Source organism: Lithobates pipiens, unplaced genomic scaffold (genome assembly GCF_037356315.1).
Source record: "Lithobates pipiens isolate NorthernLeopardFrog02 unplaced genomic scaffold, aLitPip1_a1.2 Scaffold_8, whole genome shotgun sequence".
NCBI lineage: Eukaryota > Metazoa > Chordata > Amphibia > Anura > Ranidae > Lithobates > Lithobates pipiens.
The window spans coordinates 508,684,881-508,829,059 of record NW_027507903.1 but is presented as its reverse complement, the minus strand read 5'-3'; positions in this window follow the sequence as shown (position 1 = coordinate 508,829,059).

Here is a 144,179-nt window from a genome sequence, read left to right as displayed (position 1 = left end):
AAAGGATGCTTACCCCGCGAGCAAAACTGCCCAATGGCACCCAACCACCGAACCCTCAGATCAGCACAGGTCCCGGAGGGAAGAAACGTCTAAGTCTTTCACAGAGGATAGAGAAAACCGGATTAGAATAGAATTTTAAGTATACAAAATAAAAATAAATCAAAGCCACTATATTATAGAGATCCTGCTGTATTTACAAACAGCCAGGAGAAAAAAAGATATAAAATTAATTATTTGTGTATCATGTTTAGTAATACTCACTTAAAATCTATAATAGCAGAGCTTGGATGGAGGGTGACTCAAAATAGACTGCTGGAGTGTTAATAGCACTGAAGGTAATTATGACTAAATTAAAACAAAGTTATTGAGCTTGAGTTTTGTGTTTTTAGACCTTTTTTTCACAATACAATACAGTACAGTAGAGTAGTTAAGAATGCTTAATATATTGATTGCTTGTGACTCCTTGTTTAATGACCTGGTCACTGGAACAGAACCTGGTCGTTAAATGAGGAATACTGTAGTGGGCTGGCTCTTACAAATATCAAATGCCTTGAGGGGGTGGATGCCAGCCTTGAAGGAGTGGGTGTTCCTAGGCCGTAATGCCCACATGTTGAAGCTGAGCCTCCATGATTGAAAGGACTGGCATCCAATGAATCAAAGAGGCTGGGTAGAACAGAGCTAGATACAGTGGTGTGAAAAAGTGTTTGCCCCCTTCCTCATTTCCTGTTCCTTTGCATGTTTGTCACACGTAAGTGTTTCGGAACATCAAACCAATTTAAACAATAGTCAGGGACAACACAAGTAAACACAAAATGCAATTTGTAAATGAAGGTGTTTATTATTAAAGGTGAAAAAAAATCCAAACCATCATGGCCCTGTGTGAAAAAGTGATTGCCCCCCTTGTTAAAACATACTATAACTGTGGTTGTCCACACCTGAGTTCAATTTCTCTAGCCACACCCAGGCCTGATTATTGCCACACCTGTTCACAATCAAGGCATCACTTAAATAGGAGCTGCTTGACACAGTAAGGTCCACCAGAAGATCCTTAAAAGCTACACATCATGCCGAGACCCAAAGAAATTCAGGAACAATTGAGAAAGAAAGTAATTGAGATCTATCAGTCTGGAAAGGGTTATAAAGCCATTTCCAAAGCTTTGGGAATCCAGCGAACCACAGTGAGAGCCATTATCCACAAATGGCGAAGACATGGAACAGTGGTGAACCTTCCCAGGAGTGGCCGGCTGCCCAAAATTACCCCAAGAGCGCAGCGACGACTCATCCAAGAGGTCACAAAAGACCCCACAACAACGTCCAAGGAACTGCAGGCCTCAGTTAAGGTCAGCGTTCATGCCTCCACCATCAGGAAAAGACTGGGCAAAAATGGCCTGCATGGCAGAGTTCCAAGGAGAAAACCACTGCTGAGCAAAAAGAACATCAAAGCTCGTCTCAATTTCTCCACAACACATCTTGATGATCCCCAAGACTTTTGGGACAACATTCTGTGGACCGATGAGACAAAAGTGGAACTCTTTGGAAGGTGTGTGTCCAAGTATATCTGGCGTAGAAGGAACACTGCATTTCATAAAAAGAACATTATACCAACAGTAAAATATGGTGGTGGTAGTGTGATGGTCTGGGGCTGTTTTGCTGCTTCAGGACCTGGAAGACTTGCCGTGATAAAAGGAACTATGAATTCTGCTGTCTACCAAGAGATCCTGAAGGAGAATGTCCGACCATCTGTTCGTGTACTCAAGCTGAAACGAACTTGGGTTCTGCAGCAGGACAATGATCCTAAACACACCAGCAAGTCCACCACCGAATGGCTGAAGAAAAACAAAATGAAGACTTTGGAGTGGCCTAGCCAAAGTCCTGACCTGAATCCTATTGAGATGTTGTGGTATGACCTTAAAAACGCCGTTCATGCTCGAAAACCCTCTAATGTAACTGAATTAGGACAATTCTGCAAAGATGAGTGGGCCAAGATTCCTCCAGGACGCTGTAAAAGCCTCATTGCACGTTATCGCAAACGCTTGGTTGCAGTTGTTGCTGCTAAGGGTGGCCCAACCAGTTATTAGGTTTAGAGGGCAATCACTTTTTCACACAGGGCCATGATGGTTTGGATTTTTTTTCACCTTTAATAATAAACACCTTCATTTACAAATTGCATTTTGTGTTTACCGTATATACTCGAGTATAGGTCGATCCGAATATAAGCCGAGGCCCCTAATTTACCACAAAAAAAAAGGGAAAACTTATTAACTCGTGTATAAGCCGAGGGTGAGACATGCCTGTCCATCCCTGTGTCCATCCCTGTGTCCATCCCTGTGTCCATTGCAGCCTACCTGTGTCCTGTGCATGCCTCCGTGTGCCAATCTGCAGCCTCTTTGTCCTTCTGCAGCGATCTGCATGTAAAAACATACGGTGGCCATGTCAGGATCGCCGCACCTCTCCTCCTCGTCTGTGACAGACGGCGGCCATTCCACTGTTCAAAAGCCCCGCCTCCGTCTGTGATAGGCGGAACACTCAATTTCCCAGCAGTCAGTGTTCCGCCTATCACGGACATCCTCTCATCCTCGTCCGTAGTATGAGGATGAGCGGATGTCCGTGATAGGCGGACCACTGACTGCTGGGAAATTGAGTGTTCGCCTATCACAGACAGGGAGGCGCGGCTTTTGAATAGTGGAATGGCCGCCGTCTGTCTGCACGACACGCTGATCGGGTAGGCAGACGGCGGTTACTCGAGTATAAGCCGAGGGGGGCACTTTCAGCCTAAAAAAAGGGGCTGCAAATCTCGGCTTATACTCGAGTATATACGGTACTTGTGTTGTCCTTGACTATTGTTTAAATTGGTTTGATGTTCCGAAACACTTAAGTGTGACAAACATGCAAAGGAACAGGAAATGAGGAAGGGGGCAAACACTTTTTCACACCACTGTAATGCTGGTCAGTAAGCAATTTCACTACAGGAGAGGAGCCTTTGCAGCTGTGCAAGACTGAAAGGAAGCCCAGAGTTCACCTTTAAAGCCCAAATTCAGACAAAAATGTTGGTTTGGAAACCTTACAGCTCTGTTGGGGTTTTATTGCAGTCTGTGTCCCTTTTAGGTAGATTTTCCCTAACTTTCTCTCAGGACAGGAAATCATGAGAAATCTCATGGTTGCAAAGGCTGAGTGCCAGTTCACACCATAAAAATGCAGTCCGAATGCTTTTCTGCATGCGTGTTTTTTATGCATTCCGGTGCATTTTTTCCCATCTTTTTTTTTTCCCTTCACCTTAAATAAGGGCATCCACTGACTTTTTTGGTGTGTTGGTGTTTTACCGAATTCCAGTACAGTTCAGTGAAGAGAAAATGCAGCATGTTCTATTTCTTTTTTTTTTATGGAATTGGAACGCACTCGCACTGGTGTGAACTACGCCATTGAAAACCATATAACCTAATATCCATGCGTTTTTGATGCAGAAAAAAAAATCACACTAGACTGCATGTAGTGTGAACTGATCCCAAAGTTTTTTTTTCTTTTACCTTAAGACCCCTTTCACATTCGGGCGGTGTGCGCGTTAGTGTTATCGCTGTTATAGCACCACCAGGGCACTTTTAACCCCCGCTAGCGGCCCAAGAAAGGGCTAATGGCGCTCGTGTTGTGCGAATCGCTTCGCAGGTGCCTCCTCCACCGCTCCCACGCAGGGGCGGTAGAGGATAGCTGTATACATCACTCCCCCACTGCCCCAAAGATGTTGCTTACAGGACTTTTTTTATCTGGTCCTGCAAGCGCACTGCCCTGGTGTGAAAGCACTCAGGCTTTCACACTGGGAAGACTTGAGAGGCGCTTCTCAGGCGCTTTACAGGTGCTATTTTTAGTGCTAAAATGCCCCAGTATGAAAGGGGTCAGAAGGAGTTGTAAAGGCAGAAGGTTTTTTTTATCTTAATATATTCTATGCATTAAGATAAAAAACCTTCTGTGTGTAGCAGTCTCCCCAGCGCCCCCTAGTTACTTACCTGATCCCTATCTCTCTCCAGCGATGTCCATGAGTGTTAGCAGGACTTTCCTCCTGATTGGCTGAGACATAGAAGCAGAGCCATTGGCTCCCGTGGCTACCAATTAAAGTCAGCTAGCCAACCAGGGGAGAGAGTGGAAGGGACCAGGTCAGGGCTCCGTGTTTGAATGGACACACGGAGCTGTAACTCAGCTTGGGTGACTCCATAGCAAGTTGTTTGCAGTGGGAGGGGCCAGGAGAGCCAAAGAGGGACCCAAGAAGAGGAGGATCAGGACTGCTCTGTGCAAAACCAACTGTACAGAGCAGGCTAGTAGAACATGTTGTTAAAAAAAAAAAAGACTTTACATTCATTTAAAAAAAAACTTTTATATTGTCCTTCCTCGGCCTCCTCCAAATACATACCCGAGTCCGTGCTCCAGTGCTGTGCCCAAGAGCAGCAGCGCTGCTTTCTCTCGCCCTGCTCCCTAGACTCAGTGGGAGCCATAGGCTCCTGCTGCTGTCAAATCCAGCGAAAAGGGTTCGGGGCCAAGCTGCACTGTGTGTGTCAATGGACACACCAATTAAGGCTAGGGATCGAGCCCACATGAGAGCCATCATATGAAGTGGCTTCCTATAGTGGCACACAGAGAAAAGGAGTAGCCCAGAGCACCAGTGTGGGCAACCAAGAAGAGGAGGATCGGGGCTGCTCTGTGCAATCTAATATGCTCCTTCGTCACTGAATTTGACTGAGCCGCTGGAGCCAATGGCTCCCACTGCTCTTACATACAGTAGTCCAGTGAGGAGGGAGGGAGAGAGCAGCGCCACTGCTGCTGTGTACTGCACTGGACAGAGATCATCTCAGGTAAGTACAAGGGAGGATCTGGGAGGAAGCTACAACTAAAAGTTTTATTTTTATTTTTTTACCCTAATGCAGAGAATGCAGTAAGGTTAAAAAAATAAATAAATAAATAAAATTGCTTCACTACTTGGCAAGAGGTTGGCCTAGGGCAGGGATATGCAATTAGCGGACCTCCAGCTGTTGCAGAACTACAAATCTCATGAGGCATAGCAAGACTGACAGCCACAAGCATGACACCCAGGGGCAGAGGTATGGTGGGACTTGTAGTTTTGCAACAGCTGGAGGTCCGCTAATTGCATATCCCTGGCCTAGGGCAAGTACCTACATATCAGATGTTCCGGGGGAACAAGCAAAAACAAGACAGCCCTGGAGCTTATATTTTAATCAATACTGGCTCCTGTGATGAGTTGGCTGTGAGTGTCCTCACTGGTGCAGACGTCCCCCTGGCTTTTTCCTTGTTCAGGGTCTTTGGCCATCTTGATTGGCAATACCTACTATGGTCAAGCAAATTGGCTGCATTTTAATATACAGACTGTTAAAAACTGTAATTTACAGGGCCTGTTCTTTTACAGGGTGTTCTTTGAGTACAAGTAAACCTATGGTGACAGTGACTTTAAATTTGATCCAGACCACAATAATACCACTGGCTGTAGACTTTCACTATAATCAGACAAGCTGAAGTCTGAGATTCACCAGCAGGTGGCACTGCAGGTGAATTCTGAAATCCTGGCCCCCAGAATAATAAAACGTGGTATATGTAAGAAACAGAGGCCCCACCAGGCAGGTAAGGGGGGTCCAAACCCTGTGAAATAAGTTTTTTTTTAAATTGCCATTGTATTTTTTAAACTCGCCAAATGTTAACATTCTAGGTGCATTACAGGACTTTGACAAAAAATTCCATTAAATACAGTTTTGATTGTGTAATCCTAAATTCTAGAGGAAAAAAAAAGTGAAAAAGAAAACAGACATGCCAATAGTGAAATTTAGCTTCTTTTTTTTTTTTTTTTTTTTTATAAATAGGCTGCTACCTGTCTGGTCTTGTCTACTACACATTATCTTAATGTAAGTCATTTCACTGTGATGAAAAATGTCTCCTTAGGGCATTATGTTTTGGATTAATGAGTAAAAGATAATGCTGTTTTAGAAGATGAATGAAAAGGGGATTTATAAAATGTTAGATAAACAGTTATTTTATGCATTTCCCAGGCTGTCATGCCCCCCTTAAAGTGACCCTGTTACTAGACCATTTTTTTTTAAATTACAATCTTCCCATTTGTGCATTTTATCGTATTTTATGCATGTTATTTATCCGTAACAGTCTCCCTTGCATGGACTTCCGAAAGTCCTGACACTGCTGCTGGGTGCTGCCAGGTGCTGCCATCTTGGATGCAGCCCCAGTAGACTCAGAGCTGCCACTCAAGTGATACTCTTTAGTATTCACTTTCATTTCTGCTCCTATGGCCTCATAAAAGCAAGATATAGGAGAATGGTTGAGGAGCTGGCCCAGCAAAGACAGTAAATGGAGACACCCAGAAGAGGAAAGTGTTGTGATGTACAAGAAGCTAGCGAGAAAACATGCTTATTTACAAAATTATGTAACAGAAACAAAGAAAAAAATGTTTTATTTGTTTAGAAAATAAAATAAAAAGTGGTGATCAAATACCACCAAAAGAAGGCTCTATTTGTGGAGAAATAAATGATAAAAATTTAGTTTGTGTACAGTGTTGTATGACCGCGCAATTGTCATTCAAAATGTGACAGCACTAAAAGCTGAAAATTGGCCTGGGCAGGAAGGGGGTGAAAGTGCCCAGTATTTAAGGGCTTAAAGAGCCAAACCAGGCAACAAGTGAAACTAATGCTGCCCATGGAACCCAGCAATTAGACTAAAGTTAAAGTAGATCTAAAGTGGTAAGGGGTTAGAATGGCTGTCAGGTGTTTATTGCCGTCTGTATTCCTGCTGGGGAGATTCACTCTGTTCTGGTGACTCTGCTCTCTGGCACTAAAGTTAATGGGAAATTCCATTTTTTGAATTGTCACTAGACAGATCTAAAATAGACAATTGTTACTGCAACTCTATATCAAGTAATACATCTTTAAATTTATTTTTTTACTGCAAGCAGTCTAAGTACATGAATTTGACTTTTTCAGTTTCTTGCACTCCCTGTGCAGCAGAACTCACACTGTGTGTGGGGGGGCAGCACAAGGAGCCAACCAGCTGAGTTGTAGTTCTCATGTGCTTGCTAGGAAGATGCTGAGAGGAGAACAGAGCTCATCAGTGTGCTGCTTCTCTTTTCACTATCCAGTCACAGCTGAGTTAGTGTAACCTAACTGCAGCAAAGAAAACTCAGGTCTCTTGCCCTGCCAGGTAGAGCTGTAATTTGTGGCAGAGCTGTGTCTGGATGGACACAGAGCTGGATGGACAGAAATTGAATCCTTTGGCAGGTAAAACAATTCCCATATACATTTTTCATTTGTGAGTTTAGTTGTTTGCCTGGAATTTAGCTTGATACTGAACTCTAGGCTCCCCTTCAGTCTTGTGTGGTCTCCTCTCCTGTATTGAAATAGCTTACTCTGATTTCCCTGCACACTGTGAGCTTTTCACAATATGCATTAGAAGCTGCAGCAAGTTGGACAGAGCCTTCCTCATTTCCTGCCTTCAAGACATCCAGCATCATCTAACACTTTCCTCCCCAACCTGATTGTCCCTGGCTGGCCCTTTAATTCATTGAATTTCAGTTCTTCAATCATAAAGACAACACACGTGGTTGTTACCCAGGGCAGTTTAGCCTTGTTAGGAAGTCCAGCCATTCCAGACTGATACCAACCTATCAAAGGGCTTTGATATTTGCATATCTTCTCCCAAGAGCCAGCCCATTGCCTGCAGCAGGGCTCTTGATAGGAGCACTGAGGCAGGGATGTTTTCAGGAAGCTGTATATAGCACCTTGCCAGCCCCTCCCACCAGCCATGATCTGACTGTATTGCATAGAGAAGCACAGAGACTCGGCAATGACATCAATAAGGTATATAAAACGGAAAAGTTCAAACTTCAGCTTTAAATGCCATTGACTTGATCACTCCCATGGCTATGCATCTCAACCCTAGGGTGAGACCCACTGCCCTAGCATATATAAAGATCCCAAGCTATAGCAGGAAATAATCGTCATGGCCATAGAAACGGTTCTAGAACATTCTAGCTCCCACTAGGTCTATGTTAAAGTTTATTAGACTCCGATATTGTTTCGTTTTTTTTTTCCCCCTTTAAAGTTTCCCAGAAAATCACATTGAGGGCCCTGCCGGGTCGGTGAAGTGCTACTTTCTCACTGTGATTAATTCTCTGGGACCCTTTTCTCTCTGCCTGCCTTCCCAAAACATTGACAAAACTCATTTCCAGTTCATTAATTCAAGAGACACTAAAGTATGGGGATCTCTTCAGTCTCCATATTGTTCGAGAGGCCGAGATCTACGGAATGTAGCTCTGAATGAAGAGGGCATACGGAGGGGCGGCCGGGTGGGGTGTACATCCAACAAAATCTCTGTGTCTCTTTGGGCTTGTTTGATGTGAAATATACACTGGCTACCTCACCAGTCTCTATAATCTTCCTTTTACTTCACGGGGATGAATAGGAAAGTTAAAGTCAAAGGGGCTTTTTTTGAATGCTACAAGTTTACACAGTTGTCATCGAGGATTTCGCAGATTCGAACAGGAGAAATATTTTCAACTTTAAACTCTGAACCTGACCTGAAGGGAGAAATCTTAAAAATTCAGCATATATGTCATTTTTGTTTGAGCATTGATATGTCTGAAACCAGCTTTCAAATACATGAAACAAATGTCGAAGCTGTGTGTCTTTTTTTTTTATTTTATTTTTTTTAAGGTTCATTTTTTTGTTTTTCCAAACTCTGTCAACTCTCAGAAATAAATGATTGCAGTTAATGAAGCCTCCTTGGTTTATCGAATAGAGCAGGGGTCTCTAAACATTTTAAACAAAGGGCCAGTTTATTATCCATCCAACTTTAGGGGGGGCGAACTGTGGCCAGAGCGAGTAGAAAATGTCCTGGCGTCGGGGGGGGGGGGGTATACAATGTTCCATCATTGGTATTAGGGGGAGGAATAGTGCCACATCATTGGTATCAATGGGAGAAATTGTGCCCCAGTGTTGGTATCAATAGAAGTAATTGTACCACATTGTTGGTATAATTGTACCACATTGTTGGTATCAATGGTGAGTAATTGTACCACATTGTTGGTATCAATGGTGAGTAATTGTACCACATTGTTGGTATCAATGGTGAGTAATTGTACCACATTGTTGGTATCAATGGTGAGTAATTGTACCACATTGTTGACATCAGTGGAAGTATTAGTGACCCATCCTTGGTATCAATGTAAATTATAGTGCCCCATCCTTGGTATCAATGTAAATTATAGTGCCCCATCCTTGGTATCAATGTAAATTATATTGCCCCATCCTTGGTATCAATGAGAATTATTGTACCACATCATTTGTAATAATGGGAAGAATTTTGTCCCATCATTGTTGTCAGTGGGAGGAAAAGTTCCCCGTTGTTGGTGTCAGCGGGAGGAATAGAGCCCCATTATTGGTTTCAATGGGAATCATGCTTATCAGCATTTTAGTCCCAGTATTTGGCACGGTCACCCCCCGCCCAAAATCCCAAAGAGAAACTACAATATATGCCACCTTCTGAGCCATTCCTTGCAAGACATGCCCACTTTTCTGGGTAGTCCCACTCCTTATGCTGGAACTGCTTATTAGCAGGCCTGACACTAATACTATTCTTAAATTACCTAATACTATTTTTGAGTTACTGTCAATGCTCTGTAACTCAAACATGATGCTGTTATCTCAGGACACTGCCCCAGTAAATCTACATCTATGTAGAGGCTATACAGTGAAAAGTGACTAATATTGAAAGGAACTTCAATTTCTTTGGGCATTAACCCCTTAATGATAGAGGGTAAAACAAATTCCAACACCTAAACACAATTTTGCAACTTTGACATATGTTAGTAAAACTGTACACGTCATCGCAACTACGTTTGTGTAGCCAGGAGAATTAAACCTTTTTTTTTTTTTTTTTCAGGACAAAATGGGCTTTCATTTGAAAGTAAATGATGTATCCAAATTTTTTTTATTATCATAGGAAAACTGGCCCAAAATAATAAAAACTTTTATTATTTGACTGTATTTTCCTTGCTTATTTGTTGTTTGTACCAAAGGTGGGGCCTGGAAACAATGGTGTGCATTTTCCTACCTTTTTATCCTACCTAAAATACACTGACCCATACTAAATTATTAACTGACACGGATACCTGGAATACACTGATACTAATTTTTATAAAAAGCTTTCTTTTGTATTTTTTTTTAATCCTAACATATACTAACCTAAAACTTTGATATTGACCTTTGACTCTGTACCTGACATTGCCCTTGATCATACCTTGATCTAGCCATTTTTTCTTTCTTTTTTATTTTTTTTATTTTCTATACACACTTGTTTGTTTACATTTTTCTCCTCTGGCAAGGAGAGAAAGATGCAATGGGATTGATTTACTAAAGGCAAGTAGACTGTGCACTTTGTAAGGTGCAGTTGCTCCAGAGCTTAGTAAATGAGCAGAAGCTCTGCTGCCTTCCATCATCCAATCATGTGTAAGTAAAGCTGTGTTTTTTTTTTTTTTGGTTTTTTTTTGGGGGGTTTTTTTTCGTTTTTTTTTTTTTTTCATGTTCCTTGCACGTGATTGGGTACTCTTTACAATGTGAAGCTTTACCTCATTTACTAAGCTCTCACGCAAACTGCACTTGTAGAGGGCAATTGCCCTTTGCAAAGTGCACAGTCTATTTGCCTTTAGTAAATTAACATGTACTGTATCTTACTTTCCATTCAGAAGAGAAAGTATTTGCAAGGGCAGGTTATACAGTGATAGCTTCTTACCAGCCAACACAGTGAGCAATCATAGCAATCAGGTGATTGTTAGAAATGGACCCAAGGCTCTCAATGAAAGCCCAGTCCCTGTGCTGGGACCGTGCACAAGTACACATACAGTGCCTTGAAAAACTTTTCATACCCCTTGAAATGTTCCACATTTTGTTACAACAAAAAACATCATTTTTTTTTTTTTTATTGGTATTTTATGTGAAAGATCAACACAAAGTGGCACATAGCTGTAAAGTAGAAGGAAAATGATAAATGGTTTTCAAACATTTTTACAAATAAATATTTGAAAAGTATGATGTACAATTTGTATTCAGTCCCCTTTTCTCTGATACCCTTAACTAAAATCTAGTGTAACCAATTGCCTTCAGAAGTCATCTAATTAGTAAATAGACTTTTGTATAATTTAATCTCAGTATAAAACAGTAAACAAGCAGCATCATGAAGGTCAAGGAACACACGAGACAGGTCAGGGATACATTGTGGAGAAGTTATAAAGCAGGGTTAGGTTATAAACAAAAATATCTCAAGCTTTGAACATCTCACAGAGCACTGTTCAATCCATCATCTGAAAATGGAAAGCGTATGACACAACAAACCTACCAAGAAATGCCTGTCCACCTATACTGACAGGCCAGGCAAGGAGAGCGATAATCACAGAAGCAGCCAAGAGGCCCATGCTAACTCTGGAGGAGCTGCAGAGAATCTGTCCACAGGACAACTATTAGTTGTGCATTCCACAAATCTGCCCTTTATGGAAGAGTAGCAAGAAGAAAGCCATAAGAAGTCCTGTTTGCAGATTGCGAGAAGCCATGTGGGGGACACAGCAAACATGTGACAGAAGGTGCTCTGGTCAGATGAGACCAAAATGTAACTTTTTGGCCTAAAAGCAAAAAGCTACGTGTGGCGGAAAACTAACACTCCACTTTACCCTGAACGCACCATCCGCATCGTGAAACATGGTGGTGGCCCCATCATGTTGTGTTGATGCTTTTCTTCAGTAGGGACAGGGAAGCTGGTCAGAGTTGATGGGAAGATGGATGGAGCCAAATACAGGGCAATCTTATAAGAAAACCTGTTAAGAGTCTGCAAAAGGCTTGAGACTGGAGTGGAGGTTCACCTTCCGGCAGGACAACGACCCTAAACATACAGCCAGAGCATCAATGGAATGGTTTAGATCAAAGCATATTCATGTGTTAGAATGGCCCAGTCAAATTCCAGACCTAAATCCAATTGAGAATCTTTAGCAAGACTTTGCTGTTTACAGATGCTTTCCATCCAATCTGACAGCGCTTGAGCTATTTTGCAAAGAAGAATGAGCATCTCTAGATGTGCAAAGCTAATAGAGACTTGCCAAAAAAGACTTGCAGCTGTAATTGCAGAAAAGGTGGTTCTACAAAGTATTGATTCAGGGGGGTTGAATACAAATGCACGCCACACTTTTCAGATATTTATTTGTAAAAAACTATTATTTTCCTTCCACTTCACAATTATGTGCCTCTTTGTGTTCTTATATCACATAAAATACATTTACATGTTTGGTTGTAACATAACAAAATGTGGAACATTTTAAGGGGTATGAATACTTTTTCAAAGCACTGTATATGTTGCCTCATGAAAGAGGACCCACCTCATTGAGGCCGCAAATATGTGTACAGTCAGTGGAAAGGGGTTAAGTACAAATGTATTATTTGTGGCTATATCAATTTTCTATAGAGGGTCTGATGATCACAGTAAGTGCCTGTATGCTTTTGTTTGAGTCAGATGGGTTGTACATTCCCAAACAAGTCTATGGGAATACCAAACTTGCTTGAAGCAGGTCAAAGGCAAGTTAGAGGACCACTGCAGATCAAGTGCAACTGTCAATTATTTCTACATAATCTCAGATGTGCCTCAAACTGATGCCATTGCTACAAGCCCAACGCCTGTTAGCACAGGTCCTAAATAAATATGACATCCCTATCTATGAAAATTTGTAGCTTACCACAAATTATATCTATGTTTCTTGCGGACTCGGACAAAAAGATTGAGCTAAAGCCAGTGTCATTTGTAGAGCTGTCCAAGGTTCTGATCAGAAACCGGCCTCTAATTTATATTCACACCTACAGTATTCAGTTCTATTGTAGTGCATGATATCATTGCTTCTGATACCTATTTATCAGTTGCTCTAGTTTATCTATTTCTGTTTTCGAAGACCAGTAATCAGATACAAAATAGCACAGAGGTCTGTCTTGCATCTCAGTGTCGCTTATCTCCCGCAGTCTCTTTGTAGCTGTTTCCTGTCTACATCCACTCCAGCGGTAGCTGCATGTCATTCCTTAGGGTGGTTTCCTGATGGTGACAACAGTAGACCAAGCCTACATAATGTTTGTTAAAACAGCCACTTGTATTCTCCATCGGAAGCCCATGTGACAGGATGACAACATAGGGACAAAATTGTGAGACAGCTATAGAGAGCTGTCACCCTATAACAATAAGTGTCTGAACAAAGACCTTCATGGGTCACCAGGTACAGTTTTAATGAAAGTTGCAGATTTAAAGTGATACTAAACCCTCACAGTAAAAATCATAGTAGTGCCGCAGACCTCAGCACCTACCATGACTACTGTGCGTCTTTCTTGCAAATGCTATTGTTGCTTTGCTTTCCCCAACTGAAAATTCTCTCCTTTCTGGTTGGTGGTTTCAGGTGTCCCTTTTGCCTACAGAATTCCATAGGAGACACCTTAGTGTGTGCGCTCCTGCTGGCAACCACGTGCGACTCTTCCTCAGCTAGCTACATCCATAGGGCATAACACCACCCAACTACCCCTCCCTCCTTTCAGAGAGAGATTGACAACATAGCTTTACCCTGCGTGTTCCTAGTAAAGGAATTTCATGATGTAATCTGGGCATGTGATCCCCTATAAGGAAGTTTGGGGAAGTGGATCTCTCAAACCTGCAGCCAGTGGTGATGAAGGAAGAAAAAACATACCATAAGTCATTTTTGGCAATTGGATAAAGAAATTATGTACTGCAGGCTGTCGTACAGGTTCCAAAGGATGCATTATGTTAACAAAAAGTGTAGCTTTTAACACTAAAGAGACTGCATTTAAAATGGCATGAGCATGTTTACACTTATATGTGATTTTAAAACTTAACTCCAGGCCAATAGCTAAAATAAACATAATCATACATCGCACTATAGTATCATATTCTATTGCAATCTGAAATTCAATGTAAAACCATACACATAGGTATACAAGTCTCATAAAGTGATAAAAGTGCTTGTGCTTAAATCTTTAAAGTAGATAGGTGCTCCACTAGTGCTACATTCAAGTGCCCCACATGGATGTATACTCACCCCAGATGTGGACCAACTATTTCTAATGTGGTCACTTGCGTCTGTGGGGAATCCACCCCGGGTGATTGTTCTAGATGGTGACTCTCAAAGGGTTATTCACAAGGGCTCCTATTGTTATTGGGATCTCTGTATTGGTAGGGGATCAACCCCTATATAGAATCCTCTAATGCCCTGTACACACGGTCGGACATTCCGACCACAAAATCCGTCAGATTTCTTTTGACAGATTTTGTCCGAAACTTGTGTCGCATACACACGGTCGGACAAAGTTGTCGGAAAATCAGTTTGTTCGGAATGTGGTGCCGTTCGTTGTGTATGATGGGACTGCGTAGAGGCTAGTGGCCAATAGCTTTGGTCTCGTAATTTGATATGAGCATGTGTGCCACTTTGTCCGTCGAAATTCCCTACAAACGATCGAAAAAAGTCAGATCAGATTTTTTAGTTGGAAATTTTTAGATTCTTCTCTCACATTTTTTCCGTCGGAATTTCCGACCATGTGTACAGGACATAAGCCAAAAATACACCTCATTGGATGGGTCCTCAGATGGTATTATGTAGGAAAAAATGCAGTGGGTGAATTCCACATAGCGCAAAACTGTAGGTTTATTTAAAAATAGATAAACAAAGGTAAAAACTCTCACATTTTATGATGCCTATAACCTGGCATCTGGCGTGTACAGCATGGTTCTTATTGTAATTTGCTCCATCTAGCCTGTAAAACGTGCTACAATCTACAGCTCAACTAGATTCTGGGCGTCTCATGGTTGGAAGTGATGTTGCGTTGATGCGATCAACCCTTGACAAGTTTAAGCCAATCAGAAAGGGTCATCATCGGGAGCGAGATCTGTGGCACTAAAGTAGAATTTTTCAATAGTTAAAATAGACAGATGAAATACAGTTGTGTTCAAAATAATAGCAGTGTGTTTAAAAAAAGTGAGTAAAGCTCAAAATCCTTATAATAGCTTTTATTTCCATACACGCAAATGCCGTTGGGATCCTCGCACAGTCTATTCTAAATCAAAACCCGAAGAAAAATGTTTCAAATTTGTTATTATTTTACAGAAAGTGAAGAAAAAATATTAGGCTTTTCCAAAAAAAAAATAGCAGTGTGCATTTTTCTTTACAAACTCGAATATTTACTGTATAAACTGAACAATGCGTGGATATTTAGCTTTCCTGTGAATAAATGAATATATACTTGTAGAAGCACTGTTTCTGAGAACTGCTCCACATCTGTGTTGCATGGAGTCGACCAAATTCTGGCACCTGTGAACAGGTATTCCAGCCCTGGATGATTGCACTACATTCCACAGTTCCTCTGTATTTCTTGGTTTTACCTCAGAAACGACATTTTGATGTCATCCAAGAAGTTTTCTATTGGTGGATAAAAAAATTAAAGGACGAGGCGCTATAAACGGTCAGCGAATACCACGAATTGCTGTAAAAAAAAAATATACTATAATAACATCCAACAAATAAATGTGACACAGATGAAATAAATTGCATGGGTAGCAAGCTAAAAGTCCATATATGATAAACCCCAAAACCAGAATGAAGTGCTATGAGATAAAACTCCTAATTCTTCCACCACGAACGCTCAATAGGAAGATGGTCACTCACCAGAGATGTTTGACCCTTTTTTACAGGATGGTCAAAAAGCGCTTATGGAGCACCTGATTGATTCCGCTGATAGCACAATTCCACTCCACTGACTGCTCAAGATGGATTCACTGAACATTTATAGCGCCTCATCCTTTAATTTATTTTGTTCACAAATTTGGTCATTTGTTCTTTCTTAAAGGGTCAACTGTGTTTTGTATTTGTTCTTATTCCCACAGGTTGCCATTACTGGTTTGATATATTTTTTATTCAAGTTTTCTATTGGATTAAGACCCGGGATTGGGCTGGCCACTCCATAACGTTAATCTTGTCTGTCTGGAACCAAGATGCTGCTTGCTTACTTGTGTGTTTGGGGTCCTTGTCTTGCTGAAAAAAACATTTCAAGGGCATTTCCTCTTTGACATAATGAAACAGGACCTCTTCAAGTATTTTGATGTATTCAAGCTGATCCATGATCCCTGGTATGAAATAAATAAGCCCAACACCATAGTATGAGCAACATCCCCATATCATGATCCTTGTGCCACCATGCGTCACTGTCTTCACAGTGTAATGTGGCTTGAATTCAGTGTTTGGGGGTCATCTGACAAACTGTCTGCAGCTCCCTAAACCCAAAAAGAAAAATCTTGCTTTCATCAGTCCACAAAATGTTGCACCATTTCTCTTTAGGCCAGTCAATGGGGGTTATTTACGAAAAGGCAAATCCACTTTGCACTGCAAGTGCACTTGGAAGTGCAGTCGCTCTAAATCTAAGGGGTAGATCTGAAATTAGGGGAAGCTCTGCTGATTTCATCATCCAGTCATGTGCAAGCTAAAATACTGTTTTTTATTTTCCTTGCATGTCCCCCTCGGATCTAAAAAAACTTTACTTCCAAGTGCACTTGAAGTGCAAAGTGGAGTTTCCTTTAGTAAATAACCCCCAATGTGTTCTTTGTCAAATTGTAACCTCTTCAGCCCATGCCGTTTTTTTCAACAATGGGACTTTGTGGGGGCTTCTTGCCGATAGCATGGCTTCACATAAGCATCTTCTAATTGATACAGTACTCACAGGTAATTTTAGACCTTCTTTGATCACCCCAGAGCTGATCATTGGCTGAGTCTTTGCCATTTTGGCCATTCTTCCATCCATTGTAATACTAGTTTTCTATTTTCTTCCACAGCTGGTTTTGGTTGCCATTTTAAAGCATTTAAGAAGATTTTAGCTAAGCAGCCCATCAGTTCCTGCACCTTTTGTTTTATATGTTTTTTATTCTCCAATCAACATTTTGATCAAAGTACGCTGTTCTTCTGAATGATGTCTGGAACGAACCATTTTACTCTGATTTTCAGAGAAAAAAATGCACTATACCCAGCATGTACAACATTTGCTGCCTTTGTCCTTACATAAGGGCCACCTGTTTGATACCTGTTTTTGCACAGACTGAAATGACCTCACTAATTGAACCCCACACTGCTATTATTTTGAACACACCCCTTTCAATTAATGATTCAATTACACAGAATCAGCAGCATGCATGTCATGACTGTTTCTATTACTCTACTACAGTGTTTCTCAACTCCAGTCCTCAAGGCGCACCGACAGGTCATGTTTTCAGGCTTTCCCTCAGATGAAATGGTTGTGGTAATTGCTAAGGCAGTGAAAACTGATCAAATCACCTGTGCAAAATAGTGGAAATCCTGAAAATATGACCTGTTGGTGCGCCTTGAGGACTGGAGTTGAGAAACCCTGCTCTACTACATCTACTAAAAAAAATTATTTGCTATGTAGAAATATAACTTATACCAAAAACAGTAATTGATCTGGTTAGTGATGTTGGACTGCTAATATTTTGAACACAACTGTACATATATGGCAGCTGTTTCCTACTAAAAGATTTGTATTCCTGTCCCTCTAATTCTGAGATTTATACAACTTTGCCACACAACACAGCCCTGTTTGGTAGTACAGGAGGCCCGATTTTTGTTTGCTGCAGTTTAAATACACTTACAGATCTTGTCCCTCCCCCATCCTGAGTCTGAACAGTGAAATGAGAAGCAGCATACTGATAGACTTATCTGTGCCACTCTGAGCTTTTCTGCTATCAACATGCTCCTTGTTAGCACATGATCACTGCAGCATCATTGGTTGGCTCTTTGTGCTTGTTCTTCCTCACCCAGGTTGAACTCTGTATTTGAAATTGTTTTACAGTGCACTGCAAAACATCAACTCCAGTAGATAATTTATGAAAAATTAATAACCCATCAATAATAAAATTAAAAACGCATCTCTGCCTGCAGTACTCACCTCCTCTCTGCGCTTCCTCACAGGATACCTCTTTCCCACCCCAAGATGTGTTCAATCTTCCAGGTTCAATGATGAGTTCAGGACTTCATGGACCAGTTCCAAAATGGGGCATCACTATGCACAATATTATAATGCAGAGGATATCATTGGGCGCCCACCATCCTGAGAAAGAGGTGCAGAAGAAGAGGGCTCTACTCGCTACGTGACCGTCCTGAAGACATCTGGAAAAGGTACAAATGAGCTGTAACTGCTTGAAAGGTGTTGGCTTTAATATGTCTTCTCTCCACAGGATGACAACAGTACAGCATTTTTCCTACAAAAGAAAGAACGTTGTCACTTTGCTGAAGGAATTTGAAAACCAGCAAATTTACTGGCAGGATTATTAGGTAATACAAATATGTCACATGAAGGACTCTGACAAACAATAAATGTGTGTGATTACTATTGACAGACTGCATACCTTCCTCTCCAGTCTCCACAGTTACATAAAGCTGTACAGAGCTGGTAGTGAAACACTTCTCAGTCTTTCCATGCGGTTTCAGTAGCAGTGGCAACTTACACTTCATTTATAAATTTAAAGTAACAGGGAATAAAACTAACAAACCATCCCAACCCAAACCAGGCTCCTTCCCCTCGGCTAAAGAAGTGGTTATGGAATGAGCAAAGAGCATAATAAGCTCAAGACGTTTCCACTCCAAACCAGCAGCTGGTGTAACGCGAAGCAACCTTAGCGCATATTTCTCGGGTATACCCAGAGGACCGCCATCATCACATCATAATGCGGCCACTGGATTCATCATTACTTATCATGAAAGACTGGCAGGTCCGCTCTCCAGATGTATCGCTTGGCAAACCCTAAAAACCACTTTTTGCTGGAGAATCGCCATCCTCTTGCCATGCCGTGCGAGAGACCAGCAGGATAATGACATAAGTGAATTGCTGGTAATCGTCTGGTGGTCCCACCACAGACATTGGAATGCTAATATCTCTTTCCTCCATCGCCCACCTTGCTATGTCTGCCCTGCCGTCATTTCACATCTTATGCTGGCTGGGGACATCGATCAAGCTCTTTATCTGTATGCTTGTCAGGTTATGTAGATAGACCTCCAGATCAGACTGAAATCTAGAATGAGCCTATGTCATGGGTTCATGTAGGTCAGTGGATTGCATCTAATTCAGATTTTATTCCAAGTAACTGCCACGTTCCAATAATTCATCTTTCTCTCACAAATATATTATTTGAATTTAATGCCTTGTCTGTCCACTATTCTGATTTCTTCTTCTGATCGTTCAAGTGTTTCCCCCATATGTCTACTATACTATTAAAGTTTATATCCATTTTTGCATTTGAATTTGAGAACCCCCTCCACTATGTTTGTCATGCAAAATTGTTATAATCTTGTTCACACAAATAGAGCTTTCTTTTGGTAGTATCTATTCACCACTGGGGTTTTTTTTCTGCGATATAAGAGAACATTTTGAAAAAAAAAAAAGCATACAGACGGTAGTGGTTTTCCCGAATTGCTTCCATCGTAAATATTTAAAATATGTTCTATTTCATAGTTTCATAGTTTCATAGTTAGTAAGGTTGAATAAAGACACCAGTCCATCCAGTTCAACCCGAGTGTCTACAATTGTCCCCATCCCTGTACTTTACACACTCACATTGGTCCCTACCCACAATCCAAGGTCCCCATTCATATACTAGGGCCAATTTTGGACAGAAACCAATTAACCTACCTGCATGTCTTTGGTTTGTGGGAGGAAACCGGAGTACCCGGAGGAAACCCACGCAGGCACAGGGAGAACATGCAAACTCCAGGCAGGGAGTGTCATGGTTGGGATTTCTAGGTCCCTCAGAATTAAAAAAGAAAAACGTCTAATGAAGCATACACGCGATCGGAATATATGATGAAAAGATTTTGGTCTGACTTTTTCTGTCAGACATTTCGCTCCTGTGTTAAAGTCTACAAGCTATGCTACATATCATTGAAGATTGATCAATCCTGATGTACTGATGGCCTGTCTTATTTCTTGAGGCCTTAAAATGTCCGGACAGTACAGATACCCCCCAAATGACCCCTTTTTTGTAAAGATGATAAAGGTATTTAGTAAGAGGCATAGTGGGTTTTTTGAAGTTACGATTTTTTGCCCACAATAGTTTGGAAAATACAGAATTATTAATTTTTTTTTCTTCACAAAATTGTCATATTAAGTTATTTCTCACACATGGCAAAGATAAACTTGCAATTACACCTCAAAATACATTCTGCTACTCCTCCTGAGTATGGTGATACCACACGTGTCAGACTTTTACACAGCCTGGCTATATACAGAGGCCCAACATGCAGGGAGCACCATCAGGCGTTCTAGGAGCATAAATTACACATTTAGTTTCCTGATTACCTATCACATTTTTGAAGGCCCTGGAACACCAGGACAATAGAAACGCCCACAAAATGACCCAATTTTGGAAAGAAACCACCCCAATGTATATTCTAAAAAATCCGGCAATTTACAAATACTGGCGGGTCAATAGAAATGATCAAAACAGAATACATGTCTGTCAAGCAGCGATAACCAGACTACTGTTGACAGTAGTTGTTAGTGTATCTAAATCTGTTAGTACATCTAACACTCCCCTCCCTCCAGACTGACAATGCTGCTTTCCAAAGATGCGCCTGTACTCCTTCATCCACAGTCGAGGCGTTCTAATACAGGAAGTGTGTTACTGGCCAGATCACTAGGTGAAAATAGAGGGGAAAAAAACATAAAAAATAAAACGAATGCAGCCACCGCATCTATTGATTGGTAAGCTGCAACATATTACATTTTTGGTTTTGGGTCTAATACTGCTTTAACATTACATAGAAGGGGAAAGCTAAGTAGGAGTTTCAGCGAATAAAATGCTATGCTATGCGAATGAGCGCATGTGACAAATAAAAAATAAGTGTTATACCAATTTGACTGCACAAATGGAAATACACTTAAACGCAAAATTCGAAACAGATACAGAAGACACAAATTAACACAGCTTTGTATTTGTAGCTTTGTATTTATCATTAAAGAAGGATTCCAGGTATAAATATATTTCATACATAGTTACATTGTCCCAGCTCAGACCAATGTAACTATTTATATGCAATACCTTGCTGATGCCCCTGTAAGCTGGAAATCACTGAAGCAGACACCACTTCATCACTTGATTCTGTGCTGAGTGGCTGGCCTGATGCATTCTGAACACAGGAGGTTTTCAATTCGCCATGGGCGCCATTCAGAGAATGCTTTGCATTTTCTGAATGAATGCAAAGAGTTTTCTGATTGGACAAGGTGGAAAGGCAGGTTGGTAATGTTATGCTCTCCTTCTTGTCCAAACAGAGAATGCTTTGCATTCATTCAGAAGATGCAAAGCATTCTCTGAATGGAACCCGTGCCAAATTTCAGACCTCCTGTGTTCAGAATTCAGCAGGCCAGCTGCTCAGCATGGGGCCTGGAGGCACGTGGAGATCATTGGAGTAGCAGTGTCTATTTTAGTGATTTTCAGCTTTCACAGACATTGACCAAGTATGGTATATGCATATACAAGCTGGACCAATGTTTCTTTTGTACAGGACGCTTAGGATATTTCCCCATTATTTGGCTTGTGGTCCTATTTTTAAGTACTCAGGGGTTCACACCCATACATGGTTAGGGGTCCAACGGTAGTCCGGTTGGAGAGAACAACAGTGCTCTCAAGTTTGGTAAGCCCTCATTTGGAACTCAGAATTTGGAGGCTCTGAGAGACTTGAGGTAGAAAAGAGCTCCAAAGCCCTGATTACAGGGACTTTGATTTTCAAAGAATTAACCCATCTGTAAGGGAAGCTTGAAAACAAGAAGGAAGGAGTTAAAGCGGAGTTCCACCCAAAAATGGAACTTCTGCTTTAAGTGTTGGTGACGCCCTGGCATGCCACATTTGGCATGTCATTTTTTCTGGGAAGGAACGGTTACCCTGTTTACCCTGTTTCACCTACTTCTCTGGCTCGGCCGCGCCGAAAGGAAGATCACCTCTCCCCCCTCTCTCCCTGCAATCTTCTGGGACACGTCACAGGTCCCACAAGATTGCCCGGCCATTCACAGCACATGGCGCACAGCATGCATGCGCAGTGCGCACCTGGCTGTGAAGCCACAGCGGCGCCCACAGTTAGAATGCCAGCGCCTCAGAGAGGAGGGGGAGAGGAGCGAGGCTTCCTGCACCCGCATTGCTGGACCGCGTGACAGGTGAGTGTCTGATTATTAAAAGTCAACATCTACACTTTTTATAGCTGCTGATTTTTAAATGGGTGGAACTCCGCTTTTGATTTAAAGTCCTTTTTATTAGTTTTCCATAGAAAATACATTAGATTACGTTACATAACATTACTTTCACATTCAACAAAACTCCTTGAGTTTACATACCAGAGATCCTTTAAAATACCCCTTAATATACATGTAACTCCCAAATTCTCTCCAACCAATCGCAAAGGGGAAAAAAAAAAACAGACACAACAACACACACACCCTTCCTTTATCAAACCCTTGGTACCAATCTTACCTAAAAATCTGTGGATCAGTCATGTTAAATATTTTTTAAGGGGTGGAGCCTGAGATAACTGCATACCACCGTCTCCCAGTTTACACCCTTTCCCATATTCCCTTACTACATATTGATCCCCATTACAGTGCTCTTATCCTAGTGAGAGAGAAAAAAAACACCACAAAACCCTTTTTCATTTACCATCAACATCCTTCTTATCTAAAGCTTGTGAATTATTAATTTATTAAACACATATTAAGAAGGAAGGAGTTAGCACCTGTCAAATGGAGTGGAGGAGTTTGAAGCTTTGAGAAAGTGTGGACTATCTGGAGAAAGAAATATGGTTTGCTGGACTCCTGCAGCCTTTGTGGCACGCTGAATCAGACAGGAACACTATACCCTGGTGTGGGACTTGTATATTGGTGGTGAGCCACTGTGTTGTTTTTAAAACTCCAGAACCCAGAACTGTGAATTGCTTGCCTTTACTTTTGGCCCAAGAAAGCTGTTTTGTTTGATTTTGAAACCAATAAAGTCATTTTTACTTCTACAAGTGGCTGACTGGTGATCCGGGTTCTCCATATTACACTATGTATAACATACTCATACTCAAATTCCTCTTTAAATCATGAAATTTTTTTTTTTTTTTTTTTTTTAGAGCAAACAGTCTACCTGAGTTTGACCAGACATCAGCCTCTTGCCGGTCAGGTTACTGTCACCCTGATCCTCTGGCTCATTATTTTATGAACAGTATGCAGATGCAGTATGCAGAGCAAGTATGCAGATCAAGAGTTCTGAATTCAATTGTTGTTTGCTTGTTCCAGACCAGCAACTTAGTACTGAAGTCAGGAACAGCCAGGCAACTATCATTTTCAGGAGTTCCACACCAGCATTTCCCATATTACTCTTAATACAGGCTTCCATTGAAGCTGAACTCTGGGGAAAAAGCAACATACTCCTACAGTGCAAAGTTAAATACTGGTCTAGGTCAAGGGGATCAGAAAAAGCTTATTTGCATACCCGATCCTCTGCTCCAGCAGGATTCTCTGTGGTGCTAGACTGGTTCCGATGGCCTCTTCTCCTTTGTGCTTTGGCAATCGGAGGTCCTTTGACGTCAACAAGTAGAATGCAGACCCCCATAGCCTTGCATTGGACATGAGGAAACAGATACAGTCCCATAGGTGTGCACACAGAGTGTGCCGGTTGTGCGTGGGCACATCATAATCACCCTGTGTAGCGCAAGATTCCTCCTGTTTAGAATCCTGATATTTCACCAAGGCTCCCTAACGGGGCTCCTATAAAAAATTGTAAAAAAAATGATTTAAAAATAAAATTGCAAAAAATAAATTAATAAAAATAAAAACTACTAACACCATCCACTAGCCTACTAACACCAGTCTCTGCCCTAATGACACCATCCGCTGCTCTACTGGCATCGTCCGTAGATATACACATGCACACACATATGTGTTTGAGCTTTGGGGTGCATACCCTAATGCAATAGATGGTACACACATATGGACAGTCCACTGCTAAAGCCAGGGGTGAAGGGATCAGGTAAGGAAAACTGCTTTTCCCTGTCCCCTATATGACCATTTAGCCTTTGCAATGCAGGGACACCCCACTGTAATGGAGGATTTTTTCCTTTGCCAGAAGATAGGCTTGAAAGCAGAAATAAAAAATAAAAAAAAGATCATTTTAATCCTTTGGTAAGTAAAACAGCTCCTTATACTGATTTCATCTTTATATATATTAAACTAGCTAAATACACAGATAAAATAAATATATCAGAGCTATTTTACCTGCCAGAGGATTTGTATTTCTTTCCAACCAGACCCGAGAGTTTAACTGGTTAGCTTCTTACACTGCTTATCCCTCTCCTTTTCTAAACTATGCTGTACAGGGATGGCAGGAGGCTTATAATAAGCCAAATTCAGGTATTAATGTGGGGGTAGAGCATAGAGATGGTGAGTTGTAATTCCATCTTAAGCCACAAGATGTCAACATAGCCATTAGTCAGGAGAGGCTCAGGAGTCATCAGAGTTAAATGCCAGGTTGCCCCTGCCAGTAGGGGCACTCTGAGAAATTGGACACACACACACACACACACACACACACACACATATATATATATATATATATATATATATATAAGAGAGATCCGCTAATGGTCTCTGTGGGTGGACTGGACCACCAAAGGAGGCAGCTGGACCTTATCTATTTAGCTTCCTGGGTAAGTCTGAAGTGGTGGAAGTGCTTAAAACTGAGTGGTGTCACCTTTACAGGATGGCTGAAGTATGTAAATATATTTGGTTTTATTAAATCAGTAAACTGTTAAAAGACATTCCTGGTGTGGACTCCACCTTCCTAGACACTGTCAGCCAGAAAAACACAAGCCCGCAACAACACCAGCTACTATTTTATTCTCTCTTGGACACATGAGCCCTGACCCACCTGCCCTCTATAAGGGAGAGAAACTACAGTAGTAGCTGCTGTGTGTTGTTGCAGGCTTGTATTTTTGTGAGAGACAGTGCCCTTCTTTAAGGTGCCATTGTTTACTACAACAAAGGCCACCAGCTACTACTCTAGTCTCTCTCCCCTAAAAGGCTTGCAGATGAGTCTGGGCTTAAGGCTGTAAGATAACACAGCAGAGTTGTAGATGTTCCGTCTTGGCAGCCTTCAGAGGAGGTGAGGGTTGTATGAGCTTTCCTGTATGCACGGTTTGTCAGGCTCCCTCTACTGTTGTGCTGTTATTCAGAACCAATTCTATATTTGTCTCCCTGTGAATAGTGTGGTCGGACAATGATGGAGGGAGGGGAGCAAACCTTTGACCATGCCAGTTCAAAAAATATTTCACAGCTTACAACTTCTGCAATAACAAGTAAAAAAAAAAAAATACAAAATATATATTTTTTTAAAGCATGGTGTGAATCGATTTCTATTTGCTTTGGTATATTTTTGTAGTGTTCGTGCCCTCATTCATATGCTGCATACTATTATTCCATCGCATACGGAAACCATCTCCAATGTGATCCAAGGTGGGATTAATCTATTGTTGGGCTTATTCTCTGGGCCCCAAATATCCCACTGAGATCTCTGTCCCATTGGCATCAGCCCTGCGCTCCCCAGACATTGCTTTATTAGTTCCATGCACTGCGGAGGGCTCTTTTGTAAAGTGCATAATTTCCTGGTCAGATGGCTTGATACGCACCCAATTAAATCTAGACAATCTCTTTAATTATTGGTGGCTTTCCTGCAGTCTGCAATGCCAAAAATGTGCAGCTGCCTTTGTTCGTGTGCCTTTGAGTGACACTCCCGAAAGGCCCCGGCTCATTATCTGGGGGGTAACCAAGGGAGAGCTCAGACCACAAAACCTCCGCGGCAATTTTTTACAGGCAAGTGAAGAAAAATTTCCATAAGTGAACTCCAAGCAAAACACCAACTTCCGTGATAAATAACCTTTTGTGAATAGTTTCAAATGATATTCAAGGGACGCCTGAACTCCATAAAATCAGTCTAAGGATTATCTCTTGATCTAGACATATGTGCAAGGCAGCAAAGGCAAAGCATCATCAAATTATACACAGTGTATATATATAAAAAGACAGCACTCCACTTTATCGATGAGTAAGCTTAATGTGCGCCAACATTTCAGAGCTCCCTTAGCCAAGGCAAGTGTAAACAAGAACATGCAACTTAACCTAAATTAACTAGGGAAAGTGATTATTCTAAGTGCATGCTAAAAAATTTCCTTTTTCCTACTGTTGGTGCATGTGCTCTGCGCACAATATCTATGATCCCACTGTCATTAGATAGAGGAGATCATAGGCTAAAGGCACAGAGCTAATCAGAATGGGTCTGTGCCTTGTGGTTGAGGTGCTACTACTTACATTTGAGAGCCTGCCCCTTCACAGTGCAGGAAGAAGACAAACGAGGATCAGTCCCTTCTGCCAGGACTAAGTAAGAGAAGTGCCACTAACAATGTTATGGGATTGTTTTGGTGGAGGGGGATTCAAGTGTCAGCAACCACAAATGATAAGGGGTTAAAGCAGAACTAAAGGCAAAACTTTTTTTGGATAGAGTAAGGAAGGGTTTCAGTTTTTTGCCACCTGTGAACCATAGGGGAGATTACACTTTACTCTCTGTTCCCTAGCCAAAACAGAAAGTGGGGGAGAATCCCTCTAAAGCAGCCTTTTTCAACCAGGGTGCCCAGACAGCCTGGGGTGCTTTGAGGTTACTTCAGGGGTGCCTTGGCAAAAATGTCTAACAATTGCCCAAAAATTGTATTCAAGCAGTGGGTGGATGAAGCCTGCCTTTTAGTTACACAAAGCCACATGTTTTCATTGTGCACCATTACAACCATTACAACCTTCTGGCTGTCAGCCTTCTAAGGACCAATGACATCATCAGTTGATAAGGAGGATGTCAGTCGCCTGCATAGCATCCTTGTTTAACCCTCCCCTGCCTCTCTCCATCAGCTTTGGGGGGTCACATTAGCTGAGTGATGGAAGTAGTGAAACATCGGAATACTAGTCATTACTAGTTTGCACCTCTAATGTTGGGTGTCCTACGTGTGTGGTTGTTTCTGCATTATGTACAACTATTAGAATAATAGAAAAGCTTGGAGATACGGGACTTTAAAGGTACCTAAATAGTATAAATATCACATAATAGTCAATTAAGATATCAAAAATATTTTTTATTTACACAAAATTAAAAAAGACGAAAAGACAAAAAAATGCCTGTAATCATGTCAACTAACATAGGCCTATACATATAACCTATTGCAAAGAGACAAAAAGTTACAGCATTCTAATGTATAAACCATTCAGTTCCCATTTTTTCGACATGTTTCGCCTATTTTACTGAATGCACAAGAGAGTATGATCCATTTTAGATGTATATAACTAAAAAGTAAAACAAAAATGAATACATGAAAAACAAGCATAAACTGTATTAACACAAACAAGATACAGTAATTATTTTTTCAGATGTGTGGCTTCCAACACCAAATCCCCAAAAGAAAAAAGTACTCAAAATATGTCTCATTACAAAACATGATATTGCATGTTCCCCCTACCTCCAATAGGGACGAGCTTGGTGTTCGAGTCGAACGCATTTTCGACTCGAACACCAGCTGTTCGCCCGTTCGGCGAATTCCGAATGTTATGGGCTGTTCGCGACAAATTCGTGTGGCGCTCACAGCCCACAATGCACTGCGCCATCGCAGTGCATTGCTGGCTCATGATTGGCCAAGCATGCACTGCGACCCTGCATGCTTGGCCAATCACAGCGCCGGCAGCAAGGAGAGCCATAATTGGCCACAGGCAGGATGCCTGTGGCCAATTATAGCTCAGGGGGTTTAGTACAGGCCCCACACTATATAAGGCCACCAGCGTGGTGGCCTTGTGTAGTGTGTTCCAGCGTGCAGGGAGAGAAGCATAGGCAGGGACAGTGTTTTCTTTTATTGTGAATCTGCAGGAGTTAAAGTGGGTGTTGTGTGCCTCCAGCACAGTATACACCTGTATCTACCCTTTATTGCTGGTGTTCTCTAATACAGGCATCTGCAGGAGTTAAAGAGGAAGTAAAGCCAAAAAAAAAAAAAACACCCTGTAAGGCAAAGGCATAATGAGCTAGTATGCATGGTATACTAGCTCATTATGAATAACTTACCTGAGAATGAAGCCCCCAAAGTGGTCCTCTGTCTTCATGTCCGCCGCTGACATAGATCCCGGAGTGACTTCTAGACATGTGCGATTCGTTTCGTACAAATCTCAAGTTCGAGAGGATCCGAAATACGAATTGCCGTGCGTCCGAATTCTGTACGGAATAAAAACTTTTGTGTACGAATTTCGGATTTTGGATCAGTTGTCGTCGAATCGACGGTGACTCAGTCATTATGCTTATTATGACTTGCAAAAGACTTCTGTAATAGAAGTCAATGTAAGTTGCCTGAAGACATCAGTGAAGGACTTTCCTCCTCTCTGGGCAGGCTGCCAAGAAAAGATCAAAGTGATACAATGTTTCTTCTTCAATGGGTTGAACTCCCTGTGTAGAAGTTCTCAGTTTAACTATTTAAAGACTAAATCTTTTCTGACACTTGTTGCTTACAAGTAAAAATCCAGTATTTTCTGCTAGAAAATCACTCAGAAGCCCCAAAAATTATATATATATTTTTTAGCAGAGACCGTAGGGAATAAAATAACGGTTGTTGCAATATTTTATGTGACACAGTATTTGCGCAGAGGTCTTTCAAACGCAAGTTAGCCTTTTTTTTTCGGTCGACCTCTAGAGAGCACTGACATTAGCAGCGTGACATACAGCAATGACACCTGCATCGTGATAGAGTGATCTGACACCAGCACCGTGATAGAGAACACTGACATCAGCAGCGTGAAATACAGCAATGACACCTGCACCATGATATACCGCACTGACACCAGCACCGTGATATACAGCACTGACACCTGCACCATAAGCAGCCCCAGGAGGAAGTCAGCATAGCACAGGGATGGTGGGAGCCCCTCATAATAAGCAGCCCCAGGAGGAAGTCAGCACAGAACAGGGATGGTGAACTTTACAAACCTACAGGTCATATTTGCAGCCACAAAATAATTACTAGCTGTGCACACATAGTCCCACCACATGGCCAATGACATAACACATGTATGAGGTGAATCTGGGATCGACAACTACAAGCATTCTTTTTTTATGTGAAATTCTGAAAATTCAGGACTTAGGTCAAAGTTGGTTGTAAGGGTTTACAACCACTTTAAAGTGGGTGTTGTGTGCCTCCAGCACAGTATACACCTGTATCTATCCTTTATTGCTGGTGTTCTCTAAGCCCCTGTACACACGGTCGGAGATTTCGACAACCAAATCCGTCGGATTTTGTCCATCGGATCTTGTCTGAAACTGTTGCATACACACGGTCGGACTAAGTTGTCGAAAAATCCGATCTTTCAGAACGTGATGACGTAATTTCCTTACGATGGGACTACATTCAGGCTAGTAGCCAATAGCTTTGATGTAGGAATTTGATCTGAGCATGCGTGGCACTTGGTCCGATCAAAATTCTCTACACATGTCCAATCGAACCAGTTGGTTGGAAAATAGTTCCAACAAGTTGGAAAATTGGGTCTGACGGATATTCCGACGGAATCAGTCCGATGCATACCACACACAGTCGGATTATCCGACAACACGGTCCGATAGGACACATTCCGACGGATTCTCCCATTGTGTGTACAAGGGCTAATACAGGCATCTGCAGGAGTTAAACTGGGTGTTGTGTGCCTCCAGCACAGTATACACCTGTAGCTACCCTTTATTGCTAGTGTTCTCAAATACAGGTATCTGCAGGAGTTAAAGTGGGTGTTGTGTGCCTCCAGCACAGTATATACCTGTAACTACCTTTTATTGCTGGTGTTCTCTAATCCAGGCATCTGCAGTATTTACAGTGGGTGTTGTGTGCTTCTTGCACAGTATACACCTGAAGCTACCCCTTATTGCTGGTGTTGTTCTGTTTCTGTAACACAGGCAGACAGCTGAAGTAATTACAGTCGGTGTACTGTGTCATCTGCTCAGTGTGCACCTAAACCTACCCAATTGCTGGTTTTCCCATCTCCCTGCAGGCCATTACTATGTCTGGAAGGCCAACAAGAAGAGGCAGGCTCTGTGTCTAGAGACAACAGTGCTGGTCATGGACGCGGTGCATCGTCATCAGCATGTGGCCATGGGACACCCTTGTCCTTATTTTCAGCAGCTGGACGTGTTGAGCCACATCATGCCGAAGACTTGGTAGAGTGGATGACCAAGCCCTCTTCATCCTCCTCATCCTCTCTCACCCAGGCTCAGGGCACTAGCAAAGCAGCTGCCAACGCATCCTCTTCCCTCGTCTCAATGTCATCATCAGTCACTCCTTCCCTAGACCCACCATGTCCTCCTGAGGAGTCCCCCGAACTGTTTGAGCGCAGTGTTGGGTACATGCTCCAGGAGGATGCCCAGCGTTTTGAAGGCTCTGATGATGATACCCAGCTAGAGGAAGGCAGTAGCGTGAGCGCAGAGAGAGGGGATGCTCAAAAAGGACAGCAATCTGGCAGTCATGTTCCACCAGCTGCAGCATACTGCCAGGTTTGCTCCAGTAATGAAGTGGGAGGGGATGATGAGGTCACTGACTCCATGTGGGTGCCTGATAGGAGGGAGTAGGAGGAGGCACATCTCCAACAAGGCCGGATGCCCTCCGGGGGCCAGCTTAGGGGCAGCACACCGACTAAATCACACCGCAGAGCTCCGCTGTGGAGGGCGCTGCCTCTGCGTGTTATTTCAAAGGTTCTTTGGTGTGGGCCTTTTTTGAGACAGGTGCATCAGATCGCACCACTGCTATTTGCAACATATGTCTCAAGCGTATCTCACGTGGCCAAAACATCAGCTGCTTGGGCACCACATGCTTGACCAGACATATGTTGACCTGCCATGCAGCTCGTTGGCAAGCATACCTTAAAGACCCACACCAAAGAACAAAGCGGACCTCTCCTTGCTCCTCATCAGCTGGGATCTCCAACCCCACTAGACCTTCAGTCCTCTCTGAAACCTGCACTGAGAGGAATGAAGGTGTAGAATTAGGCGTGTCCCAGCCAAGTATTTGCGGGCACTCTGCTAGCAGTACAACCACGTCCGATTGTAGCAGGCAAATTTCCCTGCCCCAGCTGCTGGACCATTGAAAGAAGTTCACTCACAGCCATCAACATGCCCAGCGGTTGAATGCTAGCTTTGCTAAATTGCTAGCACTTCAACTGCTGCCTTTTCAGCTGGTAGACTCCGCCCCCTTCCATAAGTTTGTGCAATGTGCGGTTCCTCAGTGGCAGGCCCCAAACGCCACTTTTTCTCACGGAAGGCGATTCCGGCTCTCTACCGGCATGTGGAAGGCAATGTCCATGCCTCTCTGGACAGGACGGTCAGCGGAAAGGTGCATATTACCACTGACTCATGGTCCAGCAGGCATGGACCAGGACGTTATCCTATCCTTCACGGCCCATTGGGTCACTCTTCTGGCAGCTGGGAAGGATGCAGGACAAGGTGCAGTAGTGTTGGAGGTTGTTCCGCCACCACGCCTTCAAAATGCTACTACTGGTTGTGACACACCTCTCTCCTCCACCTCCTCCTCTTCTTCTTCCTCCATGGCCTCTTCCAGTGCTTTGTTCTCGGAACCAGCGGTGCTCGGTAGGCATTCAAGGGGCTATGCAAGTACGTAGGCAAAAAGATGCCATGCCGTGCTTGCACTGGTTTGTTTGGGGGACAGGAGCCACACTGGGGCAGATATTTTGTCAGCTCTGCATGGGCAGGGTGAGAGGTGGTTGACGCCATGACAGCTTAAGCCAGGAATGGTGGTTTGCGACAATGGCACCAACCTCCTCTCCGCCCTCCGACAGGGACAACTGAACCATGTGCCCTGTGTGGCGCACGTCCTTAACCTGGTGATGCAGCGGTTCTTGGCCGATACCCGGGCTTACAGGATGTCCTGAGGCAGACCAGGAAAGTCTGTGTGCATTTCCGCCAATCATTTATTGCCAGTGCTCGACTGGCTGAGCTCCAAAAGGAGTTGAACCTGCCCAAGAACCGCCTTGTATGTGGCATGTCCACCAGGTGGAACTCAACGTTGGCCATGCTGCAGTGACTGCACACGCAGCAGAGCGCCATCAATGAGTACCTGTGCGACTACGGCACCAGGACTGGGTCAGGAGAGGTCTTTATTTTTTTTTCACCAGGCCAGTGGGGCATGATCAGGAATGCATGCACTGTCCTGTCACCATTTGAGGAGGCCACAAGGATGATGAGCAGTGACAGTGCATGCATCAGTGACACTGTACCTCTTTTTCACCTGTTGGAGCACAGGCTGCATGGAATAATGGACAGGGCACTTGAGGCAGAACAGAGGCAGGAAGAGGAAGACTTCCTTGCCTCTCAAGGCCCCCTTTATCCATACAGTGTTCCTGCTGTCCCACCCATCACACAGGAAGAGGACGAGGAGGAGGAGGAGGCTTGTGTCAGCATGGAGGTGGAGCCTGGCACTCAGCATCAGCAGTCTTTTAGTGATGATTTACAGTCCCAAGAAACCCGTGGACTTATATGTGGCTGGGAGGAGGTGGCTGCGGATCATGTTGTCCTTAGTGACCCAGAGGACTCCGGACCGAATGCCTCAGCTAACCTACGCTGCATGGCCTCCCTGATCCTGCAAAGCCTGCGGAAGGATCCCCGTATTCTTCGGATCAAGGAGAGGGACCATTATTGGCTGGCCACTCTCCTTGATCCACGGTACAAGGGTAAGGTTGTGGACCTTATCTTGCGGTCGTGAAGGAGCAGAGGATGAGACATCTCCTGGAGGCCTTGCAGAAAGGTCTGTGTAACGCGTTCCCAGAGACTAGGAGGTTACAAACTCCTGGTCCTGGATAACGTGTTGCTGAGGCTTCAGTCAGTCACAGAAGAAGCGGTGGAGAAGGTGGCCGTCTGAGCGATGTGTTCAGACAATTTTTTAGTCCGTAGCCCCAAGGTATGATCGGTTCCAGCAACCATCGCCAGCGTCTGATTTACATGGTGCAGGAATACCTAGGGGCAAGGTCAGACTTGGACACCTTTCCCACCAAAAATCCTCTGGCTTACTGGGTCTTGAGGAGGATCACTGGCCAGAGCTTGCACAGTATGCAATTAAGCTACTGGCCTGTCCTACATCCAGCGTTCTTTCGGAAAGCACCTTCTGTTCTGCTGGAGGCTTTGTAAGCGATCACAGGGTGCGCCTGTCCACCAACTTGGTTGATCGACTGACCTTTATAAAGATGAATTAGTCTTGGATCACCACCAGCTACCAAGCACCTGAAGCTGATGTAACTGAATAATTTTTTTTGAAATGTCACATCCCTTCAAGACTGCCTATGCTGATGCAGAGTGACTGTCCTCTTCCTCCTCAATGATCTTGCTGATAGCTTGGAAGAACATTTTTGGTTCTGGGTGATGTCAACAGCCCAATTTTTCAGCCCCTGTTTAACAGGGGCGTTTAATACAATTTTTGATGCAATGCTTTGCAGCAGGGCTGATTCCTTCACTCCAACTATAGTATATGGAAGAGGTTGCAGTGTCGTGGCACCAGCACCAGTGCCTAAGGCCCAATTTTTCAGCCCCTGTTTAACAGGGGCATGTAATTACAATTTTTGATGCAATGCTTTGCAGTAGGGCTCATTCCTGCACTCCAACTAGAGTATATGGGAGAGGTTGCAGTGTCGTGGCACCAGTGCCTAAGGCCTAATTTTTCAGCCCCTGTTTAACAGGGGCATGTAATTACAATTTTTGATGCAATGCTTTGCAGCAGGGCTCATTCCTGCACTCCAACTAGAGTATCTGGGAGAGGTTGCAGTGTTGTGGCACCAGTGCCTAAGGAACACTGGTTCAAATCCCGACCACGACACCATCTGCCTGGAGATTGCATGTTTTCCCTGTGCCTGCGTGGGTTTCCTCCGGTTACTCCGGTTTCTTCCCACACTCCAAAGACATGCTGGTAGGTTAATTAGACCTTGTCTAAAAAAAAAAAAAAAAAAATTGGGCTCAATATGTGTATGTCAATGTTGTATGTGTTTGTAAGCATGTCAGGACCATACGGGGTAAAGGACCACGCAAAGCCACAGATGGACAAGAAAAGCGCCCTGAGGCGATTCAGTTCACATAGGTAGCGCTATACAAGTCACTCACTCACTCACAATTTTTGATGCAATGCTTTGCAGCAGGGCTCATTCCTGCACTCCAACTGGAGTATCTGGGAGAGGTTGCAGTGTCGTGGCACCAGCAAGCAGTGCCTAAGGCCCAATTTTTCACCCCTGTTTAATAGGGGCATGTAATTACAATTCTTGATATAATATTTCACAGCAGGACCCGTTCCTGCGCCAACCGAGAGTAACTGTGAGGTCTTATAGTGTTGTGGCATCAGCACCACCACCACCACAACCACCAAAGGCCCAATTTTTCTACCACTGTTCAACAATGGCATGTAATTACAATTCTTGATATAATTGTTCACAGCAGGGCGCTCCAGCACCTACCAAGAGTCACTTTGAGGGCTTATGCTGCGTACACACGACCAGACTTATGTCCGACAGACTTTCGAAGGAGTTCTGCCGGAGTTCTGACAGAGTTCTGACGGACTTTCCGAATGAGCGGACTTGGCCACACACAATCACACCAAACTCCGACGGATTCGAACGTGATGACGTACGACTCGAATAAGGAAGTTCATAGCCAGTAGCCAATAGCTGCCCTAGCGTCGGTTTTAGTCCGTCGGAATAGCATACACACGAGCGAATTTTTCGGTAGGAACTGGGTCCGGCAGAGTTCTGGCGGAAAAATTTGAAGCATGTTCCATTTCTAAAGTCTGTCAGACTTTTGCGAATCAAAAGTCCGTTGCAGCCCACACACGATCGAATAGTCTGCCGGAATCATTCCGTCAGACTTTGGATGTTGAAAAGTCCGCTCGTGTGTACGGGGCTTTACAGTGTTGTGGCAACATCAACACCTTAGGCCCACATTTCTGCAGAGCATATAGGGCAGGCCCCTACTTTCAAACATCCAGCTTACAAATGTCCCCTACTTGCAAATGGAAGGAGACAACAGGAATTGAGATGAAAAAAGACGGACGGCCCAAAAAATTATATAGGGGTGATAACCCTTCCCTATGTTTTCCAAAAAGCTTAAAAATAGATTTTTTGACTGGAGCTACACTTTAACCGGTTCCCGACCAGCGCACGACGATGTACGTCGACAGAATGGCACGGGCAGGCATATTGGCGTACAGGTACGTCCAATCTTCAATGCCGCCCTGCCATCGGGAGCGCGCGGCCGGCGGAATGCTCCCACGCTGGTCGGGACCCCTGTGAGTCCGGTTGTGGGACCCGCGGACTCGATCGCCGCTGGCATACCCGCGATCGTCTCATGGGACGGCTGAATGGAGGAAATGCTGTGTAAACAGCATTTCCTCCATTCTGCCTAGCAACTAGTGACACTGATCTCTGCTCCATGTGATTGGAGCAGAGATCAGTGTTCACTAAATGAAAGCCCAACCCCCCCACAGTTAGTAACACACCCCTAGGAACACTTAACCCCTACACTGCCACCCACTGGTTAACCCCTTCACTGCCAGTGTCATTTACACAGGAATCACTGCATTTATATAGCAGTGATTACTGTATAAATGACAATGGTCCCAAAAATGTGTCAAAAATGTCCGATGGGTCCCCCACAATGTCGCAGTCACAATAAAAATTGCTGATCGCCACCATTACTAGTAAAAAAATAAAAAATAAAAAATGATTAATAAAAATGCTATAAAACTATCCCTATTTTGTAAACACTATAACTTTTGCGCAAACCAATCAATAATCGCTTATTGCGATTTTTTTTACCAAAAATATGTAAAAAATACGTATCGGCCTAAACTGAGGGAAAAAAATGTTTTTTATATATATTTTTGGGGGATATTTATTATAACAAAAAGTAAAAAATAATGCAAATAATTCAAAATTGTCGCTCTATTTTTGTTTATAGCGCAAAAAATAAAAACCGCAGGGGTGATCAAATACCACCAAAAGAAAGCTCTATTTGTGGGAAAAAAAGGACGTCAATTTTGTTTGGGAGCCACGTCGCACGACCGCGCAATTGTCAGTTAAATCGACGCAGTGCCGAATCGCAAAAAGTGGTCTGGTCTTATGCGGTTTTTTTTTCGCTATAAACAAAAATAGAGCGACAATTTTGAAAAAAACGCATAATTTTTTACTTTTTGTTAGAATAAATATCCCCCAAAAATATATAAAAAAAACGTTTTATTCCCTCAGTTTAGGCCGATACGTATTCTTCTACATATTTTTGGTAAAAAATAAAAACGCAATAAACGATTATTGATTAGTTTGCTCAAAATTTATAGCGTTTACAAAATAGGGGATAGTTTTATGGCATTTTTACTAGTAATGGCGGCGATCAGCGATTTTTATTGTGACTGCGACATTATGGCAGACATATCAGACATTTTTGACACATTTTTGGGACTATTGTCATTTATACAGCAATCAATGCTATACAAATGCATTGATTCCTGTGTAAAATACACTGGCAGTGAAGGGGTTAACCAGTGGGGTGGCAGTGTAGGGTTTAAGTGTTCCTAGGGGCGTGTTACTAACTGTGGGGGGCTGGGCTTTGTGTTAGTGAACACTGATCTCTGCTCCAATCATATGGAGCAGAGATCAGCGTCACTTGTTGCTAGACAGAACGGGGAGATACTGTTTACAATGGCATCTCCCCATTCAGCCGCCCCGTGAGACGATCGCGGGTATCCCCACGCCGATCGCGACCAGACTCACGGGGGTCCCGACCGGCACACGAGCGCGCCGGCGGCGGCGTGCACGCGATGGCTGGGTGGCATTTCAAAAACGGATGTACCTGTACGCCAATATGCCTGCCTGTGCCATTCTGCCGACGTACATCGGCGTGCGTCGGTCGGGAACGGGTTAAAGAAACACTGGTTTAAATGGATTCCGCAGTGTCACCAGAGCCACTATTGTCCCTATTGGAAGATTTCTCCTTTATTACTGTTCTGATGTTAACCCAAAATTTGTGATTTTCTTTTACATTTAATGTCTGCTTTCAGACTCTTTCTGTATCTGATCTGTGATTATATTTTTACTAGTAATGGCGGCGATCAGCGATTTTTATTGTGACTGCAACATTATGGCGGACACATCAGACATTTTTGACACATTTTTGGGACCATTGTCATTTATACAGCAATCAATGCTATACAAATGCATTGATTCCTGTGTAAATGACACTGGCAGTGAAGGGGTTAACCAGTGGGGTGGCAGTGTAGGGGTTAAGTGTTCCTAGGGGCGTGTTACTAACTGTGGGGGGCTGGGCTTTGTGTTAGTGAACACTGATCTCTGCTCCAATCACATGGTGCAGAGATCAGCGTCACTTGTTGCTAGGCAGAACGGGGAGATGCTGTTTACAATGACATCTCCCCATTCAGCCGCCCCGTGAGACGATCGCAGGTACCACCATGCCAATCAAGTCTGCGGGACCCGCGACCGGACTCACGGGGGTCCCGACCGGCACACGAGCGCGCCGCCGGCGATGGCAGGGCGGCATTTCAAAAACGGATATACTTCTATGCCAATATGCCTGCCCGTGCCATTCTGCCGACGTACATTGGTGTGCGCCGGTCGGGAATGGGTTAAAGAAACACTGGTTTAAATGGATTCCGCAGTGTCACCAGAGCCACTATTGTCCCTATTGGAAGATTTCTCCTTTATTACTGTTCTGATGTTAACCCCAAATTTGGGCTTTTCTTTTACTTTCAATGATAACCGAAAACCGGAGAACTAGAGAGAGTGAATCTCCTTGATGGGGGCACAAACAGCAATAAAAACTGACAGGTGTTCTAATCCATCTCCACTCTCCAAAACTAGAGAAAAAAAAAAGAAAAAAGTTTAGCCTTTAGTTACACTTTCAAATGCTTCTGACCACCAATGATTGTGGGATTGATTTTAAGTGTTTAAAATATCACTGATCACTATTGTTGCGGAATGGTTTCAGAAAATTTGAAGTGCTGCTAGCCATCAGTGATGGGGATTTTGAAATGTCAATGATCATCAATGATTGGGAGATTGTTTTTTGGGAATTGGTTTAAACTTGCCGACCACCTAACTGGGAAAATACGTCATTATTTTGATGTTAAATACCGGGATTGTGAATGCAGTTAGATTCCATAACCCGGTATAGTTTTTTCCCCTGAGGTGGCCATTTTTATTGCAAGGATGTTTACATTCCTTGCGATAGCAATAAAAGTGAGCATTTTTTTTTAAAGGGGCAGTGTAAAAATTAATGAAAAAGGGTAAAAAAAATGTTTTAAAGCGCTTTCGTCCCCGCATGCTTGTGCACAATGGTGCATGCATACATAGGTCACGCCCAGATATGTAAACGTGAGGCATCACACTAGACCTTCTCTGTAACTCTAAACTGGTAACCTATAGAAATGTTTATGCCGTTGCCTATTGAGATTTTTTCAAGTACTGTAGTTTAGCTCCATTCCACGACTGCATGCAATTTTATAGCATGGCATGTTGGGTATCTATTTACTCAGTGTAACATCATCTTTCATATTATACAAAAAAATGGGGTATAAATAATGTTTGGTTTTGTTTTAATTAAAGTGTATTTTTTTTTTTTTAATTGCATTTGAAAAGCCGCCGCGCAAAAACCATGTGACATAAAAATAGCAACAACCGCCATTTTATTTTACAGGGTTTCTGTTAAAAAAAATATAGGTTGGGGAATTCAAAGTCATTTTCTAGCAAAAAATACTGGTTTTTACTTGTAAAAAAAAAAAGTGTCAGAAAAGGCCTGGTCAGCAAGTGGTTTTAAAGCATCACTGACCGTCAACAATTGTGCAATTATTTTAGTGGGTTTAAAGTGCTTTAGGTTTATCCATGACATCTACATATGGCACACAATACAATTTCAGCCTGCAGGGAACTTCCACGGATAATGGAAGACTTGCACTTGGCTTCAGTGGATGACTTTTAAAAGGTAAGCGCACCTTAATTTACTGTGTTACCACCTCAGTACCAGCATGTTTCTCCATTTCCAAAAAATTGTATCACCTTCAGGTGTCTACTTTCCGAAAGGTGTCATTTTTGAGGTATACACACTTTCTTGGCATTTTTACTTAATTTGTTTTGGTCTTTTTTTCTTTTATATAGTAAAAATAAAAACCCAGTAGCTGTTAAATACCACCAAAAGACAGCTTTTGTTTCCAAAAATGATATCAAAATTTTTATTTGTCTGTGTGTCCCATCTGGAGATTTTCACCTCTGTTTGTCTGGTGACCATTGCCACTGAGACAGCAAGTGGGGGAATTTCAAAATTTCACCAGTATAAGAAATTAAGGTAAAGCATCCAATGAGGACACCTATTTTGGTCTCTGGTGCTGCCATTTTCGATATGGGAGCCTATTTTGACTACCTAAGGAACCACAGCTAGGTCCTACTGTGCAGGCACATTTTAGAGTTTGGTTTTACACACACCTTTCAATAAAAAGTAAATAAATGATTTTCCCAAGGCGTCTTTCAGGACAGCACCTGAGAGATAGCGACTCCACCCTCCTCGTTAGGAAACACCTTCTTCCTCCAGACTTTAAAGGGAGGCGCCTCCCTACCACACATCGTTTTTGTGTTTCCTCCGGCCCGGAGGGAACACCTTTTGGGAAGGAGTCTGTTTCTCTTAGGTGTTCCTGAGGGACTAGGCTTCTTTCCCTTTTTTTCCTCCTTTAGAGACCCGCTGTCCTCCCGACCTACCCACGCCTCGTCAGCGGTAGCAAGCGGGCTCCTCTTCCCCTCTTGTGCTCGGAGAGAGCCGAAGACTCGGTGGCCCGCACGTTCGTAGGCGCGGCAGCGCGCGTGTGCCGCCGCCATGTTTGTTTTCGGCGGTCGCGCCGGAAGTGACAGAGCGGGTCATCGGGCCAGCTGAAACGTCGTTTCCGGCGTGGACGCAGGGGGGAGGAGGGAGGACAGGTGCTGGTGCCTATTTCCGCTTCCGGTCCGGTGCAGCTGCACGGCGTGACTCCGGAGGCGGCGTTTAGCCACAAGTGGATCTCTGCACAGCTGATTATGGAAGATTCAGCGTCTGCAGCGGTGGGGACAGGCACAGGCACCAGCAAAGCCCAGGTAAGAGGCAGCAGTTAAAGTCTGCCTTTCTTTTTCTATTTCCTGGCGTTTGGTCTCGCTCTCTCCTTTCTTTTTTCCCCCCTGGTGGCAAGGGGCCTGTCTGGGCACTAGAAGCTGACTGGTTTCCTCTCAGTGCACCTGTGTGGTGATCCCTATCAAAGCTGAGACTGGGTCTCACTAAGGGTTCCCTGGTTTTTTTCCCTTTTTTGTCTTTTTCTTCATAGGCTAAGAGCTCTGACCCAAAGAAAAGATGTCCTTCTTGCAGGGCCAAGCTGGGAGAAAATTGGAAGAAAACCTTATGCAGTCCCTGCATTACTTCTTTAGTTAAAGAGGAATCTGCCTCTGTATGTGAGGATCTGGTGGCCTCTGTAAAGAAGGAGCTGTACGCCACAATCCAGAATTTTCGTGACTCACTAGCAAACCCGGCTGCTAGTCAGCCTTCCACTTCAGAGTCTTCCCAGGGGTCTCTCTCAATCCCGGTGTTAGAATCTCTGCCTGAAGACCCTTCAGATAGGGAAAAGCAGTCCACTGCTCTTTCCGTTAAAGATTCGGAAGAGGAGTTGGAGGATTCTGAGGTAGCCCCCTCTAAATTCAAACTGTCCCTTGAAGAGGTCGATGGGCTCCTTAAAGCCATTCATGCTACGCTTGGTTTAAGTGAGGAGAAAAAGGAATTATCACTCCATGACCGCATGTATGCTGGGTTGGATGAGCCTAAGGGCCGAACATTCCCAGTTCATCCGGTCATCTCTGAGGCCATTAGGAAAGAATGGCAGGATCCAGAGAAAAAGCCCTTTTGCTCCAAAGCCCACAAAAGGCGTTTTCCTTTCGAGGAGGACCCTGCAGCAGTATGGAACAAGGTGCCCAGACTGGATGCCGCCTTTTCCCAGGTTTCAAGGTCCACAGATCTGTCCTTTGAGGATATGGGAGTTTTGAAAGATCCAATGGACAAACGCATGGATCTTTTGCTCAAGAGATCATGGCAATCAGTTATGAGCAATTTAAAACCAGCAATGGCCACAACGTGTGTAGCCAGAAATTTAGAATACTGGATTAACCAGTTAAAGTCACATATAGCTGCAGATTCCCCTAAACAGGAAATCTTAGATTATTTTCCTACCCTGATTACGGCAGTGGCCTATGTTGCAGATGCCTCAGCTGAGGCAATTAAGATATCGGCCAGGTCAGCAGCTCTAACTAATGCTGCAAGAAGAGCCTTATGGCTTAAAACCTGGCCGGGTGACTCGGCTTCAAAGAATAAGCTGTGTGGGTTACCCTTTTCAGGAGACTTGCTCTTCGGCTCTGACCTCGTTAATATTCTTGACAGGACAGCCGATAAAAAGAGATCCTTTCCGGTCAAAAAGAAAAAGCAGGTACCAAAGCGTCTTTTTCGACCTCAAAAAACTCAGGATCAGGACAGCAAGTTGCAAGGGAGAAGGAAAAGTTGGTCCGCCCCGAAGCCGAAGGGTAGAGGCGGAATTCTCTTCCGTCCTCCTACACAGGCCGAAAAATCGCAATGACTCGTCTCTGCGGGTGGGCGGAAGACTACAATAATTTCTTCCGCAGTGGTCAGGGATAACTTCAAATCAGTTTATCCTGACCACTCTCGCGCAGGGTTACTCACTCGAGTTTGTCAACGACCCCCCAAAAAGGTTCCTGATTACCAACACCCCGCGGGATCCAGTAAGGGCCCTGGCCATGAAGTCCTCTCTAGAGGAACTGATGCAACAGGGCGTAGTAGTACAGGTACCCCTGCAAGAACAGCAGGAGGGGTTTTATTCCCATGTTTTCCTAGTAAAGAAACCGACAGGGAAGTTTCGGTTGATTCTCAACCTAAAACCTTTAAACGAGTCCATAAGGTACAGGAAGTTCAAAATGGACTCAATTTTTTCGGTCAGAAACCTGTTGACGCCAGGATGTTTTATGGCGTCAGTAGATTTAAAAGACGCATACCTACATGTTCCGATCTCTCCCCAGTCTCAGAAGTTTCTCAGGCTGGCGGTGAGGTTGGGGGGTATGGTTCATCATCTCCAGTTCAGGGCCCTACCCTTCGGCCTGTCATCATCTCCCCGAATTTTTACCAAAATAATGGCAGAAGCTTTAGCGCCACTGCGTCTTCAGGGAATCGCAGTTATTCCTTATTTAGACGATCTGCTGTTTTTCGCCCCATCCGGCGAGGAATTGCAGACCAATCTAGGCAAAGCTCGCAGCCATCTGGAGGCGTTGGGTTGGATTTTGAACCTCCAAAAGTCGTCCCTAAACCCATCTCAGGAGATTCGGTTTTTAGGGTTTCTAATAAATTCGGTGGAGCAAAAAATCTTCCTTCCCTTAGACAAAAAGGACAGGATTTCCGGTGCAGTGTCTTTATTACAGACCAGCCAAAATCTGACAGTAAGACAGGTTATGTCAGCTTTGGGAGTTCTGACTTCAGCAATGCCAGCAGTCCAGTGGGCAAGAATGCATTTCAGGTGTCTGCAGGCTTTCCTTCTAAAATCTTGGGATCACACAGTGGCATCCCTAGAGGCAGAGGTGAGAATGTCAACCCAGGTAAAAAGGTCCCTATGGTGGTGGAAAAGACAGGAGGTCTTATCGGAAGGGTTAGTCTGGGCTTTTCCAGTCGGGAAAAGACTAACAACCGACGCCAGTTCCTGGGGGTGGGGAGCCCATCTAGGAACACGTTTCACTCAGGGGTCCTGGGCCAAAGAGGAGACAATAAGGTCCTCAAACTGGAGGGAACTCAGGGCGATTGCCTTAGCTCTGGAGTTGTTTGTTCAGGAACTTCAGTCCCATCACGTCCAGGTCCTAACAGACAATGCCACGGCAGTGGCTTATTTAAACAGACAGGGGGGTACAAGAAGCAGGTCGCTTCAGGTACTGGCCATGGAGATTCTTCGGTGGGCGGAAAAACATTTGTTATCCCTATCAGCAGTCCACCTAAAAGGGGATCTAAACAGGGTAGCGGACTTCCTAAGCAGAAACGCTATTCGGGAAGCAGAATGGTCTCTAAACCCGGAGGTATTCACAATGATTGCCGGAAAATGGGGTTTACCAGAAGTAGACCTGTTCGCCTCAAGGGTGAACGCCCAGGTTCCCCAGTTCTTTTCCCTGGACAGTCGCGATGGCTCGCTGGGCACAGATGCGCTAGCTTATCCATGGGAATTTCGTCTTTGCTATGCTTTCCCCCCATTTCAGTTAATCCCGTTAATTTTAAGAAAAATTCAGAGGGAGAAGGTACCAGTTATTCTAATCACGCCCTTTTGGCCAAAAAGGGCTTGGTTTTCGACAGTTCTAGGCCTGGCAATCAAGCCTTGTTGGCGTCTGCCCCTCAGACACGATCTGTTGTTGCAGGGCCCAGTGAACCATCCAGGAGTGGCCAGCCTGGCTCTCACGGCCTGGTTTCTGAAAGGCAGCTCCTTAGGAGCAAGGGGTTTTCCAACCGTTTGATCTCGACCCTTTTAGCAAGTAGGAAAAGGGTTTACGAGGGCCATTTATTCTAAGGTCTGGAAGCGTTATAAAACTTGGTGTTTGTCAGCCGCCCAGGTGCCAGGGAGCCTTGTCTCCATCTTGGAGTTTTTACAAGATGGTGCAGACAAGGGACTGGCAGTTAGTACCCTGAAGGTGCAGGTAGCAGCCCTGACGGTGTTCTTAGAAAAATCTGTGGCCTCAGATCCGCTGGTGATCAGGTTCTTTAGAGCTCTTAAAAGATCTAGGCCAGCTCCTGTTAAGGTTTTTCCTAGATGGGATTTGTCGGTAGTCCTACAGTCTCTAACAAAAGGGCCTTTTGAGCCTCTTGTGGAGGCTTCCCTTAGGTTTCTCACATTAAAAACCGTGTTTCTGATTGCCATTGTCTCTGCACGCAGGATCAGTGAGCTAAATGCTCTGTCAATTAAAGAACCATATCTTTCCATTTTTCCTGACAGAGTTATTCTTAGAACAGATGCAAAATTCTTACCGAAGGTAGCTTCAGTTCAGAACCGTATACAGGACATAGTACTGCCAACGTTTTGTGTTAACCCCAAAGGAAATAAGGAGACTTCTTTCCATACTTTGGACGTCAGAAGGACTCTGCTGAGTTATTTAGAAAGGACGGAGTCCTTCAGGCGTTCAGATTCACTGTTTGTACTCTTCTCAGGAAGAAAAAAGGGTTTTCAGGCTTCTAAAGTTACTTTAGCTAGATGGCTGAAATTAGCTATCTCGGAGGCATATTCCCAGGCAGGGTTATCTCTTCCAGCAGGAATTTGTGCACACTCAACCAGAGCTCTGGCGTCTACGTGGGCAGAGAGAGCTGGTGCCACCCCTGAGCAGATCTGCAAGGCGGCGACGTGGTCGAGTTTTCACACATTTGTGAAACATTATAGACTGGATCTCACTTCTGCCAGCGATCAGGCGTTTGGCAGAAAGGTCCTGCAAGCTGTTGTCCCGCCCTAAGGGGTAAGTCTCTGTTATCCTCTCAGGTGCTGTCCTGAAAGACGCCTTGGGAAAGACCAAGTTAGACTTACCGGTAACTTGTTTTCCAGAAGTCTTTCAGGACAGCAAGCATCCCGCCCTATGGTATTATATTATGCTACGCTGTGACTAACGTATGTGTTTATGTGTTCCAGCCGGGGCCGGAGGTTCTCTTCTACAACTGATGTGTGGTAGGGAGGCGCCTCCCTTTAAAGTCTGGAGGAAGAAGGTGTTTCCTAACGAGGAGGGTGGAGTCGCTATCTCTCAGGTGCTGTCCTGAAAGACTTCTGGAAAACAAGTTACCGGTAAGTCTAACTTGGTCTTTCTATATTCTGACACTGCAGAGATAGGCTGTTCTTTTTGAAACCCGTGTTTTCTGCTGTAGGCAATACAAATATGTTGAGTCCATTGCACAGTACACTGTTGACCCCGTCCTGGCATGAAACAAAGCATGTGGATAAAACACGGATTTTTCATTTTTTTGGTACCAGATCTCAACAAGAAAAGGGTTGAAAGGTTTAACAAATCCCTGGGGAACCCATACCCCAAGAGTTTATAATTGTAGGGATTTTCGCATTAAATGTTGCATTTTAGGCAAGAGGTTTGGGAATAGGATTTCGCCCTGACCACAGAAGGCTTCAGTTCTTGGGGCTGAGCGCGCTCCCCAGTGACTTGTGATAATTACAGAAGCAAGATTTGGCTTCCACCCGAATTCTGATCACAATCTTCAGAAAGAGTTGTGGCTTGCTCTAATGACATGTCTGCTCTTTTGTGTTTATGTGCTACTATCTGTTGCAGGATGGAATCAAACTCCGCTAAATCAAACACACATGGCAGGTTTTACAAGTCTTTTTTTTTTTCTTAATACTGTTCTTTTCATTTGATTGTCAGAATGCAGAAAGCTATCGATCAGAATCAAGCCTTGAATTTTTTTCTGTGTTCAGGCCTAAAGCTAACATTTAAGGCAAGCGGCACACTAAGCAATGAATGATATCATTGCACTTCTGGGGTGGGAGAAGTAGCCACGTACAGCAGGGCAGCAGGTTTATACCTAGGTATTAGTAGTAATGGCACTCCACTAATAATGCCCAATCATACTATAAATGCAAGGGGCTGGGCCATGGCACTCTAAGGGACCATTCAGATAGGTGGCCACCAGTGTCAATCTTGCCAGCAGGGAAACCACCTCCTTGCACACTCTTTGCATGAACAGCTGTGGCCACCAGTGGCTCAGCCACATTTCTACTCCAATGTAATCAGTGGCTGGCGTCTCCCCTTTTGCATGTAACCCTCTTGGGAGCAGCTATGTCGCGTACACACGATCGGACTATCCAGCGGACAATCCGCCCGTGTGTGGGCTCCGGCGGACTTTTTGTTTCCAAAAGTCCGGCGGACATAGAAAGAAGTTTTGACTCAAAATTGTCCGCCGGACTCATCAGGACCTAGTCCGTCGGAAAAGTCCAGTTGTGTGTGGGCAGGTCCGCTCGGAAAAGTCCGGTGGGCCTCCGCTGCAAAGTCTGGCGGGTTGTCCGCCAGACTAAGTCCACTGTACTAAGTCCGCCGGATAGTCCGATCGTGTGTACGAGGCATTACATGTGATTAGTGGCTCTAACCGACCCCAGACAGGTTGCATTCAGAGTCACCAGTCCTGGCTGCATACAACTTGGACGCAGCAAATTATCAAGTTTTTATGCGGCCATAGCACAAAGGGCAGCTGTGAATTTTAGCCACCTCTGAACACTGCAGTCTAGTGGCCTTCATTTGCTTGTCTGGATGAGGTCTAAAGTCACTGTCTATGTGGCCTTGTTTCAATCTGGCACTCATTGAATTTTAATCAGATACAGAAAGAGTCTGAAAGCAGACAGCTTCTACTCTGCTCATTTTTTAGATGTGTATCAAATATTTGTTTTTTAAATGAGAAAATAGATATAAAATGTAAGTTTAAAATTGTATAGCCTTAAAAAAAATTGACAAACTGACCCAAAACTACTATAATTTTTCATCAAAACTGCAAATACAACTTTACATTTTTATAATTAAAGTGGGCCAGTCATTAAAAGTCACACTTCACATGAATCAATATGGCATATGTCTTCACACCAAATAACAATGTTTTATTTCGTTTAAAAAATAAATACCTCTGTTTTGCTCTTGTGGTTCATCTCTGTCATAAATAGTATCGCTTACATCCTTGGCTCAGTTTATATAGTTTCCGGCTACTAGGTGCCTTGTGAATGTTTGAAGATATTAGAACTGCAGTCTACAGTTTTCAATCTGGCAGACCTTAACATAAGTTAAGAACACAGATGTCAGCCTCCTTCGGCGAGATTGACACCTTGCTAGCCTCCTCGCCTGGTATGGATTTTAAGGGGAATCCCTACACCGAAAAAACAGCGTGGGGGTCCCCCAAAAGTCCTTACCAGACCCTTATCCGAGCACGCAGCCCGGCCTGTCAGGAAAGGGGGTAGGGACGAGCGAGCCTCCCCTCCTGAACCGTACCAGGCCGCGTGCCCTCAACATGGGGGTGGATGCTTTGGGGAAGGGGGGGCCCTGCTGATGTTGATGAGGACAATGGCCTCTTCCTGACAACCCTGGCCGTTGGTTGTCAGGGTCTGCAGGCCAGGAGCCCCCTTTAATAAGGGGGCCCCCAAATCCCGGCCCCCCGCGCTATGTGAATGAGTATGGGGTACATCGTCGTACCCCTACCCATTCACCTGGGAGGAAAAAGTGGTAATAAAAAAACACACAACACAGATTTTTAAAGTAGTTTATTAGTCAGCTCCGGGGGTCTTCTTCCGACTTCGGGGGTCTTCTCGCCGGGTTCCTCCGCTATCTTCTGCTCTTTTGCCGCTCTTTTGCTAGCGGAGGAGCCAGGCTTTCTCGTTCGTTATATAGGCATAATGGGCGGGGTCATCGGGTGATGTCACATGGTGACCCTGCCCCTTATGATGTCACAATCCCAGCATCCCCTGGAACTGTGACATCATAAGGGACAGAGTCACCATGTGACATCCCCCATTGACCCCGCCCCTTATGCCTATATAAGTCGCCGAGCGACGGGTCCCTGGCATTAAAGCCGGAGAGCGTCATGTCAACATCGGAAGAAGAGAAGAAGGAAGAAGAAGAAGTCTGCGGTGACGGTGAACAAGAAGACCGGGCCAACGCTAGTAAAAGAGCTGGAAGAAGATAGGGAAGGAACCCAGCAGAAGAACCAAAGAGCGTGGAGAAGTCGGAGGACCCCCAAAGTCAGAAGAAGACCCCCGGTCGGCAACGACGAAGAACGAGAAAGCCAGGCTCCTCCGCTAGTAAAAGAGCGGCAAAAGAGCAGAAGATAGTGGAGGAGCTCAGCGAAAAGACCCCCGAAGTCGGAAGAAGACCCCGGGAGCGGACTAATAAACTACTTTATAAATCTGTGGTGTGTATTTTTTTTAATACCACTTTTTCCCCCCCAGGTGAATGGTTAGGGGTACCATGTACCCCATACTCATTCACATAGGGTGGGGGGCCTTATTAAAGGGGGCTCCCAGATTCCGATAAGCCCCCGCCTGCAGACCCCGACAACCAATAGCCAGGGTTGTAGGGAAGAGGCCCTTGTCAATAGGGGGACAAGGTGCTTTAGGGTGGGGGGCCCCCCTTCCCCAAAGCACAAACCCCCCCATGTTGAGGGCATGCGGCCTGGTACGGTTCAGGAGGGGGGCGCTCGCTCGTCCCCACCCCCTTTCCTGACTGGCAGGGCTGCGTGCTCGGATAAGGGTCTGGTATGGACTTTGGGGTTACCCCCACGCCGTTTTTCGGCGTAGGGGGTTACCCTTAAAACCTATACCAGGCGACAAGACTCGCAAGGTGTCAATCTCGCCGATGGAAGCAGGGACATTGACTTCCTTCGCTAATCCTGTCGTACCTGAAGTCACATTCAAAATGAACGGACTTTAGTCCGTTTGTGGGCAAGGCCATTCGTTTGGAAAGTCCGCCGGAAAAGTCAGTTTGTGTGTGGGCGTGCGTGGGCAAGCCCACTAGTTCGAAAAGTCCGGCGGACCTCTGCTGGAAAGTCCGGCGGATTGTCCGCCGGACTAAGTCCGCTGGATAGTCTGATCGTGTGTACGCAGCATAACATGGAACATGATTTGTCATTGCTGAAAGATTGGTCAAAGCAGTGGAAAGTGCAGTTCAATGTTTCTAAATGTAAAATAATGCACTTAGGGAAAAAGAATCCCCTGAGAGAGTACAACATTAGGGGTACAGTGTTGGCCAGCACTACAGAGAAAAAAAGATTTGGGGGTACATTTTTCAGATTGTAAAATGAGCAAACAGTGTGACCAGGTAGTGGAAAAAGCAAATAGGTTTCTAGGATGCATCACTAGAGGGATCACCAGCAAGAGGAAGGAGGTACTGATTCCCCTAGATAGATCTTTAATGAGACCTCATTTAGAATACTGTGTCCAGTTCTGGAGACCTCACTTACAAAAAGATATTGATAAAATAGAAGAAGTCCAGAGATGTGTAACAAAAGTGGTGAAAAGCACCACCACCAAGTGATAAAACATATCGAGAGTGACTTCAGAAACTTAAAGCGGAGTTCCAGCCTCTAAAAAAAAAAAATATTAAAAGTCAGCAAGCACAAATACTGTAGCTGCTAACTTTTAATATAAGGACACTTACCTGTGCAGGGATCCTGCGGTGTCCACACTCCAAATCGATTCGTTCTTTGGCTTCAGGTGCAGGCGCCTGCATTGCAAGTGTGGTCTTCTGGGACTCACAAAGGTCCCAGAAGGCAGCGGGGAAAGGAGGAGGGGCCAGACATGATGTAGATCACAGCGCGGTGATCTCACCAGGAAGTGGGAGTGGGTACCTGTCAAAATTGGGTACCCGCTCTTGCCCCCCAAAAAGTGCCAAAGACATACATACAAAAGTGCCAGTGAAGACATACATGAAAGGGGTGAAAAAAGGTTTAGGAGAGCAGTTTTTTCAATATGAAACCAAAATCAAGAACACGTGGGACATGACCTCAAACTGACTGGAGGAAAGTTCAAAACTAAAAAAATGGCTGCAAACATGCTTGGGAAAAACATAGATCTATACTCAGACAAAAAAGTTGAGTAAACCCCCCCTCCCCCCCCCAAAAAAAAACGAAATAAAAAAATGTGCAGACTCAATGGACTACTCGTTTTTCTGCCGTCACTTTTCTATGTTTCTAGGTACTGAGCAGTGTCTATATACACAGAATAGGAACAGATACCAAAAATTACATCTAGCATACAGGACAAGAAACGTAGTACTGTGCAGAGTCTACACATACAGAATAAGAACAGATAATAAGAAATATATCCAACATACAAAATAAGAGTACTGAGAAGTGTCTATACCAGTGATGGCGAACCTTGGAACCCCAGGTGTTTTGGAACTACATTTCCCATGATGCTCATGCACCCTGCAGTATAGTTGAGGATCATGGGAAATGTAGTTCCAAAACATCTGGGGTGCCAAGGTTCGCCATCACTGGTCTATACATTTAGAATAGGATCAGATACAAGGAATTACACCTAAAAATGTTCTTTCATTTTGTGAGTTCTGCCTGTCTGCTGGCCATCTTTTCCCCTAACTTCCTGGATTCCCTTTTCAGCTTCTCCTCTGATGTTTACTTTTAATTTTGAAGGACTACATATCCCATGTTGCCTGCAAGCAGTGATTCATGTACTGACTCTGCCTCCTGAAATTTCTCTTCTTCAGCTCTGTAAAATGTGTGACACAGCAGTGTCTACTCACAGGGCATAGTGAATATGTGTCACAGAATTCACGGACGTAAAAGTGTAGAGATTGTTACAAAGTAAGTTTACAAACTTCAAGATTGTTTGTTTAGATTTAAAGTTTTACTAAACCCAATACCTTAAAGCGGAGGTCCACCCTAAAGTGGACCTCCGCTCATCGGAACCCTCCCCCCCTCCGGCGCCACAATTGGCACCTTTCGGGGGGGAGGGGGGTGCAGATACCTGTACAGTACAGGTATTCTGCACCCACTTCCGGGATAGCTCTCTGCGGAAAACACACAGATCCCAGAGGCAGCGGGGACCGTCCTTATTGCGCAGCGCGATTCGCGCATGCGCAGTAGGGAACCGGGAAATGAAGCCGAAAGGCTCCATTTCCTGATTCCCATACCCAAGATGGCGGCGGCAGCACCACCTTACAGACGATCTAGAGATCGGCTTCGGGTGCCGACATCGCGGGCGCGCTGGACAGGTAAGTGTCACTATTTTAAAAGTCAGCAGCTGCAGTATTTGTAGCTGCTGGCTTTTTAAAAAAAAAAAAACGTGGAGTCCCGGTGGACTCCCGCTTTAAATTCACTATATCTACTCTTACACAGTACACAGAACATGGAAATGCAATAGTTTTAGTAAATGTAAACTGCTAAACACCATTTTTCATCAGCAGTTAGAGCAGTTTGGTTAAAGTGGATGTAAACCCACTCTCATCCTTTCTAAACTACTGCAATATTGGTTATCTAGAAGGATATACATGCCTCCTGCACGTGTACTTATCTGTCAAATGTCTCCCCTCTGTCTGCTATGAGACCCGAACAACTGCAGATTTTGTGGATGGGTCTGTTTTCCAGGGCCCAGTGGGTGGAGTCATGATGTCATTAGACTCCCCGCCCACCCCTACACTCCCCTTATCAGTATACATTTTATCCTGTGTGTTTCTTACACTGAACTTCTGATATGATCAATAACATCCAGTCAAAACCCATAAAAGTCCCCACATGACTTCATCATGCCAAATCATGCTGAAGTGTGGAACAGCCAATCCTTGCAGAGCTGCTAAAGAAAGGCGTGGGGGTGGGAATTAAATAATAATGCATGTCTTAGGCTAGTGCACGAGATAGGTAAATCACCTGTCAATCACAGCAAGGGGGAAGAACGGACAAAGATTTCACAGTTTGTCCATTTTATTTCACTGAAAAAAGATACGAGGATTGCTCAGAGCTGGATTAACTCTTTATGGCAAGACTGGGCACAGCTGATCTGAAATCCCATACTCTATATTGTGCCAGACAAAAAAAAATGAATCGGGTTTACATCCACTTTAAATCTTGTAGGAAGAGTTTTCTCCCCTGATTGTCCTATGAGAATGCAGGGTCCCTGACCTTCTGTCTGGACAGTGCTGATTGGCCCTTTACTGATCACATGCACGCTCCCAAGAAAAAAAAAAAACTCTCTAGTAATACACACCAACCTGAGCATGTGTAGATTGTTCTCTAGCCTCTGTACTATCAGGAGATGATCTGGGGACAGTGGAAGAAGGGGAAGATTGGAGAAGACGGCATCAAAGTGTGTTGATCCACTAAGAGCTACAGTCGTACTACTGTGATTATTTTTCTGGGTAATGGATTACTTTTTAACAATTTCAAATGTTTTATTGTATGAATAAAGCTGTATTTATTTTTATACTTTGTAGTGACACTTAATACATCCTTTACTCCAATTTCCCACATCAAGCTTTCCATAGAGCTTGATGAATACCCATTTACTCATCCATAGTAACAGGAGTTCTTTTCTGCTCACACTGTGGTTCAAACTCTCCTCCCTTAAAGCGACATTACACCCAAAAATGTGATAGCAGCAAAATGCAGAGCTTGCATACAGGGGGTTGTGTGTTCTTTTTTATCTCCCACCTGACTCTCCTAGGGCCCAAATGCTATGTTGTGTTCCTCTCACCATCAGGGCACTAGGTATAAAAATGTGTCTTTCCCGTCATTAACTTTTCTATGGGATAGCCTCTCCGATGTCTACCCTGTCCCTCAAGAACCTGTCGCTACCTATATATCCCCTCCATATCCAAGATGACCACAAAAAATCTATACTTAACAACTGTCCCAGATTTGTCGGTGTAATCCTCATGTTTGTTCTCTCATTGTTCCATAGCTATGTCCCAGGTAGAATCCAATTCAGATGGGAATCCTGTTGCTCATTCTTGTGTTTGTGTGTGGCAGGGGACCTTTGAGGGGATATTGGGTCCTGCTTTGGTGCTAGAGAGGAAGCAGCTGGTGAGAAGCTAGATGCTGGTCACTGATACTTGGGAACTTTTAAAAATTAGAATTTCTAGAATTGTGGGTGGGGCTAATAGCAACATTCATAGCATGTCACAATGGTGGGTGTGGCATCAGTGGGGGGGGGCTTTAAAACTTGAGCTCACTCACAAAGTGCAGTAATATATATAAAAAGTGTGTGAAACGCATTAACTTGGGCCGGCCTGGAGCGGTGAACAACACATTTTTGCCTTCTTATAGAACCACGCCTATATAAAATAAATGTCCCTGTCCTATTCAACCGCTTCTCCTCTCACACCTGTAAACCTCCTATGGACCAGTGCAGTTTTTACATTTCTGCTATGGAGCTGTTTATTCAGAAAAATGTTGACTTTACTTAAAGGAGAGGTATGGCCAGCTCTTTTGGCCGTACTTCTCCTTTGGGTCACAGAAGTGCACTTAGTTCTGCATGCCTGTGACCCAGATTAAGCCAATAGTGGGTTAAAGTCTGCTGTCTGATGATGTCACAGAGCCAGTCCAGGCTCTACAGGGTTCCCCACAATAATGACGTGATCTACCCAGATGCCTGACCGGCAGCTGGCTTGGCCTCTCAGCACACTGCTGAGAGCCTGAACCAGCTGCTTCCACCCCTCTACAGCCCAGTCCTGGAGGGGCAGACTGTCACCTCTGTCTGTGATTATGGGCACAGAGAGGCTGCATTGATGGTCATAGTGAGGCTGCGATTATGATCACAGAGAAGCTGAGATTATGGGCACAGAGAGGCAGCATTGATGGTCACAGAGAGGCTGCGATTATGGGCACAGAGAGGCTGCGATTATGGGCACAGAGAAGCGGCATTGATGGGCACAGAGTGGCTGCTATTATGGTCACAGAGAGGCTGCTATTATGGGCACAGTGAGGCGACATTGATGGGCATTGACGTTCACAGAAAATTTGAGCGCTACAGAACCCCCCATAATACACTGCAAGATCGCAGTGCATTGCTGTATGATGATTGGCCAATGCTGACCTGAATGCTTTGGCCAATCAGAGTGTGCTCTGCTGAGAGAGCCATAATCGGCCAAAGGCAGGGTGCCTTTGGCCAATCATGGTTCAGGGGGACAAAGTCCACATCACACACTATATAAGGCTGCTTACAGAGCGGCCGTGTGTAGTGTTGTTGGCGTGGACAGAGAGATAGCTTGAGTTATATTAAGCAGGCAGGATATTCAGTTATTGGTAGTGTATTTGATATATATATATATATATATATATATATATATATATATATATATATACTCTGCATTTAGCATAGACTATATATGCAGTGTTTACTCTATATTCAGTCGGTGCCTGCAGTGTATTAAAATATATATATATATATATATATATATATATATATATATATATATATACACACACATACAGTTTAGTGTGTATATATATATATATATATATATATATATATATATATATACAGTAAACACACACACAGTCTAGTGTATGTATATATATATATATATATATATATATATATATATATACGCTGCATCCAGTGTAGCCGATATCTATAGTGCATTCCATTGTGTACTGTTTCTAATACACTTCAGGCAGTGTACATATATGCTGCTGGAGGATGTGCAGCGATTTGAAGGCTCTGATGTTGGTTCCCAGGTAGATAGAGGGTTGCCACAGAAGGACAAGACACTGGCCATTCCTGTGCCCAACGAGAGTATCTGTGATGGGTTACAGTGTTGTAGCACCACCACCACCCAAGGCCCACTTTTTCTGCCGCTGTTTAACAGGGGCATGCAATTACAACTTTTGATATAATATTTCAAAGCAGGGCACGTTCCCGGCCCAAACACGAGTATCTGTGAGGGATTATAGTGTGGCACCACCACCACCCAAGGCCCAATTTTTCTGCCCCATTTAACAGGGGCATGTAATTACAATTCTTGATATTATATTTCACAGCAGGGCCCGTTCCTGCACTAAACAAGAGTAACTGTGAGGGCTTACTATGTTCTGGTACCACCAACACGTAAGGCACAATTTTCTGCAGAGTATATAGGGCAGGCCGTATAGTATATATACTGCTGTTTAGAGAATAATGCCTGGCCCCCCCCCCCCCCACGGCATTTAAAAAAAAATCGGTGCGGGGTTCCCTTTAATATCCATATCAGATCTGAAGGGCCTGGTATGGATTTTGGGGGGGACAATCACGCCATTTTTGTTTTTGTATTTTTGGTATTCTTATCTATATTGCCAGGATCCAACAATGCATTACAGCCGCAAGCAGTTTTAAATTACATTTTTTCCTTTAGAAATTTCATTTTTCTGTGGCATTGTTATAAACATGGGAAAATGCGCTACTTTATAGGCATACTAAGGACACCCCCCGGCACGATATTTAAAGGAATATTTCATTTTTATTGTTTAAGCATTATTAAAATCACTGCTCCCAAAAAAAAAGTTTTTTAAAACTTTTTTTTTGCATTGATACCCCTGGGGCAGGACCCGGGTCCCCAAAAACTTTTTATGGCAATAACTTGCATATAAGCCTTTAAAATGAGCACTTTTGATTTTTCACGTTTGTGCCCCATAGACTTTAACGGTGTTTGCATGTTCGAACTAATTTTTTGCCTGTTCACAAGTTCTGCTGCGAACCAAACCAGGGGTGTTTGGCTCATCCCTAGTTTTAAATTGCTGGCAAATGGTATCTCCCCCTCAGGATCTGTTATATATTGCGAGGGAACTTTGGAGTGGTCTGTGTGCTGTTTATTTTTATATAAAAAAACTGCAATGAATTTTCTTTGCAGGCAATTTTAACTGGGTCATTTTTTTTCTAAATGTTACTTTTGGATAGCACATCCTACTGCGAGAATGAAAAAATGAAAACCATACTGTGACGGATCCAATCCCCCACACTCCGATTGAGTGCTTCGTCATATACCACTTCCTCCCAGCCTGAATATAGATATCAGATATTCCAACCGCTCACAAGCACAACACACGACGACACTTGCTTAGCTGCTCAACATGGACTCATTTATTAGAACCAAAATGACAAGTATTTATAATACAGTAGAAGACTAAAACCTAACCTAATTAGCATGAGCTAATTATCTAATCATTGACCCAGACTAGTTGTCTGAGAGATAAGGCTTTTCAGGGTAAGACTTTGTCTCCTAGCTCACTGATTGACTATTCAATAAGCATTAGCATAAACATAAACACAGGGTTAATTAGCACAAACAACAATGTGTGGAATACTCTTACAAGCCAGACTAGACTCATTTACACAACAGACAGATGGCTGGAGTTGAAGACATTAGCATCTAACAGTTTGTGTCCCAACAGTGTGATTCAGTCTATTGTTAATATGACAAATACATATCCAGAGTCTGTGTGTCTTGGAGGGGGGGGGGGGGGGCATGGACCTGAATTCAAGTAACACTACCTCAGGGGTCCCCAGGCATACAGCTCACAAAGAGCACCGTTCCCCCAAATACCAGGGCCCATAATCGCAAAGGCAAGAGGCTCGCATTCTGTCCCCTCCAACAGCCTCTGTCCCGGCTAGGTCTGTCACACATACCAATGTTCTTGCCCAAATATGGTCATGTGGCCATATTTAGGCAATTATGTAACCCCAGTACATTCCCTTGCCATGTAGGGGAACGGGCTGGGCAAAGTCAGTGGCTGGTAAGGACGCAGTGGGTGCAAGCGGCCACTGCTTACTTAGCAACCATCGGCAGATGGAAGCTGTCATGTTTGTCCATGCTGAACATCCTAAATGTAATATCCCTAATGGTGAGACTGGAACAGAAATGGGTCTTCCACAAATTGTTATGACAAGTGAAAAGCGCCTAATTCTCAAAACGTTATAGTATGCTGTAGTGTTAATGGTACTTCACTGGAAACCCCTTAACTTAAAGTAGTTCAAAACGTAACTAACGCTAAACCTGCTCTCTGCCACATTCAAAACCTAATCTATCTAACTCTGTAAAGCAAATATTGCTATACTTGCCTATTCTGCAGCCGATCCAGTCCGGTCCCAGCATTAGCTGTCAAGGGTGGCTTCAGTGTGGAGGCGGGTGAAGGAGAGGCGGCCGAAAGTAGAAGCTCCATAGTAAGTCCATGGGTGACGTCAATTCCCAGCCATTTTCTAGCCATTGTCGGTCCTCTCCTGCACATAGCTTCTACCACTGGAGACAGGAACGGATTGGCTGCAGAATACCATAGTTAAGTACAGCGATTTTTACATTACAGGATTAGATAGATTAGGTTTACAATGTGGCATAGATCAGGCTTAGAGTTAGTTTTTGCCTGGACTTACACTTTAATAATGGGGAAAGATCTCCTCATACTTTTGGCCATTAAATAGGTCATTGGTCAGGTATTCACAAATGTTTGGCCATGTAAGGTATCTCTTGGGTATTGCATGAGACCCAGAGTGAATCTCAGCATTTCTGTAAATTCTACAGTATTACTATAGAGCCTCATTAATCTCTCTCATCATTGATCTGCTGTGCTATTTTCACTCTGACAACTATTATGATGTTTAAAAGTTTCTCTTTATGTGGCTTTTAAGAGGAAATTACAAAAAACACACTTCAATCCATTTACTTTAAAGTATTTAATCTTCCTGAACATAAGAAAGATGTAAAAGCATCCAGCCCTTTAATGAAAGACACTGGCAGATTGAAATAAAATTTCTGAAGCATGTGGTTACTAGGGAAACTTAAATATTTGTAAAGATTTACTTGTCTTGCTTCTGTCAACCACAGGTAAGTAGATGTAATAAACGAAGAAGGATGCTCATTAATTTTAACTGCTTCGGTACATTATCCTCGACATATGAGGCAGACTGCTGGGGAGGGTGGGTCAGAAAAAGGATACAGCGCAGAGATAAAACCTTACAGATTATAAGAGGTGATTACTTTTCTTGTTCACTGTGTAATGAGGGCACGGCCATGTTGGGGCATGGAGATAGCAGTAAACTTCATGCTCACAGATTTGAAATTTAAGGACTAACTAATTCCAGGCTGGACAGATTCATGTGACAAGAAGTCTCAGTTCTGCCTGAAAGGCAACTTAATTTAAACTCTAGGCAGATAAAAAAAAACACCAATGAAGGAGCTTGCTGGTAAGGAATGTGCTGACAAGAGAAAGCTAAGAGATGACCAATTAGTCTGCTGCTTCCCCTTTATTGTTTAATTACAGGTTGAGGGCAGGGAGGAGACCAAGCTGTGTTGCTGAAGAAAAGTCAGGTCACCATGTAGTAAGTCCTTGTTAGGATATGCAGACGTTTGCTACTAAGCCCTTTTGTTTTGAAGACCTACTAGGTGCGTTTAAAGTGGATATAAAATCCCTCACATATACCCAGTGAAGTGAACAGCCTCAGATGATACACAGGGATGAAACAAATCTACTTATATAACTTTTACATGTATATCTGCAGTCTTCATCTTTATATACTGTTTAGAAATTGAACATCGTGTTAGGAGATTTTTTTCTTCCTGGTTAGCACTGCAGTGAAGCCTGGGCATACAACCAAGACAGCTGATTGGAGAAAAAGGCACACACCGCCTCTCCTCATAAGTAGAGACTTTCCAAGCTGTTCGTTGAATGGTTCAGCACTCTGCTAATCTATTTGTAGTATCCTCCCTAACACAAAACTCATGCTGCTTTTATCTCAGTTGACGGAGAACTTGTCAGAAGTTATCAGGCTGATAACAGAAGAATGGAGCAGGAGACGGCTACAGAACATAGTGCTTTGAAGAGAGATAAGAAAACACTGAGGATAAATGTGCTCAGCTCAAATTTCATGAATTGGGTTTAGATCCACTTTAACACCATGATAAGTTGTGTGCTGAGGACGTAGGTGAGCAGCGCCCCCTGCTGTCTCTGTACCATTGGGAAAATGTACCTTCATTCCTGTCCAAGAGACGTAACAAGAAGTTAGTAGAAATCTTCCAAAGTGAAAAGGAAATGCCCCGTTAGATGGTTGTTTCGAGGATTTGAAGAGTCTGTCATTTAAGGGAAGAAGTGAAAGGCCTACGTCCCTAATTAAGTACACAAAACTAGAAATACCCTGTGAATAGGACTTTTTATGGCATCAATCACTAGAGTAATATGTAAAAGTGAATATTTTATTGAAAATTTGAAAGTATATTCCATAACAAAATGCAATAAAAGAAGAGATGCAGTTAATATGACAGATAGCCATTTGATCAGTCAACACATTTGTTTTTGTTGAAGACAGTAATATCCCAACGCGTTTCAAAATTTAACACATTTTAGCCTTTTCTTCTTCGGGGGCAACTAAATGTCAAAAGTTAGTTATCTGTAACACAAAAAAAAAAACTATTAAAACCATGATCACTTTAACACAAGAAATATTGGATGACATTATATAGGTACATCCACTGACCCTTTATGGTGGGAGGAATTGCACGTGGAACCGCATAAATACTTAAAAGGGAAAGCTTTTCCTTTGCTGCTGCAGGTCACAGGTGGAACGGTATACAGAGGGGCGCGAGAGCACTCACTCCCCCAGCCACTGAGAGACAAATGGTCCCCTACCACGTGATGGGGAATTGGAATCCAAGGAAAAGATTCTCACAAATGAAGGAAGTATGTTATGTAATGAAAAAAGTTATTTTTTTAGAGGATTTCTTCTAGAGGGGTGAATCTACCCAATGGAGGCTCAACAGCAATAAAAACTTGACAGATGGTCTAACCCAGCAATGCACAAGCTTCATACCACAGAACTACCCTTGACATTTTTTCAGGTCTCAGGGAACCCCAGCTAAAATTTATTAATTGGGGTCATTGTTAAGAGTGTCGCTTAAATTGGTGGCCAGTAAGAAGAATGTCCCTTACATTGGTAGTCAATGGGAATAATGAACCTTATATTGGTGATCAGTGGGAAGAATGCTCCCCTTACAGACAAAGATTATTGAGTTCATGCAACTTGCTTTGTCATGTGGTGTTGGACCCAGAATTATGCAGACACCATCAAATGAGAGGTCAGTCACCCACAGCTCAAAAAACCCTAGCAACCTGCAAAGAAACCCTCATTAAGAAAGGCTGGTTTAACCATTCCCCACTCTATCAAAACTAAAAAAAAATGGTGGTCAGTGAGAAGAATTTCTTGTACATTGGTGGCCAGTTGAAAAAATGTACTGTACATTGGTGGTCAGTGGGAAGAATTATTCCTTTATAGACAGGTCATTGAGTTCATGTAGCTTGCTTTGCCAAATGGCATTGGACCCAGCATTATGTGGATAACATCAAACGAGAGGTCAGTCCCCCGAAGCTTAAAAAACCTTAGAAACCTCTAAAGGTTCCCTACTCTATCCAAAATGAAAAAAACATGCCTAGAGATACACTTTAATACAACCATCAAATACCAAAAAGTTAAAACTCTCTGTAGCAAGAATTGGAAAGAAAGATACAAAAATGAGACATCTAAAGTTGACCTGACAACATTCCTTCTTCCTTTTTAAAAAAAAAAATTCCCAGAACTTCTGTACAGACTTGTCACTATAGAAAAACGACTGTAGCAAATTGTTTGCAAACATTTTGTAATCTTGATAATAATGTCTGGATTCCCCGTTCCTGCTCTGGTGGCTCTGACCTATATGGGGGGATTCCTTAACAACAGTTATGATCTGTTTCAATGTGAGCATGTGGCGTGCAGAGCTCAGAATCACGATCCCACCATGGCGATTAGACTAATTAGGAGATGAATGGGTACAAAGCACCATTGGGGAGGTAGCGTAGTAGTCTTTCTAAGTAAGAAGGAGGGGTGAAGAGCTGACCTGTGTCACTAGGCCTCTTAATTCCAGGTTAACTGTTTTGAAAAGGGGGGGAGAAAATCAGATGGCCCATCCACAAAGGATGCAGTAAGCACAGAATGAGGCCCTCCAATAAATATCGCAGAAAAGCTTGGAAATGCTAACTCCCATTGTACTGCATTCTCTTTAAACCCCCCTCTGGTTCCTTCTCCTGGCCTGTGTCTCAGCAAGGTCACCTCTTTGTCTTTATTACATATTTACACCCGGCAATTGTTCAGTCACAACAGTTTTGACCTTTTGCACTTTAAGGCCTTTCTAATTTGCAGCTGGACATTGCAGATGTTTAATTGCATTAAACCAGCACGCAAAAAAGTTGAGGCAGCAAACCTGGCAATGACATGGCATGACATTTCTTATTGTGGAAAGACTTATATAGTGGATAGTCAAGGATCTTGACTAAAGCAAGCCATAGATAATAGAGAACGGTTGGATGTACATCCGCCATCCAAACATCTCACTGGGCCAACTAGGAAAAGTTATTTTACCTCCCAAAAGCAATCGACTGACAGCTGATGCAGGATTTATATGAGATTGACATCTGATCTGACTAAAAAAAACTGAATTGGTGACTATCACCCACTGAAGTTAGAGCTTATTTTATTTTATTTATTTATTACAGGTACCTATATAGCACCATCAATCTACACAGCACTTTACATAAATACTGTATATTGTACATCAGTTCCTGCCCTTAAGGAGCTTGCAATCTAAGGTCCCTAACTCACATTCATACATACACATACTAGAGCCAATTTAGACAGGATCCACCAGGAACCTACCAGCATGTCTTTGAAGTATAGGAGGAAACCAGAGTACCTGGAGGAAACCTATGCAGGCACAGAGAGAACATAGAGCCTTTGTTGGTGTTTTAAGACAGAATTCACACCATGCATTGTGATAGCACTTGATATACTGAGACATTTACCATGTGTTACCATGAAGCATGGATTTACAGTATTTATGTTGCCAAAAAGAAACTCATAAACCACTCCTACTGTACCACATCCTAGACAATGTATAAACAAAAAATAACGGAGACCACAGATGGCTGTAGTTTCACAATACATTTGGACTTGAGAGGTGCCACAATGGGCAAACAAAACTCATTATACAATCTTACACTTTTATTATTATCTTCTACAAAATCATATGAAAACCCCATTAAAATGGTCATATATGAATACCACGCAGAGTCTGGATCAGATCCCTGCCAAATCTATATACAATGTTTTTACAGTCACTTTGTGAAAGTGTCTCCTTTGTGTATTATGTCAGTGCATTTCATTGAAGAAACCGCTTCTTCAGGAGAAAAAGTGTAAGATTTTATAATTGACACAGTATTGGGCTTAACCACTTGCCGACCGCCACACGTCGATATACGTCGGCAGAATGGCACGGGCAGGCATATGGGCGTATATATAAGTCCCTGCCTGCCCGCGGGTGGGGGGCCCGATCGGGCCCCCCCCCGGTGCCTGCGGCGGTCGGCATTCCTTCGAGAGCGATCCGGGATGAGGGGGCGGCCATTCATTCATGGCCACCCCCTCGCGATCGCTCTCGACGAATGGAAATCCCCCGTGACATCACTTCCTCTCCTGTAATGTAAACACAGGAGAGGAAGTGATGTATTCTCTCCTCCGTGTCGGTATTTTTCGTTCCGACACGGAGGAGAGCGGATCGGTGAGTTGCACCAACACTCTACACACACAGTAGAACATGCCAGGCACACTCACACCCCCCCTTTACCCCCCGATCACCCCCCCAATTACCCCTGCCCCCCAGTCACAGTGACACCAATGTCATTTTTTTTTTTTTTTTTTTGCATTGGTGTCATTTGTGACTGTAATAACTGTTAGGGCAGTTAGAGTTAGCCCCCTTTAGTTCTAATGTACCCCCCTAACCCCCCCAATAAAGGTTTAACCCCGTGATCACCCCCCGTCGCCAGTGTCACTAAGGCTGGGTTCACATTGCAGCGGTTTATGAGAACGAATGTGATTCGCACCGCACTGCAGTGCAAATCACATCCGATCTCTGTGCGATTCGAGTTCAGCCATTCGCCGCACCCGCCACACCCGCCGCAAATTCGCACGGGACCCTTTTTTTGGCCCGCAGCAGAATCGGATCGCATGGGTGTTCACACCATGCGATCCGAGTTTGCAGATCGCACTGCGATATGCGAACTGATCTGGGGGTGTCAGTAACATTTCACTGACACTCCCAGCAGTTCGCATAGGGCAGTGTGAACTGCCGCCGGGAGGCATGCGATGCGGGAACCCGCCGCGGATTCGCGGCGTTTCCGCATCGCTCCAGTGTGAACCCAGCCTAATAAGCGATCATTTTTCTGATCGCCGTATTAGTGTCACAGGTGACGCTAGTTAGGCAGGTAGGTATTTAGGTTCGCCGCAGCTTTTTATAGCGCCAGGGACCCCCATATACTACCGCATAAAGCCCCCTGATTGCCCCCTAGTTAACCCTTTCACCTGTGATCACCATATAACTGTTACAGGTGACGCTGGTTGGTTAGTTCTTTTTTTATAGTTTCAGGGCACCCGCCATTTATTACCTAATAAAGGTTTAACCCCCTGATCACCCGGCGGGTGTCATTTGTGACTAATAACTGTTAGGGCAGTTAGGGTTAGCCCCCTTTAGTTCTAAGGTACCCCCCTAACCCCCCCAATAAAGGTTTAACCCCGTGATCACCCCCCGTCGCCAGTGTCACTAAGGCTGGGTTCACATTGCAGCGGTTTGAGAACGGATGTGATTCGCACCGCACTGCAGTGCAAATCACATCCGATCTCTGTGCGATTCGAGTTCAGCCATTCGCCGCACCCGCCACACCCGCCGCAAATTCGCACGGGACCCTTTTTTTGGCCCGCAGCAGAATCGGATCGCATGGGTGTTCACACCATGCGATCCGAGTTTGCAGATCGCACTGCGATATGCGAACTGATCTGGGGGTGTCAGTAACATTTCACTGACATTCCCAGCAGTTCGCATAGGGCAGTGTGAACTGCCGCCGGGAGGCATGCGATGCGGGAACCCGCCGCGCATTCGTGGCGTTCCCGCATCGCTCCAGTGTGAACCCAGCCTAATAAGCGATCGTTTTTCTGATCGCTGTATTAGTGTCACAGGTGACGCTAGTTAGGCAGGTAGGTATTTAGGTTCGCCGCAGCTTTTTATAGCGCCAGGGACCCCCATATACTACCGCATAAAGCCCCCTGATTGCCCCCTAGTTAACCCTTTCACCAGTGATCACCATATAACTGTTACAGGTGACGCTGGTTGGTTAGTTATTTTTTTATAGTTTCAGGGCACCCGCCATTTATTACCTAGTCTCACTAGTGTACCCCTAAATTTAGGGGTGTCTACTTTCCAAAATGGGGTCATTTGGGGGGGGGTTGTGCCATCTTGGCATTTTATGGCCTTCAAAACTGTAACGCCCTTAGAAAGCCTGAAGGCGGTGCTTGGTTTTCGGGGCCCCGTACGCGGCTAGGCTCCCAAAAAGTCCCACATATGTGGTATCCCCGTACTCAGGAGAAGCAGCAGAATTTATTTTGGGGTGTCATTTCACATATGCCCATGGCATGCGTGAGCAATATATCATTTAGTGACAACTTTGTGAAAAAAAAAAAAAAAAGTTTGTAATTTTCCCGCAACTTGTGGCAAAATATAAAATATTCCATGGACTCAACATGCCTCTCAGCAAATAGCTTGGGGTGTCTACTTTCTAAAATGGGGTCATTTGTGGGGGTTTTGTGCCATCTTGGCATTTTATGGCCTTCAAAACTGTAATAGGTAGTGAGAAGTGAACTCAAAAATTTACGCCCTTAGAAAGCCTGAAGGCGGTGCTTGGTTTTCGGGGCCCCGTACGCGGATAGGCTCCCAAAAAGTCCCACATATGTGGTATCCCCGTACTCAGGAGAAGCAGCAGAATTTATTTTGGGGTGTCATTTCACATATGACCATGGCATGTGTGAGCAATATATCATTTAGTGACAACTTTGTGAAAAAAAAAAAAAAAAAAAAAAAGTTTGTAATTTTCCCGCAACTTGTGGCAAAATATAAAATATTCCATGAACTCAACATGCCTCTCAGCAAATAGCTTGGGGTGTCTACTTTCTAAAATGGGGTCATTTGTGGGGGTTTTGTGCCATCTTGGCATTTTATGGCCTTCAAAACTGTAATAGGTAGTGAGAAGTGAACTCAAAAATTTACGCCCTTAGAAAGCCTGAAGGCGGTGCTTGGTTTTCGGGGCCCCGTACGCGGCTAGGCTCCCAAAAAGTCCCACATATGTGGTATCCCCGTACTCAGGAGAAGCAGCAGAATTTATTTTGGGGTGTCATTTCACATACGCCCATAGCATGTGTGAGCAATATATCATTTAGTGACAACTTTGTGTAAAAAAAAAAAAAAAAATTTTTTTTTGTCATTATTCAATCGCTTGAGGCAAAAAAATAAAATATTCAATGGGCTCAACATGCCTCTTATCAATTTCCTTAGGGGGTCTACTTTCCAAAATGGGGTCATTTGGGGGGGTTTTGTACTGCCCTGCCATTTTAGCACCTCAAGAAATGAGATAGGCAGTCGTAAACTAAAAGCTGCGTAAATTCCAGAAAACGTACCTTAGTTTGTAGATGTGACAACTTTTGCGCAAACCAATAAATATACAATTATTGACTTTTTTTTTACCAAAGACATGTGGCTGAATACATTTTGGCCTAAATGTATGACTAAAATTGAGTTTATTGGATTTTTCTAATAACAAAAAGTAGAAAATATCATTTTTTTTTCAAAATTTGCGGTCTTTTTACGTTTATATCGCAAAAAATAAAAATCGCAGAGGCAATCAAATACCATCAAAAGAAAGCTCTATTTGTGGGAAGAAAAGGACGCAAATTTTGTTTGGGTACAACATTGCATGACCGCGCAATTACCAGTTAAAGCAGCGCAGTGCCAAAGTGTAAAAAGACCTCTGGTCATTTACCAGCAAAATGGTCCGGTCTGAAAGTGGTTAAGCACTGTATGGCCATATGGTGTGACCAAATCCCCATATTTGCTTATTATGTTCAGGTGCTTTAAATAGCCCTGTGGGATTTTAAATTACAATTTTGTATGTGTGCGCTGTAATCTTTTGTTCTAGTTGTACCTGAAAAGTCTGAGTTCATTTTGCAGCTACAACCATCTGTGGTCTCCGCTATTTTATGTCTATTTATGTTGCCACTTATTGCCACTGAATGGCACCCCACCATACAGAAGAAAAGTAACCTATAGCACACTGCAATAGACAGATGTATATACTCTCTACATTGTGGTCTGCTGTGTTGTCAAAACCAGTGCAGCTGAGTTTCCTTCATGCATTGAGGCTTGGAGTGAGCCCATCCAAAAAGAAATAAAAAAGCATGCATTAAATCACAAATGTTGAATGGGTCCATTGAAGAGACATTTTAAAGCTGAATTCCATGTAGATATTGAAGGCATGCATTGATGTAGCTCTGTATTAACTAATACATCCTAAAATGCATTACAGTGAAACCTTGGATTATGAGCATAATCCATTCCAGGAGAATGCTTATAATCCAAAGCACTTGCATATCAAAGTGAGTTTCCCCATAGAAGTCAATGGAAACGAAGATAGTTTGTTCCACATTGACTTCTATTGCATGCAATACCTCATCCGGCCAGAGGTGGGGGGCGCCGGAGAGCGCTGAGTATTTCTGAGTGTTTCCGAGTATTTCCAAAGGCTCCGAACTGTTCCGAGTGTCACCGGCGCCCCCACACCTCTGACCAAATGCGGTACTGCACACCACATTAGCTTGAATCCTGCTCGTTTTGCGAGACAACACTCAAAAGTTGCTCATCTTTCAAAACGTTTGTTAACCGCGTTACTCATTAATCAAGGTTCCACTGTATTTAATTCAGCCTCTAGCAGCACAGCTCACCCTGGGGGAAGGATAAGCAACAGAAGTGTGTTGAGAGGAGGAGAGAGCAGAGTGGCAGAGATGAGCTCATCCATTGGTTTGCTGCTTCTTGTTTCGCTGTTCAGTCAAAGGCCAGGGGAGTGATAGTAAGAGTCCATTCACACCAGGTGTGATGGGACTGCGTTTGGTGGTTATTCTAGTGCAGTCCCATCTCACCCTCACCCCAAGAAAAGTCAAAATGCCTTGTTTCCGGTGTGGCCGGTTCACACCACTGCATTGTGGTGGAGTGTGGGCCGTGTGCGATGAAAAAAAGTACTGCATGTTGTACTTACTACCAACGCAGCGTGGGTCACCACACGCCAACCAAAAAAACTCTATAAAATATCACTGTGTGAAAAAAAAGCATGAACAGTGTGATGCACCAGTATTGGTGCACATGGTCACATGGTCAGATCTGGGGAGGGGGTGCTGGAGAGGATTGCTCTTACATCGGACTGTACATAGTTTGATTGCCCACCCCCTATTTACATTCCCTGCTGCTGGGTGAGGAGCAGCCCTTGGAGAACATAGATTTGTAATCAAACCATGTGCGTACAATCTGTAATAGTGACCCTGTGTCATCTGCTGCATGGAGGAGCGCTGTTCTGACAGGAGGGGAAGAGCACAGCCTGCACCTCCTCCCAGCTCTGTAGTTATTTCCCACCTGTAAGTTTGGGGGAGGGGGATGGATCTTACAGGTGGGGAAATTGTACTGGAAACACAATGAAGAGAGGGGAGGGGAAAACAATCATTTGTATTTGGCATGAGGGGTTTGTGGAGGAGGGGGTGGGGCTATTTGTGCTGGGAAGGGTAATTTGAGGGGAGGTTGTACCATGAGGAGGAAATGCGGGGGATATGTGCTAGGAGTGTGGGGTGGGAGAGTTTGGCTAAGAGGGGGAATTATTGGGGGGGGGGGGACTTAACGCCCTGTACACTCCCCTACTGACCCTCTGTCTTCCATCCTGGTGATTTCTGTCCTCTGTCCTGCCGACCACTGTACACTGCCTTTCTAATCCCTGTCCCCTGCCCTTGTGACTCGCCATCTCTGCCATATTGACCCATCCTCTGCCCTGCTAATCTCTGTTCCCTGCCCTTGTGACCCCTATCCTCTGCCCAGTTTAACTCTGTACTCTGTCCTGCTGACCCCCTGTCCTCTGCCCTACTGACCCCTGTCTTCTTCCCTCATAACAGCTGCTCTCCACCCAGATGAACCCTGTTGACCCTTGCCCTCTGCCCTGCTGACTCCATGCACACTGATCTACTGACTCTTCTACACTCCCCTGCTGACCTCTTATGCTCTGCCCACTGACCCCCTATACTGTGCCCTGCTAACCCACTGCACGCTGCCTTGATAACCCCAGTACACTGCCCTGATAACCAACTGTACACTGTGCTAGAAGCTAATGGCCTTTGTACACTGACCTAGAGACTGCTGACCCTATCTTCTGCCCTGCTGATCCCCTGTACACTGTCCTACTGACCTTGCATCCTCTGCCCCCCTGAAATGTTATTTACTGCACCCCCCCATTAAACAGCCTAGACCTGGCCTTGTACATACATCAACCCTGCGCTGGTCTGGCCAGACCGTACCACAGCGGCTGGTGTAAATGGATTCTTAGTGTTACTGAACTGCAGGAAAGGAAAAACTTTCCTGCCCTGCCAGGCATGACTGCTGTGCAACAGAGCTGTGTAGGTCTCAGGACTGCTTGGAAATACAAATTTAGTAGATAAAAGAACTCCCATATATGTATTTCATCTCTGTATTTAGCTACTAGCCTGGAGTTCAGCATTAAACTGTGTCCTAGTACCTGGGAACACAGACAGCAATAAAACCTGAAAGAGTTTATAAGTACTTCCCCACTCTAGTAAAAAAGAAAAAAGGGATAATTTTTTTGTGTTAACTGTTTCTCTGTTGGAGAGTTTCTTCACTCTTCCTGCCCTATGGACCACACAGGAAGTAAGGGGAACTATAACAATACAAACATTGTATTTTTTTGCTTACAGTGCATTCATTGGATAATTTATTTTTACTTCCTGCCCTGTTAATCACACAGGAAGTGGTGAGAAATCTCCCTGGCACAACAGCATTACAAAGCTGATAGAGGTTTTAGCCCTTACCCCCCAAAACTAAAAGCAGAAGGTTTGGAGTATAAGTGATACCTTTTCTTAACTAATTTGTGTTAATAAAGGTGCAAGGTCTTAAAGCGGTTGTATAGTCATATTTGTAACTTTGACCTACAGGTAAGCCTATAATAAGGCTTACCTGTAGGTAAAAAGAATATCCCCTAAATCTGTATGGTTTAGGAGATATTCCCCTCGCAATGAGCAGCTGACTTTAGTGGTGCATGCGCTACAGGGATTCTCGGCTGAAAGTCCAGCAGACGCCAGACTCTGCTGGGAAGAAAACTCCTGTGCGCATGCGCGGGAGTGACGACATCGCGGCTGCGGCCACTCACAGCACCGGAGCCACGATACACGGAAGACACTCCGAGGGAACATGTCAGCTCCCTCGGCGTGGACCGAGTGAGATGTCGGCGCCTCGTTCTAAGGTAAGTATTTCATAATGAGCTAGTATACGGTGCATACTAGCTCATTATGCCTTTAGAGGTGTAGAAAAAAAGAAAAGTCAGCGGGTTTACTCCCTCTTTAAGGGTAATTTAGATTGCTGCATTAATCAATGGTAACACGGAACAATAATCTACTACTACTCGGTTTGTAAATATCAGTTTGTAAATGGATAGAAAACTGGCTAAAAGACTGAATTCAGAGAGTAGTGGTTAATGGTTCTTACTCTGAATGGTCTAAGGTTGTCAGTGGTGTACCCCAAGGTTCAGTGTTGGGACCCTTACTTTTTAGTATCTTTATAAATGATATTGGGTCTGGGATAAAAAGTAACGTTTCTGTTTTTGCAGATGACACCAAGCTATGCAGTCGAATAACATCGTTACAGAATGTTTCCAATTTACAAGACAACCTCAATATATTGTTTAACTGGGTGACTATGTGGCAGATGAGGTTTAATGTTGATAAATGGAATCAATGGTGGAGAAGGATCTGGGGGTTTTGGTAGATCATAAGCCTAATAATAGCATGCAATGCCAAGCTGCAGTTTCCAAAGCGAGCAAAGTCCTTTCTTGTATTAAGAGAGGTATGTACTCCAGAGAGAGAGATATAATTGTACCCCTGTACAAATCATTAGTAAGACCTCTTCTGGAATATGAAGTTCAGTTTTGGGCACCAGTTCTCAAAAAGGATATCAGGGAACTGGAGAAAGTGCAGAGAAGGGCAATCAAACTGATAAGAGGCATGGAGGAGCTCAGCTATGAGGAAAGATTAGAGGAACTGAATTTATTCACTCTTGAAAAGAGGAGATTAGGGGGGGGGGGTATGATCACCATGTATATATATATATATATATATATATATATTTTTTTTTTATTTGTATTGAAGATTTTATAACATACAAACACTTATAACAAAAGTGCTTACAGTATACAAAAGGAAATGGGATCCATATAGTGAAATTGGTGTTGAGTTATTCACTTTACTGTCAACACTGAGGACAAGGGGGCACGCTTTACGTCTAAAGGAAAAGAGATTTCATCTCCAAATATGAAAAGTTTTCTTCACAGTAAGAGCTGTAAAAATGTGGAATAGACTCCCTCCAGAGGTGGTTCTGGCCAGCTCATTAGATTGCTTTAAGAAAGGCCTGGATTCTTTCCTAAACATACATAATATAACTGGGTACTAACATTTATAGGTAAAGTTGATCCGGGGAAAATCTGATTGCCTCTCTGGGATCAGGAAGGAATTTCCCCCCTACTGTAGCAAATTGGATCCTGATTTTCTGGGGGGGGGTCGTCTTCCTCTGGATCAACTTTTTTTTCATGGTTGGTATGGTATGGTTTATGGATTTTATGGTTGAACTAGATGGACTTGTCTTTTTTTAACCTGACTAACTATGTAACTATGTACTCAAAACAAACAAATGAAAAAAGCAGTTTGGCTATAGCAATACCAGAACAAGATCCAAGGCATCCAATGTAAAATGGCAAAATAGTTCCACACATCCCCACCACCATGAGCTGGAAGAGCTGGGAACTACTCCAGAAGTGTAGGTTGCAGGCCCTGCCACCCTGGCATTCCTCTTCAGTTTGTCACTTGGGGTGTTTTGTGAATTTTGTGAAATCTCTGCCAGCCAGACCTCTGCCACCTTTCATTCTCCGTGAATACCTTTTTGGAGCAAACCTTTCAACCTCTCACATTGTACAGAAACATGTCTAAGTAGCTTGTCAACAAGGGTGTTTCTACATTGGCACAAACTTTTATTTACCGAAGGGATAAACACTAAACAGATAAGAAGGTGCGGCGTTACGATGGCATGTTCCTGCAAGGATGGAAAAACACTTGACAAATAGCTTTACGATAACGCACAGGCCACAAACACACACACAACACAGGCTGATTGGACCCATAACGGTGTAAAGGCAGCAAGTCATATTTCAACAGTCAGGGCCGGGGGATTAGCAGCCTTTTGTGATTGTGTGGAATACCTGGCAGTGAAGAATCATTCCACAGCACGGCTCGCCAACACAGCAAGAGCTCTCCTTCCAGAAAGCCGCATCCTCATTGTTGCCAAACAAAAGAGCGTGCATTTCCCTTGGGTAACAATACTGAGTCACAGAGAACTGTACCTACTGTACAATACGTGGAATGCTTTGTATGAGAGGAATGCTTGGCATTAGGCTTGGCCTCTGCCAACCTAATGCCGCCTTTCAAACAAGATTAAAAGGCAACTCCAGCCAAACAGCTAAATACACATTTGAAAGATTTATATAGAAGTTGTTTTACATGCCAAAAGATTTGTAAAAGAATGGGAATGTTCTTGTGACTGGGCCATCCTGCAGTGCTATATGGATATAGAAAGAGTGACAAGGGTGACACAGCATTTCAGTTACTGCAGCCTCAGTGTCGCTGCCCCGCCTTTTGTTTCCTCTGGGATCTTGGTGAACATCCGCATGCTGGTGACACCCACTGTGAGTTAGGGTTGCCACCTTTTCTTAAATTAAACCCGAACACTTTAGCAGCGCACAGCATATTTTTTTTAATAGTGTAAACTATACATATGTTTTGCTATTAAATAACATTTCTAATCTTATGGCATTAATAACAAGAGTCCCCTTTACATCAGAGTCCACAGTGTTCCCCTTTTACATCTGAATCCACAGAGTTCCCCTTTTACATCTGAATCCACAGAGTTCCCCTTTTACATGACTTGAACTTGCAGAGTTCCCTTTCACTGTAAGGGGGGACTCTACAGACTCTGATGTAAGGGAGAACTCTGGGGACTCTAAGGGATGCTCTGGAAACCCTGATTTAAGGGGAACACTGAACACTCTGATGTACGGAGAGGACTCTACTGTAAGCAGGAACACTGTGGCCTCTTGTGTAAAGGGAAACTCTTATGTAAGGGGTGCTCTGAGAACCCTGATTTACCTTAGTATACTCACTCAGAGGCAGGAGAGAGAAGGGGGAGACTTCAACCACAGACAGGGATGGATGGTGAGCTCACTCACCCCTTGGCAGTCAGCACCTCTCATCCAGACGTATCTGAGACTGCTAGGCTTCTAATTTCTGACCCCCACTATCCTTTTCTGAGGCACAGCGCCAGGGATTGGAGTGTGGGCAGACACAGAGGGGTAGGGGTGAGAGAAAGAGGTGCAGATCGAGCCCTCTCTCCTCTCCCGTCAGTGTGTGTGTGGGGGGGGGGGGCAGGAGGTGGGGAAATTGTTAGTATTGTTAGTGCTGGCTTTGGGCAGTGTGAAAAAGAGTGTAACAGACACTCTCAGCTTAGCCAACTGCAGCCAGCAAACTTGCTGGGAAGCCATAGTCCAGACTAAATAACGTGTCTGGGTTTCAGGCAGTCTGAAACCTGGACGCATGATTCCAAACCCAAACTGTCCAGGGAATCCCGACAGGTGGCAACCCTACTGTAAGCCATCTGACACCCTGTTACACCACCTAAGAACTTCCCTGTCACAGCAGAAACTTCCAATGCAAGCCTGATTTCAACCCTTAGCTTTCATGTGGTAACTCAGAATTGTAATTGCACCAGCTGGGCTAAAAATGCAATTTCATGACTAGGGAAAAACTTAAAACGTATTTAAACCCAAAACAAAAACTGATATTGGTATTGCAGCTTACTTGTCCTTAGATGTGGTGGCTAAATTAGGTTTCTTGATCATACATCACGGGACACAGGAGCTTCATTACATAGTGGGTTATATAGGCACCTCTGGTGATTGGACACTGGTTAACCCCAATTAAGGAGAATTCCTCCCCTATATAACCCCTCCCATATGGGAGGCACCTCAGTTTTTTCGCCAGTGTCTATGGTGGTTGGTCACGTAAAACTTTAGCTCTGTGCAGGTCCCTGCGGGGGCCTAAGGGCTACAACAAACCGGATCCATACCTCTGGCCGATATTTGACTCCCAAGATGGTATGATACCCGGGCCTCGTCAGCCGAAGAAACGAGGTTTGGCCTGTAAGTCCTCTCCTATTGGAAGACTGGGCTCTGGGAAAACCAGACTTGGTGTACTGTTTATACAGAGCGCACAAAAGTTTCTGGCAGAGTCTTTTACATGGTCCAGGTAGGAGGCTCTTCCGAGAAAGAGCCCCAGATAAACCTGAAGGTTGGCTAACACTGCCCGCCGTGATGGGTGAAGGCTGGAATTTGTCCGTTTCAGCAATTCCTGCGGCGAGGACAGGTAAGGGAAGTTAATCCTATATATATAATTATATGATGGATTTCTTCATTTTGAGTAGTTGTATGTCTTACCTGGTTTCCACCACTAGAGGGAGTAAGAGCAGCCTGATGCATACTTACATGTCTTTCAGTACAAACGCTCAGTGAAGCCTGGTTCTCCAGCTGTCTCACGTCTCCACTGCAGTCCCTGCCACATCAGGGTAAAAACAGGGGTCCCACGTAGTCTGGGGGTCCCACGCAGCTCCGGTGGAGTTCTCCTCCCCCCCCCCTGGATCCCGCGTGTGCGCGTGCATGCGCACCGGGCACGTTCCCGGCCTAATGGAGGAGGGGGGAGTGTGGTTGTGAGCCGTGCACGTCAGTGTGCACGGCGCTGTACTGCGCAGGCGCCAGGCGGCAGTTTTAAAAAGCCCAGAGCGTCAGGGGACTGTAAGTGAGAGACACAGGAGCTGTGGGCAGTAAGCATCCGAGGGGATTGGATCCAGGCAAACCTTAGACACCTACTCAGCATCAGGTTGTGCAGTTTAAGCATATATATTTATTGTGAGACTTTAAGCACAACAGTGATTGCACTTGTACTAGTACCTCTGCTTTGTAGCTTAGGACTATGTCTCCTCGTAAGAGGGTCTCAGGGGGAGGTAGCAAAGGCACTGGTAAATCACCGCCTAGGCCCAGGGGTTCTAAAAGTGCCTGTAAGTTACCATCCCCCCCTGCAAGACTGGAGCCAGCCTCTCAGGACGAGTCAGTGCCCCTGTAAGGTTTTGCAGCCTCTCCTAATGTCCCAGCCCCAGTTTATGTCACTGAGGACTCCCTTAGGGCTACATTGGAGGGTTTTGAAGGGAGAATAATGAATTTTATTTCTGCTTCCCTGAAAGATAGCAGGAAAAGGTCATTGTTGTATGAGGATTAGGGACATCCCGATAAACTGTTTGCTCCTCCTAAAAGGTTTTCTATGCATTATCCTCTGGAGGAAAGTTTCACCAAGAAGTGGGGGGTCCCATCTGTTGATGCGGCTGTTTCTTGCGTGAATAAAAACCTGACTTGTCCTTTGGATAATGTGCAGGTATTTAAAGATCCAACTGATAAGAAACTGGAAACCTTATTAAAAGCCTCCTTTTCCATGGCTAGCACTGTAGTGCAACCTACAGTCGCAGCCGTGGGGTTGTGCCAGTTCCTCAAGGAACAGGTTAAGCAGATGCTTGTGCTCCTTCCCAGCGAGGAAGTAGAGAAGTATGCAGAGATGCCTCATATTCTGTGTTTCATGATTGATGCGATTTTGGATTCTGTCCAACAAGCATCACGTTTGTCCCTCATGTTGGTACACATGCGAAGGGCCCTATGGCTAAAGAATTGGGCAGCTGAGCTGTCATGCAAAAAGCATTTGATTGGGTTCCCGTTTAAAGGGGAACTTTTGTTTGGAGAAGAATTAGATAAATTCGTCCAAAAAATTTCAGGGGGTAAATCTACTCTCCTTCCAGTCAAAAGGAGCAAGTGTCCTTCATTCAGGCGTGCTCTCTCTCCCAGAGCATCAAGCTCTAAACAGTGGCGACGGCCTTCTCAACCCTCCTCTACAGGAAAGGCTCAGGGCCGGGCCCAGGGGCAGAAAAAGACTTGGGGGCGAAAGCCTGCCAAGCAGAGCCCAAAAGCTTCCTTGTGAAGGGGCGCCCCCGCTCGGCCGAGTGGGGGGAAGGCTCTTGCAGTTTGCAGGAGCCTGGCGGGAAGAGATCCGGGACAAGTGGGTGATCTCTTCGGTATCTCTGGGCTACAGGCTAGAGTTTCAGGAGATTCCACCTTCTCGCTTACTAAGGTCAAGGATCCCCAGGGATCCAGTAAAGCAAAAACCGCTATTTCTACTTACTTCTTACTATCCCAGGGGGTGATAGTAGAAGTGGACCCAAAAGAACAGGGTTCAGGGTTTTACTCAAATCTCTTCACCGTTCCAAAGCCAAATGGAAGTGTCAGACCTATCCTAGATCTGAAGGATCTGAACTGGTTTTTACGCATCCGTTCCTTCCGAATGCAGTCAATCCGCACTGTGATCTCCTCCCTGCAAGGGGGAGAGTTTATGGCATCAATAGATATCAAGGATGCATATCTCCATGTGCCAATTTTTCCCGCACACCAGAAATTTCTAAGGTTCACAGTAGAGCGGCGCCATTTTAAATTTGTGGCCTTGCCGTTCGGGCTTGCCAGGGCCCCTCGAGTCTTCACAAAGATTCTGGACCCTCTCTTGGCAAACCTAAGAGCTCAGGGTATAGCCGTCATGGCTTATCTAGACGATTTGCTTCTCATGGAGAAAACAGTAGCGTTCCTGAACCACAGCGTCACCAGAACGCTAGAACACCTGGAACGCCTAGGTTGGATCATAAACCTAGAAAAGTCATCCCTACAGCCTGCCACCAGGTTGGAATACCTGGGTATGATCATCGACATCGCTCAGGGCAAGGTGTTTCTTCCAAGACCAAAGGCCTTGGCCATTGGGGATCTGGTGCACCTAATTCTGGGCAGAAGATCTTCCCCCATTCGGTTGTGCATGAGACTGTTAGGAAAAATGGTCGCCTCCTTCGAGGCCGTCCCATTCACCCAGTTCCACTCAAGGCCTCTGCAAAGATGCATCCTTGCGGCTTGGAACAGGAAGCCCCAATCCTTGGATCTTCCTATGCGTCTATACCCAGGGACACACAGGAGTCTCATCTGGTGGTTACAAACCAAGAATTTGCTGAAGGGCAAAACTTTTCTTCCTCTTCCATGGAAGATTATCACGACAGATGCCAGCCTGACAGGCTGGGGAGCAGAGTTGGAGGAAACGTGCTCGCAGGGGAAATGGTCTGTGATCGAGAAGCTATTGCCCATAAATGTCCTGGAGATCCGGGCAATTTATATGGCTCTCATAAAGTGGTCTTACAGACTACGAGGTCTCCCTGTTCGGGTTCAGTCCGACAATGCCACAGCAGTGGCCTATATCAATCACCAGGGCAGTACCAGGAGTCTGGTGGCCCAAAAAGAGGTGAATCGCATACTTGTCTGGGCAGAAAAGCATGTTCCGTGTCTTTCTGCAGTCTTCATTCCAGGAGTGGAAAATTGGCAGGAGGATTTTCTGAGCCACCAGCATCGTGCCCAGGAGAATGGGCTCTGCACCCCAATGTGTTTCGGAACATATGTCACAGGTGGGGTACTCCAGACGTAGATCTGTTTGCATCCAAGTTCAACAGGAAACTGGACAATTTTGTGTCAAGGACAAGAGATACACTTGCTCAGGGGTCAGATGCTCTGACAGTTCCCTGGGATCAGTACAATCTGATCTATGCCTTCCCCCCGAGCCCGCTTCTGTTGCGGTTCCTGGGAAGAGTCAAGAGGGAGACAAAATCGGTCCTTTTGGTGGCCCCGGCTTGGCCTAGGCGATCCTGGTACGCAGAGATCATGAAGTTGGCAGTAGGCAGGCCATGGATCCTCCATCTCCGAACAAATCTGCTCTCACAGGGTCCAATTTACCATCCTGCTTTACGCAGTCTGAATTTGACGGTTTGACTGCTGAGACCCACATTCTGAGAGACCGTGGCCTTTCGGGGCCAGTCCTTTCTACTCTGGTCAATGCCAGAAAGCCGGCCTCCAGGCTTATTTATTACAAAATCTGGAGGGCATATGTTTTCCTGGTGTGAACTCAGGAAATGGCATCCTAGAAAGTATGTCATTAGCAGGATCTTGGCCTTTCTCCAGTCAGGCCTAGAAATGAATTTGGCCATAAGCACTATCAAGGTGCAGATTTCGGCCCTGTCAGTATTTTTTCAGAAGCCACTTGCATCGCAATTCCCTGGTGTGGGCTTTCATCCAGGGGGCCATGCGGATGAGACTACCAGTCAAACCTCCGGTATGCCCATGGGATCTGAATTTTGTTCTCTCGGCTTTGCAGGGGCAACCATTTGAACCTTTGCATCTGGCTTCATTAGTTCTCCTGACTAAAAAATTGGTCTTCTTGGTAGTCATATCTACGGCTAGAAGAGTATAAGAGCTAGCAGCTCTTTCCAGCAAGGAGCCGTATCTAATTATTCATAAGGACCAGGTGGTCATGCGTCCCAACAGGTCCTTTCTACCTAAGGTGGTTTCGGGATTCCATTTGAATCAAGACATAATCCTACCATCCCTTTTTCCGGACCCACAGTCCGCAGAAGAAGAATCTTTGCACACTTTGGATATGGTTAGAGCAATCAGTATATATCTTCGGGCAACTGCTCAGATAAGGAAAACTGATTGCTTGTTTATTTTGCCGGAAGGCCCTAGGAAGGGCCAGGCAGCGTCAAAATCCACTCTCTCAAGGTGGATTAGACAGGTTATTTCTCAGGCCTATAGTGTAAAGGGGAAGATTCCTCCTTTTCAAGTGAAAGCGCACTCTACTAGGGCTGTAAGTGCTTCTTGTGCAGTGCATCACCAGGCCTCCCTGGCTCAGATCTGTAAGGCTGCAACTTGGTCATCAGTCCACACATTCACCAGATTCTATCAGGTGGATGTCAGAGGGCAAGAGGATATCGCCTTCGGGCGCAGTGTACTTCAGGCTGCAGTTTAGGTCCTCTGGTCCCTGGCGGTCTATAATTATGATCTGTGTCTCCCTCCCCTCAATCTGAGCATTGCTTTGGGACATCCCACTATGTAATGAAGCTCCTGTGTCCCGTGATGTATGATCAAGAAAATGGGATTTTTATATACAGCTTACCTGTAAAATCCTTTTCTTGAGAGTACATCACGGGACACAGGGCTCCCGCCCCTCTTGGGTTTTACATGGTTTCTTATTGCTTTGCTACAAAACTGAGGTGCCTCCCATATGGGAGGGGTTATATAGGGGAGGAATTCTCCTTAATTGGGGTTAACCAGTGTCCAATCACCAGAGGTGCCTATATAACCCACTATGTAATGAAGCTCCTGTGTCCCGTGATGTACTCTCAAGAAAAGGATTTTACAGGTAAGCTGTATATAAAATCCCATTTTCATTTTTAACACTTCCCCCCTTTATTTTAACTTTGTAATTCTGCCATTAACACTCTTCATGTGACAACTATACTGAGCAGCCTTGTCACCCTAGGACATGGAATGTGTTAGAACTACAAAACACTGTTAAGACTACATAGTATCTTCCTCTCTTTTCCATAACATGGGGTGGCATTTTGTAGTCCACAGAGATAGAATGGATTAGTGTTATTGCATAGCACTCAAGAGCAGGGTCACCAAATTTATGGGCAGTTTGTAAAAAAATAGCAATTTTCAAACTGTCCATAAATGCCCGTAACAGGCAGTGGCTGCCCGTAAAAAATAAGGCTGTGAGCCGGCTTTGGTACTGCACATGTGCAGTTGCCAAAGCTGGCTGGGTGTGCATGGACGGGTGCACAGTGATGTCATGGTGCCACTTGTCAACGTTTATGAATTAACGATGCCAGGACTGGAAGACTGGTCTGGAGAGGAGAAGAGGAGAGTCCCCCCCCCCCACATCAGAGTTCCTGCCAATAAGTACACTGTAATGTGAAACCATGCAGACTCTGATGTAAGGGAGAACTTTATGGACTGTGATGTAAAAGGAAACTCAGTTGACTGTGTTGTAAATGAAAGCTCTGTGGACTCTTGTGTGGGGGGGCTGGGTAACCAGAGGCCACCTTACATCAGCGTTTCCCTTTAAACCAGAGTCTGCAACATTCCCCCTTACATCAGAGTTCTCTTTTACATCAGACTTCACATAGTTCTCCCTTGCATCTGAGTTTGCAGTGTACCCTTTTACATCAGGGCCCGCAGAATTCCCCCTTACACTGTAAAGGGGAACCCTGCAGACTTTGATGTAATGGGAAACTCTGTGGACTATGATGTAAGGGGGGACTCCGTGGACTTTGATGTAAGGGGGAACTCTATGGACTTTGATGTAAGGGGGAACTCTGGGGACTCTTGTGTAAGGAGGAAGTCTGTGGACTCTGATGTTAAGGGGAACATTGATGTAAAGAGGCACTTTTGGAACCCTGAGGTATAGGGAAATGCTGGAGACTTTGATATAAGGGGGGGGACTTTAATTTTTTGCAATTTATCCTTTGTCCTGAGGTTTATTTGTGACTGTGAGCCTGTCAGTGGTACCGTAATTAGGCATATTTTGTGGGTATAAGGACTGTTCTATGTGTGTAGTGTATATAGTGACTAGGTGCCAAATCTGTTTAATGGCCCCCCTTTAAGTTCCTCCCACTGTTAGCCAAAATCTAGCCATGCATATTGATTGCCACTTATTTTTTCTGTTTTATCCCAGGATAAATCCCTGGGTGTCCCAGGACTTTCAGCATCCTAGTCATGCTCACACTTAGTCACACTGTTTTGAGTTTTTCATTGTAAAGCCAGCAGATAACTTGTTAATATTTAATTGGTATTAGATGGAGGAGCTTGTTTAAAAATTCTGGCACAATCCCCTGAAACAAGTAAAAGTTGCAAAAAGGGTATTTCCCAAGCCTCACCAGAAGTGGAGGCTTTGGGAGATAGGGATTTTTAAGTTCAACTACATAAAGCAAGTAAAATCACAAAATGTTTTATTCATACAAAATTATTAAAAACAAAAGGAGTGTAAACTCCATACAGATTCAGATATATTACACATAGACATATATAGCAACCGTCTGTGCTTAGATGGGTAGCGCAAGTTAGGTGGATTGACATGTTTCACTCAAAAAGAGGGATTCTTCAGGACCCGCCTTGCAGAGTTGGTAAGGTTTTTAGCTCAAATGGAAAATGAGCATCAGAGCTCTTATATAGATATTTGTTATAAAAGCAATAACACAGCAATCAAAATTGAAGTACATAGTCTATGATATATGAGCCAAAAAAAGGTAGATAAACTAAATATATAAGGGCATCGTCTACATCGAGGGAGATCTTCTCCTCCAGTGGACCAGAGCAGATGCCCTCTTACGTCTGCCGCACCGCCAGGGCCAACGGCTCAATGGTCAATGGCTAAATGGCCAACGCAAACAGAAGTGGAGGAAGAGGGCACCCCTGCCTGGTACCTCTTTTCAATGAAAATAGTTCAGATATCTCTCTGTTAGTGTGAACCCTGGCCTTTGGGTCTGCGTATAATAAACGGCCCATTGAATAAATTGTGGACCAATACCCACTCATGCCATTACTTCCCAGAGAAAGGACCAGCTCACAGTGTTGAAGGCTTTTAGCACATCTAGGGATAGGACCAATCCCCACCGTTTCGTGCATGCTGCATCATCGATATGAAAGTACAATCTGCGAATGTTATCAAAAGTGCGTCTGCCAGGCATAAAACCAAATTGATCCAGGGGTATGAGTGACAGAATGACCGTTAGAAGTCTAAGAGCTAGAATCTGGCATCGTTATTTAAAAGGGATATGGGACGGTATGACCCACATTGCAGTTTGTCTTTGCCAGGTTTTGGTATAACCACTATAAGTGCTTCATTCATAGAGTGATGTGTGATACTCCTGGAAAGTCTAAAGCCCCGTACACACGAGAGGACTTATGTCCGACAGACTTCCAAAGGAGTTCCGTCGGAGTTCTGCTGGAATTCCGACGGAGTTCTGACAGACTTTTCGGCTGAGCGGACTTGGCCACACACGATCACACTAAACTCCGACGGATTCGAACGTGATGACGTACGACTGGATTCGAATAAGGAAGTTCATAGCCAGTAGCCAATAGCTGCCCTAGCGTCGGTTTTAGTCCGTCGGAGTAGCATACACACGAGCGAATTTTTCGAAGGGACCGGGTCCGGCGGAGTTCCTTTCGGAAAAATTTGAAGCATGTTCCATATTCCTCAGTCCGTCAGACTTTGGATGTTGAAAAGTCCGCTCGTGTGTACGCGGCATTAAGGAGTTTAGAAGCCAGTTCCGCTATGTGTGTCTGGTACCATTCGGAGGGGTGTCTGTCAAGGCCTGGAGTTCTATTGGTCCGTAATAAACGTATGGCGGTGGTTACCTCCTCCCGTGTAATGGGTTTGTCTAAAGAAAGCTGTTGGGGGGTTCTAAGTGTTGGGAGGTCAAGTGATTCAATGAAACCTAGGAATGCTTGTTCTGAAGGGATGGATGTGTTGTCATATAATGTTCTGTAAAAATCTGCAAATGTATGGTTAATGGTCAGAGCGTCAGCAGTATTTGACCCGTTGGGAAGTTAAATTTCAGCGATCAACTATCCTGGAGGTTCGTATGGGCAAGATACGCAAGGAGCCTACCATTTTTCCCCCCATGCTCACAAATGCGAGCAGAGAGGTACAATTGTTGCTTCCTGGTCAAATCCACCATATGAAGCTGGAGTCCCCGATGAGCATCCGTGAGTATACCTCTAGTCACAGAGGAGGGGTTACTCATATGACAGGCACGTGCCTCCTCTAGTGACTTTTGGAGAGTTTCCTGTATAGCCTGCCCAGCGCATCTATACCTTTTAAATGTGTGAAATATATGAGCCCCTGACTACCGCCTTGAAGTCATCCCAAACAGGCTCCCCCTCTGCAGAGTCAGTTTTAAGGGACCAGTAGTTAGACATGTCGGTCGGGATGAATTCAGAGATTTCTTTCGTGGAAATCCGGAGAGGACTGAGTCTCCAGGTCCGGAACGTCGATCTATGGTCCACAGTCAAACCCACCTGTATTATAGAGTGGTCAGAGATCATTTGGGAAAGGTATGCAATGGACTGGACATGGGGTAAAAGATCCCCGTGGCCAGTGCATATTCTATTCTGGAGAAGGTTGCATAAGACCTGGACTGGCAAGAGAACACTTTGACATTAGGATATTTCCAGGGCCATATATCAACATATCCATAGGCACTGCACCACTCACAAAACAACTTAGACTCAGACTGTAAAGGTTTCAACCTGTCCAAGGCCGGCTGCAACACAGAGTTAAAATCCCCAAGGATGAGCGTGGGACAGTTAGGTAAGGAAGCAAAGTGCACACTGAGATCAGCAAATACTGTAGCCATGACTGGAGGGGGGAGATAGACAGAGGCAAAAATGAGGGGGGTGCCATATATGGTTGTATATAGGATAACATATTGTCCCTTAGGGCCCAGGATGACTTGGTGACACAGGAAAGGTATTCCCTTTCGGATTAAAACTGCAACCCCACGGGCGTAGTTAGAATAAGTAGAGTGGTAATTATGAGCCACCCAGTGTTTTTTTTCAGGGCCAGAATTTTGGATCCCATGAGATGAGTTTCGTGGAGGCACAGAACATGTGGTTTGTTGTGCCTCAGGGCCTCAAAAATAGAAGCTCTTTTAAATTTAGAGCTCATTCCACAGACATTCCATGAACAAACTGTTACCTGAGACATGGAACCAGAAATTATTATGGCAGGGGGAAGGGGGGGGGGGGGGTCTAGAAAACTCCCCATCCCTGCTCACAGCCACAGGAGTTTGTGAGGGTCGCGGTGCTGCAAAAAAATAAATCCACACATACATCATACATACAACAATAAAACTATGTACAGAAACATAATCATTACCCAATAAGGTAATGCCCCGCTCCAAAAAAGAGGAGCGGGCCTATACCCAAAACTTGTACCATGCATGGGGCGCATGGCCAGCAACAGGAAACAAAAGAGATGTTAGGAAAGCAAAAAAATAGTCAGTGTTCGACAGGTATCAATAGTGGTGAACCCCAAGGTAGCTCAGGCCTGTTCAGGAATAAAAAAAAAAACAGGACCAGGTACTCTCTTCTCAGGAGATGTGTACGGTCAACCATAGTTATCACTGGATAAAGCATCGCTGGTGAATAAAAAGGGGATACTGGGAATGGGCCAGGGAAGAAAGAGGATGCAGGCTCTCCAGCCTTTCTAGCAAAAAGCACGTGGACCGACATCAGGCAGGCGTGCTCACCACCTGTAAGAAAAGAGCAAAAACACCAAGGAATAACACTAAGATGAACAACAGATACTCGCCCAACATGAAAACACACAGAGAGGGACATCCAACTCCCATTGTTTAACCACTTGCTTACTGGGCTCTTAAACCCCCCTCCTGCCCAGACCAATTTTCAGCTTTCAGCGCTGATGCAATTTGAATGACAATTGCGCGGGCATACAACACTGTACCCAAATGAAATTTTTATCATTTTTTCCCACAAATAGAGCTTTATTTTGGTGGTATTTAATTACAGCTGGGAGTTTTATTTTTTGCTAAACAAACAAAAAAAGATGCAAAATAAAAAAATTAAAAAAAATCATGTTTAATAGTTTTTTTTATAAAATTTTGCAAACAGGTAATTTTTCTCCTTCATTGAAGTGCGCTGATGAGGCGGCACTGATAGGCTGCACTGGTGGGCACTGATAGGCTGCACTGGTGGGCACTGATAGGCATAGTTAAGGCGGCACCAATAGGCACAGATAAGGTAGTACTGATGGGCACAGATAAGGCGGCACTGATGGGCACAGATGGGCACAGATAATATGGCACGAATGGGTGGCACGAATGGGTGGCACGGATGGGTGGCACTAAGGGGCACTGATAGGTACCACTGATAGATGGGACTGATGGGCACTGATAGGTGGCACTGATAGGTGGCACTGCTGGGCGGCACTGATGGGCACTGATAGATGACACTGATGGGCACGGATATGTGGCACTGGGGTGCAGCACCGTTGTTGAGGCAGATTGCGGGCACTGATGGGTGGCACTGTGGGCACTGCTGGGTGGCACTGTGGGCACTGCTGGGTGGCACTATGGGCACTGCTGGGTGGCACTGACGGAGGGGAACTTATTTATTGATGAGGTGGCACTGGCAGGGGGCAGGTGGGCACTGGTAGGGCTGGCCGTGATCGGGACTGATGTCCCGATCACGGCCGCCGGTGATTGGTTCTTTTTTTTCTCCTCGCGCTATCAGCGCAAGGAGGAATAATAGCCGATTACCGTCTCCGTTGTATCACATGATCAGCTGTCATTGGGTCGGGATCGAGCCCTTGCCCGGATCCGTGATCAGGCGAGTCTCATAGACTCGCAGATCACAGAGCGCGCCGCGCGCGCCCCTCAGGGGGCGCGCAGGCCGCTCGTGCACGGGACGACGTCAATAGACGTTGTCCCGGCAAAGGAGGTCCGTGCTGTAGCCGTCATTTGGCTATAGCGCGGATCTCTACTGGTTAATCTGTCAATAATTGCGGACAAACATAGGTACAGAATCTCCTAGAGTTCATCTACCAATCCACCTAACAGCTGCCTAGTCCAACCCACACCGTGTGGCCTCCGTGGCCACTCCGATGCGGAAGGAGTGCAAGGCATACTGTTTTTCATCTAAACCTGCTGCCCTAAGACTTTTCCAAAAGACGGACACAAACTGGAACTTATATAGAGAAAACCCATCAGCATTTAACAAAAACGGCCCAGCCAAAACTGGGCGAACTGTAAAAAACTCACTGCTCCCACCGGGCACATAGGAGAACCTGGCAGAGAAAACAGCTTCACTTGTGCGCCCTTGCCTAACTGATCTGTCTTCGACCTGTGTAGCAGCAACTGGACACTGTCCTCCCTGCAAACAACATCCTGTGCCAATATGCCCCCCTGAACCAGGCCAGAGAAAATGCTGCTTTAAATAAGGAGACCTCGTAAGCTGTTGTACACAGCAACTGAGCGAAAATGGCCTGTAAATTTGCAAAGGACACAGGACACTGAGCATCATTGTGCCCATGCGACCTACGATACCCTTTTATAGCTTGTTGGACCCAAAAATGTTTGGTGAAATCATCACAGCCCTGTAATTTGAAGAAAAGTACTAAACCCGCCAGCTTACGCTCAATGGCAGACACCGACACCCCTGCTCCAGGTTCCTGGAAACAAACTAAAGGACCATCAGCCTTACCTATGGCCCTGCTGGGTCCAATCTGGCCAGCCACGCCATTTCCAACCATTCCAACCAGCGTCGGCTGCCCACATTGCCTCACTCACCGACTGATCCATCCTGTGATGACCCCAAGGCAATCTCCCACAGCCAATCGGGACAAGGGACCCCCAGTTGCTCCACTGCCAGCTCTCCGAACCTGTCCCACTGAAAGCGAGACAAGGAGTCAGCCCAAGTATTGTCGACCCCAGGGAGATGGACAGCACACAGAAAAATATTCAACTGCAGGCAACACAGAACCATGTGGTGCAGAAGCCATACTACAGGTTGTGAGGACACCAAGATGTGGTTAATGATTTGAACCACTCCCATGTTGTCACAATTAAGCAGCACTTTCAAATTATGGAATGACTCACCCCAGATTTCCATAGCCAGCACCACTGGAAAAAGCTCCAAGAGCACCAGGTTATGGAGAGGGTCCACCTCTGTCCACGAACGAGGCCAAGGTTCTGCGCTCCAGTGACCCTGGTAAAAGGCCCCATAACCAGTCAAAGCAGCTGAATCCGTGAACAGTTCCAAGTCAAAGTTGCTCACCGTGCCCGACATACAAACTGATCATCCATTATAGGTTTCCAAAAATGTGTGCCACACCCTTAATTCCTCTCGATGTTCCCTATTGAGACAGATAAAATGAGTGGGATACCAAACCCCATAGGAATAATGTGATATGCAAAATTCAATTTACCTGAAATGGAGCAGCCCATGGGAAGGCAACGATCAACGTAATATTCCTCTTGCCAGCAGCAACCAAGCAAAACGGAAGCTATCCAGATGGACCAGAAGCAAGTGAAATGTGGATTCAATGTCGGATTTTGCCATCGGTGCCCCTTTCTTACAGCGGCGACCCCAGCCAACTGCTGCATTGAAGGAAGTGTAAGACACCGTACACGGCTGCGTATCTATTGCATTATTGACTGACCCACCCTTCGGGAAAGAAAGGTGGTGAATCAGGCAAAACTTATGAGGCTCCTTCTTGGGCACCACCCCAGAGGCGAGATCACCAAATCCGTCAAAGGCTTCACTGAGAGACCCACCCGTGTGACCCAGGGCCACTTCCTTACCCAGTTTATCAGAGAAGACCCCAGGTTGCTGCAAGGCTGATCACAAATTCCATGCCATAGTTGGGACAGCAACCAATGAACATGGGATCCTAAAACCCTCAGAGAATCCCACACCCAACAGCCGAGCAGCCTCCCGATCCAGATATCTATTTAGTAAAAGTTGCATTCTTTCCCCCCTCACTGGCGTCATCCCTCTTGTTAGCAAACTCTCCAGCACGCCCCTTACCTTTTTTGAAGCAGCAGGACACAGGGTGAGAACCTCCACAGCTGGAGCATTCATGTTTAAAACGGCATGCCCCTCCAAACTTACATGATCCTTTGTTGTACTGCCAGCAGAAACCCCACTTATTTGTGGCTGGTTGTCCAGGGGCAGCTGCACCACTGGCCTCCGCCTGGAAAAAACTGTTTTGGGGCCCCCACCGAGGACATTAGTCGCATCCATATGTCTTGTGGTCCCAGTGCAGGGATGGACGGATGGCCCTTCTATGCCGAAACTGCTCATCATACCTCAGCCATACAGATCCCCCATAGACCCTGTGTGCCTCGCCGATGGCATCCATGTAGCAGAAGAGCGCTGAACAATGTTCCGGGTTCTTCTCCCCAATGATGCTCGCCATAATGGTAAACGCCTGCAGCCAGTTAGAGCAAGTACACGGAATCAATCTGTACCGCCATTTCTCCTCATCCTCCTTCTTGTTTTCGTCGAGCTTGAGCCTATCCAAATTAAATTTCTCCAGAGGTAGTAAAGAGAAGATTTCCACATACTCACCCTTGCAAATCTTGACCTGTAAAGATCTGGGCCCCTCAAAGCAGACTTAAACTTTGTACTTCACTGCGTCGGCAATCTGAACAGAATCCGTTTTTCCTAAATCCCGCAAACCCCCCAGCAAGTCCTGCAACCCTGCTTCTGACCCAGAAGCAGCTGGCGGCAAGCCCGCCACTGGGGAGCACAGCTGCTGCACCTGCAGTTATACCGCGGCGTGGCTTTAGTAGCCAACAAATCAATCCCAGCCCCTACCCCCAACAGCCCACACAATGCAGCACTCAAAGTCACAGTAGACAGGGAAGAAGCCTCACCAGGCCGACAAGGGGTGCCCCCAACAGCCGCAGCTCCTGAATTCACTGGCGCCGGGTGGCTGTGTGACTCTTCCTCCTCCGAGCAAGACAGCAAACCCTTGGACCAAACGACAGGCGAATGTTGGTCCTCCATAGAAAGCATCTCAAGCGAGGAGGGCCTGGATGCTGAGGATCTGTGCTGTTTCTGGCCCTGCCTCCCGGCAAAGGACCTGCCCACTGATCTCCTGTTCTAGCCCAAACAGCCAGGGCCCAGTTCACCTGCCCCAAATCACTTGCTGCCCTTCCTCCGACCATCGTGTCCTGCAGGGGGACTTGCTCACATGCCAGCCGCTTCTGGTAGGGGCCCGGCGACCGCAGCAGAGCTTCTATCTTGTCGAGACTCCCCGCGAGCAGGAACAGCAGGGAGAGAGCCTGCCAGCTCCTGACTGTGCCACCGAGCGGGCGGGAAGAGGCTCGCGCGTGTCCCTAGCCCCGCCCACCAAACTTCGCCATTGCTGAGGATTACGTCCAGGCACTTCCCCCGCAGAAGCCGATGGACACTTCGCCGGTGGGTGTGACAGGTCTCATACGGGGCTCCTATAGTGGCGCAAATCTCAGGGGGAGGATCCAGACGAGAAGCGCTCCAGAGGCCCGAGACCTCCAAGCACGTGGGAGCTCCTGTCCTCCCACCACCAACCAGGATGCCTGGTCTCCCGGCAACGATGAAAATTGACTGTGCAGCCATGCAGGGCCCTTAGCAGTGGAAGCCGCCCGTAGCTGTCCGAGGATCTGGTCCACATCTGCCATAATGACACTTGGTACAGCAGCAGTTAAACTGCTTCTTGTCTCCCCTGCCCTCCACTGATGCCTGGGGCGCCCCATCTACCCTTAAATCACCTAAACTCCACCCCCGCCATGATATGTCCCCTAATCATATGATTCCCCTCACTTCTCCCACTTACTGCAATTTACCCCCTATTGTCTCCCCTTCTCACACGGTCATGTCGGCCTGAACTAGTTTTCTTTCTTCCTCTCGCTCTGGGCCTCACTTTCTCTGTGGATCAGCTTCAAGAACAACAAGGGGTCCTTGCTTATCCTAGCTCAATTTAACTGAAGCTCACAGACACATCTCTTCTCCTAGCTGCAGTATCTTCTTGCTCTTGTCCAGCCTCCACAACTACTCCTCACTAGGGATGAGCTTCGTGTTCGAGTCGAACGTACGTTCGACTCGAACATTGGCTGTTCGTCCGTTCGGTGAAGTCCGAACATTTTGGTCCGTTCGCGCCAAATTCGTGTGGCGCTCACGGCCCACATTGCACTGCGATGGCGCAGTGCATTGCTGGCTCATGATTGGCCAAGCATGCACTGTGACCCCGCATGCTTGGCCAATCGCAGCGCCAGCAGCGAGGAGAGCCATGATTGGCCACAGGCAGGATGCCTGTGGCCAATCATAGCTCAGGCTGTGTAGTGCACGCCCCACACTATATAAGGCCGCCAGCGCGGCGGCCTTGTGTAGTGTGTTGGCGTCTGAAGCAGTGGGTGTTCTGTGTACCTTCAACACAGTACACACCGATCGTTTTCGGCCGATTTTCGATCTTGCTGTTGTGTAGTGGTTATTGTCTGCGTGCCCTGACCGCAGTATACACCGCTATATTCACCTCACCTATATAACTAGTGATCTATCTGTTATAATAGAGCTTGCAGTCAGTAGTGTTAGGAGATAGTGCGTGCTGTCTGCGTGCTCTGTACCCAGTACATACCGCTATATCCACCTACATAGCTCTTCTCTATTTGAGCCCACTTGCCATCTGCAGGAGTTATTGAAAGTTGTGTGTGCATCCAGCACAGCACAGTATACATCTGTATATACCCCTTTATCTCTGGTGTTCTCTGGTTATTGTCTGCGTGCCCTGACCGCAGTATACACCGCTATATTCACCTCACCTATATAGCTAGTGATCTATCTTTTATAATAGAGCTTGCAGTCAGTAGTGTTAGGAGATAGTGCGTGCTGTCTGCGTGCTCTGTACCCAGTACATACCGCTATATCCACCTACATAGCTGTTCTCTATTTGAGCCCACTTGCCATCTGCAGGAGTTATTGGAAGTTGTGTGTGCCTCCAGCACAGCACAGTATACATCTGTATATACCCCTTTATCTCTGGTGTTCTATAATAAAGGCATCTGCAGGAGTTAGTGGGTGTTGTGTGCCTCTAGCACAATATACACTACCCAACTGCTTTTTTACCCAACTCCCTTCAGGCCATTACCATGTCTGGAAGGCCAGCAAGGAGAGGCAGACAGGCGCGAGCCGATAAAAGAGGGCAAGCAGGCTCTGTGTCTAGAGACAACAGTGCTGGTCGTGGACACGGTGCATTGTCATCAGCACGTGGCCATGGGACACGCTTGTCCTTCTTTTCGGCAGCTGGACATGTTGAACCGCAACATGCCAACGACTTGGTAGAGTGGATGACCAAGCCCTCTTCATCCTCCTCATCCTCTCTCACCCAGGGTACTAGCAAAGCAGCTGCCAACGCATCGTCTTCCCTCCTCTCAATGTCATCATCAGTGACTCCTTCCCTAGACCCACCACGTCCTCCTGAGGAGTCTCCTGAACTCTTTGAGCACAGTGTTGGGTACATGCTCCAGGAGGATGCCCAGTGTTTTGTGGGCTCTGATGATGACACTCAGCTAGAGGAAGGCAGTAGCGTGAGCGCAGAGAGAGGGGATGCTCAAGAAGGACAGCAATCTGGCAGTCATGTTCCACAAGCTGCAGCATACTGCCAGGTTTGCTACAGCGATGAAGAGGGAGGGGATGATGAGGGCACTGACTCCACGTGGGTGCCTGGAAGGAGGGAGGAGGAGGAGGAGGAGGAGGAGGAGGCACATGTCCAACGAGGCAGGATGCCCTCCGGGGGCCAGCTTAGGGGCAGCACACCGACTGAATCACACCGCAGAGCTCCGCCTGTGCAGAGCGCTGCCTCTGCGCGTTATTCTAAAAGTTCTTTGGTGTGGGCCTTTTTTGAGACGAGTGCATCAGATCGCACCGCTGCTATTTGCAACATATGTCTCAAGCGTATCTCACGTGGCCAAAACATCAGCCGCTTGGGCACCACATGCTTGACCAGACATATGTTGACCTGCCATGCAGCTCGTTGGCAAGCGTACCTCAAAGACCCACACCAAAGAACAAAGCGGACCTCTCCTTGCTCCTCATCAGCTGGCATCTCCAACACCACTAGACCTTCAGTCCTCTCTGAAACCTGCTCTGAGAGGAATGAAGGTGTAGAATTAGGTGTGTCACAGCCAAGTGCTTCCGGGAACTCTGCTAGCGGTACACCCACGTCCGATTATAGCAGGCAAATGTCCCTGCCCCAGCTGCTGGACCGGCGAAAGAAGTTCACTCCCAGCCATCCACATGCCCAGCGGTTGAATGCTAGCTTGGCTAAATTGCTAGCACTTCAACTGCTGCCTTTTCAGTTGGTAGACTCGGCCCCCTTCCGTGAGTTTGTACAATGTGCGGTTCCTCAGTGGCAGGTCCCCAAACGCCACTTTTTCTCACGTAAGGCGATTCCGGCTCTCTACCGGCATGTGGAAGGCAATGTCCTTGCCTCGCTGGACAGGGCGGTCAGCGGTAAGGTGCATATTACCGCTGACTCATGGTCCAGCAGGCATGGACAGGGACGTTACCTGTCTTTCACGGCCCATTGGGTCACTCTTCTGGCAGCTGGGAAGGATGCAGGACAAGGTGCAGTAGTGTTGGAAGTTGTTCCGCCACCACGCCTCCAAAATGCTACTATTGGTTGTGACACACCTCTCTCCTCCACCCCCTCCTCTTCTTCTTCCTCCATGGCCTCTTCCAGTGCTCTGTCCTCAGAACCAGCGGTGCTTCGTAGGCGTTCCAGGGGCTACGCAAGTACGCAGGCAAAACGATGCCATGCCGTGCTTGCGCTGGTTTGTTTGGGGGACAGGAGCCACACTGGGGCGGATGTTTTGTCAGCTCTGCAGGGGCAGGCCGAGAGGTGGTTGACGCCATGCCAGCTTAAGCCAGGAATGGTGGTTTGTGACAATGGCACCAACCTCCTCTCCGCCCTCCGACAGGGACAACTGACCCATGTGCCCTGTGTAGCTCACGTCCTTAACCTGGTGGTGCAGCGGTTCTTGGGCAGGTACCCCGGCTTACAGGATGTCCTGAAGCAGGCCAGGAAAGTCTGTGTGCATTTCCGCTGATCATTTAATGCCTGTGCTCGGCTGGCTGAGCTCCAAAAGGAGTTGAACCTGCCCAAGAACCGCCTTATATGTGACATGCCCACCAGATGGAACTCAACATTGGCCATGCTGCAGCGGCTGCACACGCAGCAGAGGGCCATCAATGAGTACCTGTGCGACTACGGCACCAGGACAGGGTCAGGGGAGCTTGGTTTTTTCTCCCCACGCCAGTGGGGCATGATCAGGGATGCATGCACTGTCCTGTCACCGTTTGAGGAGGCCACAAGGATGGTGAGCAGTGACAGTGCATGCATCAGTGACACTGTACCTCTTGTCCACCTCTTGGAGCATACGCTGCGTGGAATAATGGACAGGGCACTTGAGGCAGAACAGAGGCAGGAAGAGGAGGACTTCCTTGCCTCTCAAGGCCCCCTTTATCCTGACAGTGTTCCTGCTGTGCCACCCATCACACAGGAAGAGGATGAGGAGAAGGAAGAGGAGGAGGAGGATGATTGTGTCAGCATGGAGGTGGAGGCTGGCACTCAGCATCAGCATCAGCAGCAGCAGCAGCAGCAGCAGCAGTCTTGTAGGGATGATTTACAGTCCCAAGAAACACGTGGACTTGTACGTGGCTGGGAGGAGGTAGCTGCGGATCATGTTGTCCTTAGTGACCCAGAGGACTCCGGACCGAATGCCTCAGCTAACCTACGCTGCATGGCCTCCCTGATCCTGCAAAGCCTGCGGAAGGATCCTTGTATTCTTCGGATCAAGGAGAGGGACCATTACTGGCTGGCCACTCTCCTTGATCCACGGTACAAGGGTAAGGTTGCCGACCTTATCTTGCCATTGCAGAGGGAGCAGAGGATGAGACATCTCCGGGAGGCCTTGCAGAAAGGTCTGTGCAACGCGTTCCCAGAGACTGGGAGGTTACAAACTCCTGGTCCTGGACAACGTGTTGCTGAGGCATCGGTCAGAAGGAGCGGTGGAGAAGGTGGCCGTCTGACTGATACTTTCAGACAATTTTTTAGTCCGCAGCCCCAAGGTATGATCGGTTCCAGCACCCATCGCCAGCGTCTGATTTACATGGTGCAGGAATACCTAGGGGCAAGGTCAGACTTGGACACCTTTCCCACCGAAAATCCTCTGGTTTACTGGGTCTTGAGGATGGATCACTGGCCAGAGCTTGTACAGTATGCAATTGAGCTACTGGCCTGTCCTGCATCCAGCGTTCTTTCGGAACGCACCTTCAGTGCTGCTGGTGGCTTTGTTACCGATCACAGAGTGCGCCTGTCCACCGAATCAGTTGATCGACTGACCTTCATCAAGATGAATCAGTCTTTGATCACCCACAGCTACCAAGCACCTGAAGCTGATGTAACAGAATAATTTTTTTTGAAATATCACATCCCTTCAAGACTGCCTATGCTGATGCTGAGTGACTGTCCTGTTATGTTGATTGTCTATCCTCTTCCTCCTCCGCTGATATGTTGGAAGAACATTTTTGGTTCTGGTTGATGCCATCAGCCCAATTTTTCTGCCCCTGTTTAACAGGGGCGTTTAAGTACAATTTTTGATGCAATGCTTTGCAGCAGGGCTAATTTCTGCAATAAAACTAGAGTATATGGCAGAGGTTGCAGTGTGGTGGCACCAGCACCAGTGCCTAAGGCCCAATTTTTCTGCCCCTGTTTAACAGGGGCGTTTAATTACAATTTTTGATGCAATGCTTTGCAGCAGGGCTAATTCCTGCAATAAAACTAGAGTATATGGAAGAGGTTGCAGTGTGGTGGCACCAGCAGCAGTGCCTAAGGCCCAATTTTTCTGCCCCTGTTTAACAGGGGCGTTTAATTACAATTTTTGATGCAATGCTTTGCAGCAGGGCTAATTCCTGCAATAAAACTAGAGTATATGGCAGAGGTTGCAGTGTGGTGGCACCAGCACCAGTGCCTAAGGCCCAATTTTTCTGCCCCTGTTTAACAGGGGCGTTTAAGTACAATTTTTGATGCAATGCTTTGCAGCAGGGCTAATTCCTGCATTAAAACTAGAGTATATGGAAGAGGTTGCAGTGTGGTGGCACCAGCAGCAGTGCCTAAGGCCAAATTTTTCTGCCCCTGTTTAACAGGGACATGTAATTACAATTCTTGATATAATATTTCACAGGAGGGCCCCTTCCTGTGCCCACCCAGAGTAACGGTGAGGACTTATAGTGTTGTGGCACCAGCACCACAACCACCAAAGGTCAATTTTTCTACCACTGTTCAACAATGGCATGTAATTACAATTCTTGATATAATCGTTCACAGCAGGGCGCTCCAGCGCCCACCAAGAGTCACTTTGAGGGCTTACAATGTTGTGGCAAAACCAACACCTTGTTCCGCCATTTCTGCAGAGCATATAGGGCAGGCCCCTACTTTCAAACATCCAACTTACAAACATCTCCTACTTGCAAACGGAAGGAGACAACAGCAAGTGAGATGAAAAAAGATGGACGACAAAACAAATTATACAGGGGTGATAACCCTTCCCTATGTTTTCCAAAAAGCTTAAAAATAGTTTTTTGGACTGGAGCTACACTTTAAAAATTTACCAGTTGAAAATTACAAACATATTCAACTTAACACAACAAACCTACACAGTCCCTGTCTTGTTTGCACCGCCTGTATACTGCTGTTCTGAGTATATAGGGCCTGGGGGCCACACGCATTTCCTTTTTTTAATATGGGTACAGGGTTCCCCTTAATATGCGTACAAGACCCAAATAGGCTGGTAATGGGCAGGGAGGGCTACCCATGCCATTTTTCTCAATGATTTTTAACCATATTGCAGGAACCAGATATAACATTAAAACCGCAAGCAGTTTAAAATGGTGCTATTTACGTTTAATGTCATTTTGTGCAGGGACTGTTCTAAACACGGGAAACACGTGGCACTTCACAGGCATACTACAGACACCCCCCAGGCACCATATTTAAAGGAATATTTCACTTTTTTTTTCACTTTAATCGTCATTAAAATCAGTGCTCCCGCCAAAACGGCCATTTTTAAAAACATTTTAGGCATTGACCCATGTCCCCTGGGGCAGGAGCCAGGTCCCCAAACCCTTTTTAGGACAGTATCTTGCATATTAGCCGTTAAAATTAGCACTTTTCATTTCGAACGTTCGAGTCCCATAGACTTCAATGGGGTTCTAACGTTCGTACGAATTTGGGGTCCGTTCGAAAGTTCTGGTGCGAACCGAACCGAGGGGTGTTCGGCTCATCCCTACTCCTCACTTTAGCTAGGGCTTTCTGCTCTTCCACCATGCAGAAATATACCTTTCATAGCATGGGGTGTACATCTTCTGGCACTGGGGTCACTCTCAGAGATAAAGGGAGTAAGAAATTGTCTGGCTAGGTCAATATTCATCCCCACTAACAGGAAGCTCCTTGTAGACCTCCTAGGGGGACAAGGACACACAATGGTTAAGATGTCAAATGTCTCAGACTGCCCAACTACAAATGGACTACATGCCAACCTCACCAGCAAATACCCGTCATATGGTAAATGTCTTGACTCCAAATTTCCAGATCTTCGAGGCTCTGCAGGAGTAGATAATTTAGATGTTTATCGTAAGAGTCCCGGTATAAATGGGTAACTTGAGCAAATGAATCAAGAAGGGCCTTTATTTAGATACAATCTACTTGGACTAGCACAACGGGAGAAATGCCTACTAGCTTACCAGGAGATTATAGAGAACAGCAGTTCCTTGCAATTTTGTTGTGCCACATCCAGTAATTAAAGAGCTAGCAAAGAGAAAACCCCTGGTGGTGGACTTTAGAGGCATGTACAAAAAGTGAAAAATGGTTAAAAAATAAAATTAATTAATTAAACTATTATAAAAACATTACATAGAAAAGCAATTTAAACAACATGATTATCAATGGTATGAAGTGCAGTAAGCTATAAATCTCGTCACCCTACGCTTTTCGGAGCTCCGAACGTCTCCTTCTTCAGGGATGTAAATATAGCAAAAAGCACATTTTTATTCAAAAACACAAATAACAGAGTATTAGGACATGAGAGTGATTGTATATATTGATAAACATTATGGGAATCTCTGGATAATGTACTTACAAATCAAAAAAAGGTGTTACATAGAAATTCCATGCTGGGTGTCATTAAAAGCAACAGGACAGATCAGACACTGCGAGTGGTCCCCTAATCTCCAAGGTTCCCAAAGAATTGGATGGTGTCGAGAATAACTTGTAGATGAATTTGCCATGGGTGAAAAAAACAGGTCCCTAAAATCCCCAAATCTGCTGAGTGAGCTGGGAGAAACACTGGGGCAAAATAGCACTCGGCCCTGTAAAAGCAGGAGTATATATTGGGGAGAGTTGGAGATTTTAGGGACCTGTTTTTTTTCACCCGTGGCACTACCAGGGGTTTTCTCTTTGCTAGCTCTACTAGCTTACCAGGGATACCAGAGCCAACAGTTTGTACTTGAGCTCCTCTCTCAGTCCAATGTTGACATCTCAACTAACTTTAAGAAAGTAGGTGTGCATTGTTTTTCCTGGACGTAATACCTGAGGTGAATTGGACAGTCTCTCAGAAACAGCAGATGGAGCACTATTTGGGATTTTAGACCTCAGCTGCTGCTCTTTTGCTTCTCTGAAACTGAAGCTAACTGTTGTAGGTGGGCACCTAGTTGGTGCCTTTAAAAAGGCCCTCTGAGGTTTCCCATCTGCTTCATGGATATTAGCTTCTGTAACACCTCTAAGCCCCTGTACACACGGTCGGACATTCCGACCACAAAATCCGTCGGATTTTGTCCGAAACTGGTGTTGCATACACACGGTCGGACAAAGTTGTCTGAAAATCCGATCGCGATGACGTTCGTGCGTTATGACGGAACTGCTTTGAGGCTAGTAGCCAATAGCTTTGGTCTCGTAATTTGATCTGAGCATGCGTGGCACTTTGTCCGATCGGAATTCTCTACAAACGATAAGACAAAGTCAGATCGGATCATGTTGTCGGAAAACTTTATATCCTGCTCTCAAACTTTGTTGGTCGGACATTCCGACGGAAAAAGTCAGATGGAGCCCACACACGGTCGTATTATCGGACAACACGGTCCGATCGGACATTTTCCGTCGGAATGTCCGACCGTAGCTATTGGCTACTAGCCGCAACGTAGTCCAGTTGCAACGAACGAACGTCATCATGTTCTGAACTATCAGATTTTCCGACAACTTTGTCCGACCATGTGTATCCAACACCAGTTTCGGACAAAATCCCTCGGAAAAAATCCGACGGATTTTCTTGTCGGAATGTCTGACCGTGTGTACAAGGGCTTAGAAAGACTATTGTGCAGCGCTCTGTAGCCTGGATCCAAAGTATAGTTATATTATAAGAGCAGGCAGTTCAGACCATATTGGTTAACTAGTCAAAGAAAATGTATTTCATCGTAGGCAAATCAGGTTGAAACAAAGGTTAAAAATAGCAGATGCATAAAATTGTGGTAAAAATAGTATATAAAATATGTGATAAACCAAAGTTACCACTGCTGACCTCAGAGCTTGGATTGGTTAACATCAACCGGAGGACTCGCTGGTGTAGCATGAGGGGCACCAGTAACCATGCTGGACAGTTATAGACGAAGGGCTGTTATAAAACGATTAATCAAATCCAAAGAACGTGATATAATATATGTACAGTACATATATGAAATCTAAAAGAGTGGGTGAATAATAACTTGAATGAAAAAGAATATACTGTAAATACAATCCACAAGTGTGTGTGATAACCAGGTGAGGTATAGCCAACTGCACTGGGCTTGATCCATCACTAACTACGGCTTGCCATACACAATTTTTCTATATGACCCACAGTTTTTGTAGCGCTTCAGGACTCTTTTGTGTTTTTGTAACACCTCTTCCTGGGGCAATGTGCCCTAAAGTGTCCAGACTTCCCACAGCTGTAACACTCCTTTCTAGAGGAGAAACTGCTGCTCAGTTTCCTTTGACGTTTCATTTTCTGGAGCCAAACTACTGCAACCACCACCTTGTGCACATCAGCATTTCAGCATTCCTGCCTGTTTCTCCACCACTTGCATCACTATCTTGTCTTGCAAAACAGTGATGCGCACTTTGATGTGCACCACTTAAACCCAGTAAATTTTGTATCCCAGTATCAGATGGCACCTGAACTGTGCCCCTTCTTGACAGTTAAACATCTGACTCTATTCAGGAAGTGTTCTCTGACCTGAGCAGGGTATGTCAGGACCTCCTCCTTCTTTTAACTAGGTTCTACCACAGTGATTGAGTCCTGGTTCTTCTCATCCAGCAGAGCTTCTTTCCCTCACATAGTCCTGATTAGTCTGGGCTATTTTTGGCTACCACTGTCACCTCAAGTTCTCAGCTGGGGCATAATGGGGTCCATTATTTGAGCTCCCTCCAAAACCTTTTGCACCATAACTTTATCCACAATCTTGGTGTCTATGCGTTTCTTTAGCAGTAGCTCATGTAGTATCTCCTGAATGCACTTGTATAATTTCTTCCCCTACCTCTGGTAAGTATGATATATGAGGTTGGAGGCCTTCTCTGTCTGTCAGAGCACAAGGATGTTTAGGAAATCATAAGCAGTGCAATCTGAGGTTCCAAATAGTCGATGTAGCGACAGTGGAGTACAATTACCAGTTATGTGGACTACCCCCCGTCGTTCTCCATATATTCCAATGTCCATCTAGTGCTGGGCTCCAGTAACTGTCATCATATCTGTGAGCCAAACAAGGAGGATTGTGGAACTAGCAGTCTTTGGATCAGTTATTCGGATGTTGTGATATTATCCCTGGACTACACATCCCAGATACCCCTGTGCAACACAAGGGGACCTCTGGAAGGAACTATAAAATGGTCAGCGAATCCGCCCAGCGCTCTCTTCTTCCTGGGCCTCACCGAGTGCGCACCTCTCTGTTGCTCAGAGAGAGGGCTGCAGCCTACCACGCGGCGATCGAGTAACTCCAACCCAGCCCCGGAGGGTACAACTCTGCTTGCTGTTCGTCAGACTTCCACGCGGCATCAACTCCACAGATGGACCAAATGACTGCCTGTATCCTGCAGCTGGAGGAATAATCGCTGTTCACCTTTCCGAAAGACATCTCACCCAGGGTCGCTCTTCCAGAGGCTCCTATCTGGTCCTGTCATTGTTCAGAGGGCAGTCGCCCAGCGTTTGCAATCCTTATCTGGTTACCTTGCTTTAACATTGTGTACAGACACCTTGACCTTGGAAACACTTTACTGCATCACATAAGACACTGTACATAGGCATCTTTACCCTAAACTAATTCAAAGAATATCACTAGCCTGTGTAAGCTGTCTTGCTTGTCATCAAAACACTGTGCCATATTTGGATATAATTTAATGAGCTCCAACTGCAGGTGAAGACTATTGCAGGCCTGCATTCTGGACATTGCTGTTGTTATCGGTTAGAGGGACCCATATCCTGCTGCTATTCTATCTGGTCTCTCATTAAGATATAAAGGTGTAATAGGCTGGCCTGGGATTTCCCTCTAGTGTGGTAACATATTGCATTAAATAGTTGATTCTTTATAATAATTCCAGTTTACTCTCTAGCTGGAATTCCTCTATACATATACAGTATGTATATAGTGCTTTTGTAATGTTGAACTGTAATTAAGCTGTCTTCTTTAAGGGGATTCCTCTACTGAGTCTGGCTGTTATCCAGAATTAAGTTGAGCAATGCCCCTTTGCTGTATTGTGTATATATATATATATATATTCAGTAAAAGCTAAGATTATATATATATTTGATTGTGTTGAGTGTCATTTAAAGGTGCCTGCAAAAAGTTGTCAGAACCCTTTGCAGTAGTGTTCACAGGGTCAGGGCGATGCAGATGAACAGGTAAATCAATGTAGCCCTCTAGAGGGCCGTGCTACACCACTGAGGCAGGTCCTCTTAAACTCTCCATGATTCTTCACTTTTTTGGAGCCTCAAAGACATCCTTTTTCTTCAGGGCTTGTATGGCCTGCTCCAGCTACTTTTCTAAGCCACCCCCACTGGCAGGCACTGGCTGGGTATCCCAAAAAGGTCCTCAATTTTGGGTAACCAGACACAGTCTACATTAACCACTTGCTTACTGGGCACTTAACCCCCCTTCCTATCCAGACCAATTTTCAGCTTTCATCGCTGATGCACTTTGAATATTAATTGCGCGGTCATGAAACACTGTACCCAAATTAAATTTTTTTCATTTCTTTCCCCAAAATAGAGCTTCCTTTTGGCGGTATTTTATCACCTCTGCGATTTTTATTTTTTGTTAAAAAAAATGTAAACGGCAGAATAAAAAAAAAAAAGATATATATATATATATATATATATATATATATATATATATATATATTTTTTTTTTTTTGTTATAAAATTTTAAATCGGGTAATTTTTGTCCGTCATTGGTGTACGCTGATGAGGCGGTACTGATGGGCACTGAGGGGTAGCAGTGATGGGCACTGATCGGTTACACTAATAGGCAGCACTTCTAGGTGGCACTGATTGGCACTACTGGTGGGCATTGATAGGTGGCACTTGTGGGCATGGATATGTGGCACTTGTGGGCACTTTCAGGTGGCATAAATGAGGCATGATTGCCTCTTCCGTTTCGTGACCAATGTCCCTTTAAGATGAGCCGGTGATTGGCTTTTTTTTTCTCCTCCGCTGTCAGCGTGAGGAGAAAAAAAAATCGATCACGAGCTTTTGTTTTGATCATGTGATCAGCTGTCATTGGCTGACAGCTGATCACATGGTAAGGGGCCGGGACTGGATCAGTGATCACCCGAGTCTCAGTGACTCAGTGAACCCCGCGTGCCCCCATAGGGCACGCGCAGGAAGCGTGCACAGGGGAGGCCGTCATATGACGGCCTCCCGGGAATTCACATCCGCGCTGTGGCCATCATTCGACCATAGCGCGGATGTCAAGTGGTTAAGATATTCTTCTGACACTTTGCCATGAATTCTTTCCCAAGGTAGCAATAAAATCAGGTCCTATCATGGCCACATGTGCTGGTACAAAAACCTGTTATGGTGGTGTTGTCTGACTTGTGCTCTCTGGCTTGGTGTCCAAAATTTCAGTTGAAATAAATAAGTCTCAAGGTGCAAGGTTGACAATCAGTTGTATACTAGCCCCTCTCATTTCTCTCCCAGCCACACCACTCTGTTCTATAGTGGCAGGGGTGGAGGTCGGTAACAGTGCTAGAAGTGCTGTGAGAGGCCCTTTGATACAGATTTAATTAACAGTAGCACGGATGTAGCACCCTACTAGGAGGGGGCTAGAAGAGAGTATCATTTTTGGGTCTTTCTGCTTATCCGGAAGATTGGCAGGTAAGTTTAGATGCTCTCTGCCTACCAGGGAACAGGGATCCATTGGTAGGGTCTACTCATGGTGTTCAGATGCTGCTCATGTTGTCTGAATGTTTCCAGATCAGGAAGGATCTGTTTCAGCCTACAGTGAGTATGGATCTGTGTCATGGGGCCTGTCCTGTGAGGGCCACTCCTTCAGCTAGTAGAGTCAGTGGACTGGTGTCAGTCGTAGGGGATGCTAGTGAGTGTCCTGAAGATAAACTGTTTCACCAAGTCTGCTGCCAGACCAAGAAAAGTACTAATGCCGCGTACACACGAGCGGACTTTTCAACATCCAAAGTCCGAAGGACTGAGTCCGTCAGACTATACGATCGTGTGTGGGCTGCAACGGACTTTTGACTCACCAAAGTCCGAAGGACTTTAGAATATGGAACATGCTTCAAATTTTCCCGAAAGGAACTCCGCCGGACCCGGTCCCCTTCGAAAAATCCGCTCGTGTGTATGCTACTCCGACGGACTAAAACCGACGCTAGGGCAGCTATTGGCTACTGGCTATGAACTTCCTTATTCGAGTCGGGTCGTACGTCATCACGTTCGAATCCGTCGGAGTTTAGTGTGATCGTGTGTGGCCAAGTCCGTTCGGCCGAAAAGTCTGTCAGAACTCCGTCGGAATTCCAGCAGAACTCCGACGGAACTCCTTTGGAAGTCTGTCGGACATAAGTCCTCTCGTGTGTACGGGGCTTTATTCTTCACTAGGGATGAGCTTCGAGTTCGAGTCGAACTCATGTTCGACTCGAACTTTGCCTGTTCGCCTGTTCAGCGAACAGTGAACAATTTGGGCTGTTCGCAGCAAATTCGAAAAGCCGGAACACCCTATACAAGTCTATGGGAGAAATCTAAAGTGCTAATTTTAAAGGTTAATATGCAGGTTACTGTCCTAAAAAGTGTTTGGGGACCTGGGTCCTGCCCCAGGGGACATGGATCAATGCAAAAAAAAGTTTTAAAAACGGCCGTTTTTTCAGGAGCAGTGATTTTAATAATGATTAAAGTGAAACAATAAAAGTGTAATATTCCTTTAAATTTCGTAGCTGGGGGGTATCTATAGTATGCCTGTGAAGGGGCGCATGTTTCTGGTGCTTAGAACTGTCCCTGCACAAAGTGTCATTTGTGCAGGAAAAAAAGTATTTTAAAATCACTTGCGGCTAAATTGTCGGGTCCCTGTAATACAGAGAACACTCAATGAGTGTTCTCTGTATTAGCCGACAATTCATTCATTCATTGATTAAAAAAAAAAAAAAGCGTGGGGGTTCCCCTAAATTCAATTACCAGGCCCTTCACGTCTGACATGGATATTAAGGGGAACCCCGTGTCAAATTAAAAAAAAAATTGACATGGGGGTCCCCCTAAATATCCATACCAGACCCTTCAGGTCTGATATGGATATTAAGGGGAACCCCGCATCAAATTTAAAAAAAAAATTGACGTGGGGGTCCCCCTAAAAATCCATATCAGACCCTTTATCTGAGCACGCAACCTGGCAGGCCGCAGGAAAAGAGGGGGGGACAAGAGAGCGGCCCCCCCTCCCTCCTGAACCGTACCAGGCCACATACCCTCAACATTGGGAGGATGCTTTGGGGGTCTGTGACCCCTCAAAGCACCTTGTCCCCATGTTGATAAGGACAAGGGCCTCATCCTCACAACCCTGGCCGTTGGTTGTGAGGGTCTGCGGGCGGGGGGCTTATCAGAATCTGGAAGCCCCCTTTAACAAGGGGACCCCCAGATCCCGCCCCCCCCTGTTTGAAATGGTAAGGGGGTACAAAAGTACCCCTACCATTTCAAAAAGAAAGTGTCAAAATGGTTAAATAAGACAAACACACTTTTGAAAAATTCCTTTATTAAAAATGAAAAAAATAAAAAAAAGATTCCAGCGGTGCTAATCCACTCTTGCTATCCAGCGACGGATCTCCGGGGTCCAGCGATGGATGATCATATCCAGCGACGGGGGATCTCTCAGTCCAGCGCTGTCCATACATCCTTCTTCTGTCTCCACTCCGGAGACACTGCAGAGAGCCCAGCGCTGACGTTTCTTATATTAGGAGGGCGGGGCCACCCATCACCTGACCCCACCCCCTCTGACGCTGGTGAAGGGAGCCAGGGGTTCCCCAGTGACGTGTGGGTGACCCCTCCCCCTCTGATGTAACAGAAACCTGCGTTACATCAGAGGGGGCGGGGTCACCCACACGTCACTGGGGAACCCCTGGCTTCCCTCTCCAGCGTCAGAGGGGCGGGGTCAGGTGACGGGTGGCCCCGCCCTCCTAATATAAGAAACGTCAGAGCTGGGCTCTCTGCAGTGTCTCCGGAGTGGAGACAGAAGAAGGATGTATGGACAGCGCTGGACTGAGAGATCCCCCGTCGCTGGATATGATCATCCATCGCTGGACCCCGGAGATCCGTCGCTGGATAGCAAGAGTGGATTAGCACTGCTGGAATCTTTTTTTTATTTTTTTCATTTTTAATAAAGGAATTTTTCAAATGTGTGTTTGTCTTATTTAACCATTTTGACACTTTCTTTGTGAAATGGTAGGGGTACTTTTGTACCCCCTTACCATTTCAAACAGGGAGGGGGGCGGGATCTGGGGGTCCCCTTGTTAAAGGGGGCTTCCAGATTCTGATAAGCCCCCGCCCGCAGACCCTCACAACCAACGGCCAGGGTTGTGAGGATGAGGCCCTTGTCCTTATCAACATGGGGACAAGGTGCTTTGAGGGGTCACAGACCCCCAAAGCATCCTCCCAATGTTGAGGGTATGTGGCCTGGTACGGTTCAGGAGGGAGGGGGGGCCGCTCTCTCATCCCCCCCTCTTTTCCTGCGGCCTGCCAGGTTGCGTGCTCAGATAAAGGGTCTGATATGGATTTTTAGGGGGACCCCCACATCAATTTTTTTTTTATTATTTGATGCGGGGTTCCCCTTAACATCCATATCAGACCTGAAGGGTCTGGTATGGATATTTAGGGGGACCCCCACGTCATTTTTTTTTTTTAATTTGACACGGGGTTCCCCTTAATATCCATGTCAGACCTGAAGGGCCTGGTAATTGAATTTAGGGGAACCCCCACGCTTTTTTTTTTTTTTTTTTTAATCAATGAATGAATAAATTGTCGGCTAATACAGAGAACACTCATTGAGTGTTCTCTGTATTACGGGGAGCCGACAATTTAGCCGCAAGTGATTTTAAAAGACTTTTTTTCCTGCACAAATGACACTTTGTGCAGGGACAGTTCTAAGCCCCAGAAACATGCGCCCCTTCACAGGCATACTATAGATACCCCCCAGCTACGAAATTTAAAGGAATATTACACTTTTATTGTTTCACTTTAATCATTATTAAAATCACTGCTCCTGAAAAAACGGCCGTTTTTAAAACTTCTTTTTGCATTGATCCATGTCCCCTGGGGCAGGACCCGGGTCCCCAAACACTTTTTAGGACAGTAACCTGCATATTACCCTTTAAAATGAGCACTTTAGATTGTGAACGTTCGAGTCCCATAGACTTTAATAGGGTTCTAAAGTTCACACGAAGTTTAGGTCTGTTCGCAGGTTCTGGTGCGAACCGAACAGGGGGGTGTTCGGCTCATCCCTATTCTTCACATACAAGTGTTTTATGGTATAACAGAAAGTATGTTACCACAATTAACCTGGTGAGGCAGAGCGAGAGTTGTCCTCATCTGTAATTCGTTCCAGTCGGAATATCCCACTATTCCTTTCTCCTATCCAGGTTCCAACAATAAACACAAAAAAAACCCAAACCCCTGAATTGATTATTGGAAACAAGCGTATGAGAGTGTGGGTGGTTGTGTGAAAACCCCTGGTAACAGGATGCCATACAAGAAGGGGAAAGCACAAAGAAGTCTACACACAGCAATCCCTACGGGAGAAGTGCTACACAATTATCGTATGGCAAAAAAATTGCAATGGCCTTCATTTATTTATTTTTTTTTTTTTCAGGTTCCACATTTCTAGAAAATGTAGAATGCTTGTTTTTGGGGTTTTACGTAACCGCAAGGCCTAAAATTTTAATTTTATCAGGAGTGCCCTCCTAATGCTCTTGTTATAAATTGTGTTTTAACTATACTGTCTCCTTTTATTTTGTAAAGTGCTGTGCAAACTGTTGGTGCTATATAAATCCTGTATAATAATAAAAATGTGTGTAAAATAATAAAAAATGAAAAATGGCTCTAGCAGTGAAAAGGTTACAGGAAACCTGTACCATTGTTGACCTGTCATGTTGAACCAACTGCTTCACATCACTGGTTTGGAACGCCTATCAGGATTATTTTTCTTTTCCTGATCAGCCACCTTGGAGAAGGTGTTAGGCCGCGTACACACGCGCGGACTGTTTGCCCAACCTTGTTTGTCAAACAGTTTCGGCAAACAGTCCGCTCAAAATTTGCATGAGCGGACTTGCCCACACACGAGCGGACTGTTTCAACGAACTGTTTGCCAAACAGTCCGCTCAACTTTTGAAATGAACGGACTCGCCCACGTAAGGCGGAGGCAAATCCGCCCATTTCGAGCGCGTGTACAGGTAGGCGGGGCCCGCGAAGGAGACGTCGCGGGCTCCGCCGCCTGGAATGGGCTTAAAGGGGAACCCCAACGCCGAAAAAATCGGCGTGGGGGTTCCCCCAAAGTCCACACCAGACCCTTGTCCGAGCACGCTACCCGGCCGGCCAGGAAAGGGGGGCGAGCGAGCGCGCCCCCCCTCCTGAGCCGTACCAGGCCGCGTGCCCTCAACATGGGGGGGTGCCTTGGGGAAGGGGGGCCGCGCGGCCCCCCCACCCCAAAGCACCTTGTCCCCATGTTGATGAGGACAAGGGCCTCTTCCCGACAACCCTGGCCGTTGGTTGTCAGGGTCTGCGGGCGGGGGGCTTATCGGAATCCGGGAGCCCCCTTTAAGAAGGGGGCCCCCGGATACCGGCCCCCCACCCTATGTGAATGAGTATGGGGTACAATGTACCCCTACCCATTCACCTGTGAAATAAAGTACAAAAAAAAACACAACACAGGGGAAAAAATATTTTATTGCACAGCTCCGGGGGTCTTCCGTCTTCGGGGGTCTTCTCGCCGGACTCCTCCGCTATGTGTGTGTAGCTCTTTTACTAGCGGAGGAGTCCGGCTTTCTTCCTCCCCGCCGCCGGCCTCTTCTCCCGACTTCGGGGGTCTTGTCCCCCTCTTCGGTTCTTCTGCCGGGCCACCGCGCCTTCTTGTAGCTCTTTTACAGGCGGTGGCCCGGTCTTCTGTCGCCGCTGCCTTCCGTTCTTCTGTCGCCGCCTTCGGTTCTTCTGCCGGGCCACCGCGCCTTCTTGTAGCTCTTTTACAGGCGGTGGCCCGGTCTTCTGTCGCCGCTGTCGCCGCCTTCCGTTCTTGTTCTTCTTCTTGTTGTTCTTCTTCTTCTCCAGGCGATGTTGACACGTCGTTCCCTCCGGCCGGAATGCCAGAGCCGCGCTGTGCGGTCACTTATATAGTGACAATGGGGCGGGGTCACATGGTATATGTCACATGGGTTGGTCACATGGTGACCCCGCCCCCTTACAATGTCATAGTCCCCATGTGACATCAACCCATGTGACCAACCCAAGGCACCCCCCCATGTTGAGGGCACGCGGCCTGGTACGGCTCAGGAGGGGGGGCGCGCTCGCTCGCCCCCCTTTCCTGGCCGGCCGGGTAGCGTGCTCGGACAAGGGTCTGGTGTGGACTTTGGGGGAACCCCCACGCCGATTTTTTTCGGCGTTGGGGTTCCCCTTTAAGCCCATTCCAGGCGGCGGAGCCCGCGACGTCTCCTTCGCGGGCCCCGCCTACCTGTACACGCGCTCGAAATGGGCGGACTTTCCGAGCGGGAACAGTCCGCTCATTTCGAAAGTACAGCGGACAGGCCCACACACGGGCGGACTGTTCGCTCAAACACAGTTTCAGCGGACAGTTTTTCGGAATTTCCGAAAGACTTTGTCCGTCCAACTGTCCGCTGAAACTGTCCGCTGAAAGCCCACACACGAGCGGACTGTCCGCCCAAACACTGTTCAGCGGACAAGGTTGGGCGAACAGTCCGCACGTGTGTACGCGGCCTTAGGGTTAACATTACACTTTAATGCCCTGTACACGCGGTCGGACTTTGCGATGGAAAATGTGCGATCGGATCTTGTTGTCGGAAAATCCGATCGTGTGTGGGCTCCATCTGACTTTTTCCGTCTGAATTTCCAACACACAAAGTTTGAGAGCAGGATCTAAAATTTTCCAACAACAAAATCCGTTTGTTTAAATTCCGATCGTATGTAGACAATTCCGATGGACAAAGTGCCATGCATGCTCAGAATAAATCACGAGACAAAAGCTATTGGCTACTGGCCTCTTTATAGTCCTGTCGTATGTGTTCTACGTCACCACGTTCTGAACGATCGGATTTTCCGACAACTTTGTGCGACCGTGTGTAACCGTGTTGTGCAAGACAAGTTTGGGCGAAAATCCGATGGATTTTGACGTCGGAATGTCCGACCGTGTATACAGTTTGGTCCCTCACTTTGGTCCCTGACTTAGGTAATGAATGTTCTCTAAGCTGAGATCCTTTATTTAGATATTAGCATAGACAAAACAACACGACTTTGCAGATAACATAGTCATGCAGGACGACCATCAGTGACGATTATTGCTTGTCAGTGACATGCCGCTGCAGAGCTTTCAAGAGAGCGCGGACAGATGAGGCTGTGGTATGTTTTAAAGCAAGATTTCTTTTCTAGTCCTCAAGCGACCTCAGCAAATCATATCCTTTGGATTTCTTTTACCGCTTTAAGGAGAACTCCAAGTATAACGCAGTTATAAATGTGTTACATGAAAGTGTATTGAAATAGTTTGTGTTTGTTCGGATCTGCTGTGCCAGTCCCAAACAGGTACTAAATCTTAGTGCCAACTCCCTCTGCGGGTAAACCACTTCCACTGAACCAAGATAGAAAAGAAGATGAAGCAGGCTTACAGACAGTTTAAAGTCCACACCCTCTGACTGTAGTTAAAGTCATATCTCCCAACTTTGTAACTTTGGAACTAGGGACACCCTGAGATAGAGAAGGCATGTGGTGGAAGGAGCGCGCCCCAGTAAAAATTAGTGTAATTAAATTGCGCTAAATATTGGACATGGCTTAAAGGAGCATGGATAATTCATTTAAACCTACATGTGGTATATGCTGTATACAGTCTGCGTTACCCACGATGTACTCCATTAAGGTACATGCACACAGGAATTTTATATACCTAGCATAATTTTGCATGTACAGCCTGTAATACAGGTGAACGACTCTACGTGGCTGTGCTCTTGTAGACAACAGTGCTTCTTTGCATCTGTGTTTACCCGTGCTTCTGCATCTGACGTATTTTCTGAATGCATAAATTTTTCTTTCAAAAAGGTGTGTATGCACGGATAAAATCTGATGCATAGAAGCATCAGCCTTTACAAGGGCACAGCTGTGTACAGCCATCAGGGGTGGACTGACCATTTGGCCACTCGGGCACTGTCCGAGGGCCCCGGGCCACTAGGGGGCCCCATCAGGGTTGCCAGCCTCAGTAAAACCAGGGACAGTATGTAAAAATCTGTGTTTTTTACATCTGTCTCTGAAATGTCCCTTACCGACATGCTTTTGGTCCAAAAATCCTGAGATTATAGCTACCCCACCTCTCCAGTACCTTCTCAGCCAATAGAAACATGTCTGTGTATACTGTGTGTACATGTATGTGTATACTGTGTGGCCCCATAATCTCTGATTGCCTGGGGGCCCCATAATCTCCTATTGCCCGGGGGCCCCATGAGTTGTCAGTCCGCCCCTGACAGCTATTCACTTGGACATCAGGCTGTATGTGGCACTTCTGGAAATGCAGCCAATCAGAAAAGAGCCGGCACTGTCACATGACCATATCAGAGCTTTTTGAATGGCAGCAGTTCTAAAATCTCTGAATGGCAGAGTACAATTACTAATAGACTGACTGTGGAAATTGATGTCAGCTGTCATTTCTTCTGCTCTGGGCAGGGCAGTCCCAAAGGACTGGGACCATTGAGAGGTTTGGTAAGTGTATGGGAAAATATGAAAAAAATATATATATTCTGTACATTTATACAATACGTGCACATATCCCTATGTTATGTCTCTTTAAAATGCTGCAAGCATAGAAAAATAACAATTGATTTGGTGGAGACTGAATTACAGTGCAACCTCGGATTGCGAGTGACGCGGTTTCGCAATACAAGCTTTTTTTAAAAAAAATCCTGACTCCACTTGCGAGCGTTGTCTCACAAGACGAGCATGATTCAAGCCATGGGGTGTGCAGTACCCCATTTGGCCAGAGGTGCAGGGGCGCCGGTGACGCTCGGTGACACTCGGAGATACTCGGAGACACTCCAGAGTGTCTCCAAACGTCTCCAAGTGTCTCCGACGCCCCCGCACCTCTGGCCACATGCGGTCCTGCATAGACCAGCAGTGGTTGACGAACGGATTATCTGAGTTTCCATTATTTCCTATTATTTTGATATACAAGTGCTTTGGATTACAAGCATGCTTCTGGAACGAATTATGCCCCAAGGTATTACTGTAGTTCCTATTTTCCTGTAGTAATCTGACAACTCTGCCTCTGCTACACTGAAATCTCAGGCAGTAATGGCAGCCCTGACAATTCTTCCCTGCTGGACTACAGAGCCATGTTATGGAGATGAAAAAGGGGAGGGGGGGTTCTGCAGTCCAGCAGTGAGGAGCTCAAAAAGAACTGACAACACTGCCTGTTCCTGATGTCCTAACTAAAATGTTTTCCTTTACCTCTTTTTCTGGGGACAACTGATGTTGCATTTCCCATGACATTCTCTATTAGTAACAGAAGTCATCAGTACAAACCAAGGTGGAGTGTCCCCAACGGGGACACAGACAGCAATAAAAACTTGACAATGGGACTAATGCTGCGTACACACGATCAGACTATCGACCGTGTGTGGGCTGCAGCAGACTTTTTCTTCCCAAAAGTCCGACTGACTTAGAAAGAAGACTTGCTTCAAAATTGTCTGCCAGACTAGGCTTTCTAGTGGACAATCCGCTCATCTGTGTGATAGTCCGCCGGACTTCCCAAATAAACGGAATTGTCCAAACATGGACTAAAGTCCGCTCATTTTGAACGTGACTTCAGGTACAATGGGACTAGAGAAGGAAGTCAATCTTGCGGCTTCCATTGGCGAGATTGACACCTTGCGAGCCCCGTCGCCTGGTATGGGTTTTAAGGGTAACCCCCTACGCCGAAAAAACGGCATGGGGGTCCCCCCAAAGTCCATACAAGAACCTTATCCAAGCACGCAGCTCGGCCGGTCAGGAAAGGGGGTGGGGACAAGCGAGGATGAGTTGATGAGGACAGGGACCTCTTCCCGACAACCCTGGGCGTTGGTTGTCGAGGTCTGCGGGTGGTGGGCTTATCGGAATCCGGGAGCCCCTTTAATAAGTGGGCCCCCAGATCCCGGCCCGCACCTTATGTGAATGAGTATGGGGTACATCATACCCCTGCCCATGCACCTGAGGGAAAAAGTGTCAATAAAAAAACACATTACACAGGTGTTTAAAGTAGTTTATTAGGAGGGGGTCTTCTTCCGACTTCTCCGTGCTTTCCGGTTCTTCTTCTTCTTCCTTCTTCTGTCCTTCCGATGTTGACACGACGAGGAGCCCAGCGAGACGAACTGGAAAGCGTGGAGAAGTCGGAAGGAGACCCTAGAAGCCGTAACAAGACCCCGGAAGTCGGAAAAAGACCCGCGGAGCTGCCTAATAAACTACTTTAAACACCTGTATAGTGTGTTTTTTTTATTGACACTTTTTCCCTCAGGGGAATGGGTAGGGGTACGATGTACCCCATACTCATTCACATAGGGTGGGGGCTGGGATCTTATTAAATTCTGTATTCCACCCACAGACCCCGACAACCAACGGCCAGGGTTGTCGGGAAGAGGCCCTTGTCCTCATCAACATGGGGACAAGGTGCTTTGAGGTGAGGGGGCCGCAGGGCGCCCTCCTTCCCCAAAGCACCCACCCCCCCCATGTTGAGGGCATGTGGCCTGGTACAGTTCAGGGGGGTGCTCGTTCCGGGCTGCGTGCTCGGATAAGGGAGTGGTATGGACTTTGGGGAACCCCCACGCTGTTTTTTCAGCATAGGGGTTTACGCTTAAAACCCATACCAGGTGACGGGGCTAGCAAGGTGTCAATCTCGTCGATGGAAGTGGCGAGATTGACTTTCTTCTCTAGTCCAGTCGTACCTGAAGTCAAGTTCAAAATGAATGGACTTTAGTCCATGTGTGGGCAAGTCCGTTCATTTGGAAAGTTCGTTGGGCCTCCGCCAAAAGTCCAGCGGATTGTCCACCGGACCTAGTCTGCCGGAAAGTCCGTTCGTGTCTGTGCAAGTCCGCTCGTTTGAAAAGTCCGGTGGACCTCCACTGCAAAGTCCGCCAGATAGTACATCGTACCCCATACTCATTCACATAGGGTGGGGGCCGGAATCTTGGGGCCCCTTATTAAAGGGGGCTATCGGATTCTGATAAGCCCCCCACCCGCAAACCCCGACAACCAACGGCCATACTTGCTGAGCAGGAAGATGACAGGTCCGTCTCTGCACACTGCGCAGGGAGGGACCTGTCAGAGCGCCACTCTCCCCTATGGAAGATCGGGTGATGACGAACCACAGAGTCCGTCGTCACCCGATCCAATGACGGATGGAAAAGTAGGTTTTTCCTCCGCCCTACTTTTTCGGATTGGAGCGGGTCGGATGTCAGCGGACATGTCACCGCTGACATCTGACGCTCCATAGACCTCTATGGAGCATCTGTTCAGGTCCGCCTGAAAAACTGACAGGCGGACCTGAACAGATCAGCCCTGTGAAAGAGGCCTTAGAGAGTCTACAAGCTGTGGTGCAATCATAAAAAAATTATCCCACCTGATGTACTGGTGGCCTATCTCATTTCTTGCAACCTGAACAAGCCAGGAAAGTACAAATACCCCCCAAATAACCAGTTTTTTGAAAGTAGTAAGGTAATTAGTAAGATGCATGGTGAGGTTTTAAATGTTATAATTTTTTTCCCACAATTCTTTGCAAAATTAAGATTTTTTTTCCACAAAATTGTCATTGTAATAGGTTATTTCTCACACCTGGCATGTGTATACCACAAATGACTCCCCAAAATACATTCTGCTACTCCTCCTGAGTATTATGATACTACATGTGTGGGACTTTTTCACAGCCTGGCCCCTTAGAGAGGCCCAACATGCAGGGAGCGCCGTCACGTGTTCTAGGAGCATAAATTACACATCTAACTTGTTGACTACCTATTACACTTTTGAAGGCCCTGGAGCACCAGGACAATGACACGTGACACTGACATGGCACTGATGACACGTGACACTGATGACAGATGGCATTAATATGTGGCACTGATGACAGATGGCACTAATATGTGGCACTGATGACATGTGGCACTAATACGTGGCAATGATGACAGATGCCACTAATCCGTGGCACCGATGACATATGGCACTAATACGTTGCACTGATGACATGTGACACTGATGACAGATGCCACTGATACGTGGCACTGATGACACGTGACACTGATAACAGATGTGACACTGACAGGTGGCCTTGATGACATGTGACACTGATGACACTAATATGTAGCACTGATGACATGTGGCACTAATATGTGGCACTGATGACAGATGGAACTAATACATGGCACTAATGATAGATGGCACTAATACGTGGCACTGATGACAGACGGCACCAATAGGTAGCACTGATGACACATGACACTGATGACAAATGGCAATTATATGTGGCACTGGGGACAGATGGCACAGACAGGTGGCACTGGGGACAGGTGATACTGGGGACAGATGGCACTGGAGACAGATGCCACTGACAGGTACTGTGGGCACTTTATTTTAATTTTTTTTTCACTCATGCTGCAGCCGTTCACTCTCCCTCCTCTCACACTGTCTCTGTCTGAGGAGGGAGAGCCAGCAATGAGAGATGATCTCATGTGTTTACATATGAGATCATCTCTCATTGGACACTCAGATCGAGTGCTAAATGATGCTATGATTGGCCATTTAGCACGATCTGTGATTGGCTGTGTCCAAGGGCCACGGCCAACGCAGAATTTCCCCAGATGCGCGCCTGCGGCGGCACGCAGAGGAGGAATAAACAAGAGGACATCTAGGGATGTCCTCCCAGAAATTGGAGTCCACGCTGTAGCCATCTTTCGGCTATAGTGCGGACGCTTAGTGGTTAAATTGGCACTTTTTTTTGTTTATAGCGCAAAAAATAATAACCGCAGATGTGATCAAATACCACCAAAAGAAAGCTCTATTTGTGGGGCAAAAAGGGGCACAGTTTTATTTGGGTATAGTGTCGTATCGCAAAAAATGGCCTGGTCATGAAGGGGGTAAAACCTTCAGGGGCTGAAATGGTTAACAGAAGTCAATGCAAGTTGTATTGAGAAGTTTTAATTTTGGCAGCATATTTCGATTTAGTTTTAGTCTTTTGAGTAAAATGGCAATTTAGTTTTAGTCCCATTTTAGTCTTCTGCAATTGTTTTAGTCGACTAAATCTCCAGTACATTTTAGTCGACTAAAATCATTTTAGTCGACTAAAATCATTTTAGTCGTCTAAAATCTAATGGGTGTAGTTAAATTGAATATGTTATTATGTATGGTATTAAGGTTTGAACATGCACTACAGACCACTGTTAATTTTAATGTCAAATTTAAATTTAGTTTTAGTCTTTTGACTAAAATGCCATTTTAGTTTTAGTCATATTTTAGTCTTTTGACTAAAATGTAATTTTAGATTTAGTCCTATTTTAGTAGACTAAAATAGTATTAATTTAGTCAACGAATTTAACACTGGTGTTGAGTTTGCCCCAAAGAAGTGCAGGAACCTTTTTCTAAGTAAGGGAGCAACTTGTTAAGCAACAAAGTCGCAGCAGTGTGAACTGTGCTTTCAGTGATTCTTATGCCACGTACACACGATCAGACTATCCGGCAGACTAAGTCCAGCGGACAACCCACCGGACTTTGCAGCGGAGGTCCGCCAGACTTTCCAAACGACTTTTGAAATGAACACACGGAGTAAAGTCCGTTCATTTTGAACGTGGCTCCAGGTAGACGGAACTAGCGAAAGAATTCAATGTCGCCGCCTCCATCGGCGAGATTGACACCTCGTGAGCCCCGTCGCCTGGTATGGATTTAAAGGGGAACCCCTACGCTGAAAAAACGCTGTGGGGGCCCCCCCAAAGTCCATAGCAGACCCTTATCCGAGCACGCAGCTCGGCCGGTCAGGAAAGGGGGTGGGGATGAGCGAGCGCCCCCCCTCCTGAGCCGTACCAGGCCGTGTGCTCCGGGGGTCTTCTTCTGTCTTCATGGGGTTTTCTCGCCGGGCTCCTCCGCTATCTTCTGCTAGCTCTTTTACTAGCGGAGGAGCCTGGCTTTCTCCTTCGTTGCCGCTGCCGTCCGGGGGTCTTCTTCTGACTTTCGGGGTCTTCTTCCGACTTTGGGGGTCTTTTCCCACTCTTCGGTTCTTCTTTCCGGGCCTCCGCTTTCTTCTTCCAGCTCTTTAACTAGTGTTGGCCCGGTCTTGTAGCGGTCGCCGCCGCCTTCTTCTTCTTCCTTCTGATGTTGACACAACGCTCTCTCCAGCCTTAATGGCAAGGACACGTTGTGCGGCGACTTATATAGGGATAAGGGAGGATGCTCGGACTGTGGCATCATAAGGTCACCATGTGACATCACCCGGTGATCCCACCCCTTATCCCTATATACGTCACCGCACAACGCGTCCCTGCCATTAAGGCTAGAGAGAGCGTCGTGTCAACATCGGAAGGAAGAAGAAGAAGAAGAGAAAAAGAAGAAGGCGACAAAACCGAGCCAACGCTTGTTAAAGAGCTGGAAGAAGAAAGCGGAGGCCCGGCAAGAAGAACCGAACAGCGGGACAAGACCCCCGGACGGCGGCGGCAACAAAGGAGAAATCCGGGCTCCTCCGCTAGTAAAAGAGCTAGCAAAAGAGCAGAAGATAGCGGAGGAGCCCACGAGAAGACCCCATGAAGACGGAAGAAGACCCCCGGAGCTGTCTAATAAAGTACTTAAAAAACCTGTGTTGTGTTTTTTTTATGTACACTTTTTTCCCCAGGTGAATGGGTAGGGATACATCGTACCCCATACTCATTCACTTATTAAAGGGGGCTCCCGGATTCTGATAAGCCCCCCACCTGCAGACCCTGACAACCAATGGCCAGGGTTGTCGGGAAGAGGCCCTTGTCCTCATCAACATGGGGACAAGGGGCTTTGGGGTGGGGGAGCCGCAGGGCCCCCCCCTTCCTCAAAGCACGCCCCCATGCTGAGGGCACGTGGCCTGGTATGGCTGGGGGGGGGGGGGGGGCGCTCGCTCTTCCCCATCCCCTTCCCTGACCGGCTGGGCTGCCTGCTCAGATAAGGGTTTTCGGCGTAGGGGTTCCCCTTTAAGTTCATACCAGGCGACGGGGCTCGCGAGGTGTCAATCTCGCTGATGGAGGCGGCGACGTTGACTTCCTGTGCTAGTCCCGTCTACCTGGAGCCACATTCAAAATGAACAGACTTTACTCTGTGTGTGAGCAAGTCCGTTCATTTCAAAAGTCTGGCGGACTAGCACACAGACGGACTCGGAGTCAAGACTTCTTTCAAAGTCTGCCAGACTTTTGGGAAGAAAAAGTCCGCCGGAGCCCACACACTGGCGAATTGTCCACCGGATAGTCCAATCGTGTGTATGTGGCATTAAGGATATATCAGCGACAAAACCGGGCCATGTGTGCTTACTCTCGAGTCAGCTCTGTGTGCCCATTGACACAAAGTGCGCAGCTAGGCCCCCCACTCTCTCCTCGCTGGCTGTGATTGAAAGCAGCAGCAGCCAATGGATACTCCTGCTGCCGCTTTATACAATGAGCAGAGAGAGAGCCGAGAGAAGTGCTGCTCTCATGCACATTGCTGGATTGAGATCAAGCTCAGGTAAGTATTTGGACTGGGGGCTGCATGCAGGAGGTTTTTTACCTTAATATATAGAATGCATTAAAGTGGAGTTCCACCCAAAAGTGTAACTTCTGCTTATCTGCTTCCTTCCCCCCCTCCTGGGCCACATTTGGCACCTTTCAGGGTGGAGAGGGGAACGAGTACCTATTTTTGATAGGTCCCCCTTCCCTACTTTCGGAGATGGCACAGTGGCACCATCCCTCGGAAGTTTGGACCCCTTCTACCTATCTCCGCCACCGGGCCAATTAGAAAGTGCAGCGGGCTTCACACATGCACAGTAGGGAACCGTCTGTGAAGCTAAAAGCTAAAAGGCTTCACTAATGGTTTTCATTAGTAGAGTTGGTGGCGGCAGCACCCGGCAGCCGATCCGAAGATCGGCAGGGGTGCCGACATTGCAGGCTCCCTGGACAGGTAAGTGTCCATATATATTTAAAGTCAGCAGCTACAGTATTTGTAGCTGCTAACTTTTATTTATTTTTCCCTCAAAAAACAGTTTACCTTTAGAATCACCGTAAGCTGCATGTGGATGGTGCCAAGGTAACAGGTGACTTCCCAAACAGACTGGGTCTAAATAGGTATGTCAATGCATAAAGCTTTATTGGAATCCCAGGAAAGCACGAACCCTTCACTACTCTATATACAACCAAAATTACAGTTTTGCCTAGGTTTTCTGCACTTTTATAAAGCAGTGTAGCTGATCTTCACCAAACATTCACTATAAGTGAATCGTCCCGGTGCATGTGTTTTGAATAAGAGTGATTGATTCATCACCAAAGAATGTTTGGTAAAAGTCAAATCACTGCTTTAAAAACATGACCCTAAGGCTGGTCATTGTTGGCTGAAATTTCAGCCGATTCCTGCAGAATAGGATGCGATTCAGACCGTGGATGGCCCTAGAAGCACCACCGGCTCAAAAAAAGTTGAGATAAAAATCGACTAAGTTATGTAGAAAATTTTTAGCTGAACCATGCATCCTATCGGATGCAGTCACTGCTCAGCAGCACCACCACTGTAGTTAGGAAACCACTGGTACTGCAGCTGCTAAATACAATGGCTTGCAGTGGAAATTCCTCCATCCATGCGGTTATCATGGATGGGGGAGATTATTGATTTTCTCCCATGCAGCCTGTGTGCTAAATACACTTTCGTCTCTGGAGGTAGAAGGATAGATATCAGGCATTGTTTTCAACAATTGCGCTTTAATGCAGCTTTCCATTGGGTTGTGTTAAGCTCGTTTTTTGGAGACAAGTGTGTCCCTTACCACAACTGCCATGCCTGGGAGGAACACCCACAAACACAGTAAATAACTGGAAAATATGAGGGTTTCTTTTTTATCTATTTTTAACCATCCAAGGAAAATTTGACCTCATTTTTCCTCATAGTACATTCCTTGGCAAAATACATCGTATTGGGTACTATCAGGTCTTTTATGATTTCCTAAAAAGCAGTTTCTATTTATAAGAGACCACTGATGTTATTGCATCTTGTTTTTCTTATTTTGTGCATCTGTTGTTGTTGTTGTTTTTTTTTCAATCACCTATTACTATGCCATGTTGTGATTATGGATGTTGTGGCTAAACATCCCCACGCGGGGCCAAAATTCTCCTTTAAGTGGCATTTTAGAAGATTTTTTTGCTTTATAGAATGTCTGTTATGTGGCTGGGCTTCGTTGAATGTATTAAGTCATCGTGAAAAAATGGAAATAGCGATGGCAAACGCCAGCCAGTGTCTTTCTCGCAACTATCCAAACGGTGCTTTTTGACTGCTATGTTATTACACGCACCACATCAAAATGGAGTTCTTGTGTGCTTTTCACATTATGGTCCTCTGTAGTATTATGGTCACTGGGCCTTCTCTCTGCCAGCTGAACAATATCACTAATAGGATCACAACATATGCCTTAAGCTAAACAGTCCTATAAAGAAAGGGCTGAGGGACAGACCACAGAAATTTGTACCAAAAACGCAGAATTCTTGAGCGCTAGTCAAAAATTTCAGCAAATGACACACACATTGGTGCTGCTTAAACATTTACTTTGTGCCATGTGTCAGCTGTGCAAAAAAGATGGATTCTTTGTAATTCAATAATGAAAGTCTTTGAACAGTATTTTGTCTACGCCAACCAATTTACCGTACTCATATTTTTGCCCTTTAGAGTGTGAGAAAAGACAGACGCACACCGGGTGTTCTACACATTCCTGGAGGCTCACCACTAAGTCAGGAAAAATGGAAGCAAGGCATTGGATAAGGGTCCTTGACCAGAAGAGGTCCGTCTTTTTTTCAATCTAATGGCTTGGTTTCAGGAGTGTCTAGGGCTCCTGCTGCATCACAGCTGCTGGTCTCATTCCAGCATCCTGGTTTTAGCTGTGATACATTTTCTTTGTCCACCCGCAAGGTGATTGATGTGGCCAGTCTCTGGGCGGAGACCAAACCTGATTTAAGCTAGCCAAACCTGCAATCTCTTCCTTATTATATTGCGTTTTATACTCGTGCCCCAAGCTCCCTGTCTGCCCGGCTCTGCTAGTTTGGATATCCTCGTTGACAACCTCAGACTGTATATCGACTACTCTCTGAACTCTGCCTGCCTTTTAGACTACAGAGTTGACCCTGACTATTCTGAACCTTGCCTGCCTTGTGCTTGGACTTTCATTATACCACTCTGCCTGTCTGCCAACTGTAAGTACCTGTTTGCTGTGCTCAATTCATGCCTGCCCCAGCATGGTAACCAGGCACTATAGCATTGTGTATAAGTTCTGGGGACAACCGAGTTCTCTTAGGCCTGCTTGCCTTATGGGAAAGGGGGCTGCTACAGTGCATCCGAAAAGTATTCACAGCCTTTGCCCAATCCTTTTGAAGCACCTTTGGCACCAATTACAGCCTCAAGTCTTTTTGAGTATGATGCTACAAGCTTGACACATCTATTTTTGTGCAGTTTCTCCCATTTTTCTTGACAGGACCTCTCAATCTCTATCAAGTTGAATTGGAAGTGTTGGAGCACAGCCATTTTCAGATCTCTCAAGAGATGTTCAATCAGGTTCAAGTCTGGGCTCTGGCTGGGCCACTCAAAGGCATTCACAGAGTTGCCCCTTAGCCACTCCTTTGTTATCTTGGCAGTGTGCTTAGGGTTGTTGTCCTGTTGGAAGATGCACCTTCACTCCAGTCTGAGGTCCAGAGTGCTCTGGAGCAGGTTTTCATCAAAGATGTCTCTGTACATTGCTGCATACATCTTTCCCTTGATCCTGACTAGTCTCCCAGCTCCTGCCGCTGAAAAACATCTCCACAGCATGATTCTGGCACCACCATGCTTCACTGTAGGGGTGGTATTGGTCAGGTGATAAGCTGTGCCTGGTTTCCTCCAGACATTATGCTTGCCATTCAGGCAAAAGTGTTTATCCTTTGTGTTAACAGACCAGAGAATTTTGTTTTTCATGGCCTGGGAGTGCTTCAGGAGCCTTTTGGCAAACTCCAGGGGGGCTGTCATGTGCCTTTTACTGAGGAGTGACTTCCATCTGGCCACTCTACCATACAGGCCTGATTGGTGGAGTGCTGCAGAGATGGTTGTTTCACTGGAAGGTTTTTCTCTCTCCACAGAGAAACACTGAAGCTCTGTCAGAGTGACCATCGGGTTCTTGATCACCTCCCTGACTAAGGCCCTTCTTCCCTGATCACTCAGTTTGGCCTGACGACCCACTCCAGGTGTCTTGGAATTCTTGGTGGTTCCAAACTGCTTCCATTTATGGATGATGGAGCCCACTGTGCTCATTGGGACCTTCAATGCTGTAGAAGTTTTTCTGTACCCTTTCCCAGATCTGTGCCTCAATATAATCCTGTCCCGGAGGTATACAGACAATTCCTTGGACTTCATAGCTTGTTTTGTGCTCTGCCATGCACTGTTAACTGTGGGACCCTATATAGACAAGTGTGTGCCTTTCCAAATCATGTCCAATCAACTGAATATACCACAGGTGGACTCCAATCAAGTTGTAGAAACATCTCAAGGATGATCAGTGGAAACAGGATGCACCTGAGCTCAATTTTGAGTCTCATGGCAAAGGCTGTGAATACTTATGTACATGTAGCGGCGGCTCCTGAAGAGCACCCGCTATGCGTTTTTCAAAGTTAAACTTTACTTAAACTGCAGTTTGGTTTGGGTTTATTTGCCTAAATTGAACCTCTGCATCAGTCTGGACTGTGAGATGTTCAGCCTGGCCACAGGGGGCCCTGTCTCTTGTGGCAGGTGTGGAACTATGGTCTGGTTAGGTACTTAAGTTACTCTCTTTCAGAGCCAGATCAGTGGGAGTGGCCCTCTGGCGGACGTCACGGGGTTTGGGGTTCCGGTCCAGTATGAAGTGCTGATTACATGGTCCTGATCCTCCTGACCAGCCCCCAGGAAGGCTATGGCCTGGGGTACGGATCTACCCGACTTTAATGTCTCAGGGCTGGCTAGCCCGAGGCAAGGAAACTAAAGTAGGATTCTGAGGTGGTTGGGAGCCGTCTCCGGTTCGGGAGAGACCCAGAGTACTTCGAACATTCCAGGGGAGGACTCTTTAGAAGAACACCACATACGGGTTGGTTTTCTCAACAAGAGCCTGGAAGGGCTGAAGTAACTGAGAGAATCCGGTCTTGTGGATATCGCCAAGCAGGCTGAATGATCCAGGTATACTACAAGTGTTCTAAAGCTTAGTTTTCCTACATGTTCCGCAACAACGACTGTGACAAAGATTCTGTTCCTGAGTAAGCACCTTGTTGGCTGCTAGGCCTTGTGAGAGAGGGACTGTCCAACCTGAGTGCTCATCCAGCTGCGAATGGCTATTCTCTGGATGCAATCAAAGTAAGCAAGTTCTTTAACTTTTTTTGGACTTTGACATAAGAGTACCTGAACCTCCTTTCCAACCCTCTGATCCCAAGTTGAAAGACTGTTCAATTGTCTGAGTTCGCAAATAAAATCCATTCAAGTGGATCTATTGTCAGTCTCAAGTTACTGGGCCATCTACCACGGGACATCCCCTAGACGTGTCACAAGGAGAACAGAAGGTAACGATAAGCCCAAAAATAACCAGCAGCTCCTTCGGGGGTTAGTGCTACTTACATGTGATTTTTTTTTATAAATTTGTAAAGATTTCAAAACAAACTTCTTTCACGTTGTCATTATGGGGTATTGTTTGTAGAATTTTGAGGAAAATAATGAATTTAATCCATTTTGGAAAATGTTAAGTGCTGTGAATAATTTCCGGATGCACTGTATAGGTGAAGAACACAAAAGCCAGCTATAATGTCTGACCACATGCGTTAGGGGTAAGTGTGAAACTTGGATTCTACAACTGTCCATAAAACAGCCCTCCCCCCCCCCAGAAAAAAAAAACAAATAAAAAAATTTAGAGTTATGAGTCTTCTGTAGCCCTGATGAAGCAGGGATTGTGGTCCTCGAAATACGTTGGAAGTTTTTTTCCTGTTAACATTTGTGACATTAATAAATCACTTTGGGATCATATCACAATTTTTGCACTCTGTTTTGGCTCAACTAGACACTTAGTAAGTCAGGCCACAGATGCTTCATGGCGTGCACAATCTCTTAATGAGTTTTTTAATGAAACTAAATAATCAGGTAACAAATAGCCACATGAAGTTTTGTGTACATTTAATTCTATCATGTAATATTTCACAGTTACGGATAGTTTTTTTCCCCTCACATAAAAGCCCCCCTATACATCACCATGCATTACTGCCTTGACCCATGTGACATTCATTCCTGTCTTTGTCAACCATGTTGTTCACGGGTTGTCATGGCTACAGGTGATGTCATAAGGAAGTGCTCACACACCAAAAATTTGAAACGAGATTGCTTCTGCTTTCAAAATAAAAAAAGAAAACGTTACAGATGTTTATGGCAGCGATCCATTATCTGTTTTGTACATGAATAAAGAGACGCCCTTTTCACCTTCTTCCTGCTATGTGCATTGATGACAGACACCATGTGTCAAACATCTCAGAAAAAGTAAACATAAAGGAGTACTCAGTACGCCAACCCACAAAGCCGACAAAGCTCAAAGTTTTAGATAGAGACATTTGGAAAGGAAATATTCAGCTTCAATAAAACAAACAATAGGCTGAGAACAACAACACAGCCATTGTTAGATGTCTTATATGGGCTTTGGGCTAAAGGAGAAGGTATCTTGCATTGGTTATTGCAACCAGCTGGGCGATAAGATAAAACTCCATCCAAAGTTTTTTTATTTTATTTAGCAGAGTGAGGGTAGGTTTGATTCCTTCTCTGAGATGATTTCCTCACCCCCTCACCTTTGATTTGACTTCTGTTGAGCAAGAACGGCCACACACTGATCGGAATTTCAGCTAGTCTCTGCTGAAACAGACAAATTTCAGTGTTTGGCCAGCTTATGGTTTCTTAATATGGCCTGCTAATACCTGAAATTGCAATCAGAAAAACATACAGTAGACTCCATCCATGACAAGGACTCCATGACAGGCCTCGTCGGCCTGTGCCGTTGGTGGATGCCGATTGCTCAAGCGCATCTTTGACATTGCATCTGTCAAGCTGTTATCTCCCGTCTGATTAGAAGTATTTCTGCTCAACAATATTTTGAAAGGGCCCAGAATTCCGTGAATTGCGTCTGTGATTGTTATGACTACAATACCTGTGACGGGAGAGGTACTTAACTACTTATCCACTAAAAATGTCAGCAATTCATTGTTAACGGCAGGGATTAACCCTTTCAGAGCCAGCCATCAACAAGAGGAACTCCTTCACAGGTAATGTTTATGGATGCCGAGGACAAATAATTTGGCACTGGCAGTTGATTTTTTAAAGTGTATGTAAACCCTAACAGTGAACTTCTTTTTTTCTCTCCCTTTTGTTCTGTTAAATATCCCATTGAATGCATTTTTATATATCTGTAGATGCAAACAAATAACTGTTGATTCTGCCAGAAATCCTTTGAGCTGATAACTTCCTGTGCACTCTGTCTCTACTCTTAGATACAGTGTTCTGTACCTTTGTCATATGGCAATAAAAGGGAATGCAAAAAAATGGTGGTTTTTAAAGGAATCATTGCAATTAAGAATAATGGAGGCAGCCATTTTTGACCCTTCTCACCATTACCTATGATTTGTAATTTTTTGTTCCATAACAAAAAGTAAAGGATACAGGCCTTTTCCATCTTTTTCTTTTTTTTTTATGTAATCTTTATTTATTTAAATTTTTTCCATCGTAAAAAACAAAAGGAAAATCACAGAACAGATATACTTTAGAGCAAAATAGACAATAAACAAGTCCAAGTAGGTAACAGTCAGAGAGAATATGAGAACAATTAAATAAGGGGTATTGAGACAGGAAGCAACAGGACGGTGTTAGAACTGATAAACACTTAGCCCTTGTGCACACGGTCGGACATTTCGACCACAAAATCCGTCTGATTTTTTCTGACTGATTTTGTCCGAAACTGGTGTTGCATACACATGGTCGGACAAAGTTGTCGGAAAATCCGATTGCTCGGAACGTGATGACGTTCGTTCGTTACGACGGGACTATGTTCAGTCTAGTAGCCAATAGCTTTGGTCTCGTAATTTGATCTGAGCATGCGTGGCACTTTGTCAAATCGGAATTCTCTATAAACGATCAGACAAAGTCCGATCGGATAATGTTTTCGGAAAATTTTATATCCAGCTCTCAAACTTTGTTGGTCGGACATTCCGACAGAAAAAGTCAGATGGAGCCCACACACGGTCGGATTATCCGACAACATGGTCCGATCGGACATTTTCCGTCGGAATGTCTGACTGTGTGTACAAGGGCTAACACAATTTGAATCCTCATATCACCCTACATACATTAGAGCCTATGGGGACTCAATACCTTTAATGTGGACATAGATCCAGATAGGGCTACGAGAAATGGGGGGAACAAAGTAGCACTCTACGGCATAATATAAAATAACAGGTTCAACTAAGTATAGAGAAATATGAGTCTGCTTGAAACAATCAGTGGCCCCTAAGGGTCAGAGGTCTCAGGTAGCCCCAACCATGCCTGGTGCAAGGGTCAGATAAGGCTGAACCACCCGAGAGCCCAATGCCGTTTTACTAACATAATGTATCCAAGTGGCCTAGATACCGTAGAATTTATTGTAGTGATCCTTACATGTCTCCATCCATTCCTCTGCAGTCATGATATTGTTCACTAGGCTGATCCAGTCTGCCCAACTGGGAATATGAGGTATCTTCCAGAAAACCATAATTAGCCTCCTCGCTGCGTTTAGAAGGTGGGGCAGCACAAACTTAGGGTAATGGCTGAGAGAGATGGTCGGGACATGAAGGAGGAGTTCCAATGGGGCCTTGACTTGGGATCTAATGCTCTGCGAGTAGGGTTGTAACTTGGGGCACTCCCACCAAATGTGTATAAATGTTCCCCAATGTCCACACTCTGGCAAAGTCAGGTAGATCCTAGCCAGCTGGGAGGGAAATCAATACCAATGGGTAAGCAACTTAAAACCACTTTCCTGCATTTTCATGTCCACAAAACTAGTGTGGTTAAGGCATTAAAGGTGGTCAAGTTGGGTCTCAGGGAATACATGCTGCAGGTGCCACTCCCCTTCTCTTATATAAAAAGGCTTTCCCCTGTTCTCTAGAGACTGCAGCATCCCATACAACACAGAAATGAAATGTAGAATCATGAGGTCGACATGCATAACTTTTTGAACAGGGAAACTGAGGTGGGAGAGTGAATGGTGGAAAAGAAAGAAAATGCTGGATCTGCCTGTAACGCCAGTCATCAAGAGGAAAGCGACCACACTGTGCTCTCAGAGTAGCCAGGGGCAATAATCCATGGTCTTGCACAAATCTGCCACATCGCATCTCCCCATCAGCTGCCCAGGTTTGGAAGTAGAAGAGGTATTCCCCTGGAATGAACCAGGGGAATCCCCCTAAGGGGAGTAAGAGGGGAAAATTGAGGGGCAAGCTGTCCCTGATTATTTTGAACATACCACAGTTTCAAAACATGGATGGCTGTGGGAGAGAAAAGGTCTGACAGTCCTAGGCCTTCCTGGGAGAGCCAGGGGGCATGGGAGAGATTGCAGCCAGCCAGAACATTTTTGAGGGGATCCATAGTTTAGTGGACACACTATGGTACGCCCATACCTCCCACCCGTTTGGGGCGCTACAGGGTGCGAAGGGCTAAATGAGGGCTTTTCCTATTCCCTATATATTTTAAAAACAGACTGTTGAGGGTTGAGAAGAAAGACCTGGGTAGAGAGATAGGCACCATTTGCAAGTAAAAAAGAATACGGAGCAACACATTCATTTTCAAGATACTGAATCGTCTCATCCAAGAGAAAGTCATGCAATCCCAACTCTGTTGATCAGCTCTAATTGTGGAAAGCAGTGGGGCATAGTTGCATGTGTACAGCTGGGAGCAGTGAGCCAAATTATGGACACCTAAGTACTTTAGGGAGGTACGGCACCAGGTAAATGAGAGCAAGGCTTGCAGCTGCGTGCAGAAACTCAAGGACATGATAAAGGGCAAGATTTCTGATTTATTATAATTAATTTTAAAATTCGAGCTGAAAACTTGCAGATCCACCATAATATTGGGGAGAGAAATCAAGGGGTCAGACATGTAAAACAGAATGTCACCTGTGTAGGTAGACAATTTATGTTCTGTTGGTGCCACAGTAACCCTTTAATGTCTGGATTCAGGTGTATTTTATTAAGCAGTGGCTCAAGGGTGAGGGCAAATATGAGAGGGGACAGGGGGCACCCCTGTTTTGTCCCATTACGGATAGGGAACGGGTCCGAAAGGACGCCATTTACCTTAACCCTAGCTACTGGCTGGATTACAACTTAAAATGAATGAAAAAAAATCCTAAAAAATCCAAATAAAGCAAAAGTCTGGACAGCTGCAATTTGTTGCTTTTTTCAGTTTAGATACACTTTATATACACCCCCACCACACCACAAAAAAAAACACAGTTGAAATAAAAAAAAATAATATTTGCTAAGTAGTCGAGTTAAATTGTATTGGCGAAAAATTTCACTGAAATCACTGTTAAAAGAAAAGTACAGGCAGTCCTCGAGTTACGAACATTTGAGTTGCGAATGACTCCTAATTATGGATGGATGGAGGCGGCGTGACATCACCGCCGGCCGCGAGTGCTCCACGCTGATCCCGGATACCATGGAGCAGCCATCTTGCAGCGCCGGACACATCCCACACTGCAGTTCTGCATGGCCACCCAGAAGCACTCAGAACATCCCACAGCATGGCACACCCAGAAGCACCTGGAAAATCCTACATCACTGCACACCCAGAAGCACCTGGAAAATCCTACATCACTGCACACCCAGAAGCACCTGGAACATTCCACATCACTGCACACCCAGAAGCACTCAGAACATCCCACAGCATGGCACACCCAGAACCACCCAGAACATCCCACATCACTGGACACCCAGAAGCACCTGGAAAATCCTACATCACTGCACACCCAGAAGCACCTGGAACATTCCACATCACTGCACACCCAGAAGCACTCAGAACATCCCACAGCATGGCACACCCAGAAGCACCCAGAACATCCCACATCACTGCACACCCAGAAGCACCTGGAACATTCCACATCACTGCACACCCAGAAGCACCCAGAACATACCACATCACTGCACACCCAGAAGCACCCAGAACATACCACATCACTGCACACACAGAAGCACCCAGAACATACTACATCACTGCACACCCAGAAGCACTCAGAACATCCCACAGCATGGCACACCCAGAAGCACCCAGAACATCCCACATCACTGCACACCCAGAAGCACCTGGAACATTCCACATCACTGCACACCCAGAAGCACCCAGAACATACCACATCACTGCACACCCAGAAGCACCCAGAACATACCACATCACTGCACACACAGAAGCACCCAGAACATACTACATCACTGCACACCCAGAAGCACCCGGAACATACCACATCACTGCACACCCAGAAGCACCCAGAACATCCCACATCACTGCACACCCAGAAGCACCCGGAACATACCACATCACTGCACACCCAGAAGCACCCGGAACATCCCACATCACTACTTACCCAGAAGCACCCAGAACATCCCACATAACTGCACACCCAGAAGCACCCAGAACATCCCCCATCACTGCACACCCAGAAACGCTCAGAACATCCCACATCACTGCACACCCAGAAGCACCCAGAACATCCCACATCACTGCACACCCAGAAGCACCCGGAAACATCCCACATAGCTGCACACCCAGAAGCACCCGAAACATCCCACATCACTGCACACACAGAAACGCTCAGAACATCCTACATCACTGCACACCCAGAAGCACCCAGAACATCCCACATCACTGCACACCCAGAAACACCCAGAACATCCCACATCACTGCACACACAGAAACGCTCAGAACATCCTACATCACTGCACACCCAGAAGCACCCAGAACATCCCACATCACTGCACACCCAAAAGCACCCAGAACATCCCACATCACTGCACACCCAGAAACTCTCAGAACATCCTACATCATTGCACACCCAGAAACGCTCAGAACATCCCACATCACTGCACACCCAGAAGCACCCAGAACATCCCACATCACTGCACACCCAGAAACGCTCAGAACATCCCACATCACTGCACACCCAGAAACGCTCAGAACATCCCACATCACTGCACACCCAGAAGCACCCAGAACATCCCACATTACTGCACACCCATAAGCACTCGGAACATCCCACATCACTGCACACCCAGAAGCACCCAGAACATCCCACATCACTGCACACCCAGAAATGCCCAGAACATCCCACATCACTGCACACCCAGAAGCACCCAGAACATCCCACATTACTGCACACCCATAAGCACTCGGAACATCCCACATCACTGCACACCCAGAAGCACCCAGAACATCCCACATCACTGCACACCCAGAAATGCCCAGAACATCCCACATCACTGCACACCCAGAAGCACCCAGAACATCCCACATCAATGCACACCCAGAAGCACCCGGAAACATCCCACATAGCTGCACACCCAGAAGCACCCGAAACATCCCACATCACTGCACACACAGAAACGCTCAGAACATCCTACATCACTGCACACCCAGAAGCACCCAGAACATCCCACATCACTGCACACCCAGAAACACCCAGAACATCCCACATCACTGCACACCCAAAAGCACCCGGAACATCCCACATCACTGCACACCCAGAAACTCTCAGAACATCCTACATCATTGCACACCCAGAAACACTCAGAACATCCTACATCACTGCACACCCAGAAGCACCCAGAACATCCACATCACTGCACACCCAGAAACGCTCAGAACATCCCACATCACTGCACACCCAGAAACGCTCAGAACATCCCACATCACTGCACACCCATAAGCACCCAGAACATCCCACATTACTGCACACCCAGAAGCACCCAGAACATCCCACATCACTGCACACCCAGAAATGCCCAGAACATCCCACATCACTGCACACCCAGAAATGCCCAGAACATCCCACATCACTGCACACCCAGAAGCACCCAGAACATCCCACATTAGTGCACACCCATAAGCACTCGGAACATCCCACATCACTGCACACCCAGAAGCACCCAGAACATCCCACATCACTGCACACCCAGAAACGCCCAGAACATCCCACATCACTGCACACCCAGAAGCACCCAGAACATCCAACATTACTGCACACCCAGAAGCACTCAGAAACATCCCACATCACTGCACACCCAGAATATCCCACATCACTGCACACCCAGAAGCACTCAGAAACATCCCAGATCACTGCACACCCAGAACGTCCCACATCACTGCACACCCAGAAGCACCCGGAAACATCCCACATCACTACACACCCGGAAGCACCCAGAACATCCCACATTATTGCACACCCAGAAGCACCCAGAACATCCCACATCACTCCACACCCAGAGCATCCCACATCACTCCACACCCAGAACACCCTACATCCCTCCACACCCAGAACACCCTACATCACTCCACATCCAGAACACCCTACATCACTCCACACCCAGAACATCTCACATCACTGCACACCCAGAAGCACCCGGAAACATCCCACATAACTGCACACCCAGAAGCACCCGGAAATATCCCACATCACTGCACACCCAGATGTGTCTGGAACCTGTTGAGCTGGTGAGAATACAGTACTATACTCTGTGCCCAGTACTATTGGGAGTATGGCCTGTACTTGTACCTGTAACTTCTATGATAGCAGAACAGTATACCACCGGTGTTCCAACATGCACTCAGGTCATCTGCCTATGTGGAGCTCCCATTCAATTGTGTGTGTTTTTTTATACCATCTGTCCATCATACTCTACTAAGATTGTTTAAGGTTGTACTGTACTGTGCAATATTTGAAAATGTTTAGGCAGTTACATGCATCTGCATGCACAGGTAAACATAAATAATACTGTAAAAAAGCAAAACTGCGCTATTCAAGAAACCCACCCTATAAACAGCAGCTCAAATCGTTATACCACAACACACTAAACTCTATATCATAAGGAGCTGCGCTGACTATAATACAGTGAAAATTTTTTATCAAAAAATTCATAAAAAATCAAAAAATCCAAATATAATAAATAATATGTGAAAGATAATAATGTTCTACCACCCACAGGTGAACAAAATCATTGATGTGAATAAATTAGATAAATTAATTGATGTGAATAAATTAAATAAACTATAAATTATTAATGTGAATAAATTAAATATATAATAAATCCATATTCAAATGTGAATCAAATTGATACACAATATTAAATGACTTGTAGTACATAATCCAGTGCACAACACGTAATAAATAAAGATGGTATTTTTTTTAAAAATAGTCCAAAAGGAAATCCCAATAGATTCAGCATGCAGAAGAATCATAAGAAGTCCAGTGTTGAATGGAAACTAGCACCGATGGGAATACGTGTTTATGAAATCCAAAAGAATACCGCCACCAATAGCTGATTATGGCCGCTTACCAGAACAATAGATCCCCGTTTAAATGGGACCAAAAATCGCATAGGTATATGATCAGGGTAAACCATCAAAGGAAGCCAGGCAGGAACCTCTCTCTCCCAATCCTCAGGATGTTCAAACCACAATGACTCAATCCATATGCAAAACAAGGCTACACTCACATAGCATAAAACCCTTTTAAATTTTATTACCTGCCGATCCATGTATGGGCACCTTGGTTATACAGAAGTCGAACTATTATTTTTTTTCTGAAGATCAGTGGCTCCACTATAGCTGGCAACACTGATCATTGTGTTCTCATGATGGGGAAGGCTCCATGAGAACACAATAGCTCAGTGGCAATGATTGAACAAAAAAAAAAAGTGCCCATTGTGCCCATTCAGACATTCAAAGTGGATGGGGGAATCGGCACTTTTTATTCATTCAACCCACTGGTTGAATGAAAAAAAATATATATAATGCATGACCTACCTTAGGCTGGTCATAGATGATTCTGACGAGGTAAATGGAGGAATCCTCCCCACTGTCCTATTGTATTCAGACAGTGGAGACTCCTCTGCTGTCAGAATAAACTGATCAGTCTTGTACCTAATTGGCTGCAGCCACCGATTGAATGAAAGTTTTGCAACCGTCCCGTTCAACAGAAGTCGATCATTAGAAATTAAGCTATGGCCAGCCAACCGAGTGTTAATGCTTTGTAAGCAAATATGTATGGAATATGGTCTCAAACGAAGATTTAAGCCCAACTACAACCTTTTTTTTGGGGGGGGGGGGGGAGATAAAGGCAGCCCATACACTGTACATCCAAAACCATATCATAAACTGAAATTATATTCCAGAATACAAGAAGTTTTATTGTATTTAAAGATTTAAAGGGCTAACAATGAAAGCATTTATCACAAAAGAAATAACTTGTTTTACCCCCACACAGAAGGTATATGTCTTTGTACAAGGCCCTTATAGGTGAAACTATCTGGGCTTGTATCTGTGCCGGAGACATTAACCACATTAAAGGGAAGTTAGCAGACCTTCACATCTCCCAGCTCTATAGAAACCTTGAATCTTCAAAGAAGTAAAGTAAAATAAAATAATAAAAAAAAGGAACAGAGTATTGGGGCTGGAGTTCAGGTGTGGATTACATAGGGGTGGGCTATGATGAGACACCCAAAACAAGTCCATTGTCAAGCATCTACCAGATACTAATCTGAAGAGTAAGTCTTGTGTCGTGCCTTGATGTCCCACATGAATGGTGGCTTCAAAGAAGCCACCAGATTGGAGATAAAGAGAAATGGGAGCCTCATTCAGACAAAAGACAAACAATAATTGGAAGATACCAGATCAGGAAAGAAGAAGGTATATTCTTTGAATTAAAGTGAATCTTTCAGTGTCTTTAAAGGTCCACACTGAAAAAATCCTGACATACAGCAACAGTATAATTTTCTAAAAGAAACAGATTCACTGAAAACTCTTTAAAAGGTCTGCCTGAGAGGAGCATTCTGGGGGAATAATGTTGGTTTGCTGCAGGCAGGAAGAAGCATTTTCACAATCGCCTCTTGTCCTAAGAGATCATTGTGTTCAGTTTAATATGGTAGTCACAAGATAGGGGGGCTGGAAGAGGAATAATCTGTGCTGAGCTGGTCACACACTGATCTAAATTGAGCTGGTCCCTCCTAGACCAGAAGAGTTTTGATCACCAATCGTGTATGGCCATCCTAAAGCCTAGTACACAGTAAAAAATTGAAGAGCTCTGGAGGAGCCACTGTACTAACTATGTGATGTTAGAACAATGATATCCCCCCTTGTTGAGCAACTGTGTTCTGACAGGGGGACACCCCCCCCCCTCCACCAGAACACACCAGTCAGCGCTGATCTAATGCCGATCCGCAGATCTTTTTTGATCATGCTCCTTGGAAAGAAGCCAGCCGAACAGCTTCTGTCATCAGACCAACTACCATACACATGGACCGAATGTCGGCTGGAGAGATTGCCGACAATGGCCATAATGCGGGATGACGTCACCCATAGACTTACTATGGAGCATCAGTTGTTGGCTGGCCCTCACCTACACTGAAGCCAATGCTGGGACCTGATCGTGTGACTGGGTTGGAGTGCCCTCACAATGGGTAGGTATACACATCTCTCATTTCACAGGGTTGATAGACTAGGATTAGAATGGGGGTGGGAGTAGGTACGTATAGTTAGGGTCATTTTACTCTAATTTGTATTTCAGTTAAAAAAACTGAAGAAAAATGCATCCCTTTAACCAATAGACGGCCAGCCGCCACAGTTATATTGCGGCAGATTGGCTCTCCTGGCAAATTGCCATAGCTATACGTCGGCTGCTTTAAGACCATTAGGGGGCATGAACGCACTGCCGGAGACACACGGGTGCACCCGTGGCACGACAACGGAGCCGATGCACCTGCTTGATGTCCTCGATGTCCGCCGGGCACTCCTGAGAGAGACAAAACAGAGGTCTGTCAATGTAAATAGACAGATCTTCGTTATGTCAGGGGGGAAGAGACTGATTTGTTGTTCATACTAAGTATGAACAGCTATAGGTCTCCTCCTCCAGGCAGTCCCATCCCCCCATAGTTAGAATCACTCCCTAGGACACACATTTAACCCTTTGATTGCCCCAGTTTTGTTTGGATACAGCGTTGCACGATGCAATTGTCAGTTAACACTACACAGTGCCATATCACAAAAAATGCTCTGGTCTTTAAGGGGTCAAATCCTCCTGGGGCTGAAGTGGTTGTAAACCCACATTTGTAAGTTTTACCTATAGGTAAGCCTATAATAAGGTTTACCTATAGGTAGTGAAAATTTGGTGCATTTTCTCAGTCACATGTCCATATTTCACAGGTGCATGCTGGGAGTCAGACAACCAGAAATGCATCAAAATGCATATGTGGTTTTGATGCATTTTTTTCAATGGAGCAGCGTGAAAGCAGCCTTAGCATTTGACTGAATTTCCACTGTAACATGCAATAGATGTCTGAATGCTTCTGCAGAATGCATGTCAAATTCTGTAAAGAAAGCTCATAAAACACTCCAGGCTATATATAAGGAAAATTATGACCTATTTCTTTTTTGTCTACCAAAACATTTGAAAGTGGTCAGCCCATTGTGAACGTGTCATGTATATCAAACTAACAATAAAGTGCAAGTACAAGAAACCATCATAATCTTCAAGTTCTGTACACCAAAGGAGCCCCTGGATCCAAGGCACACAGGGGATCAGATTCATCTGACTTGGAGCTAAGCACCCTCTCCCCTAAACCCAATTATTCCTCCCCAGTAATTTAAGAGTAACTACAAGCAAACAAGGATAAACGTGGCTTAAATACGTAAAAGAGGAGTTGTTTAATCTGTCAAAGTATTTGTAATTCTGTCTATCCATTACTGATATTTACACATTCAAGCTGGTGACCTAAATGTTATCCACAGAAGTTAACCAATGTAGCTTAGACATCTTTCCAAGCCCTGTCTGTGATGTCACAGTGCAGAAGGAGCAGACTGACCAGCTCATTCCTCTGCTCTCTCCTCCTGTCAGTATGTTTACTGTCCTGGTCCTGCGTTTATGTGACAGATTCATGCACTTACAGAAGTTCCCTTTAAAAATACATTGAATGTTTTTTTTGTTTTTTTTAAGAATAACTGCATTAGTGTTATTTTTACATCTATACCTGAAGTTCGGCTTTAAGAGCTGCGTGCTAATGACATAAGATAGTAAGAGCGTCTGTGAATGTGAAGTGGTGAAATTCTACCTGTAAATGTGTTGTGTGCTCGTGGATGGCAGACAAGTTCCAACCTGAACGACAAAAAATGTTTTGACAGATTCACAGACCAGAAATATTTCACACTGAAAACTACAAAAAACATTTAACATTTCTTCCACTATCTCACTCAGGGCACGAGTCATGTATTTCCCCCCATTTTAACAGAAAATTTTAAGAATGAGGAAAATAACATGAAATACATTACGATGGGTTTATTAAGTGCAACAAATCATTTTAAAGGTTTCCTTGCTTTGCTGCATGCTCAGGAGAAGAGTTTTGTCCACCCGGGTAATACAGTTAGTCTTTAGCTTCTCCAACACATTTGTTACATAGAGCTGGTTACGTAAGGGTTGTAGCCAAAAAAATGCGCAACGGGATATAACTAGCTAAATAAATGAACGGGAGAGAACACATGGAAACACTGACAATCAAAGAAAAGATGCTAAAAACAAAAATAATTTATGTCCTTTATCCCAAACTTTGCATAACTTGCTGACCACATCTAGCTTGTAAAGTCGAATGAAGGCCACACAAGAACTTAAAGAGTGTTACTAAACCCACAAAAGTAAAATCAGTCTGTATATGCAGTAAAGCATGCTTGCTATACTCACTGTGGAAACTGAGGGGTTAATCCTCCGCATTGTGTAAAAAGGCTGTTTGATCCTGTCTTCTCTGATCCTCCCCTCCTTCCACTGTCTCCTGATAATTTCCTGATAACACAGAGTCTATAGAGTCGGGCTGCACATGCTCAGTTTAGTGTGTATTGCTAGAGAGGTTTTTTTTTTCTTGCGAGAGTGTATGTAATCAGCACAGGGCTAATCAGCACTGTCCAGACAGAGGGTCTTGCAGTCTCATAGGGCAGTCAGAAAACTCCCCCTACAAGCTTTAACCAGTGCTTGGTTGGACACTGCTAGAAGTCACAAGACTGCTCTAGCTGTTGGTATTTAGAAGTTTATATTTACTAAAATAATTGCATTTCCATGTTCTGTATACTGTGGGAGACCAGATAGAGTGAATGCAGGGTCCTGGGTTTAGTAACACTTTAAAGTGATTGTAAACAATCACCTTGTAAAACAAGTCATTCAGTGTAAGATAGAAATGAAAGGCAAAACATTTTTGTATAGATATAATAATAAAAAACATTATAAATACCTTCCCCTTTTTTCTATAATGTATCACATTCCCTCTGTTCTCAACTGCATTTGGGCTGAGAGGAGGAGAAGCAGTAGTACACTGAGCTTCCCAGTGACAGGCTGTGCAGGGGGGTGTCAGGACATGTCTGGTCATTGGAGGAGAGTACGCTGAGTTCCCAGCATAGCTAGAGAACTGACCTCGATGTGCTCTCTTGCTTACTGTGATCAGTTTTTAGTAAGAAAGCAGGACTTTCAGGAATACCAGGGATTTCACACAAAGGAAGTAGTGCAAAGAGAAGAGGATACTTTCTCATACAAGCACATGGTACAGCAGGCTCATATCAGGAATATGAAATGTTGGGGTAACAAACGCTTTAAGCCAGTTATGGCGAACCTTGGCACCCCAGATGTTTTGGAACTACATTTCCCATGATGCCCATTCCCTCTGCAGAGCAGTTGAGCATCATGGAAAATGTAGTTCCAACACATCTGGGGTGCCAAGGTTTGCCATCACTGCTTTAAGCTAACCATCTCACATATACAATGCTTTGAAAAAGTATTCATAGCCCTTGAAATTTTCCACATTTTGTCATGTTACAACCAAATATTTAAATGTATTTTATTGGGATTTTATGTAATAGCCCAACACAAAGTGGCACATAATTGTGAAGTAGAAGGAAAGTGGTAAATGGTTTTCAATTTTTTTTACAAATAAATATATGAAAAATGTGTGCATTTGTATTCAGCCCCCCTGAGTCAATGCTTTGTAGAACACCTTTCGCTACAATTACAGCTGAATTTCTTTTTGGGTATGTCCCTACCAGCCTAACATCTAGAAAGTGAAATTTTTGCCCATTCTTCTTTGCAAAATAGCTCAAGCTCTGCCAGATTGGATGGAAAGTGTCTGTGAACAGCAATTTTCTCGTCAAGATAGACAAATTGAGTACATACTAGAATGGTGGTACAATATTCAAATAGCAATAAAGCTAAATATATTGATTTATGAACGGGATAAGTACATAACAATTTAACAATGTAACGAGTAGAGCAACTAATAAACCAATAAAGTTTTTAAATTGAAAGCATTAGAAAATTACATCAGAAGGACAAAAGTAAGCTATTGACTATTGGTTCATATTACAAGAGCAGTAATTAGGAGATCAATCTTATAGGTATATATTAAAAACAGAAGATATAATGTGCTTATAAGTACCACACAAAATGAAAAGAAAGGTGTAATGCTTAACCCAAGGAAGCCAGAGTTTCTCAAACTGACCAATTCGATCTCTTTCGATTTCTTCAATTTTAGCATGAATAATAGCTTTATTAGTTCTGTGCATGGTTTCAGCTAGAGTTAAATATTGAGTTTTCCATGCCCTAGCAATGATTTATTTTGTGGCTGTTAGAAGCTGTAAAAGAAGGAAAAGTTAATTCTGTGTGATCCCATCAGGTTTCAGGTTTAATAGTGCTGTAGCAGGATTGGGCTCTATAGGTGTATCAACGAATTTGGAGGCTAAGTCAAAAATTGCTTTCCAGAATTTTTTGGGCAATTGGGCAATCCCACCAAGCATGAAGTTGAGTGCCAGAGTCTGAAAAGCCACGAAAACAAGCTTCAGGGTAATCAGAAGCATATTTCGATATTCTAGCAGGGACCAAATAACAACAGGTTAGCACCTTAAAGTTAGTTTCCACAGCAACAACATTAGAAGAAGCAGACTAGATAATTCGCCCTAAATGAGCGATTAAGGCCTAGTTCCCATTTGGAGATGATCGGGGACCAGTGTTAGTACTAGCTAAAATTTGCTTATGGAGAAATGAAACAAGTCCTCTAGCATGAGGGTCAGAAATACATATGCATTCAAAACGTGACATCTGGGATAGTTGAAAGTTGGAATTGAGATAAGGTTGGAAAAAATTTGATTTGCAAATATCAGAACAGTTCCGATTGAGGAAGTCCAAATGTACAGTCATGGCTGAAATTGTTGGCATCCCAGAAATTTTTCCAGAAAATCAAGTATTTCTCTGAGAAAAGTAACACATGTTTTGCTATACACATGTTTAATCCCTTTGTGTGTATTGGAACAAAACAAAAAAAGGGAGGAAAAAAAGCAAATTGGACATAATGTCACACACAATTCCAAAAATGGTCTGGTCAAAAGTCTTGGCACCCTTAATTTAATATTTGGTTGCACACCCTTTGGAAAAAATAACTGAAATCAGTCGCTTCCTATAACCATCAATAAGCTTCTTACACCTCTCACCTGGAATTTTGGACCACTCTTCCTTTGCAGACTGCTCCAGGTCTCTCTTATTGAAAGGGCGCCTTTTCCTAACAGCAATTTTAAGATCTTCCCCAGGTGTTCAATGGGATTTAGATCTGGACTCATTGCTGGCCACTTTATAACTCTCCAGCCATTCATTTTGACCTATGTTTGGAGTCATTGTCCTGCTGGAAGACCCAAGATCTCGGACGCAAACCCAGCTTTCTGACACCGGGGTCTACAGTGTGACCCAAAATCCTTTGGTAATCCTCAGATTTCATGATGCCTTGCACACATTCAAGGCACCCAGTGCCAGAGGCAGCAAAACAACCCCAAAACATCATTGAACCTCCTCCATATTTCACTGTAGTTACTGTATTCTTTTCTTTGTAGGCCTCATTCCATTTTCGGTAAACAGTAGAATTATGTGCTTTACCAAAAAGCTCTATCTTGGTCTCATCTGTCCACAAGATGTTTTCCCAGAAGGATTTTGACTTACTCAAGTACATTTTGGCAAACTGTAGCCTTGCTTTTTATGTCTCTGTGTCAGCAGTGGGGTCCTCCTGGGTCTCCTTCCATAGCGTTTCATTTCATTTAAATGTCGACGGATAGTTTGCGCTGACACTGAAGCTCCCTGAGCCTGCAGGACAGCTTGAATTTCTTTGGAACTTGTTTGGGGCTGCTTATCCACCATCCGGACTATCCTGCGTTGCAACCTTTCATCAATTTTTCTCTTCCGTCCACGCCCAGAGAGATTAGCCACAGTGCCATGGGTTGCAAACTTCTTGATAATGTTGCGCACTGAGGACAAAGGCAAATCTAGAGATGGACTTGTAACCTTGATATTTTTGATATTTTTCCACAATTTAGGTTCTCAAGTCCTCAGACAGTTCTCTTCTCCTCTTTGTGTTGTCCATGCTTAGTGTGGCACACACAGACACACAATGCAAAGACTAAGTAAATTTCTCTCGTTTTTATCTGCTTTCAGGTGTGATTTTTCTATTGCCCACACCTGTTACTTGACCCAGGTGAGGGTAAAGGAGCATGCTTGAAACAATCTTATTTATCCACAATTTTGAAAGGGTGCCAAGAATTTTGACCAGCCCTATTTTGGAATTTTGTGTGACATTATGTCCAATTTGCTTTTTTCCCCCTCTCTTTTTTTGTTTTGTTCCAATACACACAGAGGGAATAAACATGTGTATAGCAAAACATGTGTTACTGCAATACTTTTCTGTAAGAAATACTTGATTTTCTGGAAAAATTTCTGGAGTGCTAACAATTTCGGGCATAACTGTATCACACAAAGTAGGAAGGGAATGTATAGATGAGGCAGATATCAAATTATTTAAACAGGATAAATTAGCTGTATTCCATGTTTTGAAAGAATTAGGAGTGATCCAGGCAGGATAAAAAGCAGGATTTTTAACAAAAGAAAGGAGCGATAAAAGAGATTGAAGGCAAAGAGAAGTTTTAAATCTTTCCCAGATAGATAAAGAATTATTTGTGATAGAATTGAGAATAAAAGTATGATCAGTTGGTCTTAACTATAACATGTTAGATACTGAAATAGGGTCACAGTCAATGGACTCAATTGTTATCCATAAAGGAATTTGTTTGATTGCATGGTATTTTGGTAAATGTGCAAGTTGTGCCGCATGATAGTAAGCAGAAATATTTGGAAGACCTATACCTCCACAGTATTGTGGGAGACAGAGAGTGGATTTCGTGGTTCAAGGTTTCGTTTTACCCCAGATAAAGGAAATAATTCTGGGCTGTATAAGCCATAAAAAAAATAGATGGAATTGGGATGAGCAAGACTCTAAAAATATATAAAAACTTAGGCAATATAGCTATCTTAATTACATTAATTTTGCCTAGCCAGGAAAGAGGACCGTCATGATAATAATTATGTAACCTGTTTTGGTAATGGAGGGAACTTAGCTGAGTATAAGTCAGTTATCTTATGCCGCGTACACGCGATCAGACATTTCGACAACAAAATCCATGGGATTTTTTCCGACGGATGTTGGCTCAAACTAAACTTGTCTTGCATACACACGGTCACACAATGTTGTCGGAAATTCCGAATGTCAAGAACGCGGTGACGTACAACGAGCCGAGAAAACTTAAGTTCAATAGCCAGTGTGGCTCTTCTGCTTGATTCCGAGCATACGTAGAACCTTGTGCGTCGGAATTGTGTACACACAATCAGATTTTGTTGTTGGAAAATTTGAGATCCAGATCTCAAATTTTGTGTGTCGGAAATTCAGATGGAAATGATCCCATGGAGCCTACACACGTTGGAATTTCCGTCAAGAAGCTCCAATCGTACATTTTCCATCAGAAAATCAAATCATGTGTACGCGGCATTAGGATTGAGTTGTATTCCTAAGTATGGAAGTCTATGAGGTGTCCAAGAGAAGGTCTGAAGGAGGCAAAGAAATGTTGAGTACAGTCGATTTTTGATAGTTGACTGTTAAGTAAACAGTCAAATGTGTGCAAAATGGTTTAGGACAGAGAGGATATTAGGTGCTGTGATATGGATGACATGAAGAGTAAGAAGAAGTAAGAAGTAAACGGCAAAATGATATACTTTATGGTGACATCCAGCTAATTCAATATCTATTATGTTTGTTTCAGGTATAATTAAATGGGCCAAGGGTTCAATGAGGAGTGCAAATAGAAGGGGGGGGGGGGGGGGAGAGGACATCCTTGATGGGTTGTGAAAAAAGTTAAAAAGCAGCAGCATGGTCAAAATTATGGTTCAGCGAATATAATTTAGAAAGATTTGAGCGTAGTGTGTGTAAAATTTTGACAGGGTTACTTGTGTATGAATCTCGATTTTGTATGAATCGCACAAATGTCGTAGGTTTTTGCAGTGAGCGTAAGATTCAAACTAATTGGGTATCTGATTTGTTTTCTTTGAGGTAATAAAGGTGTTGAGATTTACATAATAATTTATCTACAGAGTCAGTGAGAAACAGGTCAAATTCTAAGCAGGCTCTATCAAGCTTAGCTTTAGTAGAAGGGGAGGGAGAATTTTGGAATGCATTGTGATACAGATTGAAACAATTTTCTAATTTTTGGTGAAGGAGCTTACTCTTGCGTTTGAGAAATGATGCTTGGCGGATAAGTATACCTCGAATTACAGGTTTATGGACTTCTCAAAGAGATAGAGGAGAAATATCTGCAGAAGTGTTATTAATAAAACAATCATTGAGAGCATGTTTAATGTCTAGACAATGGGACGGGTGAGTTAGAATGGAATAGTTAATGCACCAAGACGAATCCTGGGATCTCGGGATAGGGGAGGAGATGGTAGTACAAACTGCACTATGATTGGTCCAAGTAAAGAGCGTAATAACTGATGATAGGTTTTCTGGGGCCATGCCAACACTTAAGGAAAATATGATCAATTCAAGAAAACGATTTGGATTTGTGTGGATGGGAGTAATATGTGAAGCTTTTTACAGGCTGGATCTAGCTCACGCCAAGAGTCTAACATGTTATGCTTAGAGATAAGTTGCTGAAATGAAAGCTTAGGGGAACAGGAGTAGGGAGAAGGGGGGGATTTATCCAAGAAGGGAAAAAGGACTTGGTTCGACTCTCCACATAATATCACTGTACCCAACCTGTGTAAATCAATTACATGAAAAAGATGGGAAAGAAATGATAATGGATGTTTATTATAAGAATAATATGATAAAATGGTTACAGCAACATCAGAAATGTGCATGTAGCGCCGGCTCCTGAAGAGCATGCGCTATGTGTTTTGTCATTTAACTTTTTCCTGGAACCGCAGTTTGGTTTTGGGTTTAAAATTTTTACCTTAGTACCAGTCTGGCTGACCATGGATGGCGCTGTCGTCCCTGGCAGGGTCCATAACGTAGTCTAGTTGGGTGCATTAAAGGTTTACTCTCTCTCACAACCAGCCCAGTGGGAGTGTCACTCTTCCTGTGCATTCTGGGAGAGGGTACTTAAGGTGATGACGTCACGTTTTTCGGGGTTCCGGTCCAGAAGTGCTTTCTGGCTGATGGTCCTGGTCCTCCTGACCAGCCCCCAGAACTCTCATGGCCTGGGGTGTGGATCCACCATCTACAGGTCTCGGGGCTGGCTAGCCCGAGGCAAAGAAACTGAAAGAAGGATTTAAAGGTGGTCCCGTGCGGTCTCGGTTTGTGGAGAGGCCCAGCAACTGTGAAGGTATCCAGGGGAGGACTCTTCGGGAGAAGGCCACGCAAAGGTTGGCTTCTCAATAAGAGCCTGGACAAGTTGAAAGTGAATCACCCCAAGTGAATCTGGTCTCATGTGGTATCGCCGGACCGGCTGCAAGATACTGGTGCCATACGAGGGTTCTCCAATTGTTTTCAGTTTTACTCAAGTGTTCTATAGCAAGTCTGTGGCAGAGACTATATCTGATTGAAGCACCCTGTTGGCTGCTAGGCCTGGTGAAAGAAGGACTATCCAATAAGGGTGAGAATCCAGCTGTGAATGGCTATTCTCTGAATTTCCTACTGGTGAGAGACTTTTCCTATTTGAATTAGCACAAAGAGTACCTGGACTTTCCTACCTAAACCCTCTAACCCCATGTTGAGAGACTGTGTTCGTTAATTACTTTTTGCAAATAAAAATCCCTTTAAGTGGATCTGGCGTCAGCCTCTGCAGTTCTTGGGCCATCTACCTTGGGAAACCCCTAGACATACACGAGGTGAAGAAGGAAACGGTAAGCCCAATTAAATCAGCCACTCCTTCGGGGGTCAGTGCTACATGCACAATAAGAAGGAGGTAGCCGGCTTGAGAATTTTTAATTTCAGAAGAAAGTACAAATGGGGCTGTATGGTGAATAGCTAGTAAAATGGGTCTCCTGTAGGCAAAGAATGTGGATTTTAGCTGCAGCAAATGAACAGAATGCTTTAGTGCTTTTTGTGGTATATGAAGACCTTGGAGATTTAAGGTCAACATTTTTAAGGGGGCCATTGGTAATGTAAGGTGTTGCATAATAAAAACTTTAAGTTCTGACGGTAGGATCACATACTCTCAGTATAGGGGGTATGAGAAAGGAAAAGGTGGAAGAAATGGAAAAGAATTGTCACTTGTTAACCAGACATTACTAAGATATAATAAAATGTCCTGGGGGAGCGACAAGCAGTTCACCAGAGGCCAAAGAGCTACCATAAGAAGCCCACATAATAATGGGGATCTGAGGGTAGTAAACTGGAGGCGCAAAAATACCACCTCAGGGAACATTGCCAACAACAAAAACGAATACATAAATTGAAATTATACCATTGTCCCATTATCCCAAAATATTCCATACCCACCAATGTGTCATGAGAAAGCATATGAAGAGGAATGGAAGGGATGGGGTAAGGTATATACAAGTAACCAAAAACATCACAGAAAATATTCAAAAAAGGAATAATAGCTCAAGGTTATGTAAAGAAATATAGCGAACAACTCGCTGCTGTCAGAAAAAAAATAGACCAGCTGAAAATACCATGTACCACGATCCTATGAATTTTCATATGTCAATTTTAACATTATTTAATGTTTAATAAAATTTTGTTACATTTTGTATTTTGTTTCAATTGATTAATTTGAAACCATAAAACTCCCATTTTCGCAATTTAGTATTTAAAAAAATAGACTGGCTGAAAAGTAAGGGGTTAAACAATAGAACAAAAGTTTGCATCAAGTGAGTTCTAAACTGATAAGACAAAAAAAAAGTTTACCAAACATCTGGTTAGTTGGAAGTTAAAGATATAAGAATACTTGATGTTGAGTCATACAAAAAGAAAAAAGTCAGTCCATAGAGTCCCCAGGAGTTGGCATAGGAGAAGAAAAAATGACATTGGTTTGATTGCCCCTGCCCACTTTTATTTCCTTTGGCATCAGCTAATTTAGTCAGGGAACGGGATACCAATCGACTTCAACATTGCTTGGGTTGAGAGGACATTCTAGAAGCGGGATGTTTTGTAGAGAAGATTGGATTTCTTCAGCAGAACAGCAGACATATTTATATCCTTGGTAAGTGAAGCAAATTGAAAATGGAAAGCCCCATTTATACGTGATTTGATGTTGTTGTAAAACTTGAAGAAGTGGCTTCAAAGCCCGATGCTTAGAGATGGTGAGCTGAGATAGATCAGCAAAAAGTTGATAGGTTTGTCCCTATAAAATTATTGCTCTAGCTGCAGCTATAAGTTGTTCCTTGGTACGGAAATAGGGAAATTTGGCGATAATATCACGTGGTGGTCCATTAGCTTTGCGAGGTGTGAGGGCTCTATGAACCCTGTCCATCTCCATTCGTTCGAGTGGTGTGGAAGGCTGTAGATCTTGAATTAGGGATAGCATAGTGGCTTGAAAATCAGTGACAGATTCAGGTATTCCATGTATACAGATATTGGAATGCCGTGCCCTTTTTTGGGAATTTTTTAAATGAGTTTGAATAACTACGTTTTCCTCTTTGAGGTTTTCAAATTCAACTGCATAAGCCTGGGTGTTATTTTCAAGTCCATCAACCCACAGTTCAAGAATTGCAGTGCGCTGGCCCAGTTCTCTGATTTTGCTAGTCAGACTATCTCAAATTGCCTCAGAACAGAAGAATGAGCAGGGTCTGTAAAGGATGTAATTTGTGAAGTTTGTATAGATGAATTTGAGTCATATTCCCCCTGTGTTGCCACAGATAACTTAGAGCGCTGAGAGGATTTCACTGAGTGTGAGGTAACAGGGGGATTGAATGAAGATTGAATGAAGCTAGTGGTATTCTGACTGAAGCCCGAGGCAGCGCTTCTTCCATATTTATATTTATTTTTTTAATTTTTCAATTCATTTAATTTAATCTTTATGCTGGGTATTTACCATGAATCATAGTGTAACTTGTCAAAGGGGACAGATTTAAACAAAAAGGTATA